This window comes from Phoenix dactylifera, unplaced genomic scaffold, assembly GCF_009389715.1.
Source record: "Phoenix dactylifera cultivar Barhee BC4 unplaced genomic scaffold, palm_55x_up_171113_PBpolish2nd_filt_p 001320F, whole genome shotgun sequence".
In the NCBI taxonomy this organism is placed as follows: domain Eukaryota; kingdom Viridiplantae; phylum Streptophyta; class Magnoliopsida; order Arecales; family Arecaceae; genus Phoenix; species Phoenix dactylifera.
The window spans coordinates 1-112,489 of NW_024068651.1; the positions used below are offsets into that span (position 1 = coordinate 1).

Sequence of the window (112,489 nt, forward strand, 5' to 3'; positions counted from 1 at the left end):
GACATTTATGAACGTGCCTGGCCAAAGCATACATTGTTTTACAACGGGTTTTTGAATATATCCTTATGAAATGTTGTATTTTGCTAAAACCGCTATCTCCTTTAAATGATGCTAATCGCATGAATTCTTATGTTTTATGAAAATTCTGTTTGACTGAAAATACTGCTTTGTTTTCCAAGCATACATATTTTGCCATGATAAATTGTGAGATAATACGCATGTCAGCTTCTCAAACCCTGCATAAACATGGTTACCATTATGTTCGATCCGGTAAGATTATGTATGATTACTTACTGAGCCGTGTAGCTCATATCCGTTCATTTACTTTTTCTTTCAGATCCTCATCACTGATAGCTGCCAGAGACACGTTAATTTGGTATCAGGGCTTCTTTCTTTTGGGGTGAAGCAAGTATACTTTTGTGTACATAAACTACATAGAAGCTCTATATTTGGGTACTGACCAGCATGTTGTATTAAGAATGCTTTCATATGAAAAGATTTGGTTGGTTTGACTACCCTGTTACCCAGGTATGAGGCTGCGTGCTATTGTGGGCGGTAGTCGGCAATAGCACGGCCGTGTCACGGATCCGGGTCCGGGGCGTGACAAAAAGTATCTAATGAGTTATGAGTTCAATAGATCATATTTAGCAACAAAACGAAGAGAGTATTTAAGGACACGTGCGGGCGTGTGCTTAATCCGACATCAGCTATACAAGAGGTAAATCTTGGGTGCTTATACGAGGCTCAAAAATTTAAATAATACCATCTGACTAGCTTCTTCGGTGAAGTCTCAGGTTGTTACAAATAGTATCAAAGCGGATCTGGCCCATGGCCCATGTGGATTAGAGAACACTACAACACAGATCTATTCGGGCTGACCACGAGCTGATTATAGTATTTGTTCTTAGATTTGAATAGATATGAATTCTTAGCCTAACGAGATGCCATGGCTTAAATAGAGGATATGAAAGGACCTATGCAAACATATATTTAGTCGCACGTTGACTATGCACTGAGTAGACTTTGGATACTTATATAGGACAAAAAGTTTCAACTAATACCTCATAGCTAGCTTTTTTGATGGGGTCTTGGGTTGTGATGGCCACTATGGGAATAGGCACTGCCACCACTGTGTTTGAATGAGTGACATTTTTCAAGCCCTATATGTTTAACTTCTACAATCTCTTCTTGATGTTCTGAACCCTCATTTAGATTTGACAGGTTTGTAGAAGTTGAAATTGGCCTTCATGTCTAATATTGTTCACTGTTCATTTAAGTTGCTTTGCCGCATTAGGAGGGTTTGAATGCCCCTTGGCAGGAAGGTTATGGTCCTTGCATAAGAAGATTTCTGAGCGACATTAAGAGCTGTCTCTCCTGCTCTATTAACTTCACTGATTTTGATTCCACCAACTGATAATAAGGCTGCAGTCTCTGCATTAGAAAAAGGATCAGTGGATAAAGCCAAAATATAAAAAGAAAAGAAAAGGAAGGGGAATACTGCACTGTAAATGTATGATATGATACTGATAAGGAATTATGATAGGATAATTTATTTATATGTCCTAGTTCAGTAGTGATGTTTATGCTCTCTTCTTGCTGCAAGTTTTTCCCCCTTTTTTCTCTTTTTGGATGAGCAATCCATAGAAGCTGGATGTAAAATATATTGCATGCTCATGGGAGCAATATTTACATTATCATAGACAATTTACAACACTTAACATGGTGAAGTCAGAATCCCAAGTTCCCACATGGTCCACTTCACTGCTCTTCTTAGAAAGCCAATCTGAATGCAGGACTCTTTACTGATTCTTTTATATGAAAAACTTTGTGATTATCAAAGGCCACAATGATCGATTAGATATTATCTAAGAGGAGGGGCGGAGAGGGGACCAGAGTCCTCTACTCTGTAATATTCGTTAGATGATGAGAGATTGTATTGCCTTTCAGGAAGTACATATATATCGAAAGGTGAACAGAACCGCCGACTGAGTCACCTCCTATACTGCACAGCACTCCAGAGAGATTCTTTGGACGTACTAGGAGATTTCTCCTTGACAACTGTGCCAGATTATTGCTTCTAATTCTGCTTCTAATTAGAGTAGGGTAAACAACCATTGTACCAAAAAAAAAAAAAGGCTTTGAGGAGTATGATGCCGAAGGAGCTGCGGAAGAAAAGGAGGGGAAACATATTAATGTAGTTGTATCAATATGTATGGACTTAATATTAGCTGCAAACAGTCAGTTTTTTTGTCCAGTGCAAAATGATGCACAACAACATATAGTGAAGCATATCAATGTAGCTATTTATACTAAACAAGACCGACCAAACCAGATTTTGTCTTTTGGGATTCGGGTTCCTTAGTAATGTTATTTTGATGTTATTTTGGAGATTGGAGTCACTAACTTGGTTTGTCAGATACATCTTAATGATGCCCGCAAAATTAATCAAAATTATCACATATTTGACAAGCTAATGCCTTACAAAGTGTTCATCGAATTAAAATGTATATTAAAGTTTCAAGATACAGGTTTACACAGTAAAGCTTTGAAGCTAGTCATCTTCACATTGTAATCTTTGAAAATTGAAACAAGTTCTCTAAAGAAATAATTTCTTCTAGATATATTCCTACTTCCTGGTATGAACAATACAAGGACAGCATGCAACATTTACAACCTTGACCCAAATAAAGCCATTTAAAGTCACTCCCAAACAAAGATACCGATAAAAAGGATAAATTAGTAAGATAACTGAATAAGCATAACCTCTAAGATAGCTTCTAATTAATCCTTATCATATTTTATGCTGCATCTGTAATAACTATTGAAGATTATATCATCACAATCAAGGAAAGATAAAGTTAGCATACACGCATCCAAATTTGGTGGCAATCATATCTATGATGTTGATTAATGAGATACAAAGCCAAACTCAACTAGCTCACATGGTCTGAGGCCACATAAATTTAATATTTATTGATAATGAAGCCTGAGATTACAATTAAGAACCAAGATGCCCCAAAACAAATCAAAATGAACAAACTTATCTAAAAACTCACACACAACCTTCTCAAGATACAACTACACACATAATTTGGGTATCGCGCTCGACTCTTTCAATGGACAGCAGTTCACAAAGTACAGTTCAATCTGAAAGCATAAGGCACTCCTCACACAAGATGCAGTAAAAAATGTACTACGTAATGATGTAATAAAGTTGAGTATCATTATTATTAAAAAATGTATGCTGAAATTAACAGCAAATTCTGAAACATTCATGACCATGTATTTAATGATGATTTAGCATTCAAACATCCAGAGCAGGGGGGTCTTTTTCCTTACTCTGTAAATCCTCAAGTATATAGATCCAAGTTCAACCTTGATTAGCTAAGTAAATAGCTTCAAACCTCAAAAATTAAATTGGGAAAACAGAGATCCTCTTGCATGAGAGGAACATTTAGTTATTGGGGTAAAAAAAAACATAATTACATGTCCATCTATAAGATCTGTGGATTCAACAATAAACATGTCAGTTTAGAGGAACACAGCTTAGAAAACATAGTGAAAACAGTAGAATTTCAGCATGGCTGCAATCAAAGAGCAGTCATATATCAATGATGTCATGCCTTCATGCAGAACTGAAGTTTACGATATCGACAACTTTATCACCTACCTCATGATGACCCTTCCAAAATCACAATAAGCAATGGTGTATTCCCCTTGTTGTCTTCCAAATTGGCAACTGAAGGATTGGTTTTAAGCATTTTTTGCACTATCTCAACACTATGCCCTTTAACTGCCACGTAAATTGTTACTTGCCCCTTCTTATCAGTCTTCAAACTTAAGCCGGGCTCCTTGCTTAGAAGGGACTTTACTGCTTCTACATGTACCATCCCCAAGCAATCTTTGCAAAGGCTAGCATATCTCTAAGTACTTTCAAATCGAAAACAGTTTTACGATTGCTCCGAGCAATCTTGGCAAAGGCGAGCATCTGTTTCCAACAGAAGATCGGCAACGTTGGTGTGGCCTTGAGTAGTAACAGTGTCCAAGGCTGCAGAATTCGATGAGTTTGTTGTCACGGCCAGTGCAGGAAAATGATGCAGGAGCACTTTCAGCACTTCAGTAAAACTGAAGAAATGATAGAAGAATAGGGACTAATCTATATAAGGCATCATAAACCAAATGAAGTGATCAACATCAAAATATTTCAAATCGAGGATGACTAGAATAAATTAGTCATTGTAAATGATTAGATGGAGTGAAGGATTAGTATTTCTCCAACCTGTGAGACGCTGTTAGAATAATTATGGATGAGCTCAATCCTTTACACGATTATCTGTTATGGCCATAATAACACACTGTAAAATAGATTCCGGGGGGAAAAAATGGGAAAAGGCTAGTAATTCCACTCTTTTCTGATGTTACAGTTAGTAAATTAGTAACCGAGTTGAAGTAGCAGATGAATGCATGAAACTGGAAGCAGAATCCAATAGTTAATTTCAAGAGAAGGGCAATACAGAAGTTCTTTATGACCATAATCAAGGTACGAGAATGGCAGAATCGACGACTTCATTTCTAGGATTATGATTCTACTTTCTTGAAAGCCTATTAGTAAGTTCTAGCCAGCTACTATAAAATAAAGCAACCTTTACAGCACTAACAGAAGCCTTCAGTGATTCAACTCAATCCAGTCTAAGCAACTATTAAATGTTTGTTCGATTTAATATCTTCTCTAATAGAAATTTCACATACTGATGACAACAACAGGATTGCTGCTTTGAAGCTAGAAGTAAAATATCTTACATCCATAAAAGAACACATGGAACTAAATGGGACTAACTACCCCAATTCACATATAGGAAAATTCAGACAAATCTATCTTTAATTACCACGACAACAAGGAAGTATTGTGAATCTGATTCAAGTTCTACTAGTTAAAACTGGCAGCAAATCTAATAATTCAGTGAAGGATATCCTGCATTAACATTGTTAGCATCTAAAACTTTGATTTGGTGTCAGCATATTTTAGCTACTTTCATGAAATTGGAGAAGTCGATATGAAGGCTTACCCAGATGTCCCTGCTTAGTTGCAACATGAAATGCATCAAAGTCGTTAGTGAAAAGCACTCCAATGGAAACTTCTAAACCATTTCGTTGTGATTCACACCTCTGCCTTGTGATCTCCGAACGCTGAAAACAATTTAAAAAACAAAACAAAAAAAAAACTCTCTCTCTCTCGCTGTCTGGAATGGAAATGAGCACACCAAGACTGCTATTTTGACTGCTGCTGCTTTTCTTCCAGGTTCTTGCTGGGGTTTTGGGTTTAAGCTTTTGTTTTTGGGAAAGAGAACCGGCGCTATAGGCCATGGATATCGACATCAGCGGCGCATATTGTCCGGTCCGGTTCAGTTGCTGTTGAACGCTCGAACGCTGCTGTGTTCCAATAACCAGGTTCGTGATGTCTTGGGCTAAATTAAGGTATGAATGATTTGTTAAAACATACCAAGAAAAATAACTGTCATGAAGCTAAATTAAGCTGTAATTTGGGTAGGTCCCTTGTTTTTTACCCAAATACATACAGTAAGCTCATCTACGTACAGGAAAGTGCTAGCTTATCAGACTACAAAAGTCTCTTGATGATCATACCAAGGATTCAATGTTAGGGTTCAAATCTCGGCTTCGGTATGACTATGTGTGTCCTCATCTAAAATAAAGAAAGCCAACAAATAGAGCAATGATTTTGACCATCAAAAAGGAGAATGACTAATCATATTGTTGAGCATTGCTACAGTATGAATTGAATTACTAAATTGTGAATATCCATTGGCGCATACTATGCTGGCAAATATGGTAGTATAGAAGGTCATGAGGGTTTAATGAGTTCAGATCCTTTACGGGTTGCCTTTCGCACCGCAGATGGTTATAATTATCTTGGATGGCCACTATATCATCCATCTCGAAGACGAATGACTATAGTTCATGGCGATAATTCAAGCGGCCATGCTCGGTGCCATACATGGAGCGTGCCTTAGATGAGCGATAGCCATCCATCTGCATAGATGGCATAGCGGCCACCGAGGATGATAAAGCAGTTTATGGTGCAAAAGATGCACCACAATGGATCCTAGTTCGGGTTTAATAGGCTACAAGGCTTGAACTTTGCTTTCTATTTGTAAATGCCTTCGCTATATTAGCTTCTGGAGCATCAACAGGAAAACTTCTCAAAGCCTTTGTTGATGATCTATTATGAGTTCAAATTGGAAAGAGTGAGATCTTGTATATGACCAAATAGCTCCTCTAGCCAGCAATTTATCAGAGTGCAGTACATTCTCCAATTTGCTATCCAATATCCATGTAAAGCATATTGAAGCAATCAGTGAACGCTACTAACATTCAGTCAAGTAGACTCTCAATTTGGAGGAGTCTTCAAGAAGTGACATTCGTAGGCTTTGTGCCCTATGCCTATCGGACGATGATCAATCATGGAGGCCTGAGCAAATGCACCAGCTTTAGCATTTTGGGCAGCTCACATCCACTCTTGCTAGCTTAAATTGATCTCTTTGTAGTGATCTTGGAATGGAACAAGGCTTGACATGTATAAGGAAAGCTTCCAGACCTCATGTGGGAGAGGTTCTATCTTCGAGTTACAAAACAGTCCATATGATCCAAACATGACCTTTGAATGGAGGGTTGGGATTCGGTCAGATTTGCCGATAGTATGCAGAATTTGTTAGGCAGTTCAATTCACACCAACACAGTTAGAATGCAAATAAATTCCTGAAAAGATGTTATTTTGGACAGGTATTTGACAAATGAATTCTGGTGGGAGACCACCATTTTCTAATTTTAATTTGGATGGATGGTTTCTGTTCTTTGTGTCCATAACAATTCTTGGGCAGGTACCCATCTCAAATTAGAGTTGCAACCTGTCTCTCTGAACAGAAAAGGAAGAGAAAAACAAAGGAATGCAGACCCTGGAACATGGCTTCTCCTCTACTCACATGCTCTGGATGTGGGCTGCTTAAACAAGAAGTTAACAAAAGAGCAGGTGCCACTCAAGGTCTTGCTTCATGCTTCTCAAGTTGACTTGGGAAACCATTCTTGCTATCCAATACTTTCTATTCTCCACATGAGCATTAGCTTGACTTTTCCTAAAACACTTGCAAGCAACCTTTTGATTGGATCATCCAATCACCATTGTGTTTCAAAGATTAAAAGTTGCATGCACTCTCATGTTAGTCAATGTTTACTCCATGATGTGCTTCTTTATTGTATAGGTATAACCACAAATTCTTGTTCGCATAAGTACTCTAAGATGCTATAATTAATTCCCATGCACATGGGGTTTGCTGCTTGATTAGTTATGGAAATGATGGAGTCAAGTGATCATTACTTCACTTTTAAATTCTTGACACAAGTACTTGAGAAAAGAAATCTATCCCTAGATTTGTGATTCAAAAGAAAAACTAATGCACATATTAGATGCATCTTTCAAGATTTAAGAAAATCCACAGACTCATTGGCAATCGGTAAATAAGAAAAAGGAAACAAGCAGAAGCTTATTGTTAATCAGAAGTATGGATTGTTTTATGTCATGATCTATCATATTGTAAGCGTTGTCATATACTAGTTGATGCACCACATAGTGCAGCTAGCAAATACTATGGCCAATTGAACTATGCCAAGCTTCACATGAGCAAGTGGATTCAGGAGTGAAGATTTTGAGAAGTAAATATTTTCTATTAGAGATGGTATCAAATTTAGCCAAGCTTCTATACCATAGTAGAATAATTCTAACGCACTTCCTTATTGTTGAGTTTTATTTTTAGTATGACTTCGTATCCAATTTAATGCCGAATTATGGTTAAAGGTCATTCATGCACATGCATCTAATACATTGTATGTTGCAGCCTTTCGGCATATCAATAAAACTTCTCGAAAAGAACTTTCTTCACCAAACAAAGGATTTTCAATCTAGCTTGCTTCAATTTATATGTAAATTTTCGAGATTTAATCCCGGTGATTGAATCTCCCATCACCCTTCTTGTTGCATCATATACTAATTCAACAAAAAGAAGTGGCATATTACAAATCCTTTAAGGTTTATCATCTTTTTGGATAAAATTATAATAATTGATTGAAAATATGCAAGAGCAACTCCTTATGTTCTTGTAATGTAGATGTATTGCATCAATTGTTTATTAGCACAGGTTTTAGTAACCAAAAGTCATTGTAGTCACATGGATGCTCGACTTAATCTACTTTCTAAGCTCCTTAGCCAATAAATTAAAGCAACCGACTAAGTACAAGACTTTCCTTTGATGCATGCATTCCTTACTTGAGAACCAAGGTTTCTTAGAACTAGTATCGCTGCAATTTTCTGCTTGAATTGTTTTATACTCTTCAATCATATATTCTCTTATAAGATGATCAAATCTTCAAGAAACGACCAAAGTATAAGAAGTAACGTATTGATGAAGATGGTTTTTTGAGTTATCAAGGAAACGAAGTTAATGGAGGAATAAATTATTCATGTCTCCCCATTTGGGCATAGAAAAAGAATATATAATATAATTAAAAACTGCAGGCAAATAACTTATTGGTCATGACCTACAATATCTAAATGAAGCAACATCGTCACAAAACGTTCAACTTCAGAATAGTTTGGCATGTGCCCCTGCAAAGCCATGCAAGCCAACACAAGCCATGCATGTACCACAAATTAATGCTTCAGAAGACCTCTGAACTTCCAAAATCTGCATGTCATGATGCCGGCCATTAAGATAAGATGACCACCACCCCTCCAACCCTTCATTTCCTCCACCATAGAATGACAAATTAAACCTTCAAGACAGCCCTATAAATACATCCCAAAAGACCTGAACTTCTCCATCAAATCTTCTCACAACCTCTAAGTAGCACCTCTCTATCGCCCTCCCTCTCTTTCTCTCTTTCTCCATCTATCTATCTATCTAAACCAGTCCAATGGCACAGTTCATGGCCTTTCTTCTCACAATTCTCTTTATCTGCTCCTTCACAAGCGCAATGGCAGCCTACAACATTGCAGATTTTGGAGCCAAACCTGACGGTCGAACCGACTCGGCCAAGCCATTCCTCAGTGCATGGGCTGCTGCTTGTGGTTCCAGCCAGCCTTCAGCTATTATTGTGCCCGCCGGCAGGTTCCTCCTCAGCCAGGCCCTCTTCCAGGGGCCATGCAAGAACAGCAATATAAGGATCTTCATCAGTGGGACTATTGTGGCTCCCTCCGGTTATGGTTCTAACACAGTATGGATATCATTCAACTACGTCCAAGGCTTATCCATCTTCGGTGGGACACTCGATGGGCAAGGGCAGTCCTTCTGGGCCTGCAAGATGGCTGGCCGGAGCTGTCCAAATGGCGCCACGGTAGGTGAATTTTGTGATACCTCGCACTTGATTCAGGGATAAAGAAAGCTGCTTAACTTAAATGTTCTATAGTTAAAATCCATGAGATAGATATCTTGGTATATGAGCGAACATAGGCTGAAATTAACTAATTAAGCAACTTACAAGTCACTAAGATGACCGGGTCATAAACTTCTTATAAGAAGTCAGATATTGAACTGCTACCAAGAATGCTAATATAAGATTGCTTGTGATTCATTATAAATGCAGTCTCTCACGATCGCCGAATCAAAGAACATCCTGATCAGCGGCCTGACATTGTTGAACAGCGAAGTCTTCCACATCTCGATCTTTGGCAGCTCCGGTGTCACGGTGCGGGGTGCGAAGATCACCGCCCCGGGGGACAGCCCCAACACCGACGGCATCCACATCCAGAAGTCAAGCTTCGTGACCGTCAGCGGAAGCAGCATCAAGACCGGCGACGACTGCATTTCCATGGGCGAAGGTGCCACTGACGTCTGGATTGAGAAGATAAGCTGTGGCCCGGGTCATGGCATCAGGCGAGGATCAGTACTGTTCCATCGATCATGATCAAAGATGACTACTTCGCTAACAAATTCGTGTTCATTGATGCAGCATTGGAAGCTTAGGGGATACGCCGCAGGAAGATGGCGTGCAGAACGTGACGGTGAAGTCGGTGGTGCTCGCGGGGACGCAGAACGGGCTAAGGATCAAAACATGGGGGAAGCCTAACACTGGGTTTGTTAAGGGGATCAGGTTTGAGCATGCCATCATGCAGAATGTCCAAAATCCTATCGTCATCGATCAGAACTACTGCCCTGGAAACAAGAACTGCCCTGGCCAGGTAAAGTATATACGTAGTCGTCCCATGTCGTGTGCTTAGATGGGCTAAACGAAGGATATCTTCTTCTGATTTGCTCTCATTGTAATGGTTTTAGAGCTCGGGCATCAAGATCAGTCAGGTGATGTACAGCGACATCCATGGGTCGTCGGCGACCCAAGCAGCAGTGAAGTTCGATTGCAGCTCGAGCAATCCATGCAGTGGAATTGGGTTGCAGAACATAAATCTAAGTTACTTAGACAAGCAGGCACAGTCGTACTGTAGGAATGTTCAGGGGAGCACTTCTGGCTTTGTTATTCCTCCGAGTTGCCTCTGATGTTGTGGGATTAGGATAAAAATAGTGGCTGATGCTCTGGGTGGCCGGCCGCCGAGCGCAGGAATGCGTGAAGAGGGAGCTGGGGAGATCCTGGGAGAGCAAGGTCGAGTCCCGTTTCAGTATTAGTAGAAGGGTTCCCTTCTCGAATTATATTATTTCATGTATGTGTACCTTTTCATGTAAAGGTTTTGGTGTTTGGATAAAACCCCTATAATTAAATTAATGTAATAAGGGAGGTCTTGCTTGTAGTAATCGAATGCATACATATTTATAAATATTGATCACTGTGAATTACATAATAATGTTATTAACTTTCATATAAAGCAAACACATCAATGCATATCTTAGATGGTCTTCTAAGATATGGGAAAAAAGCTCTTCTATACAACCGAAATCAGAAAACGATGCTGCAAGAGACAAAGGAGTCTTTGCTACTTGGAGCGTTTCCAAGCCTGTTGGTTATGCACTGGGTCGATCTTGGATATATATGTAAGATTCCAAATAATACCTTCTGCCTAGTTATATTGGGTGACGGTCTTGGGTCCGACATTTGTTGTTGATGAATTCAATGGAAAAGGTTTTGAGTTTGAAGGCTTATCATGGATTTTTGATTGATCTATATATACTTGTTTGGCAATTTCTTAGATCTAGAGACCGGTACTTATATTAAGAAGTATTAAAGAAGTGATCATGCATTTCTTATTAAGCTTTCCATGGTAGCATGTAGTGATGTTATCAAAGGTTCCATGCATTTCTTATTAGAATATGGCGCCATGCATGTTTGCTATGTGAAGGATTTGAAACAAAGAGAAACAAGATCTTGAACTTACATGCCACCACTTATCTTCTATTTGTTCAGTTGGTACAGGAGAAAGTCCACATCCATTTCATGGAGGAGCCATGCTAGGTCTGCATATAATATCCATGGATCCTAACAAGGGAATCGCAATAACATAAGCAAGAGATTTTGCAATTCATATAAATCAAAGATGGCCACATTGTCGATAAATTGTTGTGCACTATAAATTGACCTGTCCAAATATTAGTTTGGACTAGGTTTTCTTAATTTAATTTAAATTAATTTTATTCAAACACTGCTTATATGGCACTGCCACGAAACTCAAATTGCAACTGATCCCTGCCTTTGGCCTGAGGAAAATTAAATGTAAACTCTTTGAATATGAAGGAAAGTTGAACTTCTCAATTAAATATCACATATACATTTAATTAAGTCAATGCAAGAGATCGAAAATTTCAACATCTATATTGCTTAAGAGAAAAAAGATTTCGGCATCTATGACAAGCTATCTTAGCATGATGATGTCATTTTTTAATTCTTGTCTGACCTACAACTAACGACATATTCATTATGATCCTAATGAGTTTGATCCTAAATTCTAGCAATCATAGTATAACATCGCAAAACATAGGTAGATGATATTTGTAAAGTAGACACTTAGTCATTTATCCAATGGTTACAAACATTAGACAAGTTTGTTTAGAATGGTTTCTTGTACGCCTCAAATGATCCCTTTTTCTCCCTATGCTAAGCACATGGCAAACTCCGAGTTTGGTGCTCTAGGACATTGAAGGTAGTTGTAAGGTTAGTTGTATCGGTTAAGACATTGGCTTAAAAATATTCTTAAAGGTCAAGTGTTTATTCTAATCCCCCTCCTCTCCCCACATGTGAACTAAGATTAATTACATCTACAATAGATTGCTCGTAAAGAATCTGAGAGGAGATTTTTTTTTTCGGTAACTTAGGAAGAGATTTCACTCCCTGAATTTCCAAGATGTGCATTTTTGCTGACAATTCATTAAATTCTCACAGATAGTTCGTTACATTCATATCTTGAAAATTCAGGAAGTAAGAGGAGGTTTTACTCCGTGAATTTTCAAGATATGAATGTAATGAATTGTCCCTAAAAATTGACATAGTAGAATCCACACAATCTACAATTAGTGCATAGCCTTGCATGCACACGTAGGCAAAGAATTTACCATTAAAATTAAGTGATGGAAAAATAATAATGAAGCATCTAAGCAGTTTATGGGATGACTTTTCACATGAAGCACTGAGCATTAGCATAGCTAGTTGACATTGTTCTTTACTCTAAGAAAGGTCCAAACAGGGTTGGAGTTCGGATTTGTGTCCATCGCCTCCATGTTATTCGATAATAGAGACAGAGGACCTTTTCGCATCCATTGGAGATATGTCGTGTTTGGCATTCAATAGGTTGTGCCATGTTTGACAGTTGTTCATCCTTGTGATTGGATGATATGGTGGCGATTGAGGATACATAGCCTTCTACGGTGCAAAACATGCAGCATAGATGATCCTGACTTTTCTTATAGTAGCATCCCTACTTTATTTCTTGAAAACATAAAAAAATAAATAAACATGAATAAAATAAGCCTGGTGGTCTGAGACGCACTCAAGATTTTTCTAACCTATTTTAAATCTGGATAAAATTTTTGAACTGGGACCTAGCCTATCAAATCTAAAATATCAGGCCCAAGCTCAAACTCCACATGGTCCTATGGTGGCATCTTATTGCCCCCATAAGTTTGGCTACAACTCCAGCCCAAAATAGTCATGTTACTGAGCTAGAGCTTTGAGATCGAAAATCATTTTCTGTGAAGAAAACTAAAAACTGCTTCGACTGATTGGAATGGGTAATTTCATAATCTACTTAAAATCAACAAAACCAGAGACTTAAGCCGGATTCATGCTTAATGAATAAGGGTTTGAACTCTAAGGGTTTACTTGGGCCATGTTAGGATTGCTGCTGGCTCAGATTCAAGTCAGACTTCTTGGTATCTTTAAAACCAAAAGGAATTAAGAGCCCATTAATGTCGATAGGACGATTGTAAACATTTTTTCCTTTAGATGAAGCATATTTTTTTAATTTTTTTATATCAACCAGTAAGAGAACAGTAAGCTACAAAATAGGATTGCAGGCCTCCCACCCCCAAGCAGGCCCAATAGGCTGCTCATCCTAACCTTAGAGATGCAAATGGACCACTCTGCTTTATTGTGGGCAATTTATATCTTACACAGGATGCACCAATATAGCCATGCACCATGCTGATTATTTCCGCATGATGAATGAGGCCTACAGAAATGCGACGACCGGATAGGCATCATGCACAACAACGGTGTATGATATAATTTTTCCTTGTCATGTTGGTAACTACTTGGGATACACTTTCTATTTCATTACCTTTATGAGATGAAGCTGGATAAGGGTCGAGGGTTCCCCATGCTTCTCACACAAATAAGTTGCTCAGGCTAAACTTGTAGTATCAAAGAAATAATCGGGCTCGAACCAAGCTCAATAGGCTAAACTCGTAGTATCAAAGGAATGATCGGGCTCGAATCAAGCTCAACAACATAGCTCAGATCACTAGTCTCAACAGTGTGAATGAGCTTCTTATCAAACTAAGTTAAGCTTCTATATGTCTTTGCATTTCCAAAACTCTCCAACTTGGCTTAGTTATGTGTGGAATTTGAGAAGATGCATGAGCTTGGCTCATTTTTGGCTGAACAATATATCTTGAAGAAAACCTGCTATGATCCCAGCTCCAGTTGTTTTATGAACTGCCTGGCGCCAAAACCTAACGTAGCATATGATGATACGCATAGATGCATTTTAATTTGGAAAACGCCAAAAATACTTTTTTATAAATGTGGCTCATGCCTTCCTAGAGCATCACTTTCATGTTACTTCTGACATCATTTTCTTGGGCCCCACGCTATCAAGTAGCAGATTTGGAAGTGACACAATATATATATATATATATATATATATATATATATATATATATATATATATATATATATATATATATATATATATATATATATATATATATATATCGCTCTCAAAAAGTACCTATTCTTGATGCAATTATTGAAGGATCCAATAATAAGGGATTAGGAAAGGCAAAGCCACTCCCTCCATTAGGGAAAAAAAATCCTAAAGTTTCTGGTCACCCAAATTCTATAAGGTTGTAATCAATTTCAATTCTTATAAGCATCATTGAACATGTGAACATTACAATCCGAAGCCAATCCAGAGTTATGAAAGGATAGGGTTGGATTGGTACAACTTTCAAGTTATCCAAATAAAAAAAAAATATAATTTTTAATAAAATAATCATTATAGAAAACTTACATAAAAGTAAATAAAAGTAATAAAAACTATTATATAGTTTTTACTTTTGAGAAACATGTTGGAATTTCATTACCATATTCCAAACCGAGATAAAACTTACTAACGAGCTAGCCTTTAGTTTAATCAACAATAAAATTTTAAAAGTATAAAATATCTATGATATAATATTTCTAAAATAATGATAACTAGTATTTGCCGTATCAAGCTATACCGTGTAATTTGTTATCTTAGCTTTAACAATGTATTATATATTGGCATTAAGGCTGCAAATGGCTCAGGTTGACTTGTGACCCAACCTGACTCGTTTTGAAGGACCCGTAGGGCTGGGTTAGGTCCTAGATTTGGACTCATTTTATTTTTCGGATCGGATCTGAATTTGCTGAATTCAAATATGACCCGATCCATTTAAAATTTGGATAATTTTAAATTTTCAATTCTACGCCCCGATTCGAATGTATAAAATTATTTGGATCTGTGGGGATGCAAATAAGTTCTGAAGCTATGAATGGATTGATCCGACTTGAACTCTAGCCGGATCCGAATTTTTTGGATTGGGTCCGGGTTGTACATAGACCCAATTCGACCCGAATGACCCATTGAGTTAAAAATTGTAGCTGTGGATCCGACCTAAATCCGATTCGACAACCTAATTCGGTTCTTTATTCGGTCCTAATTTTGGATCAAGACTTGATCCAATTTATATATGATATATATAGAATGATTTGATTCGAGCTAGATCGGTTCGCTCGACCCCTTGACCCGAAATTGCACCGATTTAATTGAGTCAGATCAGTTGAGCCGTTCAAAGTTTATATCCAAAATCCAAACTGACCAGCCATTGAGTATCCTTTTTCTTTCTTGCTAGAAAACAGAGTGAGAGTGAGTGCTCTTCGGACTCCCATTCCTATTCTCCAGAGAGAAGAAAAAGAAGAGCAATCAGAAGCAAAGATGGCGACAGTGGAACTGAGCAACAAGCGGATCATCCTCAAGGACTACGTGACAGGGTACCCCAAGGAGGAGGACATGGTTCTCGTCACCTCCACCATCGGATCAAAGGTCCCCCATGGATCACAGGCCGTCCTCGTCAAGAACCTCTACCTCTCCTGCGACCCTTACATGAGGTGGCGCATGTCCAAGCCCGTTACTGAAAGCTATACCACCCCTTACACTCCTGGCTCTGTGAGCCCATCTCTTTCTAATTCCCATTCTACCTTTTTTTTGTTTGGAGAATGCTATGATGTTTCGGATCTAAATGGTTCTTGAGATAGATAGTTTGAATAAAAAATTTTCAGTTATTTTATTCGAATGAGTTTTTTGTATGATCTCAAATGTATGTGTGTTTATTGTTGGCTATTCAGGTGAAGGATAATATTTGCTAAATTTGTCTTTGTTTGAATGGTTATATGCGTAAATATGTCGGTGATCTCGCATTTTCTACTGTTCTTGATGTTTATGTAATCTTTTCCTTTCTGAATTTTGGGTGAGTTAGTCGTGTTTTCTTTTAATTCCAGATCTGCCATCTTAGACACTTTGTTCCTGAATGAACTTTTACTTCATCAATGGCATTAGCGACAGTATTTTTAAGTATATTTAGGGAGGGTGTTGTCGTTGATTTGTTTCTACTTCACCATTTGTTTCCTTTCAATTTCTAGTGTACAGAAAAAGGAGGACCTTTTCTCAGTTCAGTCCCAAACTGTACCATATTATAGTGTGCTATGAATACTGAAACAGAATATTTCTAGATAAAACCATATACTTGGGCTTTATTCTCTAAATTAGAGTTAGACTGCTTGAAATCAACTTATCCGCATGGAATCAGCAAGTCAGTATTATTAATAATCGATGTTCTGGACTGGGTACTTACTGCAACAACACTAAGTTTTGTTGTACAGAAAAGAAAAATGGGGCAAAAGTATGGTGGTGGATCTTCCACCTTTTCCTGGAAAAAAGAGAAAAGAAAGAAAAGATGCAGAATGAGGAACACCACAAAGATGAACAAGTTGAGGTGTGAATGTGACTGTCAGGATGTAGTAAGTCTGTGGGAGGCTTAAGAGCATCACAAATAGAGGATAAGAATGTGAGGAATGAATATGATGGTTTGATTATATAAAACAAAGAGTAAGATGACCTGCTGGAAAATGCGATCAGGTCTGCCTGAAAGGGATAGAGTGTATGATTTGCAAAGACGAAGATTATGTGGAATTTTTCCGTTCTGAATATGGTGATAATTGTTCTGTCAGATCTATGCTAGCTCTGCAATAATTTTCTTCATTAATATATTGATCCATGAAAGTATAACAGTGCTAGACATTGAAATTTGGGAAACTAGAAGGATCTTTCAGTTATTCTTACTTTTAGTGGCTTCTTTGCCCTTATAAATCCTATCTGAAAATTTTCAGACATCAGAAGGATGAGTTGTCATTTATCCACTTGCAGCATGAAGGCTTAACCGTGCACTCTTATTTTCTACCAGTCATGTTTGGTCATTTAGTTCATCTTTTACACTGTTTGCATCCCACATGTTCATACTTCTAACTTTTGCTTGTAAGTCAAAAGATTATTTAAGTTGTTGTACAATTGTGCACATAATTTTGATAACCTGATGATATAATTGTCTTTTATTTACTTCTGAACCAGAACATAAGTCTAACTGGGTCATACATTTGCAGGTCCTTAATGGTTATGGTGTGGCTAAAGTTCTTGATTCTGGTCATCCAGATTTCAACTCTGGAGACTTCGTCTGGGGAATAACTGGATGGGAAGAGTATAGCCTGATTACAATGCCCCAAGCCCTGACCAAAATCAAGTACACTGATGTACCACTTTCCTACTACACAGGCATTCTAGGTACCTTCTGATATTTTGACAATTCTGATACAATGGGAATCAATAGGCAGTTGCTTTACATTGGTGAAGAAATTAAGTGCTGTTGGTGATAGTAGGGTGACTAAACTATGATAAATAGTTCAGTTAATGTTACAGTTTCATAGTAATGAATCATTACGCTCATACTATTGCTCAAGGATTCTTTGCAGATCGAAAGCATAATTCGAGTATTTACCCTAACATGGCTTCTAAATATTGTTTGAGCCACCTCTGTATTAACATAGATGGAGATTGTTAGGAATAAATCTTGTATGTGTTTGATGGAGACTTATGCATCATTCGTTATGAGTAGCACGTAATCCGTGAATAAGAATTTCTTACAAAGTTCAAGCTATTTGTGCATCATTTTCAGGAATGCCTGGGCTCGCAGCTTATGCTGGATTTCATGAAGTATGTTCCCCGAAGAAAGGGGAAACGGTATATGTGTCAGCAGCATCTGGAGCAGTTGGCCAACTTGTTGGCCAGTTTGCAAAGTTGATGGGTTGCTATGTAGTTGGGAGTGCTGGTACCAAAGAGAAGGTACTATCATATTCTGTACCTTCAAGGGTTGGGTTGCAAGTATGTGTTACTTCATAGAAAATTTTAGCTATGAAAGCACTAATAATATTTTGGATTCCTGTGGCTGCTCAGGTTGATCTCTTAAAGAATAAGTTTGGGTTCGATGATGCATTTAACTACAAGGAAGAGCATGATCTTGCTGCTGCATTAAAAAGGCCGGTGTATAAATTCTGATGAATGTTCTCTTTGCATCTTGATCTTAATTGTTCCATTGAGGTGGTGTTATGTTACCAGGTCTGAGAGCTCAAGGAATTACTCTAAAAGCATGATGTTTGACAGACTAATCTAACTAGAACCATCAGAAATCCAAGTCCTAGAATTTCTTATTAAATATAAATAGTCACCCTCAGATGTTTATATATCAATTAAATATCTTAAAGGATCAATAATTGAGAACCTAGTGGTACCAATACCAACATCACCACCTGCAAATTTTAGAGGCCGGATTCTTGATGTACATTTTTGAGACACCTCAGCCCCTCCCTCCCCTCCCCCCAACTGAAAAAAGAACAAAATATTTCCCAGACACCTGCTTCCATCTCTTCTTCCGCCTAAACTTTCATGTGCCATTGTTTCTCCTATGGAAGATGAGGGATTCTTGGACTAACATGTTATCCCATAAAAGTTAAGAGGTTATGGAAACTAACCCCTTATCATGTAATTAAGCCAATGATCTAGATATGAACCATGTAAACTCATACATTGTGCTAAAACAATTACTCTCAGGTGATGAAAGACTTGAATGAAATATCCACATTTAATACTCTTCTCATGGTATTTGAGCTCATATCTACGGTTAGTCCCCTGTGCTCTCAAGCATCCAAATGAGCTAATTTAGAAAATTTAGCGACTTCCATCAGTTGCCCATGAACACAAGAAATTACCAAAAGAAAAACTTTTAAAAAAAATTGTATCTCACCATCGAGTTGATCCTTCTGTCCTCAGAATATTATGTTATCTGCAGTTCTTTTTTCTGTAGTACCTTTTGTTGATGACTTGCTTGTTTCACTGATATCTGCCTATCAAAATTTCACATTTGAAGATAACTTGAGTGCATGACTGTTACCAGGTCTTTCCCTGATGGAATAGACATCTACTTTGAAAATGTCGGGGGGCGAATGCTTGATGCAGTTCTATTGAACATGAAAGTACATGGTCGAATTGCTGTTTGTGGGCTGATATCGCAATACAATCTCACCCAGCAGGAGGGTGTCCACAACTTATTCTGCCTCGTAGCAAAGCGCATTCGGATGCAAGGTTTCATTGAACCTGATTACAGGCATTTATATCCTCAGTTCTTAGAAATGGCCATTCAGTACATCAGGGAAGGGAAGGTTGTTTATGTTGAAGATGTTGTTGAAGGCATAGACAAGGCTCCATCTGCCCTCATTGGCCTCTTTGCAGGCCGCAATGTTGGCAAACAGGTTGTCCTTGTTGCTCCTGAGTGATGCACGAAGTTTCTTGACTGCCATTTTGTGTCACCCAACTCTGCGTGGAAAATAAAGCATCTGCTTCAATAAATTCAAATGTCTGTAATGTGAATGACTAAGAATGTGCTCTCACTCGATAAGAATATTTGTAATGTTGTATGAGATTGCAAATCCCGACTTCCAAATTCTTTCATGCAAACTGACAGGTAAAGATCATGTTGCAGGCTTCCAAAGAGCCTGCCAATGGATGATATGGAACAAGAAAATGGTAATCTCCAATATAAATTATGAGAGAGTGTCCATTAGAGTAGCTGACATGCAGGCACTTGCATATATGTACATCAGCAAACAATCACCCTTCCTTGAGATTTTGCTCTCAAACCATGTTCACCAGCAAATTACTTGGAACAAAATTATTGAAATTGAATTGCAATGCCACTTGTTCTTATTTGAGCAGAGAACCTGCATCGCATTTTTGAGAATTGAAACGAAACTGCCGTCAGTACCAGTAATTCTTCACAAGCATGATACCTAACAAAAAGAAACTTATCTCATATGGTTTTTCAAATCATTACAACAACTAGAATTCAGCTCAGCTCACCAATGGAAAAGAATATTAACATGAAAATTTAAGAGATTGCACCAAGATTTTAAATCCCATAGGATGAGACTTGAGAGTGTCCTAGTTTCTCCATGAATACAATGCTCACCATCCCACCTTGTTCTGGCGGCAGTTTTGGTTGAGAGTTCCTTTTTTTTGGTGTACCGACGGCCTATTACATCAGTCGTGAGTACGTCCAGAGTGATCACATTACAAAATACGCTCTAATGCCACTAGCATGTGCTCCAATCCTTTCTCAAAAGACACTTCCAGAGTGGTGTGCTGCAAAAGAGGTAATCCAGTCCGCTGCACTGTTTGCCTTCCGAAAGACAAGCGTAACTCTAAACGATTCCACCTCTCCTACAAGATGGCAGATATCATAAACAAGAGGGTTCTATAAGCACCCTTCTGTCTCTCTTAGCTTTTTTTTTTTTTTATCTTCTTTCTTTCTTTCTTTTTTTTCTTTGTTACTTCTTTTCTTTCTTTTTTCTTTTTTGTGGCAAGAACGAAATGGGATGGTTAAGATGCCTCTCGTCCCATTAGGACTTATAATCTTTGATTACACACCTTATCACATAGGCCTATATTATATAACGCGGTGCATATTGGTGTTGAAGATAGTATTTACAAAAAAAAAAAAAACCTTCTGTTATTCTTTATTTTTTTTACATTTTTTTTGAAAGCAATGAACTTTTGGTAACAAATGCTCCAAGGATTTTATAAACAAGTTGAAAAATAAAAAGAGAGTTCATCGTACACGTTTTCCAGTTTACTTGATTTTCTATTAGGTGGTCCATGACTCGGACGTGTCACAATATCTATTATGATTCTGCGGTATGGGCTTGCGCATTTAGTACGACAAGGTTCAGCATCATGAGAGAAAATTTATTATGGAACCAGAGGCCAAGAGGATACTTTACCTCCTGAGAACAGATGAAGTGACGTCGCATTCGTCAACTGCCACAGGAAGGCGCACCGGGCAATCGTTCAACCTGAGCAATCAAAGAATATTGCACAAAATGCAACATGATAATTAGTACTCCGAGTTAGCTTTATAAAAAACGTATATAATTTGTGTTTTTAGCCAATATTTTCATCGTCCCCGTTCTTTCTCTCAGTCTTTCTGTATAACCCAGAACCTCATTCAAAATAACTAGCCGAAAGATATTATTTTGATTCCTTGATCATGTATAAGTATTCAAGATCTATCCAGCAAATAATCGATGTGGGACTACACACATGCCCGTACGGAATCTTCATATATTCTTCTCATTCAAGCTTGGACATCCTCGTCTGGCTAAGGATTCATATCTATTCAAATCTAATCACAAACACCACGACCGGCTTGTGGTTAGCCCCAATGAATCTGTACTGCAGTGTCTCCTAGTTCACATAGGTTATGGCTCGGATTCGCTCTGATACCATTTGTAACAATCCAGAAACTTATCCTAAATGGCTAGCCGGAAGATATTATTTAGGCTCATTGATCCTGTATAAGTACTCAAGATTTATCTAGCGAATAACTGATGGGAAACTAAACACACGCCCGCACGAGGTTCTCACACTTTATATGCCGCGAGTTGACGTAAACAACCTGGCTAATGATTCTTGGAACCTTCAAAGCCAAGTTGAGAGGGGCTACTTGGTGGAATTTCATGGCAAAGTTCTTTCTTCGGATTGGATCTTTCAAAGAAGGTGTAAGAGCTAGGAAGGATGCATAGAGAATTGCATATATGTCGCTCGTGGTGGCGATTACAGTTTGGAAAGGACCAAATTACTTGGTTTTGCTCAGCCATCAACCATAATACTGCAGAATAGACGTGAACTTCTTTACAGTGGGTCCTGAGCAATAGGGGGGGGTGTATATAGAACTACCCCGTTACAGTGGGTCTTTAGAGGGATGAGAAAGTAATTTACCGATTAATTGACACATTTTACTTTATTTTTCTCTCGACAACCCGGAGTTCTTAAAGCCCGGAAAGGGAGGGAGAGGGAGTGCGAGAGAGAGGGCGCGATGGCGGAGGTGAGGGCGAAGGCGAACAAGAAGGTTGTGCTGAAGGACTTCATAACGGCGGGTTTCCCCAAGGAGAGCGACATGGAGGTCGTGACGACGGACACCGTCCGATTGAAGGTCCCCGAGGGATCGAAGGCGGTGCTGCTCAAGAACCTGTACCTCTCCTGCGACCCTTATATGAGGTCGCGTATGAGCAAGCACGACGAGCCCTCCTACGTCCCCGACTTCGTCCCCGGCTCGGTATACCATATAAATATAATATATAATAAGAACCCTCTCTCTCTCTCTCAGCCACTTTTTTTTTTCCTGCGACTTATTTCTCTTATGTTTTCTTTGGAGTTATCGTAACTGTTTATGGAATCTTGGATCTAAATTTTTTAGGTCTGGTTTTGGAGGGTGAGGAGATGGAATGGTTGCTGATAGGATCGGTAATTTTATGGGGGTTTTGGTGTTGAATTGGTCGTTTTCTTTGTTGCTTGTGTCATATACTTGATTATTCGAATAAAGTAGTATCTGACGACTTTATGATGCAGTTTTGCTCAAATTAGATGTCACGATTAGGATTATGTTTTTATTTTTTTGTTGCTAAAAGGGATGATTCATACAATTCTAATCCAGACATATCCAAAAAGGTTAAAACACAACAAATTCTGAAGCACTCTAGGCAACTCTCTCTTCCAGACTGAAAAAGTATCTCTGGAGTGGTTGGCCACGTACGAAGCCATCCAGTCCGCAGCCCCGTTGGCCTCTTTGCAGATGTGCTTGGCTTGAAAGGCCACATTACCACAGACAATGATCAGAATGTCTCGAAGTAAGGGGTGGCACCTACCCATACTGTCGACGCCTCCCTAGATCTAGCCAATAATCGTAGCCGAATCACCCTCACGGTGTATTGCTTTAGCCCGCAACACATGCCAAGCATGGTCCAGTCCGGCCCACGCCGCCCTCAACTCAGCTCCCGAGATTGAGATGTCGAAGATCTGGTAACCACCAGCCACAATCATCTTGGAATCCGGATCTCTGATGACAAGGCTTGCACCTCTCCTCGTCGCCATCTAGCACGCAACCATCGAAATTGATCTTAAAAAAACTTGGGGGTGGGGGCTTTCAGGTGAAAAACACTATCCAAGGCGCTACACGAGCAGAAGTAGAGCTCCAGGTGTCCCGAGCTAATTATGGAGCTTCTCTTACGATTACCAAACGCACTAGCTCGTTCTGCTGTATAGGAGTTATGACTTTTTAGAAAAAAGCACAATTAAATATGTTATTTAAACAAGAAATGGCAAAAGAGCACTAGGTAGAGAAGTTTATAGGAAAAAATTCTTGGAAAATGTTAGGAAAATGAGTGTGAATCATGATCACAAACTACCGGGAATTTGATGGTTCTTTTCACTTCTTCTTTGTTCTTGTGGATTTGTTTGCTACCTGTCGTCCTAGGGGAAGGGAGTGTGTGTATGTGTGTGTTTTTCCCTTCTGTTATAGAAAATATTTTTAGCACATCTTTAGGTGTTTTTACGATCATTTTAATTCATTGAGAAATGCTATGTTGCAACCCAATGGTTGATCCGTCCGAAATTGGACTGCTTTGATCTGGATGCAGCAATACTTGTTTCGGTACAAAGTTTACTATGGAAAACGTGCAACAATACTTTTATTTGGGAGTGAGAAATGTGTATAGGGTTCAAAAGAGGCTGCAGAGCTGGAAGAAAGCAAATAGTGTCCACATCCCTTTTCATCAAGATTGGTTAATGTATAACAGTGCATATTCTGTCATTCTATTGATTAGATGTCAGTTTTTGGCATTCAGTGGTTTGATAGGCCACTCGGGGAGTGTGGTCTTGTACGATCATAAACTTGAGAAAGATAGGTTGTTATGCATCCAAGAGTGGGTTTTCCTTTTCTTTTGGAGTTGCCATGTTGAACGTTTGAGGGCAAATCATGAGATGATCAGTTGAAAAATATTGGAAGAGGGAATGAGAGAAAATAGGGTCAATGGGAAACTATAGTGGAATGGCTAGGAAAATCATATATATATATATATATATATATATATATATATATATTACAACTGTTTGTCTTCTATGTGTTATCTCCGATGTTGCCCAAAGTTGACTTCTACAACTACATTTTTTATCACAGATTCAAAGTGTTGCACAGTGATGGTTTGTGCCAGACGGTATGTACTAGGCTTGCTAGATGCAAGAACAATATAAGGGTTAGGTACCATATATCATGAATGTTTGTTGGCACTACATGGACCATCTTGAGTTGATACAAACTGACACAAGTTCATTTTTTCCTATCTTGAACTTGGCACATGACTGGGTGCATGATTGGCACAATATGGCATGACATGTCACGGCATAGTGTCACGCGTCACTAGCATGATTGCAGCACACATGAATCTTCGATTTCTAGTTATTTGAGCTTTTACCATGCAAAAATTTGGCTCATATTATATTACTAGTTCTATAGTAATATAACTTAGTACTTGGGGTCGGATGATAAGGCTAAAATAGCAAGTCAAGAGAGGAAAAACAAGTCAGTAGTAAATTTATGTGGAAGGACATATATAATTTGAAAAGCAATGGTTACAATTTCATCTTTATCATTGTAGAAATAATACATATGGATCCTACATTGTGTTAAATAGTCATATTCTCTGTAATTCATGTTTGCTACATCATTAGAGCTCAAAATAATAGCTAGTATTTTTGAACTTGATAAAGTAAAAGGCGATCCATTTCCCCAATCAAGTTAAAGCTGTTTCGGACAATATTACCATCATGGAACTTCTAGTTATGTGGGCTTACATTTTAAGGTTCCCTGTTTCTCCATGTTCATCTTTTTTCTTCTTTCGTTGTACAGGTCATAACTGGTTTCGGTGTGGGTAAAGTGGTGGATTCTAGCCATCCAGATTTCAAGGTAGGTGACTTTGTGTGGGGCATGACTGGATGGGAAGAGTATAGCCTCATCACAGAAACAGAGATGCTTTTCAAAATCAGATACACTGATGTACCCCTTTCCTATTACACTGGCCTTCTTGGTAAGTTGCTTGTTCAGCAAAATGCCTACAAATCTGGTATTCGCCATCTGACTATGTTGAGTACATAACCATTAAACAGTAGTCGTTCTTTGATATTGTTATATGTTTCTTTAAGGTCTGATTTGACAGTTGTATTACATGATTGTTTAACAACTGTGGTTGTAAATCTTGCAACAATGGCAAAATGATATTGAAAATCAATGAATCATTAACATCTAACATGGTATGGAATGTCAATGTTATTTTTTTATTTTTTTTAATTCCTTGGTATTACCTATTACTGATAATGGAAATGTTCAGGGATAAGTAAGGCCATATGCGAATTATATCATCTGGATCAAGGATTGCCTGTTGAGGCAGATACCTGAAACCATGTTCAGAAAAAAAAAAAGTCAAACAAGTGGAACTCGGTGTAAAATAGATATATTTTTTCAATGATTAAGGTGGTTTCAATTATCAGCTTTGTGCATCAAGCTGAGAGAGTCCACAAGTGTACTAAACCAGACCAAGATCAAGTTATTACTATGGTGGAAGAAAAAGAATGTCACTGAACTTTGGTAGAATAGTTCTGTTTCTTAGTTTCCGTGCTTCCTGTACAATTTGTTGTATGGCTTCTGACATCACTATTTCATATTCAGGCATGGCAGGGTTCACAGCTTACGTCGGATTTCATGAGATCTGTGCGCCAAAGATCGGGGAATATGTCTTTGTGTCTGCTGCATCAGGTGCTGTTGGACAGCTTGTTGGGCAGTTCGCCAAATTAATGGGCTGTTACGTGGTTGGAAGTGCTGGCTCTGATGACAAGGTTTGTATGACCGTGACTTGGGTTCTCAAATTTTGGATAAGAGGAATTGCTGAAACACATAAGGAATACGAAAAATTGATCAGGCATGAGGTTAGCACCTGCACATGAAGATTCATTTAAAATGGGCATGGAATTTTTAACAGAATACACCTATTAGTTGTTAACTTGAGGTTTCATGTATTGGGTTCAGGTTACCCAAATTGTGTTTTCCAGAATATGGATAATGGGAGTGTTTCTGGGAGCACTTCACATCAAATTTCGTTAGATCCCTTTTCAGCTGCAATATATTATGCAAGCAACCCTCAGGGGCTTAGATATTGAAAAATGCTACAATTTTGTAGGTCCCCAATCCCTATTAGAAGAATGCACCATTGATAATCTGAAATGTTTCACAGTGCATGTGTTCTTTTTCTGTTTTCTTATGACCAACATGAGGTCGAAGAGGTATAATGGATATGATTGTGGTTGCAGAGAAGAAAATTGTTCACATTCAGCTTTAGTGAAACAAAGCACTAGTCCTGAGAGATTTTGTGTTCTCATATGCATATTACTCCTGCCTCTTCTGTTTAAGCATCGCTCAATTTCTTTTTTGGCACCAAGTCCTGAGAGAGATTTTGTGTTCTCATTGCATTTTACTTTTGCCTCTTCTGTTTAAGATTGCTCAACTTCCTTTTTGGCACTGTCTACTCAGGTTAACTTATTGAAGAACAAGTTTGGTTTTGATGAGGCTTTTAATTATAAGAAGGAGCCAGACTTGAGTGCAGCTTTAAAGAGGTTGGTTGCTTTTTCTTTTTTTAACTGACTTATTTTTTTTTCTATATCCCGAGAGAACTGATGGTTTATGAAACTAGTGTTCTGCATCCAGCCTTAAACTCTTAGTGATACATGGAATTACATGACACGAACAAGTATCTGGCATGGGTCTTGCCTGTGTATGTTATGCATCTTAGCTTCAATTCCAAGTGTCCTGATTTCTGAAAATCTCTGCAATGGAATTTGTGATGATCCGTGATTGGCGGGCGCTTTTATGTAGGATGTTTGCATAATTGCAGGCCCATGGTCTGGTTATTGTAGTTTGGAGAACATGCAGTTGCCTTCAAATTATTTGGACTGTCATATACCCAGGTTGTGGATATTTATCTATATATTGGGCCAAAGAGAACCTATTATTATAATAATATAAATAGTGGTAAGCTGGTATTAGATAGATAGCTCTGTCCCCTGAGTATAGTTTGTTCGGTCATTTAATTTTACAATGTGAACCATATATGCTCCATTGCAGCAAGATGAAGAAGAGCACCAGCAATTTCTTTCCAACAACAATCTAACGAAGTCTTTTTTTTCAGGTTGTTTCCCGAAGGTATCGATATCTACTTCGAGAATGTTGGTGGTCCAATGCTGGACGCTGTTCTTATCAACATGAGGACCCATGGTCGGATTGCAGTGTGTGGAATGATTTCTCAATACAATCTTGAGAAACCTGAGGGTGTGCATAACTTATTCTACCTCGTCGCAAAGCGCATCAGAATGGAAGGGTTCCTGGTTTTCGATTTTTTTCATAAATATCATCAGTTTGAGGAGATCATTGCCCAGTATATAAAGGATGGGAAGATCACTTATGTGGAGGATAAAGCTGAAGGACTCGAGAATGCTCCAGCAGCACTGGTGGGGCTCTTTGCAGGCCACAGTGTTGGTAAAAAGTTGGTTGTAGTTTCTCATGAATGAACAATCGTGTCCGCATCAGACTACTTTAAACCTTCCTAAAAAATAACCATCTGCTCTTTTCAAGTAGATTGTATTGTGCCTCTATGAAGGACTGAATTTTACTTGCGCAATTGCTATGATGTCATATTTTGTTTGAGAAGCTGTTTTTGAGGTTTTTCGTTTAGAAAGACATTTTTGGGGTAAATGTTGCTGCTCATTCTACTGGGAGTGAATTTGGCTGGATATTTGCAGGCTGGTCTGGTCTAGTCTAGTCTGTCACAATTATTCTTTTGAATGTCTCCCCTCCGTGCTCTTATGAATAGTCCCATCTTCCATGAATGCCTCTTTTGATCCTTTTCAATGAAAGTGCACCAACAAAAAGTCCTTGCTAAAATCAGCATAAAATGCCATTGTTTCTCCTATGAAAGATCAGGGATTATTTGACTGGCATGCTAGCCCACAAAAGTCAAGAGCTTATGGAAATTAACCTCTTATCATGAAGATAGGAATTCATGGAATTAAACGGATGATGTAGATAAGAGCCATGCAAACTCTTACACGTAGATGATGAAAGACTGAAATGAGATATCCTCATTTAATACTCTTCTCATTGGTATTTGAGAACAATTTCATGAAGAGTTTTCTGATAGGCATCAATCAATGCCAGTGATAATGAAACTAGGAGTCTAGCCCACCTTCTATATTGCAATCCGGGCTCCCCTTTCCCTTCATATATTTCGTTCTCCCTTGCGGGTGATCTTGGCGAACAGCAGTGGCTTTCCCTCAAATAAATGATTAAAAACAGGATGCGATTCTTCTCGAGCGGCGACCGCGGCCTTCACCGTGGACCTCGGGGCGGGGGGGAGCAGACGAGGCAAAGGAGGAGATAGGGAGTGGAGGAGGCAATGAAGGAGCTTCGGATTTGGAGATAAGACGGAGGGTGGGAGAAAGCTAGGAGGACGGACATTGTCATCGCTAAAGGGCTCGGACGCCATGTGGGATGGCACGGATCATATTCATGGGGCTCCGGTCCAAGATGATGAGTGGGGAGAGGAGGAAGAAGAAGAGGAGATCTTCGCTTCCAGCATCACCGCCTCTTCTTCCTCCTCTCCCCAATCTACTTTTCCTGCATCTCCACTCCCTTTCCCTCCTTGAGAAGGCTCTCCTCTCACCTCCCTCTTCCTCCTCCGCCAAGCTCATATTGGCAATAAATTTATAAATCATTCTTCTACCATTTAGTCATATATATATATATATATATATATATATATATATATATATATATATATATATATATATATATATATATATATATATATATATATATATATATATATATATATATATATATATATATATATATATATATATATATATATATATATATATATATAATAGTTCAAAATATTACGCATCGATATTCATGCTAAGATTATTTTATATCCTGGGCACGTGTCCATAATCAATGCAATATTATGTTTCGTATGTCAATTTTGTATCTTTTAGCAGGGCCTCTGTTCATATAGATACTAGCTTTGGATGTTGATTTTTTCCAATTCTTTAGGTTTGTAAATAGTTATCTGAGAGCTTTCAAATATTTTTTTTAAAACATACGCATAAGTAGATGAAAAATTACTAAATTGCATGATCAGATTCATATTTTATAAACATGTTATTTTTATTAAAACCACTCATAGCAAACCATATGCATTAAAAATATGATAATTTGAAAATAATAAGGAGTGTAAGATTTACTTACTTCTTTCACCTTAAATCGTCAAACTTCCTTACATGAATTTGTCAAACTATTTTAAATATTAAAAGCAAAATTAATTTCTATCAAATAACTCTAATAGTCTTAAAATAATAAGAGAAAAGGAAGTTTGACCGGGCGTGCGATGGTTCCGGATGGGTTAGATTTAAGCGATTTGATCAATAAATCATGGGCATGGACTCGGTCAAGGCTAAAATCGTTCAAAGGGGTTCATTATTAGTGGGTTTTAAAGACACTCTACAAGACTAGAGTAATCGGTCCATTGGTTGCCCGAGCACCAAGGCGGTTCAGGAGATCTTTGCAGAGGTCAATTGGGGTCCAAGGACAAGGAGATGGGACTCGATACTTAGATCCATAGGTCTTCATAAAAAGAAAATGAGGATATGTGAAAATGAGAATAGGTCTTCATTATCTTTATGAGATGAAACTAGATAAGGGTTGAGGGTTCCCCATGCTTCTCACACAATAAGAAAGAGCTATTATGAGAATATGTGATTTCACACTTTTAGTACGGATTCAATTTTGGCTTTGTATTAATTCAAATTCTTTTCAAGCAGCTGTGGATGCAAATTGATCGACCTAGGACAAGAAATAAGTTGCCCAGGCTGAACTCGTAGTATCAAATAAATAATCGGGCTCAAGCCAAGCTCAACAACATAGCTCAGGTCACTAGTTGTCCCAACGGTGTGAATGAGCTTCTTATATGTCTTTGCATTTCCAAAACCCTCAAACTTGGCTTAGTTATGTGTGGAACTTGAGAAAATGCATGAGCTTGGCTCATTTTTTGGCTGAACAATGTTGAAGAAAACCTGTTATGATCCCAGCTTCAGTTGTTTTATGAACCGTGTGGCACCAAAACCTCATAACCTAGCATGCGGTGATTTGTAAAAATACATATAGATGAATTTTAATTTTGATGTCACTTCTGACATCATTTTCTTGGACCCCACAAAATCTATTTCTTAAATTGGTGACCACTTGCCAATTGCCATATTATGATTCTGCGGTATAGGTTTACGCATTTCCTACAACAAGGTCTATGGTCACGTTCCACAATGGCGGCCGCAGCATCCCTACAGGACAAAAAAGTTAGCATGACGCTAAAAGTTGATACTTCGGCCAAAAAAACTCTCTCACGGTTTTGTCCTTCAAAAGACGCTTTTCTGAGAAAAAATATTTTTGCACAATCCTTTTCACTACTCAATTGATGTAGGATTAAGTTCCTGACCCTCTCCACCCCCAACACTAGCTCTCCAGCGGAAAGAATTCGTGCGGGATCTATGAAGGGTCCATGCTCACCACACCATCTATTAGAGCAAGAAAGGAGGATGCGTCCCTACAGAAGGTATCGTCCGCTTTAGGGCAGGTAGAAGCCTTTCTCGCGGTTTTGCCCTTCAAAAAGTGCCTGTATAGCTTTGCGTCGAGGCGTTGCCTTCCAAGCGTCGTGATGGACCATGCCTCCTCCCGTAGGAAGCCAGCACAGACATTATTAGACTTTCTTGTAATTTCCATTGATATTGTTATTAGACACTTTTCCAAAACGTGAGGCCCTTGGACTCTCGTAAGAGTTTCAAACGGGCTTGATGCAGTGACATGCGCAGTGACCTCAATATTTATGGTTTAGTCTTTCAGATTTTGGTGAATTGATACATTTATGCATGGTTTAGTCTTTCTAGAGCCTTCTACGTGGAGTATTTAATATCAGGAATCCTCGGCCATAGGCTTCTATCTAAAGCCCGCAAAGGGAGAGGAAGCGAGAGAGAGAGCGCGATGGCGGAGGTGAGGGCGAACAAGAAGGTTGTGCTCAAGGACTTCATAACGGGTTTCCCCAAGGAGAGTGACATGGAGATCGTGACGACGGACACCGTCCGATTAAAGGTCCCCGAGGGATCCAAGGCGGTGCTGCTCAAGAACATGTACCTCTCCTGCGACCCTTATACGCTATGGCGTATGAGAAAGCACGACGAGCCCCCCTCCGTCCCCGGCTCGGTATACCTTATAAATATAATATACAATAAGACTCCTCTTCTCTCTCTCTCTCTTTCAATTTTTTTATTTTTTTTGTTTGTTTCTACAACTTATTTCTCTTATGTTTTCTTAAGAGTTATGGTAGCTGTTTATGGAATCTTCGATCTAAGTTTTTAAGGCCTGGTTTTGGAGGATGAAGAGATGGAATGGTAGCTGATAGGGTCGGTAATGTTATGGGGGTCTGGGGTTTGAATTAATTGGTCCTTTTGTTTGTGACCGGGGTCATATACTTGATTATTCGAATAAAAGTAGTATCCGACAACTTCATGGTACAGTTGTGCTTAAATTAGATGCCATTAAGATTATTGTACAGTTTTGTTTGTTACCTGTATCATATACTACACGCACTGACTCGTTCTGCAGTCCAGTAGTTACGACTTTTGAAAAAAAAGCACAATTAAATATGTTATTTGAACAAGAAATGGCAAGAGCGCGCTGGGTAGAGAAGTTTATAGAAAAAAAAATCATAGAAAATGTTAGGATAATGAATTATGAGTGTGAATCATATTTAAGTTTGCATATTATTAGTTAAAATTTCGTTTCATATTCATGATATCATTTGAGATGGCTGCTTGTGGAGAGAGTTCACTATAAGTATGTAGCAGTTGACGCGACCCCCCGCTCACGATCTCGGATCGGGGGTGTGACAGTACGTGACATGTCATGGCGTAGTGTCACGCGCCACCAGCACGGTTGCAGCACATATGAATCTTTGATTTCTAGTTATTTAAGCTTTTACCATGCAAAAATTTGACTCATATTATATTGTTAGTTCTATAGTAATATAACTTAGATGCTTGGGTCAGATGATAAGGCTAAATTGGCAGGTCAAGAGAGGAAAAACATGTCAGTAGTAAATTTATGCGGAAGGACATATATAATTTGAAAAGCAATGGTTAGAATTTCATCTTTATAATTGTAGAAATAATACATATGGATCCTACATTGTGTTAAAGAGTCATATTCTCTGTAATTCATGTTTGCTACATCATTAGAGCTCAAATAACAGCTAGTATTTTTGAACTTGATGAAGTAAAAGGCCATCCATTTCCCCAATCAAGCTAAAGCTGTTTCGGACAATATTACCATTATGGAACTTCTACTTATGTGGGCTTACATTTTGAGGTTCCCTGTTTCTCCAAGTTCATCTTTTTTCTTCTTTCGTTGTACAGGTCATAACTGGTTTTGGTGTAGGTAAAGTGGTGGATTCTCGCCATCCAGATTTCAAGGTAGGTGACTTTGTGTGGGGCATGACTGGATGGGAAGAGTATAGCCTCATCACAGAAACAGAGATGCTTTTCAAGATCAGATACACTGATGTACCCCTTTCCTATTACACTGGCCTTCTTGGTAAGTTGTTTGTTCAGCAAAATGCCTACAAATCTGGTATTCGCCATCCGAATATGTTGAGTACATAACCATTAAACAGTAGCCGTTCTTTGATATCGCAATATGTTACTTTAAGGTTCTTCTGATTTGACAGTTGTATTACATTATTGTTTAACAACTGTGGTTGTAAATCTTGCAAGAATGGCAAAATGATACTGAAAATCATTAACATCTAACATTGTATGGACTATGGAATATCAATGTTAGTTTTTTTTTTTAGTTCTTTGGTATTACCTATTAATGATAATGGAAATGTTCAGGGATAAGTAAGGCCATATGTGAATTATATCATCTGGATCAAGGATTGCCTGCTGAGGCAGATACCTGAAACCATGTTCAGAAAAAAAAAAAAAAAGTCAAACAAGTGAAAAGCTCAGTGTAAATTAGATTTATTTTTTCAATGATTAAGGTGGTTTCAATTATCAGCTTTGTGCATCAAGCCGAGAGAGTCCACAAGTGTACTAAACCAGATGTAGATCAAGTAATCACTATGGTGAAGAAAAAGAATGTCACTGAACTTTGGTAGAATAGTTCTGTTCCTTAGTTTCCCCCGTGCAATATGTCATATGGCTTCTGACATCACTATTTTCATATTCAGGTATGGCAGGGTTCACAGCTTATATTGGATTTCATGAGATTAGCTCGCCAAAGAAAGGGGAATTTGTCTTTGTGTCTGCTGCATCAGGTGCCGTTGGACAGCTTGTTGGGCAGCTTGCCAAATTAATGGGCTGTTACGTGGTTGGAAGTGCTGGTTCTGATGAAAAGGTTTGTAAGACTGTGACTTGAGTTCTCAAATTTTGGATAAGAAGAATTTCTGAAACACATAAGAAATACAAAAAATTGATCAGGCATGAGGTTAGAACCTGCACATAAAAATTAATAAGAGCAATTTTTAACAGAGTACACCTATTAGTTGTTTACTTGAGGTTTCATGTATTGGATTCAGGTTACCCAAATTTTGTTTTTCGGAATATAGATAATAGGAGTGTTTCTGGGAGCCCTTCAGATCAAATTTCCTTAGATCCCTTTTCAGCTGCAATTTATTATGCAAGCAAGCTCGGGGGCTTGGATATTGAAAAATGCTACAATTTTGTAGGTCCCCAATCCCTAGAAGAATGCACCATCGATAACCTGAAATGTTTCACAGTGGATGTGTTCTTTTTCTGTTTTCTTATGACTAACATGAGGTCGAAGAGGTATAATGGATATGATTGTGGTTGCAGAGAAGAAAATTGTACATATTCAGCTTTAGTGAAACAAAGCACTAGTCCTGAGAGATTTTGTGTTATCGTATGCATATTACTCATGCCTCTTCTGTTTAAGCATCACTCAATTTCTTTTTTGGCACTACAGTCCTGAGAGAGATTTTGTGTTCTCATTGCATTTTACCTATGCCTCTTCTGTTTAAGATTGCTCAACTTCCTTTTTGGCACTGTCTACTCAGGTTAACTTATTGAAGAACAAGTTTGGTTTTGATGAGGCTTTTAATTATAAGAAGGAGCCAGACTTGAGTGCAGCTTTAAAGAGGTTGGTTGCTTCTTCTTTTTTTAACTGACTTTTTTTTTTTTTATCTCGAGAGAACTGATGGTTTATGAAACTAGTGTTCTGCATCCAGCCTTAAACTCTTAGTGATGCATGGAATTACATGACACAGACAACTGAGACAAGTATCTGTCATGGGTCTTGCCTGTGTATGTTATGCATCTTAGCTTCAATTCCAACTGTCCTGATTTCTGAAAATCTCTGCAATGGAATTTGTGATGATCCGTGATTGGCGGGCGCTTTTATGCAGGATGTTTGCATAATGCAGGTCCATCCATGGTCTAGTTATTGTAGTTTGGAGAACATGGAGTTGCCTTCAAATTATTTGGACTGTCATATACCCTGGTTGTGGAGATTTCTTCTCTATATATTGGACCAAAGAGAATCTGTTGTTATAATAATATAAATAGTGGCAAGCTGGTATTAGATAGATAGCTCTGTCCCCTGAGTATAGTTTGTTCGGTCATTTAATTTTACAGTGTGAAGAAGAGCAGTAGCAATTTCTTTCCAACAACAATCTAATGAAGTCTTTCTTTTCAGGATGTTTCCCGAAGGTATCGACATCTACTTCGAGAATGTTGGTGGTCCGATGCTGGATGCTGTTCTTATCAACATGAGGACCCATGGTCGGATCGCGGTGTGTGGAATGATTTCTCAATACAACCTTGAGAAACCTGAGGGTGTGCACAACTTATTTTACCTCATCACAAAGCGCATCAGAATGGAAGGGTTCCTGGTTGGCGATTTTTTTCATAAATATCATCAGTTTGAGGAGATTATCGCCCAGTATATGAAGGATGGGAAGATCACTTATGTGGAGGATAAAGCTGAAGGACTTGAGAATGCTCCTGCAGCACTGGTGGGGCTCTTTGCAGGCCGCAATGTTGGTAAACAGTTGGTTGTAGTTTCTCATGAATGAACAGCTGTGTGAGCATCAGACTACTTCTTTAAACCTTCCCATAAAATAACCAACTGCTCTTTTCGAGTAGATTGTATTGTACCTCTATGAAGGATTGAATCTTATGTGCGCAATTGCTATGATCTCATATTTTGTTTGGGAAGCTGTTTTTTAGGTTTTTCGTTTAGAAAGGCATTTTTGGGGTATACGGCAGTGGCTTCCCATCAATTAAATGATTAAAAACAGGATGGGATTCTTCTGGAGCGGCGACCGCAGCCTTCACCGTGGACCTCGGGGCTGGGGGAAGCAGACGAGGAATGGGTTTCCATGCACCACCGTCTCTTCTTCACTTCTCCCGCACCTCCGCTTTCTTTCTCTCCTCCCACCGCCGCCTCCTCCTCCTCCTCCTCCGCCAAATTTATATTACAAATAAATTAATAAATCATTTTTCTACCATATAGATATTCATGCTAAGATTATTTTATACTCAAGACATGTATTCGTAATCAACAGAGTATAATGTTTGATATGCCAACTTTATACTGTTGGTAGGGCCTGTGTTCGTGCGGATGATAGCTCCGAGTGTGGATCTTCTCCAATTCTATGAGATATATATACTTAATTGAGCTGTCGAAATATTCATATTTTTTTCTTAAAACATACACATAAGTAGATAAAAAATTATTAAATTGCATGATCAGATTTATATTTCATAAACATATTATTTTCATTAAAACCAATCATAAAACCGCATTTCATAACAAAGCAAAATTTTCATAATATTTGTTGATCTATAATTGTAAGAATAATATGGTATCTTCACGAACAAACCATATGCATGAAAAACATGATAATTAGAAAATAATAAAGAGAAAAAATCTATTAAATATATGAAAATATCTAAAAGCAAAATTATTTCATTAGATGAAGCTATTAAATTATCATTAGATGAATCTATTAAATATATTTAAAATATTAAAAGCAAAATTAATTCCTGTCAAATGACTTTAATAGTCTTAAAATAACAAGAGAAAAGGATGTTTGACTAGGTGTGCAATGGTTCCAGACGGGTCAGATTTAAGCGATTTGATCAATAAATCATGGGCACAGACTCGGTCATGGCCACAATGATTCAAAGGGTTTCATTATCAGTGGGTTTTAAAGACACTCTATAAGGCTAGAGTAATCAGTCCAGTAGGCTTTCGGAGCACCAAGGGGTCAACTCAGATTCATAGGAAAGGAAGATGGGACTCGATAATTGGTTCTATGGGTCTTTATAGAAAGAGAAAGAGGGAGAAGAGAGAGAAACTAGAGAGAAAGAGGAAAGAGAGGTCGGGACCATCAGGGGTCATGCTAGGGAACTTGGTTGGCAGCCAGAGATGGTGAACAGCCGGCGGCCAAAGTGGTCCACATATGAGTTTGGTGATCCTTCTAAATACTTGTAGTAGCCAAACTAGTCTACAGCGAGTCCGGTGATTCTCTTGGATCAGATCTCCTATTGTTTAGAGGATTTAGCTCCTGCTAAATTAGAATTAAAGATGAAAATGCTTGTTTTCTTACCTCACGGTCGAACTATTTGGTTTTGCTCAAAGATAGAGTTATTAGTGCTTGTGTTGAAAGCGTAGCCAATCGAGACACAATTTGAGTTAGGCTATCTTCTTCTTTAGTTGTGCGAGACGTTTCATCATCTCATTATTCACCGAGGTAGAAGTAGCATCCATAGTCACCTTTGTCCTTCAATATATTTCAAGCACGAATAGCCCTTTTCCTAATTGCTTGTACTGCTCATGCAACTGGACTGTGTACTAAGGCTCCCATAGATGTAGAGGACTGAAGCTCTGATATCAACTTGATTTGATCAGATCAAGTTAGAATTCCACTATAAGCTCTAATATCCACTAGATCTGATCAGATCAAGTTGGAATTCCTCCATGTATGAGCATGGCTCTGATATCAACTTGATCCGATTGGAGAGAAGAAAGATTTTTTTTAACCCGCTCAACTCAAATCTCTCAAAAGAAAACTAAAGGATGGAAAAATCTTGAAAGTAAGACTTTAAGTCCTTTTTTTTTATTAATCCATCCCACCTCTTAAACTGAGGTATATAGCCCCCATTTATAATATTAGTAAGGTTCGCATTTTCATAATTTAGGTTGGATTTCTCTCCTAGTTCGAATAGAACTAGATATTCTAAAATAAATATAATATTTTAAAAAAGTTAATTTTTTTTGAAAAAGTAGATCTCAACTTCCATATTAACTCTACCTTCTGTCGCTCTGCCTGTTCTTCTCAGATAAAGAGCTACTCTCGGTCAAAATCTTATCCGAAAAAGAAATTTTTGGTTTGACCAGTCCGTTTTAGGGCCCAAATGATAGAATTTCAGTCTGATTCAATCTTTGGCCCAATGTTGTAGATCTCGGAAAGATCAAGCATCATATGACCAGTTATGGGCTCCAAAAGTTTGGCATGTGACTCGCCTTCCTGATGTGGCGGATTTTGCTTTTGAACCGTGTCCAGCCCTGCTCGTAGTAGTCATAGTATTCCATACTGAGTCTGGTGATCCTCCTGAATAGTCGTAGGGATTAAAGTGTTCCACACTGAGTATAGTGATCTTCCTGAATACTCGTAGTGGCCAAGATATTTCATATCGAGTTTAGTGATCCTCTTGAATACTCGTAGTAGCTAAAATGTTTCACATCGAGTCTAGTAATCCTCTTAAATACTCATAGTAGCCAAAGTATTCGACATCGAGTTTGGTGATCCTCCTAAATACTCATAATAGCCAAATTGGTCCACAATGAATCAGGTGATTCTCCTGAATCATAGGCCCCAAGCTCAAATTCCACATGGTCTTTTGGTGGCATCTTTTTTCCCATAAAATTGGCTACAACTCCAACCCAGAGATGGAAAATCATTTTTTGTGAAGAAAACTAAAAATTGCTTCAACTGATTGGATTGGGTAATTTCAGAATCTACTTAAAATCAACAAACCCAGAGACTTAAGCTGTTTTCATGCTTAATGAATAAGGGTTTGAACTCTAAAGGGTTTACTTGGACCATGTTAGGATTCTTGCTGGCTCAGATTCAAGTCAGACTCAATATCTTTAAAACCAAAAGGAATTAAGAGCTCATTAATGTCAATAGGAAGATTGTAAATATTTTTGCCTTTAGATGAAGCATATTTTTAAAAAATTTTTTGATATCAACCAATAAGAGAGCAGTAAGCTACAGAATACGATTGGAGGCACCCCACCCCAAGCAAGCCCAATAGGCTGCTAATCCTAACCGTGGAGATGCAAATGGACTAACCTGCTTTGTTGTGGGCAAATTATATCTTGCACCGCATGCACCAATATAGCCATGCACCATACCAATCATGTCCGTATGAAGAATGAGGCCTATGGGAATGAGGCGACCTGATTGGCATGGTGCACAGCCAGTGTATGATAAAATTTCTCTTTGTCGTGTTAGTAGCTACTTAGGATACAACTTTTCTATCTCATTACCTTTATAAGATGAAGCTGGATAAGGGTTGAGGGTTCCCCGTGCTTGTCCCACAATAAGAAAGAGCTATTTTCAGAAAATGTGATTTCACACTTCTAGTACACGTCCAATTTTGCCTTTGTATTAATTCAAATTCTTTTCAAGCAGCTGCAGATGCAAATTGACCAACCTAGGTCAAGAAATACGCTGCCCAGGTTCAACTCGTAGTATCAAATAAATAATCGGGCTCAAGCCAAGCTCAACAACGTAGCTCAGATCACTAGTTGTCCCAACGGTGTGAATGAACTTCTTATCAAACTAAGTTAAGCTTCTATACTTATCAAACTTGGCTTAGTTATGTGTGGTATTTGAGAAGATGCATGACCTTGGCGCATTTTTTGGCTGAACAATCTTGAAGAAATCCTGCAATGATCCCAGCTTCAGTTGTTTTATGAACTGGACCAAAACCTTATAACCTAGCATGTGATGATTTGTAAAAATACATATAGATGAATTTTAATTTGGAAAACACCAAGAATACTTCATATAAATGTGGTGCATGCCTTGCAAGTGCATCATTTAATTTTGATGTCACTTCTGCAGACATCAATGTTGTTTCTCTCGGCCTTTCTATGTGGAGAGTTGACGTAAAAAACCTGGCTGATGATTCTTGGAACCTTCAAGGCCAAGTTGAGAGGGGCTACTTGGTGGAATTTCATGGCAAAGTTCTTTCTTTGGATTGGATCTTTCAAAGGTGTATGAGCTAGGAAGGATGCATGGAGAATTGCATGTATGTCGCTTGTGGTGGTGTTGATGTAGTAGGGCCGGCCCAATTCTTAGGCAACTGAGGCGGTTGCCTAAAGCCTCAGCTCAAAGAAAGCCCACCACAGGAAAGGCCTCGAAGACAAATGAAAAGAAAAAAGGCTCCCTTATGAACACCTTAGGCCGGCCCACTGCAGGAAAGGCTTCAAAAATAAAACGGCCTTAGGCCTCCAAATACATTATATTGAGCCGCTCCTGGGTGGTGATTACAGTTTAGAGTCAAGTTTGGCTAAAGTTCTTTACTCGAGAAAATTTTTAAATCTTTTTTTTCCCCTTCTTTTCCATACAGATAGTTTCAAAGTTCGTCCCCATTTTATTGTAGGATGGTCATGATGCCCTCCATTTTTTGCTAGAATTTAAAATAATGCCTGCAGGTTCGTCCCCCTTCTAATTTAGCATGACGCTAAAAGCTGATACTTAGACAAAAAAAAACGGTGATTATTTCCTGCAAAAAAAGAAAAAAGAAAAATTGATGCTCGGAACGACATCGTTTGACGTTTAGCTTTGCCGTCCAGGCGTCGTGATGCCTCCTTCCGTAGGAAAAATGTGGAAATCGACATACACTACGGTGCACCAGCAATATCCCCTCCTTTGACAAAGTCTCGCTATTTTCATACTCTCAAGTCTCAAAAAAGCAAATCAGGCTAATTTACAGTAATCATTACAATAGTTATAATAAATATTATAATATATAATATTACGAATCCTCATCTATAGCTATAATAAATATTATAATATTATATATTTTTCCTTTTTTATTTTACGCCGGCTGCTCAATCATTACAGTAATTAAGTTTACAACAACCATTACAATAATTATAATAATTATTATGATACATGATATCACGAATCCTCATCTATAGTTATGATAAATATGATAATATTATATATATATATATATATATAATATTATCATATTTAATATATCTATGGTTGACTTTCGCGATATTATGTATTATAATATTTAGTATAACTATTGTAATGGTTGCTGTAAATTAATTATTGTAATGGTTGAGCAGCCAGTGTAATATATATATATATTATATATATATATATATATATATATATATATATATATATATATATATATATATATATATATATTGATGGGGAGCGAAATAGATCGTCCTGTTTAGGGTAAAGGATCATCCTGCCCCAGCCAGGCAAACCACAATATCGACCAGGCAGGACCTTGCTCATGCTCAGAATCAGCCCGGCCTCGAACTTCGCTGAAGATTCAGTTGACCTCGGCCAGACCTCCCCACTGCTACGACCTGTCGTAACTTCTTCTAATGCCTATAATGACGTTCCGAGCCTGAGCCCGGGACACCCTGCTGTGCTAGCTGCGAGCTCAAGAGCTCCTCAACCGTAGGACTATGCGCCGACGCGCCCCGATCAAGCTCAGGGCGCCTCTTATATTCGCCGACGCGCCCTGGCCGAGCTCAGGGCGCCCTTATATTCACCGACGCATTCTGGCCGAGCTTGGGGCGCCTTTATATTCGCCGGTGCACCTTGGCTGAGCTTTAGGGCGCCCTTTATATTCAACGATATGCCCCAACTAAGTTCGGGGCGCCCCATCCAACGACGCCCCCCGACATTCAAGCTTGGGGCGCCCTGCCGAGCAAACCTCGGAATTAGGGAAGTTAGGCCAACTTCGGCACTCGCCAAGCCAACCTCGCCGAATATATGATGCGACCTCTCATCGAGCTCGGCCTCGCCCACGATCGCATCCACGCGCGTGCCCACGCCTGCCTACATGGCCGTACATTAGAACTTCACCGCGCCATGCTTTGCTTGCTGGCCAACGACAGCCAAGGACAATGCCATGCTTCTCCAACCATACCCTGTCATACCTATCAACGTCTTACCGTTCACAGGAACGGCCTACGCCGCACGCCTCAAGCAAGCTCTAGCTGCGCGCCATTTGTCTAAAACCCATCTCCTCCCATGATGAGGACGGGCCATATCTTTGCACCTGGATACCTCAACAGGGACTATAAATAGCCCCATCAGATAACATCTAAGGAGACTTCTAGACCAACTAAGATTTACTCTAACTTGAGCGTCAAAGGGCCCTCACCGAAACCACCAGTGAAGCTTTGTGCAGGTATGCCGTTGCACGGGAGGTGGCTCTTTTTTCTCCACTCAAACCGGCAGCTCCCTTGCCTCCCCCGGTGTAGTTACCCTCGGACCAAATTTGAACCACAACACATATATATATTACACCGGCCGCTCAATCATTACAATAGTTAAGTTACAGCAACCATTACAATAATTATAATAAATATTACAATACATAATATCACGAATCCTCATCTATAGTTACAATAAATATAATAATAATATTATATATATATATATATATATTTATATTTACACCGGCCGCTCAATCATTACAATAGTTAAGTTACAGCAACCATTACAATAATTATAATAAATATTATAATACATAATATCACGAATCCTCATCTATAGTTATAATAAATATTATAATTTTATATATAAATATATATATATATTTTACACAGGCTGCGCAATCATCATAATAGTTAATTTACAGCAACTGTTACAATAATTATAATAAATATTATAATACATAATATCACGAATCCTCATCTATAGTTTTTTTTATATATATATATATATATTTTACAACGGCTGCTCAATCATTACAAATTTACAATAGTTAATTTACAGGAACCATTGCAATAGTTATACTAAATATTATAATATTATAAGCATTACGATAGTAAATTTCAAGAGCCTTCTGCGTGAAGTACTTAATATCACGAAACCTCGTCCATAGGCCTTCCCTAAAGCCCGCAGGGGGAGAGGGAGTGCGGGAGAGAGAGCGCGATGGCGGAGGTGAGGGCGAATAAGAAGGTTGCGTTGAAGGACTTCATAACGGCGGGTTTCCCCAAGGAGAGCGACATGGAGATCGTGACGACGGACACCGTCCGATTGAAGGTCCCCGCGGGATCCAAGGCGGTGCTGCTCAAGAACCTGTACCTCTCCTGCGACCCTTATATGCGGTCGCGTATGAGCAAGCACGACGAGCCCTCCTACGTCTCCGGCTCGGTATGCCATATAAATATAATAAATACTAAGGGCTCGTTTGGTTCGCGGGAAAAGAAGGGTGGAATGTATGGTCAATGGAAAAGTAATAAGATGCCTCTTATTTGGTTGGAGTTTTCAAAGAAGAGAGACGAAAAAGTTGTATTCACATGGGAGTATGATTCCCACATTTCATGGAAAAGTCTTTCCCATGAGGCGGAAATCATACCCTTTTTTTTTTCCAAAAAGACCCTTCAGCATTAAAGACATTAAAAATCTAATTTTTATTAAAGGTATAATAGGAATTATACATAACTTTTCTAGGAAAATGGATGGTCAACCAAACATAAGCACTTTGGAAATTTATCACTTTCCCATGGTCAACCAAACATGCCAAAAGTACTTTTCTAGGCATTCTCTTCCTAAGAATCTATTTTTCAGAAATCATATTCCTATGAAGAAAAATACTTCCCGCGAACCAAACGAGCCCGCGAACCAAACGAGCCCTAAAAGTATAACACCCCCCCCCCCCCCCCCCCCCCCCCCCCGCGCCGCCTCTCTCTCAGCTTTTTTTTTTTTTGTTCCTACAATTTATTTCTCTTATGTTTTCTTTGGAGTTATGGTAGCTGTTTATGGAATCTTGGATCTAGGTTTTTTAGCCCCGGCTTTGGGGTTGAATTGGTCCTTTTGTTTGTTGCTTGTGTCGTATACTCAAAGTAGCATCCGACAACTTTGTGCTGCAGTTTTTCTTACGATTAGCACACGCGTTGACTCGTTCTATTGTACAGTGCTAACGACCTTTTAGAAAAGGCACAAAACTACCGAGAATTTGATGGTTCTTTTCAGAACTTGTTTGTTCTTGTGGATTTGTTTGCTGCGTGTCGTCCCGGGGAAGGGAGTGTGTGCATGTGCATGTGTAAGTTTTTCTCTTCTCTAATAAAAAATATTTTTAGCACGTCTTTAGTCGTTTTAATCCACTGAGAAATTTATCTCATTTAATATTGCTAGTTCTATAGTAATATTGTAACAACCTAGGACCTCACCCAAAATGACTAGTTGGAAGTTATTATTTGATCTTGTATAAGTACTTAAGATCTACCCAGCAAATAACCGATGTGGGACTAAACACATGCCCGCATGGGTCCTGACATACTCCCTTCGTTCAAGCCGCGACGTCCTCGTCATGCTAAGGGTTCAAATCCATTCAAATCTAATAACAAATACCATGATCGGCTTGTCGTCAGTCCTAATGGATGCGTGCTACAGTATCCTCTAGTCCACATAGGTTATGAGTAGATTCGCTCTGATATACCATTTGTAACAACCCAGAACTTCACTCAAAATAGCTAGCTGGAAGGTATTATTTGGATTTCTTAATCCTGTATAAATACCCAAGATCTACTTAGCAAATAACCGATATGGTATTATTTGGGTTCCTACATTGGGTTAAAGAGTCATATTCTCTGTAATTCATGTTTGCTGCATCATTAGAGCTCGAAGAATAGCTAGTTTTTTTTGAACTTGTTAAAGTAAAAGGCCATCCATTTCCCCAATCAAGCTAAAGCTGTTTCGGACAAAATTGCCATCATGGAACTTCTACTTATGGGCTTACATTTTAAGGTTCCCTATCTCTCCATGTTCATCTTTTTTCTTCTTTCATTGTACAGGTCATAACTGGTTTTACGGTGGGTAAAGTGGTGGATTCTAGCCATCCAGATTTCAAGGTAGGTGACTTTGTGTGGGGCATGACTGGATGGGAAGAGTATAGCCTCATCACAGAAACAGAGAGGCTTTTCAAGATCAGATACACTGATGTACCCCTTTCCTATCACACTGGCCTTCTTGGTAGGTTGTTTGTTCAGCAAAATGCCTACAAATCTGGTATTCGCCATCCGAATATGTTGAATACATAACCATTAAACAGTAGTCATTCTTTGATATCGTTATATGCTACTTTAAGGTTCTTCTGATTTGACAGTTGTGCTACATTGTTGTTTAACAACTGTGGTTGTAAATCTTGCAACAATGGCAAAATGATACTGAAAATCATTAACATCTAACATGGTATGGAATATGGAATATCAGTGTTAGTTTTTTTATCAAAAAAAATCCTTGGTATTACCTATTAATGATAATGGAAATGTTCAGGGATGAGTAAGGCCATATGTGAATTATATCATCTGGATCAAGGATTGCCTGCTGAGGCAGATACCTGAAACCGTGTTCAGAAAAGAAAAAAAAGTCAAACAAGTGAAAAGCTCAGTGTAAATTAGATTTATTTTTTCAATGATTAAGGTGGTTTCAATGATTAACAGAGTCCACAAGTGTACTAAACCAGATGTAGATCAAGTAATCACTATGGTGAAGAAAAAGAATGTCACTGAACTTTGGTAGAATAGTTCTGTTCCTTAGTTTCCGTGCTTCCCGTGCAATTTGTCATATGGCTTCTGACATCACTATTTTCATATTCAGGCATGGCAGGGTTCACAGCTTATATTGGATTTCATGAGATCAGCTCGCCAAAGAAAGGGGAATATGTCTTTGTCTCTGCTGCATCAGGTGCCGTTGGACAGCTTGTTGGGCAGCTTGCCAAATTAATGGGCTGTTACGTGGTTGGAAGTGCTGGTTCTGATGAAAAGGTTTGTAAGACTGTGACTTGGGTTCTCAAATTTTGGATAGGAGGAATTGCTGAAACACATAAGAAATACAAAAAATTGATTAGGCATGAGGCTAGAACCTGCACATGAAGATTCATTTAAAATGGGCAAGGAATTCTTAACAGAGTGCACCTATATATTATTTGTTAACTTCAGGTTTCATGCATTGGATTCAGGTTACCCAAATTTTGTTTTTCAGAATATAGAGAATGGGAGTGTTTCTGGGAGCACTTCACATCAAATTTCCTTAGATATCTTTTCAGCTGCAATTTATTATGCAAGCAACCTCCGGGGCTTAGATATTGAAAAATGCTGCAATTTTGTAGGTCCCCAATCCCTATTAGAATAATGCACCATCGATAACCCGAAATGTTTCACAGTGGATGTGTTCTTTTTCTGTTTTCTTATGACTAACTTGATATGCATCTTAGCTTCAATTCCAACTGTCCTGATTTCTGAAAATCTCTGCGATGGAATTTGTGATGATCCGTGATTGGCGGGCGCTTTTATGTAGGATGTTTGCATAATGCAGGTCCATCCATGGTCTAGTTATTGTAGTTCGGAGAACATGGAGTTGCCTTCAATTTATTTGGACTATCATTTACCCAGGTTGTGGATCCATATATTGGACCAAAGAGAATCTGTTGTTATAATAATGTACAGGGTTTTTTGCATGAATAGCTTCTTAAATATCAAATTTTGCTTGAATATCCTTCCAAAATTGATATTTGCATGTATACCGTCATAAAATACTTGTTTTGCCATCCAACCCTTTTTTTTTCTTTTTGTTTTTGCATATGTACCAATGCTATTTAACGACGTTAAAAAATTAACGGTTTCAAATTAAAATAATTAAAATATCCTTAATGGGTAGACATGCAAATAGATCGCGATTCCGATAGCAGAGGAATAACACAGGAACAATTGCGTAATTTTAAAAATTTTTTTATTTTTAATTAATATAAATATAATTTTTCTTAACACCGTTAAAACAACTATTATATTACGGGCATCTGTACAATAACAGAGTTTTACGAGGGTATACATGCAAATATCAATTTTGGAAGAATACTCATACAAAAAATCCAAATATAAATAGTGGCAAGCTGGTATTAGATAGATAGCTCTGTCCCCTGAGTATTGTTTGTTAGGTCATTTAATTTTACAGTGTGAAGAAGAGCAGTAACAATTTCTTTCCAACAACAATCTAATGAAGTCTTTCTTTTCAGGTTGTTTCCCGAAGGTATCGACATCTACTTCGAGAATGTTGGTGGTCCAATGCTGGATGCTGTTCTTATCAACATGAGGACCCATGGTCGGATCGCAGGATGTGGAATGATTTCTCAATACAACCTCGAGAAACCTGAGGGTGTGCACAACTCATTATACCTCGTCACAAAGCGCATCAGAATGGAAGGGTTCCTGTTTAGCGATTTTTTTCATAAATATCATCAGTTTGAGGAGATTATTGGCGAGTATATAAAGGATGGGAAGATCACTTATGTGGAGGATAAAGCTGAAGGACTTGAGAATGCTCCAGCAGCACTGTTGGGGCTCTTTGGAGGCCGCAATGTTGGTAAACAGTTGGTTGTAATTTCTCATGAATGAACAATCAGTGTGAGCATCAGACTACTTCTGTAAACCTTCCCAAAAAATAACCATCTGCTCTTTTCGAGTAGATTGTATTGTGCCTCTATGAAATGAACGACTGAATTTTATATGCGCAATTGCTATGATGTCATATTTTGGTTGGGATGTTCTTTTTGATGTCTTTCGTTTAGAGAGACATTTTTGGGGTATATGTTGCTGCTCATTCTACAGGGAGTGAATTTGGTTGCATATTTGCAAGCTGGTCCGGTCTGTCACAATTATACTTTTGGATGTCTTCCCTCCGTGTTCTTATAAATAGTCCCATCTTCAATGAATGACCCTTTTCATCCTTGTCAAGGAAAGTGCACCAACAAAAAGTACTGGCTAAAATCAGCATAAAATGTCATTGTTTCTGCTATGAAAGATCAGGGATTCTTTGACTGACATGCTATCCCACAAAAGTTGAGCTTTTGGAAATCAACCTCTTATCATGAAGATAGGAATTCATGGAGATTAAGCTGATGATCGATGTAGATAAGAGCCATGTAAACTCTCACGCTTAGATGATGAAAGACTGCAATGAGATATCCTCATTTAATACTCTTCTCATTGGTATTTGAGAACAATTTCATGAAGAGTCTTCTGATAGGCATCAATCAATACCAGGACCAGTGATAATGAAACTAGGAGTCTAGCCCACCTTCTATATTGCAATCCCGGCTCCTTTCCCTGCATATATTTCGGTCTCCCCTGCGGGTGATCTTTGCGAACAGCAGTGGCTTCCCTTAAAATAAATGATTAAAAACAGGATGGGATTCTTCTGGAGCGGCGACCGCGGCCTTCACCAAGTTAAGCTTCTATATGTCTTTGCATTTCCAAAACTCTCAAACTTGGCTTAGTTATGTGTGGAACTTGAGAAGATGCATGAGCTTGGCTCATTTTTGGGCAATTTTTGGCTGAACAATCTTAAAGAAAACCTGTTATGATCCCAGCTCAGTTGTTTTATGAACAGTCTGGCACCAAAACCGAACCTAGCATGTGATGATTTGTAAAAATACATATAGATGAATTTTAATTTGGAAAATGTTGTGGTTCAAATCTGGCCCAAGGGTGACCACGCCTGAGGAGTCGGGGGAAGCTGCCGGAGTGTGGAAGAAGTCGGGGAGAGCCGCCTCCTGCGACCAACAGTATACTTACACGAATCTTCACCGGTGCTTCCAGTGAGGGCCCTCCGATGCTCAAGTTAGAGTGGAGCTTAATAGATCGGCCAAAAAAATCCCTTTGGCATTACATGTTGGGGTCCTTTATAGTCCTAGTAGGAGCGTTTAGGTGGAGGAGGTATGGCCCATTTCCATCATGAAAGAAAGTGGCGTGCAGCCTGAGCTTGCTTGTGGCGCGCGGTGGAGTCCGTCCTGGGAAATGGTGAGACGCTGACAGCCGTTGCAGGATATGGCCCATGCTTATCATGAGCGGGAGTGGCGTGCAACTTGAGCTCGCCTGCAGCGCGCAGTGGAGTCCGTTCTTGGGAACGGTAAAGTGTTGCCCTTGGCTGTCATGGGCTAGTGAGCGAAGCACGGTGTTGCAGCATCGTAACGCATGGCCTCGTAGGAGGGCGAAGGCACGGCACAGGTGCAGTTGTTGGCGACGTTGAGCTTGTCGAGAAGTTGGTAAACGGGTGCTGAGGCAAGGTTAGCATTTCGGGTTTCGGGGTGTGCTTGGTGGAGCGCCCCAAGCTCGAGGGTCAGGGTGTAGTGCTGAAGAGGGCGCCCGAGCTTGGTCGGACGCGACGGCGAATAAGGAGGGCGCCCGAGCTTGGTCGGGCGCGTCGGTGAATATGGAGGTTGAAGGGGCCTTCGGTGAAGTCTGAGGCCAGGTTAATTATGGGCTAGACCGAGGACACATCTGTTTGGCGTTGGTGTCTGTTGGGCCAAAATTGGGTGGCCCTTTTGATGTGGGCTGGACGATCCATTTTGCCCCTTATCATTTGTCCCTTGATTTTCGAGGTCGAGTCGCTCTTCAGCTCGAGCGAAGGAAGTAGTCGGATGGTTGGTCATTCGGCAGTGTGCTTCAGCGCTTATGAAGACGCACGCGCCGAGTAGGGGACACTTGGAGCATTTTACAGCTGAAGGCTTTGAATCTGGCTTTTGGAGTCGAGCTTAGCTGGCTTGAGCTGCCACGTCCCCGTGAACAGAATCCGTCATGGAGATTTCTTTGTCTTCCACATATGTATCTTTTTTCAAAGGGGTTGCTGAGTGGAATAGAAAAGGGGACGACTATTAATGCCCCGTCCCTTGCAGCATCGATTGAGAGCCAAAGGGCCTCATGACTGCAGGATCTATCGACAAAGTCGTTCCTCAAGCTCGGCTCGGGACGCCCTGCAACATCGATTGAGAGCCAACGGGCATTATGACTGCAGGATGTATCGATAAAGTCGTCCCTCGGCTCGGGATGCCCTGCAGCACCGATTGAGAGCCAAAGGGCCTCACGACTGCAGGATCGATCGACAAAGTCATCCCTCGAGCTCGGCTCAAGACGCTCTGCAGCATCGATTGAGAGCCAAAGGGCCTCGCGACCGCATGATCTGTTTATAAAGTCGCTCCTGATCTGAGTGGGGGACGCCCTGTGGCGTCAACGGAGAGCCGTTGCAGAGCACCCCCATCCACAGTACTCTATAAAGCGCACCCCTGATCTGAGTGGGGGGCGCCCTGCAGCGTCAACGGGGAGCCGTTGAAGAGCATCCTCGTCCGCAGTACTTTATAAAGCGCGCCCTTGATCTGAGTGGGGGGCGCCCTGAGACGTCAAAGGAGAGCCATTGAAGTGCACCCCCATCCGCTGTACTCTATAATGTGCACCCTTGATCTGAGTGGGGGGCGCCCTGCAGCGTTAACGGGGAGTTGTTGAAGAGCACGAGAATAGAATTCCGCCCGAGGGTTACCTATTGGGGTCCTTTATAGCCCTGGTAGGAGCGCTTAGGTGGCGAAGGTATGGCCCGTTCCCATCATGAGAGGGAGTGGCGCGCAGTCTGAGCTTGCTTGCAGCGCGCAGTGGAGTCCATCCTAGGGAATGGTGAGACGCTAACAGCCGTTGCAGGGTATGGCCCATTCTTATCATGAGCGGGAGTAGCGCGCAGCTTGAGCTTACCTACAGTATGCAGTGGAGTTTGTTCTTGGAAACGGTAAGGTGTTGCCCTTGGCTATCGTAAGCCATTGAGCGAAGCACGGCGTGGCGGCGTCGTAACGCATGGCCTCATAGAAGGGCGAAGGCACACACACGGGTGCGGTTGTTGGCGAGGCCGAGCTTGTCGAGAAGTTGGTTAGACGGGTGTTGAGGCCAGGTTTGCATTTCGGATTCTGGGGTGTGCTTAGAAGAGCGCCCCAAGCTCAAGGGTCGGGGTGTAGTGCTGGAGACGGCGCCCGAGCTTGGTCGGGTGCGTCGGCGAATAAGGAGGGCGCCCGAGCTTGGTCAAATGCGTCGGCGAATAAGGAGGGTGAAGAGGCCTTCGGCGAAGTCCGAGGCCAGGTTAATTCTGGGTTAGACCGAGAACACATTTGGCTGGCGTTGGTGCCTGTTGGGCCGAAATTGGGTGGCCTTTTTGATGTGGGCTGGACAATCCATTTTGCCCCCATCAGAAAACGCCAAGAATACTTCTTATATATGTGGTGCATGCCTTGCAAGTGCATCATTTTGATGTCACTTCTGACATCAATGTTCTTTCTCTCGGCCTTTCTATGTTGAGAGTGACGTAAAAAACCTGGCTGATGATTCTTGGAACCTTCAAGGCCAAGTTGAGAGGGGCTACTTGGTGGAATTTCGTGGCAAAGTTTTTCTTTGGATTGGATCTTTCAAAGAAGGTGTAAGAGCTAGGAAGGATGCATGGAGAATTGCATATATATATATATATATATATATATATGTCACTCGTGGCGGTGATTACAGTTTGGAAAGGACCAAATCACTTCGATTTTCTCAGCCATCAACCAAAATAATGCAGAATAGATGTTGTTGGTGGAAAAATGGACCACCCCACAAATGCAATTATAGCACCCAAATCCGTCTGCTCTCGAGCTCATCCAAGTGATCGGGCTCTTCCGCTCTCGAGCTCATCCAAGTGATCGAGCTCTTCCGCTCTCGAGCTCATCAAGTGATCGGGCTCTTCCGCTCTCGAGCTCATCCAAGTGATCGAGCTCTTCCGCTCTCAAGCTCATCAAGTGATCGGGCTCTTCCGCTCTCGAGCTCATCCAAGTGATCGAGCTCTTCCGCTCTCGAGCTCATCTAAGTGATCGAGCTCATAGGCCGAGCCGAGCACAGAAGGCCGAGCACAGAAGGCTGCCGAGCACAGAAGGCCGAGCACAGAAGGCTGCCGAGCACAGAAGGTCGAGCACAGAAGGCCGAGACCAGAGAGCCGAGACCAGAGAGCCGAGGCCAGAAGGCCGAGACCAGAGAGCGCCGACCAGAAAGGCAACCCCGCCGAGCCCATGCCTTAGCCAAATATCCAATCTCCGCCTAACCCTCCAAAGGATCTGACAACTAAATATATGACTCCACTTCAATCTGCCACCATTCCCAAGTCATTAAGGCACAAGATCTCCGCAGGCATTCGGCACACCCTCAGGCCTCCGATGCACTCAGTCATTAAATGAACACGGCTCAAGATGATCTCCGGATCACTGAACCATCAAAGCGTATGGCTCTTTCTGACCACCGGTTCACTCAGCAATCAATGCACTTGTCATCTACGAACCCCAGGCCCACCACGGCCGGCGGTTCAACCACCCCAACGGGTCCGATCAATCGTAACAGCTCCCTGACAGTGACGGTAACCCATTAATTCGCCCAGTCACATCACAGGTAACCCTGCCACTCTCCCTATAAAAGGGGAGCTTCTCCCTCTAAAAGGGGAGAGGCCTCTTCCTCCCAAGGGGATTTTTTCGGACTTCCACATACAATCCCTCTCTCTTCTTCAAAGTTAAGCCCCCCTCTGACTTAAGCATCGGAGGGCCGGCGCCGGGGAGCCCGGCCACCGGTTTTCTTGCAGGACTTACGCCCCCCAGGAGGACGCCACCCGCCGGCACGCCATCGACCACCGCTCCTACGGCGGACTTGCACCCCTCCAGGAGGACGCCACCAGCCGGCGCACGGTCATCCACCGTCCCTGCGGCGGAGCCCCTCCTTCCCCTGGCTTCGTGACGGCCCCCGGGTCCAATTTCCAGCAACAGTTGGCGCTAGAGGAAGGGCCCGAGTTCGCTGCCATGAAGCTAAGAAGCAAAGGGGCTTCCAACGCCTCCCGACGTCCTCCATCAAGTCCAGAACGTTCCGTTCGGAACTCACCACCTCCGGCCGAGTCAGCGCCTCAAGTTTGACCGGAGCAGTTTCATGCCCTGGTGCAACAGGTGCAGGCCTTGGCTACCGTTGTCCAAGGCTTGCAACCTAGGGGCGCCCCGACGGTACCGCCCCCTCCGGCCCCAGTTCAACCGGAGCCTCCTACAAGCGGACTTCCCTTTCGAGGTCAGGACTCTCAAGTCCAGGCCTCCCTCTGGAGAGAACACCCAGCTAGAGGCCCTGGTGGCTGGCCCCAACCCTCAGAGGCCGAGTCAGTTCCAGGGCAACTTGTACCAGAACGGACCGCTGCAGCGATCCCCCAGAATGATGAACTCGACAAGAAGGTCGAGGAGCTGGAGCGCCAGATCCAGGCACTCCATGGAAGGAAACCGGGACGTGATGGTGACTTTGAGTTCACCACAAAGTCCCCCTTCTCCCAGCAAATTGATGACGAACCAGTCCCGCCGCGGTTCAAGATGCCCCAGGTGGAGCCTTACAACGGCAGGGCCGACCCCCTTGACCACCTGGAAAGTTATCAGGTCTTAATGGCCCTACAAGGAGCCTCGGAGGCCATGATGTGCAAAGCCTTTCCAGCAACGCTCCGAGGACCGGCCCGGCTTTGGTTCACCGGGTTGAAGCCGAGTACTGTCTCCTCCTTTGAGCAGCTCGGCAGGCAGTTTGCCAGTAATTTTGCCGCTAGCCAGCCCCAGCGGCGGACGTCGGACTCCCTCCTTGACATCAAACAAGAGGAGGGAGAGTCCTTCAAGGAGTACTTGGATCGGTTTACTGCCGCAACATGGGAAGTCCGGGAGCTGGACCAGTCAATCGCCATGTCGGCACTAAAGACTGGAGCCCGGTCTTACAGGTTCCTCTTCTCTATCGAGAAGAACTTTCCTGCAGACCTCACCGAAATGTTGACCCGAGCTCGCAAGTACGCCAAGGCTGAGGAAGCCATGGCCTCTCGGCGGGAGGAAGCCGAACGACCTGCCAAGATGCAGAAGAAGCACCAGGAGCACTCCCAACCAAGTAGCAGATTCCCCTGGCATGAGAAAGAGCCTCCTTGGCCCAAGAGCCTAGCTCGCCCGGGGTCTCCCCTCCAAAAATTTCAGACGTACACTCCTCTCACATCCACCCGAGCAGAAATCCTCATGGAGATTGAGGGTCGGGGCTACCTCCGACCTCCATTGAGAATGCGTCCGACAGAGTCGCGGAAGCACTCAAAAAAGTACTGCCGCTTCCACCGAGATCGCGGCCATGATACGGAGGATTGCTACGAGCTTCGTGATGAGATCGAGGCACTTGTCCGCCGAGGTCGGTTGAGTTATTTTGTCCGTGATCATGCCTACAGGAGAGAGCCCGAGGAACAAAATCCAGTGCCGCATAAGGAGCAGAATGACAACTGACCTCTCACGGGCATCATCAATACCATCAGAGGGCGGGCAACTAGAGGCACCAGAAGCTCCGAAGCCCGAATGCAAAACACCTCCCCCAGAAAATCGAGCCAAAGAAAGCTAGTGCCAAGCTAAGTCCTAAGGGACTTCGAAGCTCGGAAGCCATCAAAATATCTCCAAAAGGTACAGGACGCCACTTTGGCTTCAAATAATTTTAATATTTTATCTATTTTCAGGTCGGAGAATCCAAAAAACGACCAACGTCGCCCCGAATAGGGTGCACGATCGCCAACGGACGAAGTCCGTCTCCTGTATGCGTCTCCAATGATGCTCTAGCTAAGCTCGGGATGCCGATTCGACGCCATTCGACGACATTCGACGCCATTCGACGACACTTCGACGCCATTCGACGCCATTCAACGCCATTCGACGCCTTTCAACGCCATTCGACGCCTCCTACGACAACACGCCCCGATCTGAGTGGGGGCACCCTGCTGAGTTGACCACAAGCCAAAGAAGGCCGCTGAGTCGACCTAAAGCACTATAACTCTAACTGCATGAAAGGTACATCCTGCTTGGCACGCACATCTCCATATATATTTGGCTATATTGCAGGATGATCGACGACTGGACTACTTCCTTCGTCCGAGCCAAAAGGCAGCTCGAACTCGGAAGTCGGGGGGTAGTGTTGGTGGAAAATGGACCACCCCACAAATGCAATTATAGCACCCAAATCCGTCTGCTCTCGAGCTCATCCAAGTGATCGGGCTCTTCCGCTCTCGAGCTCATCAAGTGATCGGGCTCTTCCGCTCTTGAGCTCATCCAAGTGATCGAGCTCTTCCGCTCTCAAGCTCATCAAGTGATCGGGCTCTTCCGCTCTCGAGCTCATCCAAGTGATCGAGCTCTTCCGCTCTCGAGCTCATCTAAGTGATCGAGCTCATAGGCCGAGCCGAGCACAGAAGGCCGAGCACAGAAGGCCGAGCACAGAAGGCTGCCGAGCACAGAAGGCCGAGCACAGAAGGCCGAGACCAGAGAGCCGAGACCAGAGAGCCGAGGCCAGAAGGCCGAGACCAGAGAGCGCCGACCAGAAAGGCAACCCCGCCGAGCCCATGCCTTAGCCAAATATCCAATCTCCGCCTAACCCTCCAAAGGATCTGACAACTAAATATATGACTCCACTTCAATCTGCCACCATTCCCAAGTCATTAAGGCACAAGATCTCCGCAGGCATTCGGCACACCCTCAGGCCTCCGATGCACTCAGTCATTAAATGAACACGGCTCAAGATGATCTCCGGATCACTGAACCATCAAAGCGTATGGCTCTTTCTGACCACCGGTTCACTCAGCAATCAATGCACTTGTCATCTACGGACCCCAGGCCCACCACGGCCGGCGGTTCAACCACCCCAACGGGTCCGATCAATCGTGACAGCTCCCTGACAGTGACGGTAACCCATTAATTCGCCCAGTCACATCACAGGTAACCCTGCCACTCTCCCTATAAAAGGGGAGCTTCTCCCTCTAAAAGGGGAGAGGCCTCTTCCTCCCAAGGGGATTTTTTCGGACTTCCACATACAATCCCTCTCTCTTCTTCAAAGTTAAGCCCCCCTCTGACTTAAGCATCGGAGGGCCGGCGCCGGGGAGCCCGGCCACCGGTTTTCTTGCAGGACTTACGCCCCCCAGGAGGACGCCACCCGCCGGCACGCCATCGACCACCGCTCCTACGGCGGACTTGCACCCCTCCAGGAGGACGCCACCAGCCGGCGCACGGTCATCCACCGTCCCTGCGGCGGAGCCCCTCCTTCCCCTGGCTTCGTGACGGCCCCCGGGTCCAATTTCCAGCAACAGATGTGAAGTTGAGAGTCACGTTTGGCTCAAAGTTCTTTACTGGAGAAAATTTTAAAGAAAAATTTCCTTCTTTTCCATACAGAAAAAGACGATGATTATTTCTTGCAAAAAAAAAAAAATGATGCTTGGACGACATCGTTTCACGTAGAGCTTTGCCGTCCAGGCGTTGCCCTCCAATTGTCGTGATGGACCATGCCTCCTCCCGTAGGAAAAACGCGGAAATTGACCCAAACTATCCACTCCTTTGACAAAGTGATCTCGCTATTTTCATACTAAAAACAAAATCATGTTAATTTACAGCAACCATTACAATAGTTATAATAAATATTGTTATTGTTAAACTTTTAATACTATAGCAATAACTACAGTAAAGCTTATTTATAATGGCATTATAACCAATTTATTTTTTCTGTAGATGATGTAATTTTCTTAAGAAAAATTTGTACCCAACCTGACTTTTAAAAATATCTTTTGCATAAAATAATAAATGCACATAATTGCTATTTTTCGGAGCCTTCTACGTGAAGTACTTAATATCAGGAATCCTCGTCTATAGGCCTTCTCTAAAGCCCGCAAAGAGCGAGAGAGCGAGAGAGCGCGATGGCGGAGGTGAGGGCGAACAAGAAGGTTGTGTTGAAGGACTTCATAACGGCGGGTTTCCCCAAGGAGAGCGACATGGAGGTCGTGACGACGGACACCGTCCGATTGAAGGTCCCCGAGGGATCGAAGGCGGTGCTGCTCAAGACCCTGTACCTCTCCTGCGACCCTTATATGCTATGGCGTATGAGAAAGCACGACGAGCCCTCCTTCGTCCCCGACTTCGTCCCCGGCTCGGTATACCTTATAAATACAATATATAATAAGACCCCTCTCTCCCTCTCAGTTTTTTTTTTGTTCCTACAACTTATTTCTCTTATGTTTTCTTAGGAGTTATGGTAGCTGTTCATGGAGTCTTCGGTCTAAGTTTTTAAGCCCTGGTTTCGGAGGAGGGTGAAGAGATGGAACGGTAGCTGATAGGGTCGGAAATTTTATGGGGCTTGGGGTTTGAACTCGGACAACTTCATGGTACAGTTTTGCTTAAATTAGATGTGACGATTAAGATTATGGGGCTTCTCTTACGTTTACTACACGCACCGACTCATTCTGTTGTACAGTAGTTACAACTTTGGAGAAAAAGCACAATTAAATATGTTATTTGAGCACGAAATGGCAAGAGAGGGCTGGGTAGAGAAGTTTATAGGAAAAAAAATCATGGAAAATGTTAGGAAAATGAGGGTGAAACATGATCACAAAACTACGGCGAATTTGATGGTTCTTTTCCAAGCATGATTCGATGAATTTTACTTTGATCGGATCGACCGAGGTGTCGGGCACTCTCGCTTTGTCAGTTCTATGAGGACATTGAGATTAGAGTTCTATTCTTGGAATAATCATGATAAATTCTGATTGAAAATACAATTTTTGGATATTAGGCTCTAAGAAGAATTTTCCAAATTAATTGGATCTGTTAGTTGGATTGCATTTGCAAGACAAGCAATATTTTATTTTTCTAAATTTATCAGGAATCATTAAATATTTTATATTCATGATTTTGAACAGTATTATTCATGATGCATAAATTTGATGGATAATATATTGTTTTGGAATATTATGACAATATATGATCTTTTTATGAATTTGATGAATTTGACACTTCATAATTTTGGAATTGGAATATGAAACCTAAAACTATTTGAATTTCGACCTGACTGTATTAAGAACTCTGCCAATAGGGGCTATTACGTTGGCATATGATTTGTCCTGAAGGTTGTGTCCAAGATGATTAGTGATGTACCGTCGGCAGACAAGCAATGCTGAAGGACTTTGCTGCTAGATAATACGCAGCTCACCGCAAAAAGATTAATCGGTGTTATGACCCTGCCACTGGAAAGACGTGGTCATAGCTCAGGATCGATAAAATAAAATGAATATTTGAAAGAATTTGAATCCATGAAAAGAATTTTAAAATTTTAAGAAGAATGTGATTCATATATTGATATTGTATATGTGCTTATTTTCTACAAATTATTAACTATCTGATTACCTGATTTACTTAGCTAAAGTGATCATTGCTTATTGGGTTGTTTAGCTCGTTATACGATTTTTTATTTTTTTAACAGATTCAGAGAACTAACCTACCGAGATTTTCAATATGGAAGAGCGACTAGAAGAAATGTGGCACAAGTTATCTTAAATTAGAGTTTATTTAAATTAATGTTTTACCTTAAAGTAATGTTAGAGTTGCGAGACATTGTAATTTAAGTTAGTTAATAAAACAAAGTTTACATATAATTAGTTAAATTAATTCTGCTGCATATTTATGATATTGTGTTGAGATGGCATGCATATTTGTGAGGAGAGTTTTCTATGAGTATGCGGCGGTTGACGCGACCTTTGGCTCGCGATCTCGGGTCAGGAGTGTGACAGTATATGTGTGTGTTTTCCCTTCTCTAATAAAAAGTATTTTTAGCACGTCTTTAGGTGTTCTTATGATAGTTGTAACTCATTGAGAAATGCTATGTTGCAGCCCAATAGTCGATCCGTCTGAAAATTGGACTGCTTTGATCTGGATGCAGCAATACTAGTTTTGGTATAAAGTTTACTATGGAAAACGTGCAATACGTGTATTTGGAAGTGAGAAATGTGTATAGGGTTCAAAAGAGGCTGCAGAGCAGGAAGAAAGCAAATAGTGTCTAACAGTGCAGCTTCTGTCATTCTTTTGATTAGATGTTAGTTTTTGCATTCAGTCATTTGATGGGGCACTCAGGGAGTGTGGTCTTGTACGATCATAAACTTGAGAAAGATAGGTTGTTATGTATCCAAGAGTGGGTTTCCTTCTCTTTTGGAGTTGCCATGTTGCACGTCTGAAGGCAAAGCATGAGATGATCAGTTGAAAAATATTGGAAGAATATTGGAAGAGGGAATGAGAGAGACTGGGAGAGACAATAGAATCGATGGGAAACTATGGTGGAATGGCTAGGAAAATCATAGATATAAGGCTAAAATAGCAAGTCAAGAGAGGAAAAACATGTCAGTGGTAAATTTATGTGGAAGGAGTGTCACGCCCCCACCTCTGCGAGGCACATGAGGCACCTAGTGCCCACGTGGGGGCCACATGAGGGGGAAACACGGGGCTCCCCTGCCAGATATTGTCCGGTTCTGGGGCTTCACGCAAGCGTCCTTCATCCCTCCTCGGTTTTGTTTTCCTCCCAAAACGCGTCGCAGGATTTGGAGACACCCGCCTCATATGCCCAAACTCTAGAACGAGTCTTTCCGATGTGGGACTATTGGGCCTCACACCCTTCCCACCATCGGACAAGGCTTTGATACCAAATGTCACGCCGCCGCCTCTGCGAGGCATGTCACGCCCCCGCCTCTGCGAGGCACGTGAGGCACCTAGTGCCCACGTGGGGGCCACATAAGGGGGGACCGCGGGAATCCCCTGCCAGATATTGTCCGGTTCTGGGGCTTCACGCAAGCGTCCTTCACCCCTCCCCGGTTTTGTTTTCCACCCAAAACGCGTCTGCAGGATTTGGAGACACCCGCCTCATATGCCCAGGCTCTGGAACGAGTCTTTCCGATGTGGGACTATTGGGCCTCACACCCTTCCCACCATCGGACAAGATCCGTCCTCGGCTTTGATACCAAATGTCACGCCCCCGCCTCTGCGAGGCACATGAGGCACCTAGTGCCCACATGGGGGCCACATGAGGGGGAAACACGGGGCTCCCCTGCCAGATATTGTCCGGTTCTGGGGCTTCACGCAAGCGTCCTTCATCCCTTCCCGGTTTTATTTTCCTCCCAAAACGCGTCTGCAGGATTTGGAGACACCCGCCTCACATGTCCAGGCTCTAGAACGAGTCTTTCCGATGTGGGACTATTGGGCCTCACACCCTTTCCACCATCGGACAAGAGCCGTCCTCGGCTCTAATACCAAATGTCACGCCGCCGCCTCTGCGAGGCACGTGAGGCACCTAGTGCTCACGTGGGGGCCACATGAGGGGGGAAACACGGGGCTCCCCTGCCAGATATTGTCCGGTTCTGAGGCTTCACGCAAGCGTCCTTCACCCCTCCCCGGTTTTGTTTTCCTCCCAAAACGCGTTTGCAGGATTTGGAGACACCCGCCTCATATGCCCAGGCTCCGCGCAGAGGTGGAGGTGTGACATTTGGTATCAGAGCCGAGGACGGCTCTTGTCCGATGGTGGGAAGGGTGTGAGGCCCAATAGTCCCACATCGGAAAGACTCGTTCTAGAGCCTGGGCATATGAGGCGGGTGTCTCCAAATCCTGCAGACGCATTTTGGGAGGAAAACAAAACCGGGGAGGGGTGAAGGACGCTTGCGTGAAGCCCCAGAACCGGACAATATCGGACAGGGGAGCCCCGTGTTCCCCCCTTATATGGCCCCCACGTAGGCACTAGGTGCCTCACGTGCCTCGCAGAGGTGGCGGCGTGACAAGGAGATATATACTTTGAAAAGCAATGGTTAGAATTTCATCTTTATAATTGTAGAAATAATACATATGGATCCTACATTGTGTTAAATAGTCATATTCTGTGTAATTCATGTTTGCTACATCATTAGAGCTCAAATAACAGCTAGTATTTTTGAACTTGACGAAGTAAAAGGCCATCCATTTCCCCAATCAAGCTAAAGCTGTTTCGGACAATATTACCATTATGGAACTTCTACTTATGTAAGCTTACATTTTAAGGTTCCCTGTTTCTCCATGTTCATCTTTTTTCTTCTTTCGTTGTACAGGTCATAACTGGTTTTGGTGTAGGTAAAGTGGTGGATTCTAGCCATCCAGATTTCAAGGTAGGTGACTTTGTGTGGGGCATGACTGGATGGGAAGAGTATAGCCTCATCACAGAAACAGAGATGCTTTTCAAGATCAGATACACTGATGTTCCCCTTTCCTATTACACTGGCCTTCTTGGTAAATTGTTTGTTCAGCAAAATGCCTATCCGAATATGTTGAGTACATAACCATTAAACAGTAGTCATTCTTTGATATCGTTATATGCTACTTTAAGGTTCTTCTGATTTGACAGTTGTGCTACATTGTTGTTTAACAACTGTGGTTGTAAATCTTGCAACAATGGCAAAATGATACTGAAAATCATTAACATCTAACATGGTATGGAATATGGAATATCAATGTTAGTTTTTTTATCAAAAAATCCTTGGTATTACCTATTAATGATAATGGAAATGTTCAGGGATAAGTAAGGCCATATGTGAATTATATCATCTGGATCAAAGATTGCCTGTTGAGGCAGATACCTGAAACCATGTTCAGGAAATAAAAAGTCAAACAAGTGAAAAGCTCAGTGTAAATTAGATTTATTTTTTCAATGATTAAGGTGGTTTCAATGATTAACAGAGTCCACAAGTGTACTAAACCAGATGTAGATCAAGTAATCACTATGGTGAAGAAAAAGAATGTCACTGAACTTTGGTAGAATAGTTCTGTTCCTTAGTTTCCGTGCTTCCCGTGCAATTTGTCATATGGCTTCTGACATCACTATTTTCATATTCAGGCATGGCAGGGTTCACAGCTTATATTGGATTTCATGAGATCAGCTCGCCAAAGAAAGGGGAATATGTCTTTGTCTCTGCTGCATCAGGTGCCGTTGGACAGCTTGTTGGGCAGCTTGCCAAATTAATGGGCTGTTACGTGGTTGGAAGTGCTGGTTCTGATGAAAAGGTTTGTAAGACTGTGACTTGGGTTCTCAAATTTTGGATAAGAAGAATTTCTGAAACACATAAGAAATACAAAAAATTGATCAGGCATGAGGTTAGAACCTGCACATAAAAATTGATAAGAGGAATTTTTAACAGAGTACACCTATTAGTTGTTTACTTGAGGTTTCATGTATTGGATTCAGTTTACCCAAATTTTGTTTTTCAGAATATAGATAATGGGAGTGTCTCTGGGAGCACTTCACATCAAATTTCCTTAGATCCCTTTTCACCTGCAATTTATTATGCAAACAACCTCAGGGGCTTAGATATTGAAAAATGCTACAATTTTGTAGGTCCCCAATCCCTATTAGAAGAATGCACCATCGATAACCTGAAATGTTTCACAGTGGATGTGTTCTTTTTCTGTTTTCTTATGACTAACATGAGGTCGAAGAGGTATAATGGATATGATTGTGGTTGCAGAGAAGAAAATTGTACATATTCAGCTTTAGTGAAACAAAGCACTAGTCCTGAGAGATTTTGTGTTATCGTATGCATATTACTCATGCCTCTTCTGTTTAAGCATCACTCAATTTCTTTTTTGGCACTACAGTCCTGAGAGAGATTTTGTGTTCTCATTGCATTTTACCTATGCCTCTTCTGTTTAAGATTGCTCAACTTCCTTTTTGGCACTGTCTACTCAGGTTAACTTATTGAAGAACAAGTTTGGTTTTGATGAGGCTTTTAATTATAAGAAGGAGCCAGACTTGAGTGCAGCTTTAAAGAGGTTGGTTGCTTCTTCTTTTTTTAACTGACTTTTTTTTTTTTTTTTATCTCGAGAGAACTGATGGTTTATGAAACTAGCGTTCTGCATCCAGCCTTAAACTCTTAGTGATGCATGGAATTACATGACACAGACAACTGAGACAAGTATGTGGCATGGGTCTCGCCTGTGTATGATATGCATCTTAGCTTCAATTCCAACTGTCCTGATTTCTGAAAATCTCTGCAATGGAATTTGTGATGATCCGTGATTGGCGGGCGCTTTTATGTAGGATGTTTGCATAATGCAGGTCCATCCATGGTCTAGTTATTGTAGTTTGGAGAACATGGAGTTGCCTTCAAATTATTTGGACTGTCATATACCCTGGTTGTGGAGATTTCTTCTCTATATATTGAACCAAAGAGAATCTGTTGTTATAATAATATAAATAGTGGCAAGCTGGTATTAGATAGATAGCTCTCTCCCCTGAGTATAGTTTGTTCGGTCATTTAATTTTACAGTGTGAACCATATATGCTCCATTGAAGCAAGGTGAAGAAGGGCACCAACAATTTCTTTCTGACATCAATCTAACGAAGTCTTTCTTTTCAGGTTGTTCCCTGAAGGTATCGATATCTACTTCGAGAATGTTGGTGGTCCGATGCTGGACGCTGTTCTTATCAACATGAGGACCCATGGTCGGATTGCAGTGTGTGGAATGATTTCTCAATACAATCTTGAGAAACCTGAGGGTGTGCACAACTTATTCTACCTCGTCGCAAAGCGCATCAGAATGGAAGGGTTCCTGGTTTTGGATTTTTTGCATAAATATCATCAGTTTGAGGAGATCATTGCCCGGTATATAAAGGATGGGAAGATCACTTATGTGGAGGATAAAGCTGAAGGACTCGAGAATGCTCCAGCAGCACTGGTGGGGCTCTTTGCAGGCCGCAATGTTGGTAAACAGTTGGTTGTAGTTTCTCATGAATGAACAGCTGTGTGAGCATCAGACTACTTCTGTAAACCTTCCCAAAAAATAACCATCTGCTCTTGTCGAGTAGATTGTATTGTGCCTCTATGAAGGACTGAATTTTTACTTGCACAATTGCTATGATGTCATATTTTGTTTGAGAAGCTGTTTTTGAGGTTTTTCGTTTAGAAAGACATTTTTGGGGTAAATGTTGCTGCTCATTCTACTGGGTGTGAATTTGGCTGGATATTTGCAGGCTGGTCTGATCTTGTAACAACCCAAGATCTCACCCAAAGTGGCTAGCCGGAAGGAATTATTTGGATTTTTTGATCCCGTATAAGTACCCAAGATTAAGCCGGCTATAGGCCGAGCTTACTCTGATACCATTATAACAATTTCGGACCTCACCCAAAATAGCTAGCCGGAAGGTATTATTTGGGTTTCTTGATTTTGTATAAGTATTCAAGATCTACCCAATAAATAATCGATGTGGAACTAAACACACACTCACACGGATGCTCACAAGTCTAGTTTGTGATAATTATTCTTTTGAACGTGCTTTTATAAATAGTCCCATCTTCAATGAATGCCCCTTTTGATCCTTTTCGCGAAAAGTGCACCAACAAAAAGTACTGGTTAAAATCAGCATAAAATGCCATTGTTTCTCCTATGAAAGATCAGGGATTCTTTGGCTAAAAGTCAAGAGCTTACGGAAATCAACCTCTTATCGTGAAGATAGGAATTCATGGAGATTAAGCCGATGATGTAGATAAGAGCCACGTAAAACTCTCACACTTGGATGATGAATAACTGAAATGAGATATCCTCATTTAATACTCTTCTCATTGGTATTTGAGAACAATTTCACGAAGAGTTTTCTGATAGGCATCAATCAATACCAGTGATAATGAAACTAGGAGTCTAGCCAACCTTCTATATTGCAATCCCGGCTCCTTTCCCTGCATATATTTCGGTCTCCCTTGTGAGCGATCTTTGTGAACAGCAGTGGCTTCCTCTCAAATAAATGATTAAAAACAGGATGGGATTCTTCTCGAGCGGCGACCGCGGCCTTAGCCGTGGACCTCGGGACGGGGGGGAGCAGACGAGGCATGGGTTTCGCGGGGCAAAGGAGAAGGAGAAGGGGAGGGAGGAAAATGGGGAGTGGAGGGAGAGGAGGCGGCGATGAAGGGCGGCTTAGGATTTGGAGATTAGAGGGAGGGAGGAAGCGAGGAGGACGGACATTGTCAGGTCTTCTCCTCCAGCACCATCGCCTCTTCTTCCTCCTCCCCCCAGGTCGAGTACTTCTCCCGCACCTCCGTTCCCTTTCTCTCCTCTCACCTGCCTCCTCTTCCTCGGCCGCCAAATTCATATTGTAAATAAATTCATAAATAAATTCATAAATCATTCTCCTATCATTTAGATATTCATATTAAGATCATTTTATATTTTGGACATATATTTATAATCAACAGAGTATAATATTTTTTATGCTAACTTTATACTAGTTGGCAGCGCCTAGGACTGTCAACGGGCCGAACTGCTCGGGCTCGGCTCGGGCCCAGCTCGGTAAAAGCCTGATTCGAGCTTAACTCGTTAGTCAAACGAGCCCGAGCCCGAGCTCGGGCCCGAGCAGCTCGCGAGCCCAAACAAGCCCAAATGAGGGCTCAGTCCAATTAACAATTTAGTTGGGTCCCAATTAAACTTGGACTCAACCCAATTAAATTTTATTTGGCTTAATCAATTTAAATCCCAATTTGATTGAACCCAGTTGGATTTAAATCAGACCCAACCCGAGCTAATCCAAATCCATTAAATTTCTTCAAATCGAATTGGATTGGTTCGAGTTCGGACTCAGCCTGTTAACCCGAACCCAATCCGTTAACCCTTCCCTTCACCTCCTCTTTCTTTTTCTTTTTTTATCTTCTCCTTTCTTCTCGATTTCTTCAGAAGATTCCAGCACCAGCGACTCAGTGAGGCCCCTCCCCCTCTTTCTTCTCCGTTTCTCCCCCTCCCTTTTCCTCTCTATGCCGACTCCTCCGGACCTCCACCGGTGACACTGCGACAGAGGAGGGGATGAGAAGCCCTCCTCCACCGGCGAATCAGGGGAGGAACCGAGGAGCCCCTCGCACAGGAGGGTCGGGCCACGACCGTCGGCGCTCGCGGCTGTGCGCGCAACGCCCTCGGTAGTGCCTGCGGCCGACACCCGTGCCGGCGGTGCTCGCGGCCGAAGCCGGCGGCCGCCGCACGTGATGAGGTGAGTCGACTCTTCTCTCTCTTTTTTCTTTCTTTCTTTCCTTCTTTCTTCTCTTCTTCTTCTTTTCTTTCTTTCTTTCTTTCTTTCCTTCGTTCTTCTCTCCAACGACGAATCGAGCTCGGCTGCTCGTTCTTCTCTCCGATAGGGATGACGATGAACCGAGCTCGGTTGCTCATTCTTCTCTCCGACAGGAATGGGGATGGGGTGGGCTTGGGCTTGGGCTCGCGCTCGGGCTCGGGCAAACGAGCTTTACGAGTTCAAGCCCGAGCCAGACTATACCAAGCAAGCTTGAGCCCGAGCCCAATACAGGGCTCGGTACCGAGCTTGAGCCCGAGCATGAGCCTGAGAATTTGTGAAACGAACCGAGCCGAGCCTGCGGAGGCTCGGGCTCGGCTCGGCTCGTTAACAGCCCTAGCAGGGCCTGTGTTTCTACAGATAATAGTTTTGGGTGTCGATCTTCTCCAATTCTACGGGATATATGTACTTATTTCAGCTTTCGAAATATTTATTTTTTTTTCTTAAAACATACGCATAATTAAATGAAAAATTACTAAATTGCATGATCAAATTTATATTTCATAAATATGTTATTTTCATTAAAACCACTCGTAAAACGCTTTTCATGACAAAGCAAAATTTTCATAATATATGTTGATCTATAATTGTAAGAATAATATGATATCTTCACTAACAAACCATATGCATGAAAAATATGATAATTTGAAAATAATAAGGAGTGTAAAATTTACTTACCTCTTCCACCTTAAACCATCAAACTTTATTAGATTAATCTGTTAAACATATTTAAAATATTAAAGGCAAAATTAATTCCTATCACATGACTTAGTCTTAAAATAACAAGAGAAAAGGATGTTTGACCATGTGTGCGAAGGTTCCGGACGGATCAGATTTAAGCGATTTGATCAATAAATCATGGGCACAGACACGATCAGAGCCAAAATTGTTCAAAGGGATTCAGTATCAGTGGGTTTTAAAGAACTCCATGGGCTCGTTTGGTTCGCGAAAAAAGAAGGGGGAAAGTGTGGTCAACGAAAAAGTAATGAGATGCCTCTTGTTTGGTTGGAGTTTTCAAAGGAGAGAGACGGGACAGTTGTATTTCCATGAAAATATGATTCCCACATTTCATGGGAAAGTCTTTCCCATGAGAAATATGGAAAAGTTACTTTTCCATGAGGCGGAAATCACTCTATTTTTATTTTTTTCCAAAAAGATCTTTCAGCATTAAAGAAGCATTAAAGAGGCATTAAAGACCTAATTTTTATTAAGGGTATAATAGGAATTATACATAACTTTCTCAGAAAAGTGAATAGTCAACCAAACATAAATACTTTGAAAATCTGTCACTTTTCCATTGTCATCCAAACATGTCAAAAGTACTTTTCTAGACATTCTCTTTCTAGGAATCTGCTTCTCATGAATCATATTCCTTGGAAGAAAAATGCTTTCCGCGAACCAAACGAGCCCTATAAGGCTAGAGCAAACGATCCAGTAGGCTGTCCGAGCACCAAGGCGATTCAGAACTTCTTTGCAGAGGCCAACCCGGGTTCATAAAACAGGAAGATGGGACTTGATACTTGGATCTATGGGTCTTCATAGAAAGAGAAAGAGGGAGAGTAGAGAGAAACTAAAAAGAAAGAGGAAAGAGAGGTTGGGATCGTCAAGGGTCATGTTAGGGGACTTGGTAGGCAGCTAGAGATGGTGAACAACCGACGGCCAAAGTGGACCAGATCGAGTTTGGTGAGTCTTCTGAATATTGGTAGTAGCCAAACTAGTCTACATCGAGTCCGGTGATCCTTCTGAATTAGATCTTTCCTTGTTTAGAGGATTTAGCTAATGCTAAATCAGAACTAAAGATGAAAAAATACTTGTTTTTCTACCTGACGGCTGAACTACTTGGTTTTGCTCAAACATAGAGTTATTAGTGCTTGTATTGAAGGTGCAGCCAATCGAGACACGATCTAAGTTAGGCTATCTTCTTCTTTAGTTGTGCGAGACATTCCATCATCTCATCATTCGTCGAGGTAGAAGTAGCATCCATAGTCGCCTTTGTCCTTCAATATACTTCAAGCACGGATAACCCTTCTCCTAATTGCTTGTACTGCTCATGCATCTAGACTGTGTACTAAGGCTCCCATAGATGTAGAGGACTGAAGCTTTGATACCAACTTGATCTGATGAGATCAAGTTAAAATTCCTCCATATAAGAGCATAGCTCTGATACCAACTTGATTTGATCGGATCAAGTTGGAATTCCACCATGTATGAGCATGGCTCTGATACTAACTTGATCCGATCGGAGAGAAGAAAGATTTTTTTCAACCTGCTCAATTCGAATCTCTCAAAAGAAAACTAAAAGAAGATGGAGAAATCTCAAAAGTATGGCTTTAAGTCCCGTGTCTTTCATTAATCCTTTCTACCTCTTAAACTGAGGTATATAGTCCCTATTTATAATATTAGTGAGATTCCCCTTTTCACAATTTGGGTTGAATTTTTCGACTAGTTTGAATAGAACTAGATACTCATAGTAGCCAAAGTATTCTCTATCGAGTTTGGTGATCATTCTGAATACTCGTAGTAGCCAAACTTGTCCACATCGAGTCCAGTGATCCTCCTGAATTACAGGCCCCAAGCTCAAATTCTATATGGTCCTTTGGAGGCTTCTTATCCCCCATAAAATTGGCTACAACTCCAGCCCAAAACACTCATGTTACTGGGCTAGAGCTTTGAGATGGAAAATCATTTTCTGTGAAAAAAACTAAAAACTGCTTCAACTGATTGAATTGGGTAATTTCAGAATCTACTTAAATTCAACAAACCCATAGACTTAAGCTGGATTCATGCTCAATGAATAAGAATTTGAACTCTAAAGGGTTTTCTTGGACCATGTTAGGATTGCTGCTGGTTCAGATTCAAGTCAGACTCAATATCTTTAAAACCAAAAGGAATTAAGACCTCATTAATGCCGATAGGAAGATTGTATAAACATTTTTGCCTTTAGATGAAGCATATTTTTTTTTAAAAAAATGATATCAACCAATAAGAGAGCAGTAATGCACAGAATAGGATTGGAGACAACCCACCCCAAGCAGGCCCAATGGGCTGCTCATCCTAACCTTCGAGATGCAAATAGACTACATACCCTACCTTGTGGGCAAATTATATCTTGCACCGCATGCACCAATATAGCCATGCACCACACCGATCATTTTCGTATGATGAATGAGGCCTACGGAAATGAAACGACCCGATTGGCATGGTGCACAGCCATGGTGTATGATATAATTTCTCCTTATCGTGTAAGTAGCTACTTGGGATATAACTTTTCTATCTCATTGTCTCTATGTGATGAAGCTGGATAAGGGTTGAGGGTTCCATGCTTCTCACACAATAAGCAAGAGCTATCTATTGTCATGCCTTCTGACATCATTTTCTTCGGCCCCCCGGCCGCTATCTATTTCTTAAATGGGTGACCATCTTTTTTTTTTTTTTTTGCTAAAACAGATGTTTCATACAAAGCGGGTACGAATACACCCAGACGAATCTGCAAACAAAATGTCCCGGAATGCACCAGGCAAGTCATCCTCACCAACCCATAGGGTGTCTCCCGAGTGGCTAGCAACATATGCCGCCACCCAGTCCGCGGCCCTGTTGGCCTCCCGATATATATGCATAACCCGAAAGGTGATCCCCTCCCCCACCATCGACCCTATATCACGGAGCAAAGGATGCACTCCTTCTCCATCACCGTGAGGGCCCTGCTGGGCCCAGCTGATCACCGTGGACAAGTTGCCCTCCAGGAGGATAGAGCTCGCCCGAAGCACTCGTCGCGCATGTCGCAATCCCAGCCAAGCCGCTCGCAGCTCTGCCCCTGGGACCGAGGTATCGAAGATCTGACAACCCCCGACTGCCACCATGGTAGAGCTCGGTCCCCTGATAACAAAACCTGCCCCTCCTCTCCTGCCTCCATCCAGGACCGAACCATCAAAATTGACCTTGAGGAAACTCAGGGGTGGGGGCTCCCAGGTGAAAAACACCGTGTGAGAAGCTGCCAAAGCAGCATGGGGGCCCCAGGTGTCCCGAGCTATCAAAGATCTATCATCCAACCCTACATGAAGGAGCTCTGCTGCCTGTGTCCGAACCCGCTCCATCACAAACAGTGGGGACGGACGGAGCTCGCCAAAAACTCGGACGTTCCTGGCCAGCCATACCTGGTACACTGTGCAGGACGCTCAAATAGCCACAAAGCGCATCTGAGGGGATCTAGATCACCGCCGAACCTCCTCCAAAAAGCAGTCCCTCCGGCTCCAGGCACTCTCCGGGATCCCGGACAGCCTCCAAGTCCACCTCGCCCAAACACACTGGAATAGTGCATGATCCACTGACTCGTCCACCTCACAAGACAGGCACACAGAGGGGATGCTAACACCACGTCGGCTCAGTGCCCAGCTCGTCGGCAGACGGTCCCAAGCCACCTTCCAGAGGAAAAGTGCAACCCTCTGGTGTAGCCCAAATCTCCAGACCCAGCCACAGTCCCTGCCCAGCTCTGACCCCTGCTGGAGAACCCGAGAGACATCACCCACTCTAACTCTGGCTCTACAAGTGGTGCTCCATACCCTGACATCTGGCCCTGCTGATCCCGGGACAGGAAGAGCCTGTACTCGCTCGGCTAAGTGCTTCCCAAATAACTAGCCCAGTCTATCCTATGGGTGACCATCTTTGCAAGTGGCCGCAGTGCCACAAACAATTATATATATATATATATATATATATATATATATATATATATATATATATATATATATATATATATATATATATATATATATATATATATATATATATATGACTATCTATTATGATTCTGCGGTAAAGGCTTACGCATTCTCTACGACGAGGTTTATAGTCACATTCCGCAATGGCAGCAGCAGTGTCATGAGAAAATATATTATGGAACCAGATAGCCGAGAGGATACTTTACCTCCTGAAAACCGATGAAGTGGCGTCGCATTCGTCAAAGGGCCACAGGAATGTACACCGGGCAATTGAATTAAATTGAAGGATAACAGGAGGCGAGACTTGGATGGTGGTAGACCCCTGAGATCATGTATATTAACCTAAACAACTTGCAACATGATAATTAGTATTCTGAGTTAGCTTCATAAGAATCATATATAATTGGTGTTCTTAGCCTTTGTTTTCAGCATCAATTAATGTTGTTTCTCTCGGCCTTTCTATGTCGAGAGTTCTCGTAAAAAACCTGGCTGATGATTCTTGGAACCTTCAAGGCCAAGTTGAGAGGGGCTACTTGGTGGAATTTCATGGCAAAGTTCTTTCTTTGGATTGGATCTTTCAAAGAAGGTGTAAGAGCTAGGAAGTATGCACGGAGAATTGCATATATGTCCCTCATGGTGGTGATTACAGTTTGGAAAGGACCAAATCACTTCGTTTTGCTCAGCCATCAACCAAAATACTGCAGAATAGATGGGAAGTTGAGAGTCAAGTTTGGCTGAAGTTCTTTACTCAAGAAAGTTTTAAATTTTTTTCTATTTTTTTTTTAATTTTTTTTGCATGAATACCCTCCTAAATATCGAATTTTATATGGATATCCTCTCAAAATTAATATTTACATATATACCCTCGTAAAACATTTATTTTGTTATTCTGCCTTTTTTATCTTTGTTTTTGCATATGTACCCATGCCATCTAACGTCGTTAAAAAATTAATGGTTTTAAATTAAAATGGCTAAAATATGTTTAATGAGTAGATGTGCAAATACAAATATTTATAAAGCGATCTCGATAAAAAAAAATAATTTTAATTTTTTATTTTTAATTAAAATAAATATGGTTTTTATTTAATGGTGTTAGAAAAAAATGGTGTATTAGAGATATTTATGCAAAAGCAGTGTTTGATAAGAATATAGAAATAAATATAAATTTAAGAGAGTATTCATGCAAATTTGGACTTTAAGAAAAATATTTGTGCTAAGAAAAACTCTATTTTTTTTCTTCTTACCATATGTTGGTGGAAAAATGGACCACCCCACAAATGTAATTATAGCACCCAAATCCATCAGCAAGCTCGAGCTCATCCTAAGTGATCGAACTCTTCCGCTCTCGAGCTCATCCTAAGTGATCGGGCTCTTCCGCCCTCGAGCTCATCCTAAGTGATCGGGCTCTTCCGCCCTCGAGCTCATCCTAAGTGATCGGGCTCTTCCGCCCTCGAGCTCATCCTAAGTGATCGGGCTCTTCCGCTCTCGAGCTCATAGACCAGAGAGCCGAGACCAGAGAGCCGAGACCAGAGGGCCGAGACCAGAGAGCCGAGACCAGAAGGCCGAGACCAGAGAGCCGAGACCAGAAGGCCGAGACCAGAGAGCCGAGACCAGAAGGCCGAGACCAGAAGGCCGAGACCAGAGAGCCGAGACCAGAAGGCCGAGACCAGAAGGCCGAGACCAGAGAGCCGAGACCAGAGAGCCGAGACCAGAAGGCCGAGACCAGAAGGCCGAGCACAGCAGGCCGAGCCCATGCCTTAGCCAAATATCCAATTTCCACCTAACCCTCTAAGGGACCTGACAACTCCACTATAACCTGCCACTATCTCCAAGCCATCAAGGCATAAGATCTTCGCAGGTATTCGGCACGACCTGCCATTAATGCACGAGACTCTCTCAAGTCTCCGATGCACTCAGTCATTTAATGAACACGGCCCAAGACGATCTCCGGATCACTGAACCATCAGAACGTATGGCTCTCCCTGACCGCCGGTTCATTCGGTAATAAATGCACTTACCATCCACGGACCCCAGGCCCACCACAGCCGGCGGTTCAACCACTCCAACAGGTCCGATCGACCGTGACAACTCCCTGATTCCGGTCTGATCCGGTCCCGTTCTCCATTACGCCATTAATGGGCCAAATCGTGCCCAATTATTACAAAACAGGACAAACCTCCTGTCACCTCCCAGGTAACAAAAATCCTCCTATAAAAGGAAACCTGGGGGGAAAAGGGAGGGGGGACCAAAAACAAGAGGACAACAAAAACGGAAACAAATCCCCGGGACTGAACCCGCCGGGAAGCACAGACACAATTGAGGACATCATCCTCTTCGTCTTCTTTATCTTATCCAAATGTTCTTGCTGTCTTCTCCACATACTCTCTTCCCTGCTCTCTCCACATATCTGTCCCCTCTGACTTAGGCATCGGAGGGCCGGCGCCGGGGAGCCCGGCCACCGGTTTTCCTTGCAGGACTTGCACACCCCCCCGCAGCGGAGGACGCAGCCGGCCGGCGCACCGCCGTCCGCCCCCTGCAGCAGCGGAGCTCCTCCTTCCCCGGCTTCACGGCGGCCCCCGGGTCCAATTTCCAGCAACAGTTGGCGCTAGAGGAAGGGACCGAGTTCGCTGCCATGAAGCTAAGAAGCAAAGGGGCTTCCAATGCCTCTCAACGACCTCCACCTAGTCCGGAGCGTTCCGTCCGGAACTCATCACCTCCGACCGAGTCAGTTCATCAAGTTCGGCCGGAGCAGTTCGATGCCCTGGTACAACAAGTGCAGGCCCTGGCTACCGCTGTCCAAAGCCTGCAACCCAGGGGCATCCCAATGGCACCGCCTCCTCCAGCTCCAGTTCAACCGGAGCCCCCTACAAGCGGGTTTCCCCTTCGAGTATCATGCTCCAAGTCCCAAACGCTCAGTCCAAAATTCACCATCAAGATCTCCGGTAGATCAAGTTCCACAAGTCCAACTCGAGCACTTCGATGCGCTTGTGCAGCAAGTCCAAGCGCTAGCTATTTGCAGCCCAAAGCCTGCAACAAGTGGAGGCCCCTCCTGTGCCGCCTCCACGGAATCATGTGAAGCAGAGGAAGAAACTTTCTCCTGACTCCCGAGCCATCTCGAATCAGGCATGGCTCCTGCTGCAACGATGTATGTGGGGGCAACCAGTGAGAAGTAGTAGTCCAAGTCTCACGTCAACGAGTTGGGGGGAAAGAGAAATAAAAGCTGAGGTCTGGAGAAGGAAAGTTATGGAGCTTTAAAATGGGATTGTAAGCCTCTGTGACAAAGGGTACAGCCCCATTAAATCCCATTATCCTTCCAAGTCTTCTGTCTGCCGGCAGCAAGCAAGAAACCAGCATGTACTCCCTCCTTACGGGCGTAAGTCCTTGGGACGGCGCCCGCGACATTGCTCCCCTTTCAGAGCGTCGCCATCACTGAAGCCCCCGCCGAGCTCATGCAGACCGAGCTCAGAAACCCGAGCGCAAAACACCTAAAAAATCAAGCCAAAGAAGGCCGGTGCCGAACCAAGTCCTGAGGGACTTCGAAGCTCGAGAGCTATCAAAATATCTCCAAAAGGTACAGGACGCCACTTTGGCTTCAAATAAATTCAATATTTTATCTATTTTCAGGTTAGCCAACGAGCTCGGCTCGTGCTCCTACCCTGACCACGGTCAGGATGCCCCGAGACGTCGGGATGCCTCGATCCGTCGGGATGACCCGAGACGTCGGGATGCCCCGGCTATAGGGACGCCCGAGACGTCGGGATATGAGTTAGCGGTCCTCTCTGACTGGACGAGCTCGGCTCGTGCTCCATCGGCTATGAGTTAGCGGTCCTCTCTGACCGGACGAGCTCGGCTCGTGCTCCATCGGCCATGAGTTAGCGGTCCTCTCTGACCGGAAGAGCTCGGCTCGTGCTCCATCGGCTTCCACCGTCGAGCTCGGCTCGTGCTCCCCGAATATGAGTTAGCGGTCCTCTCTGACCGGACGAGCTCGGCTCGTGCTCCATCGGATATGAGTTAGCGGTCCCATCTGACCGGACGAGCTCGGCTCGTGCTCCATCGGCTTCCACTGTCGAGCTCGGCTCGTGCTCCCCGAATATGAGTTAGCGGTCCTCTCTGACCGGACGAGCTCGGCTCGTGCTCCATCGGATATGAGTTAGCGGTCCTCTCTGACCGGACGAGCTCGGCTCGTGCTCCATCGGCTATGAGTTAGCGGTCCTCTCTGACCGGACGAGCTCGGCTCGCGCTCCATCGTCTTCAGCCAACGAGCTCAGCCCGCTCTTCTATTTTTGGATCTCTGCCGACGTCCCCAAAGAACGGAGTCCGAGTAGAGAAGCGTCTTCAGTCGCCTCGGCGCAAGGACGCACACGGTACAAGGTACCCATTCATTTAATGTCTTTACATTATTTTATTCTTGGACTTTTCTCTGCCGACGTCCCCAAAGAACGGAGTCCGAGCAGAGAAGCGTCTTCAGTCGCCTCGGCGCAAGGACGCACACGGTACAAGGTACCCATTCATTTAATGTCTTTACATTCTCATTTATCTTTACTTGGATTCTTCTCTGCCGACGTCCCCAAAGAACGGACTCCGAGCAGAAAAAGCGTCTTCAGTCGCCTTGGTGTAAGAACGCTCACAGCACCAGGACGATCGATGACTGAACTACTTCCTTCGCCCGAGCCAAAAAGCAGCTCGGACTCGGAAGTCGGGGGGTAGTGTTGGTGGGAAAATGGACCACCCCACAAATGTAATTATAGCACCCAAATCCATCAGCAAGCTCGAGCTCATCCTAAGAGATCGGGCTCTTCCGCTCTCGAGCTCATCCTAAGTGATCGGGCTCTTCCGCTCTCGAGCTCATCCTAAGTGATCGGGCTCTTCCGCTCTCGAGCTCATCCTAAGTGATCGGGCTCTTCCGCTCTCGAGCTCATCCTAAGTGATCGGGCTCTTCCGCTCTCGAGCTCATAGACCAGAGAGCCGAGACCAGAGAGCCGAGACCAGAAGGCCGAGACCAGAGAGCCGAGACCAGAAGGCCGAGACCAGAGAGCCGAGACCAGAAGGCCGAGACCAGAAGGCCGAGACCAGAGAGCCGAGACCAGAAGGCCGAGACCAGAAGGCCGAGACCAGAGAGCCGAGACCAGAAGGCCGAGACCAGAAGGCCGAGCACAGCAGGCCGAGCCCATGCCTTAGCCAAATATCCAATTTCCACCTAACCCTCTAAGGGACCTGACAACTCCACTATAACCTGCCACTATCTCTAAGCCATCAAGGCATAAGATCTTCGCAGGTATTCGGCACGACCTGCCATTAATGCACGAGACTCTCTCAAGTCTCCGATGCACTCAGTCATTTAATGAACACGGCCCAAGACGATCTCCGGATCACTGAACCATCAGAATGTATGGCTCTCCCTGACCGCCGGTTCATTCGGTAATAAATGCACTTACCATCCACGGACCCCAGGCCCACCACAGCCGGCGGTTCAACCACTCCAACAGGTCCGATCGACCGTGACAACTCCCTGATTCCGGTCTGATCCGGTCCCGTTCTCCATTACGCCATTAATGGGCCAAATCGTGCCCAATTATTACAAAATAGGACAAACCTCCTGTCACCTCCCAGGTAACAAAAATCCTCCTATAAAAGGAAACCTGGGGGGAAAAGGGAGGGGGGACCAAAAACAAGAGGACAACAAAAACGAAAACAGATCCCCGGGACTGAACCCGCCGGGAAGCACAGACACAATTGAGGACATCATCCTCTTCGTCTTCTTTATCTTATCCAAATGTTCTTGCTGTCTTCTCCACATACTCTCTTCCCTGCTCTCTCCACATACTTGCCCCCTCTGACTTAGGCATCGGAGGGCCGGCGCCGGGGAGCCCGGCCACCGGTTTTCCTTGCAGGACTTGCACACTCCCCCGCAGCGGAGGACGCAGCCGGCCGGCGCACCGCCGTCCGCCCCCTGCAGCAGCGGAGCTCCTCCTGTCCTGGCTTCACGGCGGCCCCCGGGTCCAATTTCCAGCAACACCATACAGATAGTTTCAAAGTTCGTTCGTCCCCATTCTATTGTAGGGTGGTCATGATCCGTCTCCATTCTAATTTAACATGACGCTAAAAGCTGGACTTTAGACAAAAAAAAAGACAACGATTAATTCTTGCAAAAAAAATTGATGCTTGGACGACGCGTAAACCTGTGCCGTCCGGGCGTTGCCCTCTAAGCGTCGTGAGAATTGACAAACCCTACGGTCCACTCCATCGACAAGGTAGCCTCGCTATTTTCATACCATCAAAAAAAAAAAATTCATGTTAATTTACTGCAATCATTCAATAGTTATAATAAATATTGTATATTCTATGATTTTTATTGCTAAACTTTTAATTACTATAGTAAAGGCTATTTATAACGGCATTATAACCAATTAAAAATTATTTCTTTCTCTAGATGATATTATTTTTTTAAGAAAAAATTGCACCCAACCTGACTTTTAAAAAATTTCTTTTTCCATAAAATAATAAACGCATATAATTGCTACTTTTATTTTTTTTTGGAAAGCTTACTTGCCTGAAACGCCTAAAAACCTGGGAGAAAGTTTGTACTTTATTTTTCCTCTCCGTCTTTTTGCATTTCTAGAGCCTTCTACGTGGAGTACTTAATAGCACGATCCTCGTCCATAGGCCTTCTCTAAAGGCCGAAAAGGGGGAGAGAGAGCGCGATGGCGGAGGTGAGGGCGAAGGCGAACAAGAAGGTTGTGTTGAAGGACTTCATAACGGCGGGTTTCCCCAAGGAGAGCGACATGGAGGTCGTGACGACGGACACCGTCCGATTGAAGGTCCCCGAGGGATCGAAGGCGGTGCTGCTCGAGAACCTGTACCTCTCCTGCGACCCTTATATGCGGTCGCGTATGAGCAAGCACGACGAGCCCTCCTACGTCCCCGACTTCGTCCCTGGCTCGGTATACCATATAAATATATGATATAATAAGAACCCTCTCTCTCACACACAGTTTTTTTTTTTTTTCCTACAACTTATTTCTTTTTTTTTTTTGCTTGCTTGTATCATGATTAGATAGGATGTGACAGATGTATCTATATTTTTTAAAAAAATTAGTCAGATTTTTTTATTGTTTTTAGTAGATGAGGCAGAGGCAAGGTTCGAACTCTAATATCATGTGAAAATTATTATTTATCTCAAAAACTTAAGTTGATAGTATAAAATAAATTTATTTATATATTTTATATTTTTTACATGAAGTAGTATCCGGACAACTTTGTGGTGCAGTTTTGCTTAAATTAGATGTAACGATTAGGATTATGAGGCTTTGCTTACGATTACCACACGCACTGACTCGTTCTATTGTACAGTAGCTGAGAAAAAGCACAACTGAATATGTTATTTGAACAAGAAATGGAAAGAGAGCGCTGGGTAGAGAAGTTTATAGCAAGAAATGGGAAGAGAGCGCTGGGTAGAGAAGTTTATAGGAAAATGAGTGTGAATCATGATCACAAAACTACCGAGAATTTGATGGTTCTTTTCAGTCCTTCTTTGTTCTTGTGGATTTGTTTGCTACGTGTCGTCCTGGGGGAAGGGAGTGTGTGTATGTGTATGTGTGTGTGTTTTCCCTTCTGCAATAAAACGTATTTTAAGCACGTCTTTAGGTGTTCTTACGATCGTTTTAATTCATTGAGAAATGCTATGTTGTAGCCCAATGGTCGATCCGTCCGAAAGTTGGACTGCTTTGATCTGGATGCGGCAATACTTGTTTTGGTATAAAGTTTACTTGTATTTGGGAGTGAGAAATGTGTGTAGGGTTCAAAAGAGGCTGCAGAGCTGGAAGAAAGCAAGTAGTGTCCGCATCCCTTTTCATCAGGATTGGTTAATGTCTAACAGTGCAGATTCTGTCATTCTATTGATTAGATGCCAGTTTTTGGCATTCAGTGGTTTGATAGAGCACTCAGGGAGTCATAAACTTGAGAAAGATAGGTTGTCATGTATCCAAGAGTGGGTTTCCTTTTCTTTTTGGAGTTGCCATGTTGCACGTTTGATGGCAAAGCATGAGATGATCCGTTGAAAAATATTGGAAGAATATTGGAAGAATGAATGAGAGAGACAATAGGATCGATGGGAAACTATGGTGGAATGGTTAGGAAAATCATAGATATAAGGCTAAAATAGCAAATCAAGAGAGGAAAAACATGTCAGTAGTAAATTTATGTGGAAGGAGATATATAATTTGAAAAGCAATGGTTAGAACTTCATCTTTATCATTGTAGAAATAATACATATGGATCCTACATTGCGTTAAAGAGTCATATTCTGTGTAATTCATGTTTGCTACATCATTAGAGCTCAAATAGTAGCTAGTATTTGTGAACTTGTTGAAGTAAAAGGCCATCCATTTCCCCAATCAAGCTAAAGCTGTTTCAGACAATATTACCATCATGGAACTTCTACTTATGCGGGCTTACCTTTTAAGGTTCCCTATTTCTCCATGTTCATCTTTTTTCTTCTTTCGTTGTACAGGTCATATCTGGGTATGGTGTGGGTAAAGTGGTGGATTCTAGCCATCCAGATTTCAAGATAGGTGACTTTGTGTGGGGCATGACTGGATGGGAAGAGTATAGCCTCATCACAGAAACAGAGAGGCTTTTCAAGATCAGATACACTGATGTACCCCTTTCCTATTACACTGGCCTTCTTGGTAAGTTGTTTGTTCAGCAAAATGGATACAAATCTGGTATTCGCCATCCGAATATATTGAGAACATAACCATTAAAAAGTAGTCGTTCTTTGATATCGTTATATGTTACTTTAAGGTTCTTCTGATTTGACAGTTGTATTACATGATTGTTTAACAACTGTGGTTGTAGATCTTGCAGCAATGGCAAAATGATACTGAAAATCACTAACATCTAACATGGCATGCATGGAATATTAATGTTTTTTTTTTTTTTTGATTTCCTTTGGTATTACCTATTACTGATAATGGAAATGTTCAGGGATAAGTAAGGCCATATGTGAATTGTATCATCTGGATCAAGGATTGCCTGTTGAGGCAGATACCTGAAACCATGTTCAGAAAAAAAAAAAAAGTCAAACAAGTGAAGCTCAGTGTAAATTAGATCTATTTTTTCAATGATTATTTATCAGCTTTGTGCATCAAGCTAAGAGAGTCGACAAGTGTACTAAACCTGACCTAGATCGAGTAATTACTATGGTGAAGAAAAAGAATGTCACTGAACTTTGGTAGAATAGTTCTGTTCCTTAGTTTCCATGCTTCTCTTACAATTTGTCATATGGCTTCTGACATCATTATTTTCATATTCAGGCATGGCAGGGTTCACAGCTTATGTGGGATTTCATGAAATCTGCTCGCCAAAGAAAGGGGAATATGTCTTTGTGTCCGCTGCATCCGGTGCTGTTGGACAGCTTGTTGGGCAGCTTGCCAAATTAATGGGCTGTTACGTGGTTGGAAGTGCTGGCTCTGATGACAAGGTTTGTATGACTGTGGCTCGGGTTCTCAAGTTTTGGAAGAGGAATTGCTGAAACACATAAGAAATACCAAAAATCGAACAGGCATGAGGTTAGAACCTGGACATGAAGATTCATTTAAAATGGGCAAGGAAGGTTTCATGTATTGGATTCAGGTTACCCAAATTTTGTTTTTCAGGATACAGATAATGGGAGTGTTTCTGAGAGCACTTCACATCAAATGCCCCTAGATCCCTTTTCAGCTGCAATTTAATATGCAAGCAACCTCAGGGGCTTAGATGTTGAAAAATGCCACAATTTTGTAGGTCCCTAATTCCTATTAGAAGAATGCACCATCGATAACCTGAAATGTTTCACAGTGGATGTTTTCTTTTTCTGTTTTCTAATGACGAACATGAGATCGAAGAGGTATAACAGATATAATTGTGGTTGCAGAGAAGAAAATTGTATGCATTCAGCTTTAGTGAAACCAAGCAACAGTCCTGAGAGATTTTGTGTTCTCGTATGCATATTACTCATGCCTCTTCTGTTTAAGCATCACTCAATTTCTTTTTTGGCACTATGGTCCTGAGAGAGATTTTGTGTTCTCATTGCATTTTACTTATGCCTCTGCTGTTTAAGATTGCTCAACTTCCTTTTTGGCACTGTCTACTCAGGTCAACTTATTGAAGAACAAGTTTGGTTTTGATGAGGCTTTTAATTATAAGAAGGAGCCAGACTTGAGTGCAGCTTTAAAGAGGTTGGTTGCTTTTTCTTTTTTTTAACTGACTTTTTTTTCTATATCTCAAGGGAACTGATGGTTTTTGAAGCTAGTGTTCTACATCCAGCCTTAAACTCTTAGTGATACATGGAATTACATGACCCAGACAAGTATCTTGCATGGGTCTCGCCTGTGTATGTTGTGCATCTTAGCTTCAATTCCAACTGTCCTGATTTCTGAAAATCTTTGCAATGGAATTTGTGATGATCCGTGATCGGCAGGTGTTTTTATGTAGGATGTTTGCATAATGCAGGCCCATGATCTAGTTATTGTCGTTCAGAGAACATGGAGTTGCCTTCAAATTATTTGGACTGTCATATACCCAGGTTGTGGATATTTCTCTATATATTGGACCAAAGAGAATCTGTTGTTATAGTAATATAAATAGTGGTAAGCTGGTATTAGATAGATAGCTGTCCCCTGAGTATAGTTTGTTAGGTCATTTAATTTTACAGTGTGAAGAAGAGCAGTAGCAATTTCTTTCCAACAACAATCTAATGAAGTCTTTCTTTTCAGGTTGTTTCCCAAAGGTATCGACATCTACTTCGAGAATGTTGGTGGTCCGATGCTGGATGCTGTTCTTATCAACATGAGGACCCATGGTCGGATTGCGGTGTGTGGAATGATTTCTCAATACAACCTCGAGAAACCTGAGGGTGTGCACAACTTATTTTACCTCATCACAAAGCGCATCAGAATGGAAGGGTTCCTGGTTGGCGATTTTTTTCATAAATATCATCAGTTTGAGGAGATTATTGCCCAGTATATGAAGGATGGGAAGATCACTTATGTGGAGGATAAAGCTGAAGGACTTGAGAATGCTCCTGCAGCACTGGTGGGGCTCTTTGCAGGCCGCAATGTTGGTAAACAGTTGGTTGTAGTTTCTCATGAATGAACAATCATGTCAGCATCAGACTACTTCAATCTTTTGGTAAATAACCATTTGTTCCTTTTGAGTAGATTACATAATCATGTTGGTTGTACTTTCTCATGAATGAACAATTATGTCAGCATCAGACCACTTCAATCTTTTGGAAAATAACCATCTGCTTCCTTCCAGTTGATCACATAATCATGTCCATAGAGCTCTTATGGTCATCTGTATCTATGGAAGTCTGAGGTTGTTTGTGCCTTAATAAAGGACTTTGAACTTCATATACTGAATTTGCATGATGACATGCATATTTTCTTTAGAGTTGCATATCTGGATTTTGGAGAATGCGTTTGGTTCAGGTTATTGTGGAGTCTATTAGTCTTGTGGAATTCTCAAAGTATAGAAGAGCTTGTATTATTCTCCACACTTCGAAGACAACCCATCTTTCATCAAGGGGTCTTTCAGTCTGGAGATTAAAAAATCTTGGGTGTGGTGTCATGGAGATAAACTTTTGTATAACCAAAAAGTAGTATGGTTCCAATCTTGAGCAATGTTTATTTAGCATTGCTCTTTTAAAAGGTGGTGGACTTTGATTGTTAGCTGTTGCTCGGGCAATACTGTCCGTGCTCGCCGGAGCAAACAGTTGATGACATTAGTCATTTAACTCCGTGTTCTTGCCGCCGCGCCGCCTCCCTATGGATATTGATACGCGCAACCCGCTTGTCCACAAAATGCACTCCCTAATTCCCTCTCTTTTCTACTCCTTCGTTCATATCAGATATCAGTGTCTACCGAAAAAATGAGAGTAAATATAGTGTGAATCCCCCTTTTCTTGTTTTTTTTTTCCCTAAGAACACTGACAAAGCCAGTAGCAAGGTAAGGCGGCTTCCAGGATCAGTTTTTTTTTTTTTTTAAGAATTTTTTTTTATTCTATTTTTAAATTCTTTTAAAAATAAAATATTTATTTTTAAAATATAAATATTATGATGGTAGCTAAGATGATAGTAGTAGTTGAGATAGTAGAGACTAAAGTGGCGGTAGTGGACTAGCAATAGCCGTGATGAGGGTGCCGATGATGTGGTGGCAACCGTGATGATTGTGGTGGATGTGTGGTAGAGACAGTAATGACAACGACTATGTGGCAGAAATGATAGAAGTGGCTACCATAGAACTGTAGAGATGGATATCGATAGCGGTGGTAATGGCGGCGGTAATGATGGCGGAGATGACGACGGCGATGGTGGTGGCCACGGCGATCAACGACCATAGTGGTGGCAACGATGGAGAGGATGTCGATAGTTATGATAAAAAATATAAGTTTTTTGTTTTTAAAAATAGTAAAAAAATCTTATATTTTTTTAAAACTATGAAAATAGTTTTTTAAAAATAAAAAATAATAATAATAGCACCAAACATATTTTTTATCATAATTTTTGTGATTTTATTTTTTAAAAGTAAAAAATAAAAAAAAATTAAAAGTGATTGCCTAAAGGTTTCTAATACGCGGGCAACTGAGTGAGAGAGGGGGGGGAGAGTTTATGAACTTTGTAACAGGGTTGTGTAAGGAAAGCAACATGGAAGTTGTGATGATGGACACTATTTTTGCCAAATTTGAACCGAGGTGGGAACGCAGCTCAGTCGACCCTAAGGTCGGTTGGAGGCGAGCCGAGCAAGGCTGGTTGATGCGTCGGATGCTAGTCTCCTCCACTGGTGGCCTACAAAAAGTCTGCTTATCGAAAAATTTTCAGCATGGGATCCTCTAATACTTAAGTCAGAATAATGAGGCAACATTATGAAAGAGAGAGGGTTTCGAAAGAGGATGATTCTATGAATAATATTGCATATATATTGTATGTTGGGTACCTGAGGTTTCTGGGCTATCCCTCTATATAGGGGAGCTCACTTTGTCATTACCTGACCTGACGTAGCGTGCAATGATGGCTAGGTAATGGTTGGAAGTATGGCTGCAGCATGGGAGCTAGTCCGCATGGTCAGTGGGCGGCACTGGTGGGGCATAGGCCATGGTGCTACCACGACTACGGACTGGCAGAGTTGTCGGTTGTTAGGACTGTCAATCCTTATCAACACGTGTTGACTGTTCTCCTCGGCTAGCCGAGGCTCCTCCTCAGTCGAAACTGAAGTCGCTCACCTCAAATGGTTGGCTACTCAGCTGGGGCTGAAGTTGTTCTCTTCGGTTTATGTCGGAAGTTATTGAGGTAGATTTGGCTCAAGATCGAGGTGTCCAATATTTCTCCCATTGAACATCTTCTGATTGAAGGTTCCCAAGGGATCAACAACTGCGTCGATCGAGAATCTTTACCTCCGTAGCATGCCCTATTTAGGGTCAAGAATGAGCAAGCATGAGCAGCTTAGTCTAAAATGGTGCGGAGCTCCATCTGAAATTGGGCTACTTCGTAACTTGGATGGGTTAAGCTTCTTGGGCACATCGGGCCATTCCAAATATATATCAAACTTTTGACAAATTTGAAGTTTATAAAGTGAAATGAAAGAATTTTAGGATCCTTCTTTTAAGTATTAAATCAAAATTCAGAACAAAGAACACTCTCATTTCCTCTTTTCAATTACATTTATATTTCTAAGTATAAATCATTAATTTAAGTATAAAGCTTAATTGGCAGAATGCTTTCTAAAACACCTAATAACCCTTAATTACGTAATAAAAAATATTTACTCATATGTTTTTAGTAATACATGTGCAAGATATATGCCTAAGATGCATGCATATACTATATATAAATATTGTGCCAAGCCAGGCTGGGCTATTGGGCTTGTGAAACATTGGCCCAAGTGTGGCCCAATTCTAGATCAGGCTAAGATGTTGAAAACGAAGCTCAGCCCATAGAAACTTTAACCCAAGCTACTTGCAGTACGGGTTGCATTTAGCAGGCCATGGGGCTGGCCCGGCCCAATGCACATTTCAGCTAGCTGAGTTGATAAAATCTGATGCAAGAGACTCGGAGTTGGACTTGATTGTCTTCTTTATTGATACAAGAGACTTTGTTCAATGCTATACTCTCTCCGACATATGGTAAGCTTGTCTTGTTCGGGTAGGTTTTTTTTTGTTTGGATAAAATTCTTGATTATTACAAATTATATTAGAGAAAATCTAGTCTATTTTCTATATGGACTAGAGAATAATGTAAGACGATCTATTTGGATTGATCATGAGCTGATCGTAGTGTGTGTGATCTATTGGCTATACACTAAATAAATCTTATGGAATAAAAATCATATAAGGCAGGTGCTATAGATATCATATAGGGCGGGACTCTTATTTTGCCATGTTTTCTCTTGTGCCCATCTTAAAGAGAAAACCCAAAAGTTGAATAAGAATAGAACTCTTCCTACTGACGGAGTTCGTTAATCTCATAACATAAAAAAAATGAAAAAAGGAAACTACACGCGCCAAAAAAGATCGTCCATGAAGAGAGACCATCTATATTTTTTTCTTGCCTATCCAGTTTCTCCATCCATCCTCTTCCTTATCAAAATGTCTATCCCTTCTGTGAAATTTTTCTTTTTCTTTCTAGTTTCTCGCCAAGTAAATTTCAAACAAATATGGTTTTCTTAACTTCATTTATCCCTACCTTTTTGACAATAGGAAAGTATAGTATACACTAAACTGATACATAGATATATTAAAATCTAATGAATAATTGACAGGACTTAGAATATCTCTGGAATAACTTGTTATGCCGGAGGATAAGTAAACCGATGTACGCCAAAGTCAACGGGGCAGGCTCAGGATCAGGTTGGGCTTTTCCACACAAAGTCTAAGCGCAATCCTGAAACAATCACAACTTCTCTTATCTGATGATTACATCTGAACCACCGAATTTACGGCTAACGTTACAGTGCACAACTAATAATATTGGGATTTTTGCAGTAATAAAACACTTTATTTTCACCTTTTCAGATTTTGGCTACTTTTTGAAAAAAATAATTCAGTTTTGAAAATTTTGGGACATTGGCTTGGCCCATTTGATGCAAAATAATATGTGCGTGCACCTAGGATCTGGTGACATTTCATATCAAAAATATATGTGCTCATTTAAAGAATACATGCATTCACTATAAAGATAAAAAAACATCGGCTAAAAATCATCAACTATACTACTTGTGCAAAAGGAAAAAAGAGGAAAAAAAAGAGAGAAAAAAAGTGAAACTAGATAATCAAGCAGCTTCTACATTAAACCATTTGATTTCACATATTGTTATCGGGGCTTAGGGTATATGAAAAATGGAGTTACTTTACCTAAGGACCTCCCCTACCTAAACAAATAAGAACTAGACAAAAAAAATAAAGAAAAATAGTACAAAATATCCACTTAATTATTGATTTTGTAAAAGAAATTACTTTTTGTTGCAAAAAGTTACATATTTAGAACATTTTGGATAGTTTTGCCCTTGGGTATAAGATACGTTTACTAAATATCCCATATATATGTATTGAATATCCTAAGAGTGTATTAAATATCCTATGTACTTTTTATAAAAAAATTAATATTTTTTTGTAAAATCTATAAATAAATTTTTCTACACAAAAATTACAGGACTAGATGGAAGCTGGAAAAATAGAAACCATTGAGGTGGCAGTACGGTTGAAACGAGACTAAGATTTGCTTGGTAGAGTTACCATCTAGTCTGCTGGTATTGAGGTGGTGCTGGAATGACGTATGGGCTGCTACATGCCTATATTGGTGGGCGCCCTTTTTTTCTAAAGCTGCTAAAAAAAAAAAAGCTGGAAAAATAGAAATGAATGGAAACCGGCAGATTCCCAAATGGGATGATGCGAATTAGTCACGTTTTCTGAACAGCGAGGGCACACCGATCAAACGATCCGGATTAGATTCGGTACACACAATGGTTCCGATGGTCTTACACGAAGCCATCGGAAGGCCCTTTCTTCCCCTCCAAGACGCGAGCCCAGAAGACGGAGGCACGCTCCCTCCCTCTTATATGATGCCCATCGCTATTCCCGTTAGCTTCCCTCCTCTAATCTCCGTCTTCTCTTCTTGCTTCAAAACCCTAAATCTTCTACTTCTTCGCCGATCCATTCCGATCCCGGACGAGTCCGAGGATTCGAATCGTTGGAGCGTTCGAGGCTAAATTCGAGCACCTTGGTGATATTATTCTGCCGGAGAAGTTTGATCCGCCGAATCGAAGCCTTCTTCCAAGTAGAGCCGTCGGAAGGCGGCAAAGCTCTTTCGGTATGGTTTTTGCTGCTCGTTTCGATTCTATTTGACTGGAGTTTGCTGTTTTTTTCGTCTGTGTTGGATTTGGGCATCCATCGGAAAATGATTAATTTGAGCTCTGGCGCAACATTCGTATGTGATTGTTTTTTTTTTTTACTCTCTCTTCGGCTTGAAGTAGAATTCAAGCTAACCGATTCATGACAAAAGTTATATAAATTTATTAAAATATTTGGATCTTTGTTCCGATCGGTTAGAAGATTGCTCTGCTTTCTTCTATATTTCTGATTTTTTTTAAAAAGAGAGAATCTGAATGTTTAGTTGTTAATTTAAGTTTTTTAGTTGCCCCTTGGAAGTGATAAACCTTCTGATTTCGGAAAGTTAATGTTTGATAACTGGATGCATTTTGTTGGAATTTATGTATAAAATGTTTGTTCAGACACTAGCGAAAGAAGGAGGAGGAGGGGGGGGATTGGGAATTTTGTCACTTTTATAGGAAGTGATTACTGACTTTGTTAATGCGGGGACGAGAACAAGTGGGCTTGGTGCTGATTTGTGAAAAGAAAATCTGTTAGCTATAATCTAATCTATATATTATTAAATGCTTGTAATTTGTTGATCATTCTGTTGAAGAGAGCTAGTTGGTACAGGGGTTTTCTTGAGAAGATATGACCATAGCCTTTCCTTTTGGAAAGGGAAAAGAAATCAAGAATGGCTTCGAGGGCGATTGCCAGAGGGAAGAAGTACCTGCTGGAGCGCTTGAATGTACCTGCTCGTCCGTATTCTAGTTTTTCAAGTTTTGGACACGGCAGATTTGCACATGATGCAAATACAAGGATTATGCGTCCAGTCTCCGAGCAGAATTCCGACAATGCTGACTGTCAGAAGGAGCAGGAGGCAGTGGCAATAGCCAAAGAGGATTTGTTGCGCTTTTATGCAAAAGGGTTTCTTAAGCATCCACCAGGCGGAATTTTTGTTGCAAGTTTTGGATATGAGAGACAAGATTTCACTCTACCCTTGGGCATCAGATGGTTGTCGCAGTCTGTTCACACTGCATCCACGGCTACAGCTGCTCAACCGGAGATGGGCGGTGGGGAAGAGCAGAATGAAGATCAGAACCAAAAACAGATAAAAGAAGTATTGCCTGAGGAATGTGATCAGGCTGTGGAAGGCCTGAGCACAGCAAAAGCTAAAGCGAAAGCCAAGCAGATGCAAGAATCTCAGAAGACTACTCAATCAATCATGCACAAGTTCTGGGCAAGGATTCTGGGGATTGGTCCTGCTTTGAGAGCTATTGCCTCCATGAGCAGGTCTTGGCTCTTGTCTTTGAACTTTAGTTTAAGGCCTTTCTCAGTTCCTTTGCTGTTTCTGGCCTCTTTTCTTTCTAATTTTTCTATTGTTTGCTTTTCATTTTCTAAGGGAGGATTGGGCCATAAAGCTTCGACACTGGAAGGATGAGTTTGTGTCTACCTTGCAGCACTATTGGCTGGGTTTGAAACTACTGTGGGCAGATATCAGGATTTCATCAAGGTTGTTGTTGAAACTTGCTGGTGGAAAGAACCTCACCAGAAGAGAGAGGCAGCAGCTGACACGCACCACAGCTGATATCTTCAGGCTGGTTCCAGTTGCAGTTTTCATTATAGTTCCATTTATGGAGTTCTTGCTTCCAGTCTTCTTGAAATTATTCCCAAACATGTTGCCATCCACTTTTCAGGACAAGATGAAAGAACAGGTACCAGCTGCTGTTTATGCCATTGTGCTCTAGATATTGACTCATTAAAAGTTAAAATTCTTATACTCGAGTTTTAATATGATAGTCCAAAGGCTTATTCAGGACAATCTTGCTACTGAAGCTCTGTATCGTCTTCATAAGTTGGAGTGTCGTCTCACTGGTTCAATGCAGACAATGTCTGCCAAGGCCATTTCATTTGTTATTATTTTCTGTGTTATGTATATTTCTATGTAGTATGCTGTACAGTTTCCCTAGGAGGATGTTGGTCTTACTTCAGTCTTTTGACTTCTAACTCGTAGGAAGCATTGAAAAGGAAACTTCAAGCAAGAATAGAGTATGCAAAGTTTTTACAGGACACTGTGAAAGAAATGGCAAAGGAAATCCAAACCTCACGTAGTGGAGAAATTAAACAGACTGCAGAAGATTTAGATGAATTTTTGAACAAGGTAAATTGCCATTGGATTTAAACTTTTCTTTGATTAAATTGGCCAGCATGTGCTATGTTGTTACTTTGGTTTCTGATGTGATAATCATATGATCTGAGATGTTTGGTTTGCAATTAGGTCAGGACTGGTGCCCGTGTTTCCAATGATGAAATTTTAAGCTTTGCAAAATTATTCAATGATGAGCTGACTTTGGACAATATCAGCAGGTTGTTTAACAGCTAATTTCTGATCTATTCTCTTCATTTGTTTTCTCTGTATCTTATTACATCATTGGCATGTCATTGCGTGCAGGCCAAGGTTGGTTAATATGTGTAAATATATGGGGATCCCACCATTTGGAACAGATAATTATTTACGGTATATGCTTCGGAGAACGTTAGAAAAGTAAGTCCTATGGGTCATTCATGTCAAAGAACTCCCCCCCTCCTCGCCTCTTTTTTCTTTGCTCCCAAGCATTCAGTACTATATCTTTTATTCTCATTGTGTCGCCTCCAAACTTGATGAAAAATCTCATGTATCATAATTATAAATTTGACAAATCGGAAAAGGCTACATAAGGGCAGCACAATCTGTTATTTGCCTTATCTTATGTCAATAATTGGCTCTTACATGGATGGGTAATTGACTTGAGGGAAAAAAAGTAAGAGGGGGAAAAAAAAAAGCAAACATGTGGTATCCCACATCTGCATCCTGTTTCAGATTAATAATTGCTTGTCACAGATCAAGTAATTGCTTGTCCTGATCAGGAAAACAGAGATTGTAATTGCTGTACTTTTCATTTGGCAAAGCTAACTGACTTAATTGAATCTTTCAACAAGAGTTCATTAAAAATTTTTGTCTTATAAGCATTTCCTGCGTAATTGCTTGATTCTCATTTTGGAAATATGTGGCTGGCTTTATTATGATCTTCTTGTTTTAAGCATAAGTATGTAAGCTGTGCCTGAACCCACAATCTACATGTTGGATGGAGCTGTGAAATTGCATTGCGGGCTTGATGATACATTTACATTTTAATTTTTAAACAAAGCATTTTTACTATTTGAGTTAGACGAAGGTGTTGGAACATGTTGGAAATCAAATTATAGGTAACTTAATGTTCAAATTTCATTTCATAAAACCTAGAAAATTATGGGAGCACTGAGACCAGAATGTCTTGAAAATTCTTGGACATAGGATTATTACTTGTCCTTTGTCTTCTATATATTTGCATGCACATGCCCATATAAAGTATCCTAAAGGATTGAAAATTGTGTGTGTGGAGAAAGCAGTATCATCAGTAAAGTTGCTTAAAAAGACATAAAAAGGTTCATCAGGTGATGGAAGAAAGTGAAAGAAAAATTTATGCAGTGGAACTGTGGAAGAAAGAGGTTGTATCACTTACCTAAGAGGAGATTAATGGAAGGAATCGATTAATTAGATATGATGATGATTGGTAAAGAACTGAATGTTTGTTATGAAGGAAACAAAGCCTCTGACCGAAAAAATGGAAACAGAACCATTGTGATCAAGTTAAAAGAGGATAACGAGAAACTTCTTTTTAATTAAATTGCTGAGGGCAGATAATTGCACCTAGAGCTGGGAGTACTTGTCAGGTTATGGGAGACTGCACATGGTGGTCTGCAATGAAGTACGCAATGTCTATAGAATTCCTTGTGTTGGGTATTTTGTTGGCACCAAGGTTTGAATGTAATTATTCTCCAAGTGCTGTAAGGGGAGGCTAGAGAACTTGGAGCAACTTATAAATATGATGTAAAGCAATTGGTTTTGAGCATCCAATTTTCTTCATGCTTATTGGAGGTAATTGACCAGGGGACAGATTCAAGTCCTTGATTCTGACAAGTATATCCGCATTTTTGCTAATGATCCTGATTACAATATTGGCTCTAGTGCTGTTAGTGATTCAAATAGTTGAAATTTCTTGGCTTATAGAGGATAGATTGGATTACAAACTAGATGGAGAGTGATATATTTTCTTCTTAAATTTCACACTGAGAGGTACATGGCCAGTCAAGATGATTATATTGGTTAGTGATAGCATGTGATCAGGAATCGTATCTGGTAGACAACAAATAACTTTAAATGTTGGAAGAAAATGTTCAGGTAGATGAAGTGTACAATCAATCAGAGAAGCGATGCTGTAGAATTATCATGTAGGTGGGAGGAAACAAAAATTTGACAATGTGCTGAGTTAAAATGATTTGGAAATAGCAGGATTTGACAGTGAAAGGATGGCCAGTGTGGGTGGAGATCAGTTGATGCAAATGGTACATGCAAGCCAACAACTAGAGAAAATGTCATTTTTGAAGATAATTGCAATATCCATGTTAGAATTTTATTATTATTTTGGAATGCAGTATTTGCATCACAATTGGATAAGAGATATGCATGCCATGCTGTTGGGGTGTTATCTAAATTGTGTTATCAAACCACCATAGGAGGTAGGTTTTTAAGAGAGAATTTATATTTTTCTAGCTGCTTTTGCTTAAATTTGGTGTTTTGTGAGTCTATGATATTATTAGGTATAACTAAGATGCCTCGTTTAAAGTTTTTTGAAGTGTTGGCACTTTTGAATGCTTGGACATGGCAGGGCGTGATAACATAGCTAGATACTCTACTTTTACCTGTACTATTGATGTGAGTGAAAAATGCCAACACTAGCACATTTTCATTTTTATTGGACATCTTGACACATTTGAAGTGACCTTAAATGCATCTAAGGAATAACTTAAACAACTTTTGAAATCATGGCGTTGTATTGCTTTGTTTGTTAGATAGCATCTTCTTTTCCTCTTCAGTTCTCTTTTCTAATAAGAATCAAAAGAAAGGCTTTTATATGTAATATGTATATATATGTATATATGTATATAGATATATTGCATGTATGTTTGCTTTTATGTGTGTTTAGATATATGGATGCATGTGGATTTATGTATATATATGAATATATGTATATGTGTGTATGTGTGTGTGTATACACGTATATGTGTTATGCAAGGTGTACCAACTGGCGACCAGTTTGGTGCGTGTTGTACCAACCTGATCTATATTGGAATAGGGTGAGGGAGAGAGGGATGGGAGAGAGAGGACTCACTTGACCACGAAAATTCTAGTGCCAACCTGAGGAGGATGAGCTTGAAGAGGCCGAGGTGATGATAAGGCCCTTGCCACAGATGGCCACATCATTGAAGTGGATGCTAAGGTTTTCCTCTGAAGAAAGGAGGACCAGAACTCGAAGCAAAGGTCGAAGGAGGATGAAGAGGAAGATTGGGAGAGAGGGAGAGAGAGAGAGAGGGGAGAGAGAATAGGGAGTCAGGGAGGGGGGAGAGGACTCACTTGGTCACAAAGATCCCGACGCCAACCCGAGGAGGATGAGCTCGAAGAGACCAAGCCGACAGATGAGGTCTTCGCTATGGACCAAAACCCGGAGCAGAGGTCAGAGGAGGCAAGAGAGGAAGATCAAGAGAGAGGGGAGAGGGAGGAGAGGGAAGGAGGGAGGGGGAGAGAGAGGACTCACCTAGCTATGAAGATCCTGGCACTTACTTGAGGAGGATAAGCTTGAATAGGTCAAGGCGACGGATGAGGCCCTCGCCATGGACAGTGGCGGTATAGGAGGGGGCGCTAGGGTTTTCTCAGAGAATGGAAGGTTAGAACTTGGTATATGGGCCAGAGGAGGCAGGAGAGGAAGATCGGGAGAGAGGGAGAGAGGAGAAATGGGAGAGGAGGATCAAAATAAGATTTTGCCATAATGGTGTATACCGCACTGTACCAGACATATTGTACCTTATTGGTACCAAACCGAGACTCCATATGGGGGAAGGAGACATATTGAGTCTTGGTATACTAAATTGACTCTCGTGTTGAGCATATCGATAGTGTACTAGCATAGTACCGATACAAGTTCCATTACTGAGACAATGAACCTTGATCGAAGATAGGGAGAGAGAGTGGGGAGGAGAGAGGCAAGAGAAATTCAGGAGAGATCGAGAGATGGCGAGAGGTTTCATACTGTTTCAACTTGCCAAACTGTCTCGATAATTGGCCAGTCTGATTGAATACACACCCTGAACCGCTTGGTTTGGAACGGTTCGGCGGTCCTTGTGTGTATTATGTATGCATGCGTATACATTGGTTATATTTATATATGCATGTGTATGAATGTATTTGTATATGTGTATGTACGTGTATATGTATATGTGTGGGAGTGTATGATGTGTCCACATATCTAGATTTTTGGAGGTGGTTGTGTCTGACATTTAAAGATAGTAGGACACTTCGACACTTGGTAGTTGGCACACCTGCCAAGTGTGCAGGTAAGTCTGGGTATAATTATGGAAAATAGGGAGGGCAACACTGCCAAGCTCATGTGGTGTTTCACCTTTTTTATTGTTAGCTGTTCAACTTTTCTTTTAGCTAAACTTCACCTGGTTTCAATTCCATATTCTGATGTCCGTTTTAGGATGCTTTTGAGCAGTTTGGCCAAATTATTTCATTTATGGTGTTGGGAGAGGATGTACATTGTAGACACATGATGCCTAGATGAAGAAAACAGGCCTTGAACTAGGTGAAACTTCTTCCATCATGTTGTGGATTCACCCTTTAAATAGCTAGCTACTTCTAGTAACAAGTTTCATTTTGACTGGAACTTTCAAGTTTAAACCATGTGTTGTCTGATAATGTTGATTTGCTTAGTATGTATATTAGTGCATATTGCTGGATTGATTATGACTATTGATTACGAAGGTTAGTTTGCAGTGATGCAGTAAGATGGGGAGTAATCTGACCGAATATGACCATACATAACTATTCTTTTTCTCAACCACTGGAGCGTTGCTTTATAAAATTTTGTTCACTATTCATCCTAGACATGCATTCCATTTAAGTACAAGCTCTTATTATCCTATGTTGCACTCTTTAAAATGACTTTTGCTTTATTACATACTGAATTTGGGAAGGTTTTTTAATCTGTTTTTTTTTTGTTATTGCTTGTGTTTTGTTCTCTCTGTTTCTGCTGTTTTGTACTCAATTTGCATGCTGGATTGCTGCCCTTCCATTTCTTAGCAGAATTCTTAGTTTTCCTTGGATTGTTAATAGTGTATTCCTGTTTTGTCTAGGATTAAAAATGATGATAAACTGATCCAAGCTGAGGGTGTAGAGTCTCTTTCAGAAGAGGAACTTAGGCAGGCTTGTCGTGAGCGAGGCTACCTTGGGTTGCTCTCAACAGAGGAGATGCGTCAACAGGTTTTCTTAACTAGAACTTTGTTCTCAGCATGGTGATTTTCCAATAGTGTCTGGCATATTTAAGAATTTGAGTGCCCCCCATATGATAAATTTAAATATAAATGGATTTGTAGTAACCTTTTGCTATGTCCATTCTACCGAAAGAAAAACGTTGGTACCAAAAATTAGTAATGGTGCAGTGTGTGTGATTCATAATAATCCTTTTATTCTTTACATCCATGTTGTTGACATCTCAGCGATTCAATTGAACCGTAATAATTTCTATACCATGCTAATCCCCTCCATGCTTATTAGCATTTCTCTATTCCTTTATACTTACTTGTCTATTTTGTTATATATGCCTTTTAATGTGTACTTGCTTTCTATTATATTTCTAAAATCTCTATTTTTTCTTGTAATACCAGAAAAAGATAATCTTTTCTGATAAAAACTTTCCATGGTAATATTTGTATCCAGCTTCGTGACTGGTTGGATCTGTCTCTTAATCACTCTGTGCCATCTTCTCTCCTGATACTCTCAAGGTAATTACATATTAGGAACGGGAATATATTTGAGCATTTTTCTCTATCTATGTTTCTAAGCTGGTGAAATTTATCAGGGCCTTCCTTATATCTGGAAAGATAAAACCTGAGGAGGCTGTTGTAGCCACATTATCATCTCTACCAGATGAGGTTGTGGATACTGTCGGTACTGGTTTGCCATCGGAAGATTCAGTATCTGAGAGGAGGAGGAAGTTGGAGTTCCTCGAGATGCAGGAAAAACTTATCAAGGTACTTTTATTTTGTACTTTGCAAGATCTTTTTTATGTTATGAGCTGCAATAAAGAAGAGGAATGAAGGACATTGACAACTGTCTATCTAGAATTTATATGATGGGCACAGGTTACTTCCACTCTGAAGCAGTAAGTTTTTGCGCTTTGGGTACATGAAGACTTTGACATTGGTGTTTAGTGTATAATGCAACTAAGTTTCTTTGCTGGTGCATGCAGAATTAATAATACTTTGAACATGAATCTCAGAATCCATTGTGTCTCATGCTCAGTCCTGTGGTAGAAATGACTTTTCTGCTTCACAATGGACACAATCTTTGATGAGTCTCCAGTATTATTAATTCAATTTCATTTTCCTTTATTTCTTCGTTTTTTATAATATTTGAAAGGAGCAAAATACTACAGAAAAAACATCTTTGAAAGGTTGCAAGAGCTTAAGATGACTATACATGCTGGCAGATAGGTGACCTGTTCTAGTGCAAACCAAAGTCAGTTTCAAGGATGCTGGTCTGTCCAAATGTCAGTGACATGAAAGTCCATACAACATGATTTTGCAATCCTGACAACTTGAAAATGAAATCCCCCCTGATATTCTCATAAAATATGATGTGGTTAGAATTCCAAGAATTCCTGTTTTATGTCTGCCAGGCATTTGTGGGTTTCTTCGTTTATGACTGCTCGCTAATTTTTTTGACCTTGGAGTCTACGGAGTGGTGTTAGAGAACTTATCTGAGAATTCCTTTCCTTTTTCCTGCTACCAGTTGGTTCTTTTGGTTTCTAATTGTGCTTGCAAAATTCAGTTTAACTGAAAGTTTTGGAGTCTATGACGTGTTGTGAAAAAAGTTGTTTTCATGCTCTCCGGATAGTCTTGCGGCAAAGTTGGAACAACATTTGTTTGCTTATATTACCAACATGGCCTAGTAAATGTAATCTATAGGTGACTATAATTTGATTGAACTGGAGGCTTCTAACTGTACTCTCTCTTTTGTATGTATTGTCTGTGTATAACTTGCTTCCGATGCATTATTCTTTTTATGATTGTCAAGGCTTGAAGTACAAGTGTACCAAGACTCATGCCAATAATTACTGATGCGGTACAGTATGGTACTGTATTGACACACTAGTACACCTATTGGTGCTGGCACAGCTAAAGCGAGATGCCATGTGTCGGTATGGTACCACACTGAGGGATGTATTGGTACAGGTATGTTTGGCCAGTATGCACTAGTATTTATAGGTACTTAAATCCTTGATAATGATTACTATTAGGGTTCCTTTGCATAACCCCTCCTATTATAGGTATCTTGGGTTTCCATTTGAAAGTTTATGGGATAAGAGTCTGCAAATATATAAGAATGGTTTTTTATATGCAATTAATCTATTACTGATGCATTATTCCTTCCTCTGTGATGTTCAATCAGAAAACCAGTCAATTGGATGGGCACATGTTTTTTTTTTTCAATTACTGCAATAGTGTTTCTTACTTGATCCTGAATATTTCTCTTGCATCTAAATTGCAATACTCTGGAGCCATTCACCTTATTGTCTAAGAAATTGCATGGAACAGATTTTTATTCTGAATGTTCTCCTAGAGCAGTTTTCCATCCTTCTGCATGGCATTTATGGGATATTAAAGCATATTGTTTTTAAGTTGGAAACCAAAAGGTCATGTTGATCACATGCGCAGCTCTTATCTTGGTTTTATTTGTCTTACTAAACTAGTACTAATTTAACAATATAGTTTATTGATGCTTAGATGTTAATATTCTGCCGGTATTAATGTCTCTGTGCATCAAAATTTTTTAGGAGGAAGAGAAAAAGCAAGAGAAAGAGGAGAAAGCTAAAATCAAGGAGTCTGGGATCAGTGAGGAGGATGTGGCTTTGAAGGAAATGACATATCCTACTGGTAAGGAAGCAGAGGAGCTGGCGAAAGCAAAAACACTAGAAAACCAGGAAGAACTCTGTAAAATCAGCCGTGCGCTGTCTGTACTGGCTTCAGCATCTGTAAGACCTACAGTCGTCGAACTCCTTTCTTCCCCTCACTCTCTTTCTAGTTAAATATATGGCATTGATGCAAGCTGCTTTTTGTACTAATATTTGATGCTTAACTAATTTCTTGCAGTCAGTGAGCAGGGAGCGCCAAGAGTTCCTACGCCTTGTAAACAAAGAGGTGCATCTCATTTTTTCATGAATACCATGAAATATAACTACATCACTGTGTTTAAAATTTGACAGATATGACTCAGCACAAAGAAATTATGAACATTAACGTTCCAGTTGGAAGTCCATTTCAATCTCTATGAATGGGGCTAGTCCTTCTTACACACAGCACCATAAACTTTGGGCTAATTGTTGTCAAATACAGATTAAACTGTATAATACCATGCTGGAGATGGAGGGTACTGAAGGTGAAGAAGAGGCTAAGAAAGCATACCGAGCTGCTAGGGAGAAGAGTGACCATGCGGCTGAAGTTTCTGCAGGGGGCAAAGTCTCATCAGCACTTATAGATAGGGTGAGGAATTTGTGCTTGTAGTTTCAACTCATTCACACTTTGCCATTTTTTATCATCCTGCTTGTCTGAGTCATGCTATGCTGCAGTATTAAATGATGGCACTGCATTCTTTTATTTCAGAAACTTGATGTGAATCAGATTTGTCGGCAGAATTTATTATGACTTGTTTTGTCTGATGACTCTGATATAAATGTTTCTTAGACTAAACTGGATTGGTCTGTCTATCCATTTTCCACTATAACCAGGGTATCCTTCTGGTCTGCTGTTGGGCTATTAAAAACCATCTGATTTACAACCAGAGGAACTATTAGTATTGGTTGGATAAAGTGAATCAACCAGGTCATCCTTGGCTTGGCATGTGCTTTTTTTTTTATTATTAACAGAATGTCCAGAGTTGCAAATAGTGGCATTCATTACCAGCTCTTACATTAGAATAACCAATTGACAAACTACTATTTTAGCAGCTAACTTTTTACAATAGAAGCGGTACTTCCATAGATGAATGCATATGTAACTGCACTCTGGCATCGTCGGGTTCAACTGAATGACTGACTGAACCAGCTTGGGCTGGTCCAGCTGAAGACACCATTTTGATTGGATGCTCTGGTCCAGTTCGACCAATACTGTGTTGACGCTCAATGTTTTATTGCTTAAAAGAATTCAATTGCATATAATGTTGGAAATGGTTTGAAGTTGCATGATATGTTTCTAAGATTTTCTAGATATTCATCTTGACAGTGATTTTGGTTCTTGAAGTTTAGGTTATTCATTTTCTGGTAACATCTGTATCATGTTGTTTGCCATGCTTCAGGTTGATGCCTTGCTACAAGAACTTGAAAAGGAAATTGATGATGTAGATGCGAAAATTGGTAATCGCTGGCAAATTCTGGACAGGTAATTATTGCATACAAATTTGTTCTGTGTTTTGCTAGGGTAGTACACTTTATGTAGTGGATTCTATTCAAGGCATTTGTATTATAAATGGAATTGTAACCCGTCTTGATATGCATTGTAACAACCTATGGTGGGTTGTGGCTTTATGGTTCTTACCCTGCTGTCCATTATCATTGCCGTTCGTCCCATAAGTTCTTGATCCTTTGACCAAATTACTTACAGCCTTTGTTATCTATTTTGTTTAATTAAATTTATTATGTTTATGTCATTAAAAAGTATAAGAAGCGGAGCAACATATTTATCCCTTAGACTTGATGCTTTGTTCAGGAAGATATTTATTATTGCTATATAAGTCTGGAAACACTGCAAATCTTTCTGCGGAAAAAAGTAGCGAGGCTTCTGACCAATTGAACTCTGAACCAAAATTTGAACCAAACTTATTAAATATATAACTTCCTGGTCGGCACATGACCTATGTATTGGGGAACTTTCTTTAAGCTTCTAGTTGGATATTGGTTGCAATTGATTACTCTATTCTCACAGTAATAATAATTTTATCGCATTTAATCTTTTATCTGTAGGGATCATGATGGCAAAGTGACACCTGAAGAGGTAGCAGCTGCTGCCATGTACCTTAAAGACACTATAGGAAAGGAAGGTGTCCAAGAACTCATCAGCAACCTTTCTAGAGATAAAGGTTAATAGCTAGATCCGTACAAATCATTCTGCAGCTTGATCATACCTCTTGCTTAAATGAGCATTATATTTGTCACAGTCCACATAATCTATTTGCTAATTTTGCATTTTTTCAACTCGCAACAGAAGGGAAGATTCTGGTGGAAGACATTGTAAAGCTGGCATCTCAAAATGATGATGCCAATGGAGTTGAAGGGGAACGGCTATAGTTGGTAAAATAGTCACAAATGCTCATCTATTTCTGAACCTATATAATCCATTCTTTTCAAGACTTGTACCAAGATTTCTTAGATAGGTCTATAGCTAGTAGTCCCGTCTGCAAATTCTTCAGCATTAAATTTATGTTTCACCCATGGCCTCCTACGGATTTTGTGCCTCAGTACAATATATGTTCTTTTTCACTGTAGAGTCAACTTTTGATTCTTTACTGCTACATAAATTTTGGGAAAGACAGCTTATTAATGTAAAATAATGCAGCATAAGCGGAGCTTGTGGGGCGTAATCTTTTGGTTGACCAGTTATATCTGTTTGACATCTATAGAATAAGAATCTTCGAGTAGAATTATCCTTATATTCTTTTTCTAAGCATGTCATTTGGTGCAGTTAACAGTTATTTTATATTCCATAGTTCGCTCATGACTGAAACTTTCTGAGATGGTAACTTGCCACGTCGGGCCCTCTTCAGGTCTTCCTCAGAAAGTAGCATGGCAAAAAGCTTTTTGGTGCATAGTTATTTTATATTCTTCTTCCTATATTTATAGTAAAAGATGATCGTATCTCCATAGTAATTTGTGGAGTTAAATGCCTAGCTTGCTGGTGCTCCTTTTTTTTTCTCCGATAATGTCATGCCAATGCTTGCCCGAGCAGTGGAAGTGAGGTGCTGAATTATAATGTTCCTTTCTGATTTGTTAAAAAAAAATTCTCACCTTGAAGGAATTGAGAAGAATAATATCCATCAGAGATGTCCATGTCTTCAAAAAGACGAACAGAGCTAGTTTTATTTGTGGTTAAATATTTAGGTACTTTTGTTTGGGATTCGGCTTGGTAAACTCCTCTCCAGTTGCAAGATATTTTGTATGCCGGTCCTTTTGGTTGTATTTATTCTAGGATCGGATAATTGTGCCATCTTAGAAAAAAAGTTGCTATTGTTAGCTCATTCATTGGCTTCTGGTTAGATATCTCAGGCTGAACATATTATTTGGTGTGCCTTGGCTCAGATTCAACCCCCAAAGATCCCAACCTGAAACTGACCAGACTGGTATAGATTCAGGCAACATCAGGACATAACCTCTGTGGAACAATATCCTATCAAAACTATTGTCAGATCATGATATTTTCACTGATATAGACTCTTTATGGTTCACGGACTGATCTAACATAACGTCCAACATCGCCAGTTTATTCAACTCTCTTACACGAAAATTGGAGCACAGCTCTTGATCCCATGGTTTGAAACTACAGCTACCATATCAGTTTTAGGACTCCCTACATTGCATTATGTACAATATCCATTACATTATATATATTAGAGAAAAAGATAATTTCTCTTATGATACATTTTTTTCCCTAAATACATAGATTAGTTTCTGTTCTCTTCATTTATTCTTTTCCCCAAATAAATATATTAAATTCTTTTCAGAACTTAAATTTATTGTATCTATTTTCCCTCCAAAAATATTATACATCCTGAAAGTATTTTTTTAAATAAAACAAACAGTAGTTAGAGTGAGTGCATCACTATATTTTTCTTAATTATTCATTGAGCCACCATCAAAACAGTCATTGTAACAATAATTACTTTAATTTTGTATAGTGCCTGTCTTTGCTACTCTAGTGAAATAACTCGTAGCCTGAAGATGTCATTTTTATAAATCCTTTTCTTTTCTTTTCTTTTATTTTCTGTTTTTAAATATTTGCGACCAAAAGCTTACAAAAAAATTGAAAACAATTTTAGAAAATAAGAGAATTCCATCGTACATATTGTCCAATCTAGCTTATTTTTCTTCTTGGTATTTCAGAAAAAATAATACCAAATCTCAGTCCCAAGGTATTACACTTTGGGTCAAAAAAAAAAAAAAAGCCATGATGGTCCGAACTTGTTAGTACCTGGAGAAATTTCTTGAGGTTATATGTTATGGTATTGACAACTCCGTATTCAACACAAAACAAATTCTTAATAAATGACAACAATTATGTCTTGCCATATAGAAGATAAACTTTTCATGCACAACATTGCTAGTATTTTTTGAAGTGCAATGCCATACGAACGTTAAGTTCAACATTCATTGAAATATCCAATGATGATAAAGATTTAAGATCATGCATGAAGAAGTGTGGAAAATATGTTCAAATACGTAACGTGAGAGACAAATCAAATTTAGTGTGGAAAAAGTAAAATGTATATAATTTTCCTTCTTATTTTCCAGAGATGAGCCGGATATGAAATGAAATTTAGGGCTCCGAACCTCAAACGGGTATGAACTTGGATTTCCTAAATCCGCGACCACGCACGAGAGAGAACCCTAGACGACGCTGTATGCGGACGCCCGTATCCAACTTCTACTAGGCACACCGAGAGTGCTGCCAGATGGCCCGGTACGGGTCGGATGATATGGTCATGCGGACTCCCAAATTCTTTCCACCAAAAACCCCCAAATCTCTTCCTCAAAGCCTCTCTTTTTCCTTCCTCGGCCCCCCGCCCCCTACCACCCTATCGGAGAAATCGAAAAGAAAAGGAGAAAATAATCCAATCTTTCTCCCCTCGCTCGATCTCTCGTGATCTGGAGACCCTGATCATTCCCTTCCTGACGATGGGTGCTTGGAAATCCATCTAAATAGAGGCAGGAATCGACTCCAATACCAACGCAATCTTTTGATCCCCGACCTGCTTATCGATTCAAATCATTTCGATTTCTCGACATCTTCTGCTGTTTTTTTTCCCTCTCATTTGGGAATCTTCCCAAATGGGTAAGAACCAAGCCTACAAGGCGTTGCAGAGGTCAAGGATGGGCTCGACCTCTGCTGGGCCGGAGGAGGTCGAAGACGGAATGGTTCGTACCCTTTCATACCATCTACCTCCAATCCTTTTGCCTCTGGTGGATTTCTTTCACTTTTAGGTAGTCGGAAATTGTTGAGATTTCAAAAGGGTCTCTTCTTTGCTGTTCTTGGATGCAATTTTATTAGGTCATTTTCGGATTCTTATTATGCATCATTAGGTGATCTTTATGATTGGAGCATTTGATTTTGCTTATTATTGCTTGCAAAATATATAGATATTGTTTGTCATTTCGTTTGGTATGTGATCGAAGATTGGATTCATAGTTTCTTCATGTTCATGTTAGCAAGAACTTAAAATAAGCAGATTTTTCTTTTTTTTAAATTATGTTTAGTATCTTCTGGAAATTGAATTATTGCTTGCTCAAAGAGGAGAATCATGCATCTGTTATCTCGCAATCTGCTGTATATGTCCTGTTCAATTCAAGGAGGAGCAGCAGTGAACATCTTCACGGGGTGGGAGGGTGGTGCAAGATGAATACAGCAAATGATCTATGATATATTTCACAATTAGTTTATAAGATTTTAAAAGAGCTAATTGGTCATTTAAATTACTTAGGCAGAGATTCTTTTATTAATTTAGTATATACCAATTTGGTATAATTTGCGTCAAAAAATTAGCCTACCTTTATAGGACCCTACATTGGAAACAAATATATAAGATCCTAGGAAAAAGATATCTTTGATACAATCATATAAATGACTATAAATCTTATGGAGAGAGGGAAATAACTTGAGTTTGTTAGTGTGTTCTTCTGGACTGTTTATCATGGACTAGATCAAGGAGGGAACAAAAGGTGGGCAGCATGTTGGAGGAAAAATTGAGAGAGAAGTCATCTAGTGTAGCCACAACCTTGCCCTCATCTGTGATCCCTTTCTTCTCATCTTCTTTTTTGCTTGCATGATGAAGCTCTTGAAAGAAGATTTGGAGTTTAAAAAGGAAATAGAAAGGTGTGCTTATTTTCCTCAAGAATGGCAAATGGTACTTATTTTGGTAGGAAAATAAAGTAACGATTTGGCATGTTTTGGCTTGATTTATTTGAGCAAAACTAGGAAGTTCTAGTGGGATTACTTACCACTAATTATGAATTAGATAGGCATCATTTAGGAAATAGATTCCTAAAAACTTGGGAATTCGAGTTATTTGTGACTCTTATTTTCAATGCATAAAAGGGAACCTCTTTGTTAATGGGTTCTGACTGGAGGGATCTTAAAGTTATCCACATGATTATAAGATTACTTTCCCTACCACACTCAACATATTGATAAGTCTTAACATTTTTGTTTGGGGTTTTTTGGCAGGGATGGGGTCTCTATTTTGTCTATGCTAAACAACGAACATTTTCTCTACACTATATTTTTGGCTAATCCATGTAAGTTCTTCCTTGAATAATCATGCAGAATGAGGGGTGCCACCAAGACCAGCACATAAGCATTGTTCCGTTGAAGTAATCCTTCTCTTTGTTTTGGGGCATAATCCATGCTCTTAAGTTTAGCAATAAACTATAAACTCTTATAATCATCTAGTCTCCTTAATTACCTAGTTGCGGCATATGGTCCTGCAATCCAGTGTTTGTGCGTTGTAATGTTGGGTGTCATTGACGTTGCCTCATTGTTGACTAATTTCTATGTAAATGGGACATATTTCGACAACATATAATTTGCTATAGGTCTTTTGGTAAGAAATCATCTCCAATTTTTTATCTGACCTAAAACTCAATAGGATCCATATATGGTTGTGGTTCCCCTACTATTGTTGACCCTACTAATTATACATCGTGATCATTAAAGGGGCTGTGACGATTAGAATATGTCATGCTCTTAGACTGTTTCATGGAAAGATAAAAAAGAAGTACTAGTCACTATAACCCTGAATCATATTTCTTAGTTCCCATTCAAGTGGTGTATACCAAACTGTATTGTATTTTCTTATGCGGTACCATCCTTGGAAAGCTGAAGATTCTTGTTATTCTTGAGAGGGCAGAAAAAAATGAAAGATGTGAAGCTAATAAAGAACTTGTTTACGTGCAATTCACTCTATAATCTCTTCATGTTTCAAAGCCCAAGGAGGTAAATCATCTCTTCTCATATAGACATGTTGCTACTAGAGACGCGGATTGTCCAAAACAGCTGGCGTTTATAGCATAATATTGTTACCATGTGATTTAGGATAAGCATTAGTAATTTATTATTAAGGCATATGTTACTAGTAAATAGACCTTTACTAACATTTATATAGCATATTGCTGTTTCAAGCTTTAGTTAGTAGACTATTGTTAGTGCAATCAAGTATGGCATTCATTAATTTATCTATAAACTAGTGTTTTTGTATAGAGATTGTGATTTGAATTTGTTGTTGCCCTAAAGTGGTGAAAAACAAGAACCTTTGGAAATTAACTATATTATTGATTTTATTTTATGGAGTATGTACTAAGTGATTAGTTATGTTTTATAGATGTTTTTCCCATATATTTGTTTATAGATCCTTACCTAAGGTCTGCAATCTCAATACCAGGTACCGTACTGGTACATTACTGGTTTCGTATTCTATGGTCGGTATCGTGTGCTACACATCTTGTGTCAAGATAGCTTCCTACCCTTTTCTCACTTTTTATCATGGTATCTCTCAAAATTGGGTGGTACGAGTTGGCATAATATGGTACACAACTTAGTTTTGGGCGGTACATGACAATTCTACTCTGTTCAAACTGCTACGAATCGGTTTGATAATATCATTATCCTTGCCCAAGCCTTCTTTTCATGAAAATGGAGTTATATATGGAGCAGAACACTACATTAGGTTGTATGAATATGTTGTGTTTTTATATTTTAACTATTTCATTGGGGTTGACTACTTTGGACAGTTATGGTCTTATGTTCCTTTTATTATGCTGCATATGAACTTTTATCTTTTCTTACCGCCTTTAATGGAGGAGTGGAATTTTCATAAGGACAATGGTAGAAATTGTTTTAGAATGGATATGGAAACATACGTGAAAAGACTCTCAATGTTCCTCATGCAAGGATGATATGCTATCCATGAATACATTATCGATAACATTCTCTTATTTATATTTTTCCACTCTATGCGCCGGTTGATCAAATGATTGCAAAAAGCCAATAGATTGTTATCTAATATTTCTTGTTTCAGTCTGTTCTATCAGATTATTGGATAAGTAATAGCTAATTAATGAATTGATCTTTCTCTACTACACATCCTGAGCTCTCCTCCATCCCTTTGTTGACCTTTCCTTCATTAGTTGTATTTGTAGTATTTTAGTGTTTTAGTGGCAGTTTTATTTGTTCATGCCTTCTTCATGGCTATGTACTCTGAATCAAACACAGGGTTGTTGTATAATGAGTGGGATCTCACTATTCACCAAACACACCTAAATGGGATGTTTTGTTCTATAGGAAGCCACCTATGGATGTGTTTTTCTTGATCATTAATTTTTTTTTTGACTATTTAGTATCTTCAATGGAACATAGTTTCTATGTTGTCCCAGACTAGTTCTCTTCTGTTTGAGAGTTTTCACGTTTTATTCATTTACTCAACTCAGTCTTTTTTTTTTTCAATCTCAGTTCATCGTGGACTTATACTTGTGATATGCCAAAAATCAATAGTAATTGGATTGGAACTTGTATGTTCAGTACGAGCATTCTTGGTGTACATTCATTCTCATATCCGTGTATTCCGTGTTAAAGAGTCATTTTTAAATGTATGTATTTAATCAGTAGTGGGTCCATCATGCCAAATGTGACATAATGCATGCAATACTTTGTTGTGTAAGTACTTGAATAATGATATCTATATTTAGTTAGTAGTTTTAAAGGATGGATTGGGTACATCTCTCTCTCTCTCGCTCATATGTAGATCAAAATAATTGTGCTGTAAGTGGATTTATGTTGGATATTAATGTCTGGGCTCCAAGCTGCAACAAGATTTTTGGATTTTTGTTGATGGTTTTTGGGGAGAATTAGATAAGCATAAACTCAATCAAAATCCTTATCCTTTACGAGTTGGCTTTAGCAATCCCTCTTTGTGATTGGTATCAAGAAATAGATAATTCCTTAATATATTTCAACTGAACTGCTACATATATGAGACCATATTTTAAGTGTGTGTCAGAGTTTGAATGAAGATCTGTTTATAATTCAATCCCAGCTGATATTGGGGGACTGTTTAAACCTCTAGATATTGTTATCTTTGTGTTTTGATTTCAAATTTAAATGGTGCAGAGCCTGGAGATAGCATTACAAAATATGTTTTGACAGAGGTGATGCTAAATGCAATCACATCTATGAGATTTTTAAAGAAGGGGTAAATGAATGAAACTGATTATATAAAAGATATACTATACTTCAATGAATGCACAATCATGTTTCCTTAAAGTTCCAATAGAATTGTGGATCAGCTGCAATCATATCTTATCTTGGATATTTGCTGTTGATTATCTGTGGTTGGTGGAAATGGTCAAGCCAGCTAGTTGCACTTAAAAATCACTGTTTCTTCACTATTTTAACTTACGCCTTTACTAGTTGTGGAGCTTTTCCTCTTGCTTAAGTAATCAGTTAGGCCTCACGTAAAGCCAAATGTGTTTGGAGTTTTTCCATTACATTTTCCATTTTTTGTGGCATCATTTTCTTTTGTTGTTGTTGATATGTTTGATTCAAAGTAGTTCGTGGCATCGCCTTTGCCACTAATTGGTCAAGTGATGCTTCATCATTTGTCATTTTCTTTGTTCACTTGATTTTGTTGAAAATCTTAGTCCCTGAAAGCCAAAATATGGTTGATCTCAGGGAGGATGTTTCATGGTTATGTTTCTGTTGTAAGTCTTGACATAGACCCACATACTTCTATCTGTAGGTCTGCATATGGATTTGCTCCTGTTCACAGATGTGTGCATGTTTGCATGTGCACTAGGGGGATGTTTCACAAAAAGGTGTTCTGCCATTTTTATTCTATAAAACTAAAAAATGTGGGAGTTGAATCTCACTTGTCATTTTTAAAAAATGCAAAATGTAGATTTTATCACTGAAATAAACTAATTTTTAAACAAGTGTCCTTTAGCTATGCCACACCAGGAGCCATGATCATTATTATTCCCACTAGATGCAGTCATCGTTGGTCGTAAAGCTGGCCGTCATGAGATTCTCCTCAGAGAATTTGTAGCAGTCTTTATTGCTATCACCATTCTTATCAGTGGACTATATTGGTATCTGCATGCACAGCTGTCATACTTGTTGCTTTAGTGAGATGCATATCAACACTGGATATGAGTGCTAAACATAGCGAGACATATATTCTTGTTCAAACTTGTAAAATCTAATCATTGCACTTTGCTTATAATCTTTTACACCTTTGCTGGATTTAGTGTTGTCACCATGCTTATCCTTATTTATGTCACAGATTTTTGTACGTCTTACCGATATCATTATATATTCATATGTCTTGTTTGTGTGGGATGCTTTTTCAATCAGAAAGTGGAAGACTCCGAACAGTTAGTTAGCAATTTTCCTTTTTATGCTTGCGTGGCCTTTCTGGACCACTCAAGGCTTGTTATCATCTTACTTTTTTTGTTGTATGTGCTACATATCTCTTGATCCTTCTAATTTTCAGGTAGTTATGCTACAATCACAAATAAAATTACTATATCTGCAGAGCTGCAGTTTCTTATATATAATAGCTAAAATATAGGGTTTCTGGACCACATTTTTTGACATGGAACCTTTATCTTATGCTCCAAGAAGCTAACATTTTGTTAGCTTAATTTTTTGTGAAGTCTTTGTGGAGTAAAGTGAATTTTGTCATGGATTATATGATATAGGGATTATACCAACCAGAAGGTAGGTCAATGTGCTACATATGTTCTATCCAGCAAATTTACATTCATGTAGTAGTGTGTGAGCATTTAGAAGAACAAAGGTCTGTCTTTGTGTGTGTGTGTGTGTGTTTTGGGGGAGGGGATGTTTAGAGCTGCTTGTGCATGTCCATGCACTTAATATAGCCATATATTTATAATCCTTGAGTCCTTTTGCTAATTGCACAGTTCACAGCTACATGGTAGATAATTTATCCTGTGCATGTGATTGTGCTTGTATGCTTGTGTGATGACATCCTCTATTAATTATGTCTGCACGGTGAGCTTTGAGATAATTTACTTTTTCACCTGTATTATATTTATTCTTTTGTGTAAAAAGCACAATTTTCATTTGATGATTCATATTGGACAAAGTAGTAGTAATGTATATCCCATACTTTTATCTTGTTGAACTTTTACTAACGAGGACAACACAGATAGATGGTTCTTTTCATTCACCAGAATGGCATGCTGCTCGTTTGGCCAGCCTGAAAACGTCTCACACCATAACATGGGAAGACTACAAGAAAAAACAAAAGGTAATGCCTTTTCACAGGGCAACTATGCAAGTTAAGGCACGCTTCTGCTTCCATCGCTCTCTTTTTTCCCTTGAGGAGTTTCTCTAAAATCTTGTTGTTCTGATGATATTTAAGGCATGCACTGAGCGCGCTAACAAGTCAAACCTGAAACCTAACCATAAATTTACACTTTCCATTAAATGTTGTGACAAACATGATATCTTTTCTTCAATTCACAAATTGTTTGTTTTGCACTTTTTTCATATCAATTCCCCTCTGAAATTGCATTTTGTATTAATTTTCTTTTTGTGTTTCCTATTTTCTTTGAACATCCCCCCCCCCTTCCTTTTATACCTATGTGCCACTTGTGCTATGCAGCTAAATTATATAGTATTGTCAATGTCAAAATGAATCTCTTAGTAAGGATCCGTCAGTTTGTTTCATTCATTGCCTCTTGTATAGCGCTATTAACCCGAAAATGCTTAACTGCATGATGGAGTGAGCTTCTTAGAAGATTTTGAAGCTTGAGATTTCCTGCTCCATAAAATGTCAGATATGCTACATTTTTATGTATGAGTTAAATTTTAAATACCATTGATGATTTAATTTATTCTATCTGAAAGTTGTAATTTGCATCATAAAAGTTTTTGCTTGATATTGGTCCATAAGAGTCTTTCTCCTAAAAAATGTGGCATTTTGTCTCCTGTTTGTTTGTAGGAAGAAGAACTTAAAAAGGGTGAGCTGGAGGCGGACAAGGATAGAATGATGAGAGAATACAGGGCGCAGCTGGATGCTGAGAGGAACAAAAGCTTTCCCGTGGGAGAAACCGCTCAGCCGCCAAGTCGCATCACAAGAAAGGTAAACAAAAAATCTAGTAATTTTTGTAGATTCTCTGGTTCTAGTTTGTCTAGGTTAGGTGCTTTGCTTTCTAGATATTTAAAAATTGATGTTACTTTTTGAAAAAAAATCTTTGCATTTATATTGGCAATGTGTTCGAAGCAATTTACTAAGTAATATTTGATTATTTTGTGAATTGAGAAATAGCTTTTTATATGATCTGAGTTGCTGCTTTCTTTTCTTTCTTTTATTTTTTGGTGATGGTTTTGCTGCTTTTCTGATCATACTACATGTCTGTGCAGAAAGGAAGGACAAAGATTCAAAGAAACGGAGTAGGAGAAAGAGAAAGGTTTTTTCTAATCTTATCGCTAAGTTAATTTCATTATTGCCTGTGCAACTTCCCTGTGTACTTTTTCTCTTCCTTTCTTTTTGTAATTTATTCTCGGACATAATATGCAGCGGCAGTGACTTTCTGGCAGTGCTGTTTTTCTTTATTGCAACAGTGCTGTTATTTCTTTTCTGGCAGGTGTATGGACTTGGTTTGGAAACTATGTTTAATGTACTAAACAAACGCAAGTAGTGCATGAAATAACACGTGCTCAGAGACTCAAACATAACATTGGTCAAAATAGGAAAAAAATTAGCATATTGTTCTATTCTCGAGAATGAAGAATACTCAAAATAATCATGAGGGGGAATAACTTAGGATACGTGAGGGCACATGGAGCAGAAGGGAGATGGATAAATTGTGGTGCAAGATCTGAGATTTTAATCAGCGGTGGCTGTAATGGCAGTTTCAAGAAGAAACATGAGCATCTAGTGACTATTGGAAGTGGATTTACCTATATGATGTTTTAAGAAGAAAAGAGTGCGTTTTATGTTATTGGGCAAAAGTTTTCAAGATAATATATGGGAGTAGCTACAGACATATATGGTTGTAGCACAAATGAAAAGAAATCATATTGCAAGATGCTCAAAAATGAGGTAATGAGTTAAAAGGGGAAAATGTGGCTAAGTCATGAAGTAGCATTAGTTGGTGGAGGAAACTGGAAATCAAAATATTGTACCAAATATGATGAGGGATTTGATGGCTATCAGTGATAATAGCTAGAATTTTTGGACCTATATAGGTGCACAGTGTAGTACAAGAAATATTAGACCATGGAATGCTGCACTAATTGGAAAGCGTTTCTCAAGAAATTAAATAAACAAATTACTGATGCCTTTTCTTGTTTGTTCCATATGTTATCAAAATTATTGAACACATATAAGGATATTGACAATAGATGTCAGTATGGCTAGGTGTGTGAGTTATGATGAATCTGTACAATGCTTTGATGTTATAGAAGAGGACAAGGATATGTGTTAGAGATATATCATTTCACGGGCATTTGAGTTGATACATGTAACGGTGAATGATGGAGATTATGAAATGAAGGAGAACATATTTTTGAAAGTTGAATGAGGCTTTTCTAACTGCATATGTTTGTATGTAGTGTTAGACATTAGACTACACATTTAATGATTCAAAATTAATGACGGATCCATTAAATTGGAAATTCGCACTGTTGATTGTGATTTATGCTATTGGAATATGCCACTGGAAATGCCTGGAAACCAGAATCATTGTTCCGGTGGTCTCTGACCTCATGCATTAAGTGGGTGCAAAAATGGACAGCTTAATGACATGATACAGTGTTTTGTGATGATCTAAGCATTGAAACTTAATGATTTTCAATCTATACATGTTTTAAGATCTTTAAATCATGATCAACACAGTAAATTTTCAATTGAAGTGCCGTATCATGTATTTTAGCATACTAGCAAAACCAATACCATCCATTTTCTACCTACTTGATGCTTAGAATAGGGATACTTGAAACATAAGGTTGTGTTTGCCATCAGTTTCTTTTATTTTTTTAAAAATGAATATAGATTTTTTTTTTTGTTTTTACTTTCTCGTAAATTGTCAAATATAAATATGTTTGGCTTAGTCAACTATATTTATTTTTGTAAACAAAAATAAATGCAAAAACAATTGCTTATCTAGTCTTTGGTAGTTGATGGTAGTAGTAGTTGTTCCTAGTGTTTTGGTTGTTGCCAGTAATGGAGCTAGTGGAGTAGGTGGCATGCGCCAGTGGTGGCTATCAATGCTGGTCGTGGTGGTCCTGGCCACCTGCAGTGGTGGTGGGTGATAATGGCTATGATGGTCATGGTAGTCACTCTTGGCCTTGGTGGTGATGGTGGTGGTGTGGTGGTGGTGGTGGAAAGGGTATTAAGCACATTGGTGGGTTTTCCACTTGAAATTTTGACTATTGTTTTAAAAAGTAAGAGAAAATCATGCTTTCATTTTTTGGAATTATTGAAATAATTTTTAAAATAGAAAGTAGAAATAATAGTATCAAACATATTGTCTTGTTTAAAGGTGTAAATCAAATCGGCAGCATAGATCTAGATTTGATTGGCCCATCATTTAATTTTGGAATCATTAAATCTTTTTGCCAAAGATTTAATGTTTAGTTGTTCTTTGGCTATTACTTCATTTTTTCTATTTCAGAAACAAAATATAAAATATTATCTTGTTTCTAATTTTTTAAAATATAAACATGTTTGATATAGTCATTTGTTTTAAAAAAAATAAATATGACAATGATGGTGGAGATGGTGATAGTTGCAGTGGAGGTGCTGGTGGTGTTGGTCGTAGGTTTGGTGGCGGTATAGTGAAGGTGGCAGTGATGGCAGTGATGATGTGGTGGAGTCGACAACGATGGTAGTGGCGATGGTGGTGGTGGGGAGAGCACCAAAGATATGATGGAGGCACAATGATGGTAGTAGCAGTTTGGTTGAGGCGGACGATAATGTAGGCACCGGTGATGGTGGCAGTGGCTGCAGTAGTGGCATTGGCAAGGATGGCAGCGACAGTGACAATGATGCAGCAATTGTGGTGGTGGATGGGATGTTGTTGGTGGTTGTAAAAAAAATGAGTTTCTTGTTTTTGAAAATTTTGAAAGTAAGAATTTTCTACTTTCAACTTTTTCTAGAAATAATGAAGTGGTTTTTGAAAATAGAAAATAAAAACATTAGTACCAATTACCAAACATATTTTTGTCACAGTTTTTGTAATTTTGTTTTCAAAAACAGAAAATAGGAAATAATGCGATGTTAAAAAATCCCTTAGTATGTAGTCCAACTCTACATACAAATGCATGTATGTATATTTAAACGTACATACATGTATATATATAGATGTATACCAAATTGGTTGAGGAAGCCGTGTTTGTTTGAAAAATTGATTTAGATAGCAATAGCTAAAACTTTATATCATTGTGTTACCAAATGTTTTTAGGGCAGCTCTTTGTACTGTAGATGCATTAGAACCGTTAACATGTTTAGGATGTTGACCAACGTTCACTGAATTGGTACTGCCGGTCGAATCGGCTGGCTACCGGTTTGGTAGGGTACCAGTTTGTATATTACCCAGCCGAGGTGTATTGGAGATGAAGGATCGAGAAAAGAGGAGGGGAGA

At 40.4% G+C, this 112,489-nt stretch overlaps 7 protein-coding genes and 2 pseudogenes across 11 annotated transcripts; 8 read left to right on the forward strand and 1 right to left on the reverse strand.

Annotated features, from left to right (window-relative positions):
• Positions 1 to 1,061: 1,061 nt before the first annotated feature.
• On the reverse strand, positions 1,062 to 5,587 carry LOC103724340 (annotated as a pseudogene).
• A 3,319-nt stretch (positions 5,588 to 8,906) lies between these two features.
• On the forward strand, positions 8,907 to 10,850 carry LOC103724334 (polygalacturonase-like). The gene is made up of 4 exons (XM_008815560.2): positions 8,907 to 9,402; positions 9,652 to 9,941; positions 10,018 to 10,246; positions 10,341 to 10,850. Exons 1-4 carry the CDS (start codon positions 8,983 to 8,985, stop codon positions 10,557 to 10,559), a joined length of 1,158 nt encoding a protein of 385 aa, XP_008813782.1. The 5' UTR covers positions 8,907 to 8,982; the 3' UTR covers positions 10,560 to 10,850.
• A 4,708-nt stretch (positions 10,851 to 15,558) lies between these two features.
• Positions 15,559 to 19,792, forward strand: LOC103724335 (2-alkenal reductase (NADP(+)-dependent)-like). The gene is made up of 5 exons (XM_008815561.4): positions 15,559 to 15,916; positions 17,407 to 17,584; positions 17,976 to 18,142; positions 18,254 to 18,336; positions 19,251 to 19,792. Exons 1-5 carry the CDS (start codon positions 15,686 to 15,688, stop codon positions 19,627 to 19,629), a joined length of 1,038 nt encoding a protein of 345 aa, XP_008813783.1. The 5' UTR covers positions 15,559 to 15,685; the 3' UTR covers positions 19,630 to 19,792.
• Positions 19,793 to 22,177: 2,385 nt separating this feature from the next.
• LOC120103886 (2-alkenal reductase (NADP(+)-dependent)-like) lies at positions 22,178 to 27,998 on the forward strand. Its single transcript, XM_039121999.1, has 5 exons — positions 22,178 to 22,466; positions 25,095 to 25,272; positions 25,911 to 26,077; positions 26,769 to 26,851; positions 27,424 to 27,998. Exons 1-5 carry the CDS (start codon positions 22,227 to 22,229, stop codon positions 27,800 to 27,802), a joined length of 1,047 nt encoding a protein of 348 aa, XP_038977927.1. The 5' UTR covers positions 22,178 to 22,226; the 3' UTR covers positions 27,803 to 27,998.
• Positions 27,999 to 31,300: 3,302 nt separating this feature from the next.
• Positions 31,301 to 47,181, forward strand: LOC103724333 (2-alkenal reductase (NADP(+)-dependent)-like). 2 transcript variants are annotated; one of them, XM_026800488.2, is made up of 5 exons: positions 31,301 to 31,544; positions 32,756 to 32,933; positions 33,571 to 33,737; positions 34,417 to 34,499; positions 46,658 to 47,181. In XM_026800488.2, the coding sequence occupies exons 1-5, from the start codon at positions 31,326 to 31,328 to the stop codon at positions 47,034 to 47,036; spliced, it is 1,026 nt and encodes a 341-aa protein (XP_026656289.2). In that variant the 5' UTR covers positions 31,301 to 31,325; the 3' UTR covers positions 47,037 to 47,181. The 2 variants fall into 2 exon arrangements, with proteins under 2 accessions (XP_026656289.2, XP_038977928.1); XM_039122000.1 differs by lacking the exon at positions 46,658 to 47,181 and adding an exon at positions 35,055 to 35,473.
• Positions 47,182 to 56,133: 8,952 nt separating this feature from the next.
• LOC103708595 (2-alkenal reductase (NADP(+)-dependent)-like) lies at positions 56,134 to 63,220 on the forward strand. The gene is made up of 5 exons (XM_039122002.1): positions 56,134 to 56,412; positions 60,376 to 60,553; positions 61,158 to 61,324; positions 62,007 to 62,089; positions 62,677 to 63,220. Exons 1-5 carry the CDS (start codon positions 56,179 to 56,181, stop codon positions 63,053 to 63,055), a joined length of 1,041 nt encoding a protein of 346 aa, XP_038977930.1. The 5' UTR covers positions 56,134 to 56,178; the 3' UTR covers positions 63,056 to 63,220.
• Positions 63,221 to 76,740: 13,520 nt separating this feature from the next.
• LOC120108404 (2-alkenal reductase (NADP(+)-dependent)-like) lies at positions 76,741 to 81,478 on the forward strand. 3 transcript variants are annotated; one of them, XR_005509772.1, is made up of 6 exons: positions 76,741 to 77,022; positions 78,591 to 78,768; positions 79,396 to 79,562; positions 80,216 to 80,298; positions 80,573 to 80,645; positions 80,836 to 81,478. XR_005509772.1 is itself a non-coding variant. In XM_039122001.1 (5 exons), the coding sequence occupies exons 1-5, from the start codon at positions 76,783 to 76,785 to the stop codon at positions 81,212 to 81,214; spliced, it is 1,047 nt and encodes a 348-aa protein (XP_038977929.1). In that variant the 5' UTR covers positions 76,743 to 76,782; the 3' UTR covers positions 81,215 to 81,478. The 3 variants fall into 3 exon arrangements, 1 of the variants encoding a protein (XP_038977929.1); XR_005509771.1 differs by having other exon boundaries at positions 80,573 to 80,709; positions 80,836 to 81,160; XM_039122001.1 differs by lacking the exon at positions 80,573 to 80,645 and having other exon boundaries at positions 76,743 to 77,022.
• A 4,651-nt stretch (positions 81,479 to 86,129) lies between these two features.
• Positions 86,130 to 99,264, forward strand: LOC103708593 (mitochondrial proton/calcium exchanger protein-like). Of its 2 annotated transcripts, XM_008793605.4 has the most exons (15): positions 86,130 to 86,424; positions 87,057 to 87,716; positions 87,826 to 88,138; positions 88,438 to 88,584; positions 88,702 to 88,790; positions 88,876 to 88,968; positions 93,696 to 93,822; positions 94,279 to 94,343; positions 94,421 to 94,592; positions 96,398 to 96,595; positions 96,714 to 96,761; positions 96,957 to 97,103; positions 97,915 to 97,997; positions 98,579 to 98,694; positions 98,820 to 99,264. In XM_008793605.4, the coding sequence occupies exons 2-15, from the start codon at positions 87,118 to 87,120 to the stop codon at positions 98,900 to 98,902; spliced, it is 2,280 nt and encodes a 759-aa protein (XP_008791827.1). In that variant the 5' UTR covers positions 86,130 to 86,424; positions 87,057 to 87,117; the 3' UTR covers positions 98,903 to 99,264. The 2 variants fall into 2 exon arrangements, with proteins under 2 accessions (XP_008791827.1, XP_026661035.1); XM_026805234.1 differs by lacking the exon at positions 86,130 to 86,424 and having other exon boundaries at positions 87,040 to 87,716.
• A 2,038-nt stretch (positions 99,265 to 101,302) lies between these two features.
• LOC120108403 lies at positions 101,303 to 109,959 on the forward strand (annotated as a pseudogene).
• Positions 109,960 to 112,489: the final 2,530 nt, after the last annotated feature.

Excerpts from the sequence above, each read along its gene's own strand:
- LOC103724334 (XM_008815560.2), top strand. The coding sequence starts at position 8,983 with ATGGCACAGTTCATGGCCTTTCTTCTCACAATTCTCTTTATCTGCTCC. Across the intron at positions 9,403-9,651 it reads GCTGTCCAAATGGCGCCACG|TCTCTCACGATCGCCGAATC; the intron begins GTAGGTGAATTT and ends TTATAAATGCAG. Across the intron at positions 9,942-10,017 it reads GGCCCGGGTCATGGCATCAG|CATTGGAAGCTTAGGGGATA; the intron begins GCGAGGATCAGT and ends TCATTGATGCAG.
- LOC103724335 (XM_008815561.4), top strand. The coding sequence starts at position 15,686 with ATGGCGACAGTGGAACTGAGCAACAAGCGGATCATCCTCAAGGACTAC. Across the intron at positions 18,143-18,253 it reads GTGCTGGTACCAAAGAGAAG|GTTGATCTCTTAAAGAATAA; the intron begins GTACTATCATAT and ends GTGGCTGCTCAG. Across the intron at positions 18,337-19,250 it reads CTTGCTGCTGCATTAAAAAG|GTCTTTCCCTGATGGAATAG; the intron begins GCCGGTGTATAA and ends GACTGTTACCAG.
- LOC120103886 (XM_039121999.1), top strand. The coding sequence starts at position 22,227 with ATGGCGGAGGTGAGGGCGAAGGCGAACAAGAAGGTTGTGCTGAAGGAC. Across the intron at positions 26,078-26,768 it reads GTGCTGGCTCTGATGACAAG|GTTAACTTATTGAAGAACAA; the intron begins GTTTGTATGACC and ends CTGTCTACTCAG. Across the intron at positions 26,852-27,423 it reads TTGAGTGCAGCTTTAAAGAG|GTTGTTTCCCGAAGGTATCG; the intron begins GTTGGTTGCTTT and ends CTTTTTTTTCAG.
- LOC103724333 (XM_026800488.2), top strand. The coding sequence starts at position 31,326 with ATGGCGGAGGTGAGGGCGAACAAGAAGGTTGTGCTCAAGGACTTCATA. Across the intron at positions 32,934-33,570 it reads CTATTACACTGGCCTTCTTG|GTATGGCAGGGTTCACAGCT; the intron begins GTAAGTTGTTTG and ends TTTCATATTCAG. Across the intron at positions 34,500-46,657 it reads TTGAGTGCAGCTTTAAAGAG|GTTGTTTCCCGAAGGTATCG; the intron begins GTTGGTTGCTTC and ends CTTTCTTTTCAG.
- LOC103708595 (XM_039122002.1), top strand. The coding sequence starts at position 56,179 with ATGGCGGAGGTGAGGGCGAACAAGAAGGTTGTGTTGAAGGACTTCATA. Across the intron at positions 56,413-60,375 it reads CCGACTTCGTCCCCGGCTCG|GTCATAACTGGTTTTGGTGT; the intron begins GTATACCTTATA and ends TTCGTTGTACAG. Across the intron at positions 60,554-61,157 it reads CTATTACACTGGCCTTCTTG|GCATGGCAGGGTTCACAGCT; the intron begins GTAAATTGTTTG and ends TTTCATATTCAG.
- LOC120108404 (XM_039122001.1), top strand. The coding sequence starts at position 76,783 with ATGGCGGAGGTGAGGGCGAAGGCGAACAAGAAGGTTGTGTTGAAGGAC. Across the intron at positions 78,769-79,395 it reads CTATTACACTGGCCTTCTTG|GCATGGCAGGGTTCACAGCT; the intron begins GTAAGTTGTTTG and ends TTTCATATTCAG. Across the intron at positions 79,563-80,215 it reads GTGCTGGCTCTGATGACAAG|GTCAACTTATTGAAGAACAA; the intron begins GTTTGTATGACT and ends CTGTCTACTCAG.
- LOC103708593 (XM_008793605.4), top strand. The coding sequence starts at position 87,118 with ATGGCTTCGAGGGCGATTGCCAGAGGGAAGAAGTACCTGCTGGAGCGC. Across the intron at positions 87,717-87,825 it reads GCTATTGCCTCCATGAGCAG|GGAGGATTGGGCCATAAAGC; the intron begins GTCTTGGCTCTT and ends TCATTTTCTAAG. Across the intron at positions 97,998-98,578 it reads CGCTGGCAAATTCTGGACAG|GGATCATGATGGCAAAGTGA; the intron begins GTAATTATTGCA and ends TTTTATCTGTAG.